The 144,179-nt window shown below is 48.4% G+C and overlaps 1 protein-coding gene across 1 annotated transcript; it reads right to left on the bottom strand.

Annotated features, from left to right (window-relative positions):
* Positions 1–58,496: 58,496 nt before the first annotated feature.
* On the bottom strand, positions 58,497–124,315 carry LOC144163863 (caspase a-like). Its single transcript, XM_077694541.1, has 6 exons — positions 124,198–124,315; positions 123,896–124,128; positions 94,740–94,899; positions 86,375–86,431; positions 74,139–74,215; positions 58,497–58,718 (listed from the first exon to the last, which is right to left on the bottom strand). Exons 2-6 carry the CDS (start codon positions 123,899–123,901, stop codon positions 58,497–58,499), a joined length of 522 nt encoding a protein of 173 aa, XP_077550667.1. The 5' UTR covers positions 123,902–124,128; positions 124,198–124,315.
* Positions 124,316–144,179: the final 19,864 nt, after the last annotated feature.

Raw genomic sequence — 144,179 nt, 5'->3', positions numbered from 1 at the left:
AAAAGACAGACACTATTAGCGGCTACCGTGCCTATTTTGGTCAATACGCAAGTTAAATTCTGTTCGCTTCAGCTGCATTACGTGTTGATAGTGTGCCCTGTGTATTGCACTGCTGTGTCGCTGTGTCTCATATTGCCTGGCATGCTCTTTGTGGCTTCACGCCCGTCAGGGTGTCGCGTTAAACCTGCAAGCTTTAACTGCAGGACCTGCAAGCTTTGACTGCAGGAGAGTATGTTCAAATTCTGTACAAACAAATAAATTTGTGTGGCAACGCTAATTCATTACTGCCAACACTTCTGAATTTTTAATAGTTAACCAAACTTTTGTGTACGTATTTCATCGTGCACTAAATAAAACACCAATATTCGTATTCATTTCGCGGCACATAAGATTTAATTGCATGTTGCTTTATGATATGCAGTGATCCTACTGTGATAGTAATGTCGGCCCCTCCTTTTTTATTTTGACACCAAAGCTAAATGAAAAGCGATACCGATAAAAGCGATTGAGGTGGATGTCAAACTTTCCTTCAGAGTAACTTAATCCACCTAGGGAATTTCCTCTAAATCTGGTCGATTAACACCTGTCCACAGCTTCCAGTTGTTGGTCAGTTCACTGTCGCTCTACAAACGGCTAGCCTCCTGGTTAGCTCAGTTAGTAGAGTGACTGTTCTGGTTAACCGGTGGTCCCAGGTGCGAATCCTGGACCAGGACGAATTCTAGGTGCGGAGTACTTTAGGATCGCACAATGTCCGTCCGCATTCGTGCGCATAGCATTTAGAATCGCAAAACATCACGCAGGCACCGGCAGGATTCGAGTCTGTGTCTGGTAGACCAGACAGAGTTAGTGTCAGTCGTCTTGCTCATTGGGCTACGACCGTGAGTCAGTACCCGACAGTCAAACTGCTTAGTCCCTCTCCTGCAGCGGTGCGGAGTAGCTTAGGACCTCCCAATGTCCGTCCGCGTCCATCCGTGAGCACACCGCCATCAAGCAAAAATCAAGGAATATTCGATTTGAACAGTGAGTTGCAGTTCCATTTAGGGAATAATCAAGGTGCAACTCACGGCTCAAATCGAATAACGGTTGGGGCGCAAATCCGATGTCTCTCGGGGCGCAACTTGGATGTCATGTCGAGTCCCGTACTCCGCACCCTGGCTATCGTCCACGGAGAGGAGATGCTGCCATTTTTTCTCCAACTGCGAAGTTTCGGAGAAAGCTGCACAGCTTTTCTTTGCAGCCGTTCGGCTGCATTGAGGTGCATGCCAAACCTTCCTTCGCAGAAACTGGTCGAGTAGAGAAAGTGTGTTGAAACCAGAGCTAGTGCTGAGGGTGGAAACAAAGCACTGTGGGGAATTACTTGGGCGTAGCTTTTTAGTAGCTCGATAGTACAGAAACGGCAAGGGAATTCTAACGTGGCCAAGCAGCAAGAGACTAATGCAAACGATCAAGGACATTAAATTAAAGGAACTCATCGGAGTCGGTATAGAGCTGGGCCTTCACTTAGGCCATGCAAAACGGAAGCAGGTGAATCTTAAGGTCTTGCTGAAGGAGAACGCAACCGCTTAGGAAGTCAATGAGGCTAGGGCTGAAATCAAAGAGTGCCGTGAGCCCGAAGAACGGAGTGAGCAAGCCGAATACAAGAACGGCTTGAGTTTAAGAGGCTAGAGCTGAACCTCCGGAGTGCTCGCCGGCGTACAGCGTGGCTTCTCCAACGGTTCAGGCGAGCGGTCCGAGAATTTCGTACAAACAGCCGTGGTTCGTTGTTGAGAGGCCAGGGCCAAAACGCGGAGCGTCCTAGGACAAACGCGAATTGACCGCAATCGTATTCGTGGTCAGTGAAACTAGCGATGAAACGAGAAGGGCGCAGAGGCAGAGCAGCCGCCCTGAAAGAAAGATTTAGAAACGCGCAAACAGGCCACGAGTTGCGGCGACCGTATGACACTCACGAAATCGCAAGCGGGGAAGCTCTCGCAGAAACTTGAGACTTCACAAAGGAGGCCGAGCAGCGTAGCCCGAGCTGGAAGACGACGGAAAACTCCCGCGGTAGCCCAGTCAAGCCAACCAGCGGCCGAAGCGGGTTACATTATCCCTATCGGCGGGGAAACCCAGAGGGCTGCGCCGTGCGAGACGAACAATACTTCGTCACCGGTCTTCGATCAGCTGTTTTGCATAAACGAGTTCAAGGTTGAAGCTCTGCCGGGAAAGAAATCCAGTGAGCTTGTAGCGAACAGGGCTAACAGGGAAAGTACCGCCATCTCAGAGAGCAAAGGCGTAGCTATACAAGATAACGTATCAGCTGAGACTTTCGAGAGAAGGCCGTACGAGTCCACTGATTGCATTCCAGTGCCGGCCTGGGTTTCAGCGATATCACCAGAATGTTCAGAATCACGGGAGGCCTTGGAGACGGCTTCCAACCGGAGCCCACACAGTGCTCAAGATAACGAGGTTTCGCACGAGAACGTGAACAGTGAACCTAGCCGGACGAAGCTGCACAATCCCCCGGAAACAGAAGGTGTTCCTTCGGGTGCGAGCTCTTACTGTGGCGATGTGGTGGCAAAGCCTGCGAGCGCGACACGAAAGACAAGCGAGCAACGAAGCTCGAGCGACGAGCGGACCGAACGCTCTGGCGGTAGCTTAGACGAGCCGCCAACGGCGGAAGCGAGTTACGTTATCCCCATCGGTGGGGAACCCAGCTTGCCGCGCAGTGCGAGGTGAACTACGGTGTCCCCAGTCCTTGATTTCTGGTATGAAAATCAAAGTAGTGTACAGCTCTAATTTTCAACCACATTTCAACCCAGTGGAGCAAATGCACTCAATGCGAAGTCGAAAGTTGGCAGCCCTCTGCTTTGAGCAAAACCGCGATTGGGAGGTATGCGTGCCCGCTGCTATGTTCGCTTTGAAGTCAGCTGCACACGAGATTACGGACGTCAGCCCTGCGAAGCTTGTAGATGACTGGGAAAAGTGAACTTCCGCGTTTCAAATAACGAAACGACCCGGGGGCGAAGAGCTAGTAGTAACGTTGCGTTCTGTACCAATTTCCGAACAGTCATCGCTGTCATGTTGACCTTCGGTCTCAAAGACACGCCGTATTGCTTCTAGAAACTAATGGATCCCGTGTTTTCTGCCTTGCCTGAGTACGCGCCCACTTACCTCGCCGCCTTGCAAGCCACGATAGGCAACCTAGAGGTTCCCTGAGCAGAGGGGATCTATACCGCCAAAATATATATAGTAATAAAGCTTTCATTCATTCATTCATTATTTCATTCGGTGATGTCGCCATCTATTCTAACACGTGGTACGTAGGAGCATGTAGAGCAATTAGTCGTGCTGAGCAAGCTCAATGAGCAGGCGTAACAGTCAAACCGTCGAAGTGTCACATAGTATGCGCCGAAGTGACGTTTCTAGCACATGTGGTGGTAGCACAGCCCACGCAGACCATCAGAAATCAAAGTAGCCGCGGTCGGGAACTACCGCCGACAAACTACTTAGTGCGAGATAAGGGCTGTTTTGGGTTTGGCTGGATATTACGAGCATTATGTGAAAGATTATTCCACACTTGCTGGTCCGCTACCTGACGCTATTAGAAAGACTGAGCCAGGAAAGGAGGAATGGGGCGCAAAAAAGGAAGACGCGTTTCAAACACTGAAGTGAGCCCCGAGCGAGGAGCCAGTTCCACTGACCCCCAACTTTTCAAAGGGTTTCGTGATTAAGTGCGATGTGAGCGATCGTGGAATGGGAGCTGTACTATGCCAAGAGAGTGCGAATGGCCGTGAACAACCAGTTTTATACTTCTCATGTCGGCTGTTATCTTTGACACGTATTTTGAGTTCTTATTTTAAGAGTGTTGCGTCCCGCATGGGCCTCTTGGTGTAGAGGGTCCAAATTGGGGATAGACACTTAGCTAGGAGCATTTATCACGTTGTTTGGAGTCTGGTGTTCTGACTGAAGACCGGGGGTGCTTGCTTGCGCTGGGTGTTGCCTGTTGAGGCCGCTTCTTTGCGAGCTGCAGGACGATGAGAGAACGGTTCTGAGAAACGAGACCAAAAAAGCCGGGCGAAGCTGCTCGAGACACCTAAGCAGCATGGCGATGTATCTGCGATCCGGACGCTGCAGGCGGTGCCTGTTCGTGGAGAAAGTGTGGAGCCGTCCTTTTATTGGAGAACCGGAGGTGAAACTTGGATGCCTGGCGAAAAGAGCGCACCTGGCATCCGAGCCACGAGGAAGCAGCTCATCTTCTTGGCGCATTGTCTTGCGGCGGGGGTGCTGTTGTGCCCTAGCGCCCGGCCCAAACGGCGCGCGGCAGGCGTTCCCCATCTTGAAGGCGCCACAGAGTCGCCTGCCATTTCCCTTCTCAACGGATGCGCCGAATCATGCCTCGGGCGAACGGCCAGCGGCAGACAAGCAGCAACATGCCTGCAGACGGCGCCGCTGTGTCGCCTTCCCTTTGCCCGTCGTGGCGGCTCGGCTGACGCAACCGCTTCGCCTTTATTCGTCGGATTTGAACTTCGTCCAGCCAGAGTCCTGATTGTGGCGATTCAAACTGCTTGCTGCTCTAACGGACCCCCTGGGGTATAAAACCAGGCCGGAAGAACAGCGATCGCGGAACTTTTCAGAGGCACCGAATGGAGACGTGCTGTCGCTTTTGTGCGTGCCATGTAACGCTTTTGTTACCCTTGTACATGCTGTATATAAAGGTTGCTCCAACTCTTAATAGGCTGGATTACTTTATCGCTCTGCTCAGCGCCGCGTTGATGGCGGACGAAGCAAGGCAACGTCGCAGCACAGCCCTCGGATGGCCAGTCGCAACAGTGGTAGCTGCGGTGAGATTTCCCATTCCCACCAACATATATGTCTGTCTACGATACTTTACGGAAACATATTTTGCGCAGTCAAAAAAGCTAAACTGCTGCTCCCAAATTTCGCATTAGGGAGTATCGTCGTTGCCGGCCTTTTTTTTTTATAAATTCAAATCTACCCATAGCTTTAACTGCCAACCTATCATTGACGCTTACGCAGTTAGCCTTTGGCGAGCGTGTACAATTGACGGAACAAGGTTAGCAGTTGTTGATTGCAGGAAAGCAATCGAACTGACCGACGGCGGAATCAGTTATGCGCAGCACCTTTGCATCTGGCTCACTGTTTTTCTTAGTGGAGATTAAGAACTCAGTTGGTTTTATATGCAGGCTTCTTGAAGTTCCTTTGATTAACATGTCCATGCAGTTGATTCAAACCTTGAACTCTCAGTGTTTTTTATTGTGGGGTGATAAAGTTCATGTTCGTGCCACTCACGTTAGAGGCTAGTGAGGCAGACGTCCCACAGGTTGAGCAAGGTAAGGGCAATAATGACAGTTGTGTCTTGTAGTGAATAGCACGAACAACTTAAAATTACAGAACTTCGTGTTAAATAACAGTTACCTCTGCCTTCACCAACCGGCACAAGTTGTGCAACCGCTTGTCTGGACGTACTGGGCGCCCAGACCCGCCGTAGTTGTGCAGAAAAGGCGACGGTCTGATTGGCTTCTTAACATGACGCCACTTGACGACTTAAGGAGGAAAGGTTTGGTAAAATCGCATGGCATTTTTTTACTGACTAGCAGATATTGCACAGCGAAAGAGGTATACATTGTTCGTATAACGAGGTTCCACAGTTCTAAATTCCCCAACGCCACGTTTTTTTTCAAAATGGCTTCATAACTGTTTTAATAAAAGCTATCTTGATTCAACTAGTACCGAGTCAAAAAATGTCAAAAAAGAACTGGCGCATTAGACACCTTGTATTTACCACAATCAGACAGCTTTATTAATTCCTCAATCAGTGTGCATAAAGCCACTAACCTGCGAAAAAAAACCACAAGGTTTTGATTAACAAGTGAACTTATTATAGTTATCCAGCGGTCACACTTAAGTTATGTTTTTATGAGGTTCTCAAGGTGAACACAATGTGGGGCAACGCATCAGACAGCTCACCTTGGTTTAGAATACTTTGGAGTGTCCGAGAAGTCGTTCGCGTCTGCTTTCTATTTTAAACTTAACTATGTGTCCGAAAACTTATGGAATACACTACTAGAATGCTATTGTATTCATCAAGCAGCCTAAATAAAGAAGTTGCCGTCCACGCCTGAAAGCATATGCCTATTGCACAGCCACGCTGTAGTATGTTTCAGTTGGTGTAGTAAAGTCACAATGAAGAAACAGCAGCTGATTCCCGAGCAGCAAATACAGCTTTCCGAGCTCTACGTTGCGGCTTTTTGTGGACTAGATAAACCCATATATAGAATACTTTAGCGGAAGGCTTCATGCACAGCGTTTCCGACGTTTAGGAGGCTATTTGGGAGCCTCAGGAGTGGCTTCGTTTGGCCGAGGACAGCCACTGTATTGGCAAGGTCTTTTTCCGTCGCTTTGGCGTGTTATAGGTCATGAGCATAAATAGGCGAATGCCGCCTGAGAACCCTTTCGCCTTCCCTAGGCCTGCTTGGGTCTGTTATGACTATAGGAAGATACTTTTAAATAATTTGTTTAGATGTCAATCACCGGCGTGGTTCTGAAGCAAGTGTGGTTCTCCGCTTTTTGGCAGTGTTGAGATAATGAGCTGGGCTGTATGTCCGGGTTACGTATGTTGTTTTTCTGCCACCGAAGCCGCTTTTGGAATTTCGACGTTTTCTCCATGTAACTGAATGGCCCTACATACAATGACTTGGGTGGATGACCACTGTGTCTTTAGTTTCCTAAGAGAGTGCAATTTTGTTTGCATCGGTCATTTAGGAGTTAACACAACTTTCTGAGTAAAAAAATGCATTCCTTGTTGAAAATTCCTGATGACGTCTCTCTTGCTACCTAACATACGGTAAGCAGTTTCGAGTGGGTTGTCAGGTGAGCTGAGGGAGAAGCCAAACGATGGTAGTAGAGGGAAAGTGTTGTTGACAGGCTTTGTTGAAGGAGCGAAAATGCCTCTTTCATTACCTAGTTGGGGAAGATGGCTTCTGGCTCTTGGAATGAAATGGATGGTAGTAGTAGTTTTTTTCATATCGCGGTAAGTTTTTCTTCTGTTTTATCTTCTGTTGAGCCTACACTTCTTGCCCTGAAGAGATAATCAAGGATAGAAAAGTATTGCGGGAGTTAAGAGAGTAAATTTAAAGCTAGCGTCCGGATGTGCACGTATCTAACTCTATGGTGCACCTCAATTCGATTAAGCAAGGGAATAAGTCTATCATGGGAATAGCGATGAACAACACATAATTGTTCCTCAAAATTTTCATAAAACGGCCTAAAATGAGCTTCACCTGTCCCGAAATCCAATCTAACCCAAACCCTACGCTACCTTCATTTTATTTCATACCCCTCAGTTTCACACAAGGCTAATACAGTTTCCGATCTTCCTCGCAGAACAAAAATTATATGCTCAAGAGAATATCACAAAAACCGAAGAAAAGGTGTTATTGCGGGCCTAGACAAAATTGCTACACCAACTATATTCAGTGTAGGAGGAACGCACCTTTGATATCCGGAATGACAATAGGAACTCTAAGTTTTACAGCAGCAGCATTGGCGTTCCCGAGGGGGCCATATTGCCGCCTATGCTATTAACCTGGTGATTCGAGGTCTGGCTACATGTCTGCGGGAAATATATGGTGTGTGCCTAGCCATGTACGCCTACGATGAGACGCTGTGAACGGAGCCCAGTGGCCTTCTCAGGACAACAGAAGACACAGCCAACGCTACACAAGACGCCTTCAATACCTTAGCCGACTACTTGAAGAGTACCGAAATGAAAGTGCCTCCGAAAAAAAAAATACATTCTCCTGGGCTGCCGGATGGCTCAGAACGAAAAGATCAAGTTCCGCGTTGCCGCCCAGACCCTCGAAAGAGCTCCAGTCCGGCACATCACGATTCTTGGCATCCCGATAGAAGAAAGCGGAGACGCGGTAACGTGGCTGCGGCAGCGGAGCCTAAATGGAAACAGCTTCTGCATCTTGTAAGACGCATAGCCTACAAATCCCGAGGAGCCAGGAAACGGACAGCTCGCACCCTAACAATGTCAATACTAACGTCAAAAGCTTGCTACGGAGCTGTGTGTTTTGACCTGACAAAATCGGAATACGACAAGCTGGAAAGACTACACCGGGATTGTCTTCGGGTGATAACGGGCCTGCCCCTCCAAGCCCGGGTCGAGGAGATGCACCGCTACTCTCGCATTCGGCCTCTCAGACACATCATAGCAGAACCCAAGGCAGAACGTGAACGCCGCCCTGTCTGCACGCGCGCGGGCCAGTCGCTCCTAGAGCTGGACGGGGGACAGGTGGGTGAATAGAAGGAACTGATCCGCGCGATCGCTCCATGGGTTGTTGTCACGAAGCCAGTCGCGCACCGACACACGAAACGGGATCACATGGCCCAACGAACTGCCCTTGGAAAGAGGGCTGATTTCCAAGACAACTAAGTGTTCACGGACGACGCCTGGGATCCGGCTACCTTCCGGGGAGTGGTCGCTGCCGTCCGACGACAGCCGCGGGACGCGGAGTCGTTTTTATACTGCCAAGAGCAACGTGCGAGGTCACTTGAACTGCAGGTCATCTTTATACAAGTGAACTTGGCTGAATGTGCTAGGACCAGCCCACTTTCTGTGTGAGGAAAAACCTTGACCGTGTTTACCGACTCATTGGACACACTGAAATATATGACGAAGACACTAACCGCCGGCACTTTGGCGGACAAAGTGAACGTCGTTGCGCAACCCTCACGAGCTTTGTGGCGTGACGGTGCGGGTGTACTGGGTCCCCGGGCATGCGGGCAGCATTGGTAACGGCGCCGCCCATGATGTGGCGAGCGAGTTGGTATGTTTCCGCTCGTCCCCCCTTGACGTAGTTCATCAGGCTCCGCTGCTCTTTGACTCCGACGAGTAACGCGAGCGGATAAAGGTGCCACCTAACGGGAACTTAGGGCGAAGGTGCCGCACAATCCCCATCCACATCCCAAAGGGCTTCCTTGTGGTGCGGAAGTGCTAATCTACAAGGCAAGGACAGGTGCTGCCCTTACAGAAGATGTTCTGGCGAAGTGGCGCACACACGCTGCACCCGAGAGAAATCGTGGTGGTGACCGACAGGCGGACATCACCGATCAGAACGAGGAGGGCGACCAGGCAGCCACTGCGACGTGCTGCGCGTGCAATACCGGTGCCTCTGCAACGTTAAGACACCCACTGAGGGACTGCCTCAGCCTTTCACCGCTGAGGCACAGGCCCAAGCGTGCCGGCATTACCTCACTGGAGGGATGGACAACCCCGCCCGCTCACTTGGACGCAGCGAGCACGATCCTTTCCTTGTGGGAGTTCGTGGGAGAGGCAAACCCGAACGGACGACTCTGACGGCCATCCCACTCCCTTACCTTTCTTCCCCCTTCCCCAACTAGGCTACCAAGCCCCCCGAATCGTTAAAAAGTTTTGTTCATTCATACAGTGTGTGTAATGCCACATTCCCCCATTGACCGGCAATAATGAAATCTCCACTCGTTCACCGCCACCGACCAGCAATCTTTCCCCTACGTCCACCATCTGCCTCCTCTCCTCCCTTGCCAAATGGATCCCCTGCATATGCCATACACACGTGAAATGGGCCGTGCCAACACAAAACTACAAAAAAAGTTCCCGCCAAAGGGAAAACAAAATTTCTGGCGCACAATGCTTGGCAATCCCATAACGTGAACCCAAACCTTTATAGAAAACTTGCTCTAGTACCAACATGCCTTATGGAATTCGGGCATACAGTGCACCCCATTATTTGATGAATAAAAAAAATAGAAGCCCTACATTGACTTCAGAATAAACCAGGCAATGACACCAAACGACATGCATCATAGAGAACGCTCCAGTCATGGCACACCCAGGCAAGGCGGGGAATGCTGAAGAGAGTATACCTGCTGCTACCGTTTGCATCCTTGGCCTCACCAAGTAAAACAAGGAAAACAAAAAAAATCTTCCTTTAAACGTATATTCTCTTGCTTTTCTCAGTTCAGAACGATTTTCCTCTCGTTTGTTTTTTCGCTTGTTTTAATGAAGACCCGTGTAGTTTCCGCGTGAGAATAAAAGCGGGGGTCAGAGAATTTTATTTTCCAGGCCTGTGATTGGTTGTTGTCACCAATCATTACGTTTGTGGTTCATTGATTGATTCTTCTCGCTTTGTTATCACACGCCTTTGGGGCATGGTACTTCAGCAATAAAGCTCAGAATTTTTTGCGAGGGAGGAGCCCCGCTCGATGACAACGTTGCCCTACATCTTTCGCTGACTAATGCTGTCATGTGTAAATAGTATTGTAAATGGAAACTCTGAGCATTTTCCGGTAAGTAGGCTATTGTCTCCTACGTCTCGTCGACCATCAGCAAGTATATTCAGTATTTTTAGCACATTAGATCATCGTCAGAGGGATCCCTTTGGCGGGTCACATTAAATTTGTCACCCGGAAATTTCCATACGGAAGAAATAAGGGTTTGTTTCGACGATATTCTTTATAGTTTAGTTAAGGAGATCGGCCCAGCTTTGTACACCGCAACCACAAATACATTTTGATAACGCAACTATAAACGCAAGTAATTGTTAATTTTTATGCGATGAGTTTACTGATTGGCAAGGCCGCCCGATGAATTCTTAAGGCTACGGCCCTCCCAATGCTTCGTCTGTGTTGTCCAACAGAGGGCATTGCTTCACCGTGTACTTGTTGTGGCAAAGGTTTAAAGCAAATTTTTAAATATTTTGATCGTTTAACACGCAGGTAGCACTATGTTTTTAAGACACAGGTAGCAGATAATTTTTTACACATTTCCGCACAGAAAAGAACTGCTACATGATCTATGCGCGCCTTATTTGCCGAAGTACGTGGAACATATCTGAAAACAAGTATATTCAAATGAATGCGTTCACTCTCGCGAACACGATGAGCGCTTCCACATCTCTTCAATGATAGTGGACACTCACAAAAAACTGCCCCGCGGACCCTTAAAGGGACACTGAATTGAATTTGTCAAGCTCCCGTTTTTGCTTGCACTGCGTAGACTGGCTCAAATTAGCACACTTTTCATCGTTTATCCGGTTGACAAATCGGTAATTATTTTACAAAGCGCGAAAGAAGAAAAACTACCATGCGCGGTTTGCGGCGGCCGCACCAACTAAAGCTGTGACGTTGGGAGGAGCAGGCACCGTGATTGGACGATGCCCAAGGTGAGCAACCAAACAAGTTTTGGTTTCGGTTTCGGTCCTGTAAAACACAACCGGTGGCGTTGTTGGATGGGCATTCTCAATAACTCAGTAATCATCGTACCGCGCTTCTGCCATGTTGTCAGCTGTAAAAATGCATAAAGATAAGCCTCCCAGGACGGCTTGGAATCGTAGCATTCACTAACCGAGACCTACGCAGTGCATGAACGCCCTCCGCGTACCCATAGACGCCCAAATGTCATGCGCTTTTCCCCCATATTTGGAGCTTGCTCCCCCCTCATGCCTGCATCGTAAAAAGCGTGTTCGCACCAGGCCAAGGGTCTGTTCGTTCTGGCCTGTGCCCACTGCCTGCAAGAGTCGGTGCTTATGGCAACAGCACGCCAACGAGAACTCGCTAGCACGCCAGTGCCAGCCTGCGCGCGTTTTGTGAACTAGTTCACGGAGCCATGAACGTTGCGGCCCAAAAAAAGGTGAACTCAATATAGAAAACATCGGCGGAAAACGAAAAAGTTAACTTACAAAAAAAAAAGCACGTACCCGCGGGGATTTCGACTCGTGACTTGCAATAAACTTGCGGTGACATACCTAGCGCCCCAGACCACTCGGCCACGGGGCGGGCTCCGCTGCCCTTGGTAATATAGGGTATATATTGTACAACCAGTTTACACTTTTATTTAGTTTTGGCATTTCCAGCAGCTTAGGTGACTATTTGTTGTATTGCGCTCGTGCAGTAAGCGTCCCCCGAGTTTCCACAATAGCTCACGTCTAGCAATTGCATTTCGTAGACAGAAAAGCGTTCCCAGATGCGTAGTCGTGCTGCTGACCGCTGTGCTTGTTCGCCCAGCGCAAAAAAGTGCTTCCCGCACCCTATTTTTACCCTGTACGGTAAAAATATCAGTTGATTTTATTTACTTAGTGCCTATATTGACTTCGCTGACTCTTCTCCCGCCGTCAAGAGGCCTTATATTTTCCTACTGGCGTACCAGTCAGCGAAGCGTCGCATGTGCGCTTGTGCAGCGCTTGTGTGAAGCGACCTTGACTTGGAGCTAGATACAGTGTACAAACTAACCAAGTAAAGAAAGGCAGATTCTTCCATTCACAAACGTGCCCTGGCTTCGTTTCAACTGAGCGAACGAATTGCGACGACCCGTCGGTGGCCGGCGGACGAAACGCTGGGCCTGTCTGAAGGCCGGGGAGCAGTGCAGTAGCGCAGCCAATTGCGAGCTCGGCTCCTCGCGACGTCACACGAAAACGCCGCAGAAAATGGGCGAGCGTAAAGATAGGAGGACAGCATTTTCGAATTAATTTTTCTACTAAATAAAATCGCGTAAACGCGCCCAGGGTGGTCAAAACATGGCCTGGGGACTCCGCACTACAATTTGCGCAAGTAATCCCGCAATGTTTACATATCACTTCAGTGTCCCTTTAATTAACATCCGAGGAATATGGCGCAAATCGAGACGCATGTTACGTGGAGGACGAACTACATGAACATCTTTTATGTCACTTCATTATTGTTCTAAACAGCGAGAAATTGTACACCGTGAGGGTTCACCGGAATACCCTCTCTGCACAACAAATGATGAACTCGCTAAATCAAAAACAGCTGTTTTCAAGCATTTACGCTTTGACAAGTAGCAGACCAACGCGAAGTTTCTCAAAAACCTGTTTTAGAAACGGCGCAAAAATAATTACCCGTAAGAAATTTGCCCAATGACGGAAATAGCGAAGACTACCACCGGTTATTAGTGTGAAATATTGTATCAAGCATCCCACAATTGGTAATGTAGAATGTGGTATCTCGGGTACGCAAAAGTTTGGGAGTATAATGACGTAAATTGCGTGAATGGCGGGCACGGCGGGCATTGTCGTTTCTGTATTTAACAGGAATGAGAGACGTAGTAAGTTTTTGTGAGAATATTGTCACGAAGCCAAACACGATGCAGTTGTCTTAAAGGGGAAGAAGTTTATTGGAGCGAACCTGTGCTCCCCTAACAAATCAAAGAATACACAGGCGACGAAGCAGCAGTCAACAAAGTGACGTAAGCTAACGAGCGTCGGCTTGTGTAATACCGCGGCGTTTGTTCTGCAGGCTTTTTATCTTTCGGCGCGCGTGGTTCTCGAACCGTCGATTCACATCCAGAACATTGTAGATGAAGGAAGGTTATTCTACGCGAGTGACGGTATGGCGAAACAGTCTCGTTATCTGAATGAGATAGCCCGTGCGGCATAAAATAAAGAATAGAACATGCGCTCAGCTTGGGACACACACAACAGAGCCGGGCGCGGCAGGGCAGTAAAAACATACAAAGTAAAAACATACAATAAATAAACAAACCCGTACATGGTTCGCGACAATATAATAAAAAGAATATATGCCTGCAGAGGCAGTTTCGCTGGCAAATTTGTGAAATGCAATATAAAATCCTGCGTTCAATGCGAGGCTCTATTTTTGTTCTTCATTGATACATTATACTTTATGGCTTGTGTTTTTGAGCAAGCTCCGCAGGTACCAGAGGGCGCAGTTGCCTTATACCTCAGCAGGGTTTCTGAAAATAAATGGCAGACCACATTAATAGCTGAAGTATATTGCAAGAACGTGAGTCATGTTTAGCGCTTCACACTTTTCAGAAGTGAATAAAATTAAGTCGAAATGGATCTACCAAAAAAGGCTATTGCCATGCGAGATACTACTTCCATTACCGCAAATTAGGTTAACTGTCTAACCTAAATGAAGCACATGGGCAGGCCTTTGTCCCCAAATACGTCACCAAGCGATGCTGGGAACTTCAAAATCGTACGAAAGAAGGGTCTAGTGACAACGGTTTTTGTTTCGGAGCGTTTCACAGTGGAGGAGGGTAACTACGCCAGAGTAGTAAGTTCGCAGCCACATCCGTGTTCCTTGCATGTATTGTTATAAAAACACCCGATACGGCTCAACCCAGAAATGTACCGTATGTTGTTAATGTGTTAAAGCGACACTGACGTGATTTGTAAACATATCGGAATTACGAGCGCAAATCGTAGTCCGGAGTCTGTAGGCCATGTTTCGAGCCCTCTTGCTGCGTTTGCGCGACTTTGTTGAGCAGAAAAATCAGTTCGAAAATGCTGTCCTTCTCTCTTCCTCCTCGCCCATTTTCTGTGGCGTTTTCATGTGACGTCGAAAAAAATGGCTTGGCTTGACTGCGCTATTGCACGGCTCGCCGACCCTCCAACAGAATCAGTCGGCCCAGCGTTTAGACCACCGGTCGCCGACGGGTCGTCGCAATGAGTTCGCTCAGTTGAAAGCTAGCCACAACACGTTTGGGAATGGAAGAATGCGCCTTTAGTTAGTTTGTGCACTGTATCAAGCTATGAGTCCAGCTCGCTCAACACAAGCGCTGCACAAGCGCAGACGCGACACTTCGGTGACTGGTACGCTAGTAGGAAAATATAAGGCAAAATGAAGGCGGGAGAAGAGTCAGCGAAGCCAATATAGGTACTATGAAAAGAAAATCTACTGAAACGGCCCCGTACAGCGTAAAGGTAGGGTACAGGAAGCACTTTTTTTGCGCAGGGTGAACAGCACACAGGTCAACTGCATGACCGCACATGTGCGAACGATTGTCCGTCTAGGAAAGGCAGTCGCTAGAAATGAAGTATTTTACGAAATTGGGGACGTTTACTGCCCGTGCGCTATACAAGAAATAGTCGTCTAAGCTGCTTGAAATGTTTAAAACTAAGTAAAAATGTAAACTTGCATATATATTTCGTATTTCCGGCAGTGGCACCGCTGGCTCGTGGCCGAGTTGTAGGAGCGCTAGGAATGTTGTTTTGCAAGTTGCAAGTTCGAATCCCCGAAAGTGGATGTTTTCTTCTTTTTTTTTGAAGTTTATTTCTTTGCTTTTGTCCGATGTTTTCTATACTATCTGATTTCACCATTTATGCGCCGTAACGTTCATTGCTCCACGAGTTATTTCGCGGAACGTGCGCAGACTGACACTGATGCGCTAGCGAGTTCTCGTTGGCGTGCTGTTGCCATAACTACCTACTCCTCGCGGGCAGTGGTCACAGTCCCGAATCAGGCGACCCTTGTCATAGTGCGAACACGCTTTTGAGGATACAGGCATCAGTGAGGAAAGCTCCATGTTTGGGGAAAACCGGATAGCATTTGAGCATCTGCGGTGACGCGGCTGGTGTTCATCCACTGCGCGCACGCCTACTCTAGTGATTTGTACGATTCCAAGCCGTCCTAATAGGCTTACCTGACGCATTTTACAGCCGACAGCATTGAAAAAGCGTGGTATGCCGATAGCTGAGAGATCAAAAATGTCCATCCAACGATAACGTCGGATGCCAAGCATGCTGTTTCACAAAACTGAAACCGAAACTCATTTGAATAGACCTTATGCGAAATTGCTGGGTAATCTAGCAACACTGATGCAAACAAAACCGTCCGCCATATTGGTACGGGCACCGATCGGGAAGTCTCGTATTGTTTAATGTGGAAGAGTAGGTGACGGTAACGAGTTATGGCTCAAACTGGACGGCGTTTTCCGGCTCCCGACCGCGGACTGTGGACGAAGGACTTGTCTGCGCTGCCGACTGGGTCTGAGGACTCATACCACTCACGGTGCCGCGCCAAAGACCCATCCGAGCGGCAGCGCAGCAGGGAAGGCCGCCTAGCCACCGAGGCGCATTGCTCGCCTTCATCGGTGCGGACAAACACGTGCGAGTCGCAGTAAGTAAATCCTTTGTTTTTTCATGACGCGAGTTAACCGGTAGGAGCATTTGTATAGCATTTTGTTCACCGTTGTTTACCATGCAAATGCGTAGCGGGGACCTTGTTGCAGTAACCCTGAACGAGGAAAGCGACAATCGCCAGACCGTGCCGCTAGTGGGTGTATTAGTTATTTTCATATGCTGTACATCGAATTTACGGGATGAGTTTTGGCGAAGATGTTTATGGAAAGGTTCCGGCCGTTTTCCGCGACCGTTGTCCGCCCGCGCGTTTGCCGCAAAGCAATCACGCTTTGTGGCGAAGTCAACTACAAAAGTGCACATACGCCTTGAATTTTCTTTTTTTGTGTGTTTTCATTATTTATTGAGCATGTTCTGCCGCAAAAATCTGTTTGTGTGTCTTTCTTCTCCTTTTTTGGCGGTGGGGTGGTTGTGTTTGTTTCTAACGCGCATGTTTTTGGTGTGCCCGAACATATAATACAGTAAAACCGCGTTAGCTCGAACTCACTGAACTAAAACATCTTTTAATTCGATGAGTCATCGGTATAGCCCGAATGTTTACCTGTTTATCTCGAAAGGTTTCGGAAGTGAGTTCCAGATAATTATAATATTGCTTGATTAAGTTGTGAGGAACACGATTATGCTGGTACGGGTATCATTACCCACATTGAGGTTTATAAATATTAAACTTCCTTCTCTCGAAAATACATTAACAAGACATGCAGCGATACTTGCACGCTCGAACTTGAAAAACAATTTTGACATCATTGCTGTTTGAGGTGCTGATTACTGCCCTTGGAACAGTGTTAAGCAAGACACAAAATCTGGTCATTTTGAGTCTGTTCCTTGCGGCAACTGCTTTCTGCTCTGTCCCTTTACCATAAACTGTAGCGGACTGGTCCTGTTCTTCCCTTAGTGCTATTTACTGTTACTCTCTCTGTTCTTGTAGTATGCGCCTCATCCATGTGCTCAGAATCTACTTTCGCTACCAGAAGAAAAGTGGCCGGCCTTATGTTGTGTGCCTCCCCTTTGAGACGGAGAGTGCGGCGATTGTGGAGGCAGCGTGTGACTGCCCGGCGGGTTGCAGTGGAGCATGCAGTCACATCCTTGCGGCTGTGCACCTACTCGCCCTCTTGCAAGCCGAAAGTTTTAAGAGGCGTCACCGTTGCTTGCGTGCACTGAGCTGCCACAACAGTGGGGACGTCCGAAATAGCAGGGCATCAAGCCAGCGAGGGCATCCAAGACATTTACTGGAGACGCCCGCGCATAGCTCGGCAAAACTGGATGCCACTCACTCACACTCACTCAAAAAAATATATTTATACTGAAGCACTCACTCGCACTCACGCTCGCCACTCCGCCCTCACCACTCGCTCTCACTCACACTCACGCTCGCCCCTCCGCTCTCACTACTCGCACTCACTTGCACTCACGCTCTCCACTCGTCCCCACCACTCGTACTCACTCGCGCTCACGCTCGCCCCTCCGCCCTCACCACTCGTACTCACTCGCGTTCACGCTCAACACTCCGCCCTCACCACTCGCACTCACTCACGCTCACACTCACCACTCGTAGTCCCCACTCGCACTCACTCGCGCTCACCACTCCGCTCTCACCACTCGCACTCACTCGCGTTCACGCTCACCATTCGGTGTCACCACTCGCACTCACTAACGCTCACGCTCACGACTCGCATTTCCTATTTACACTCCCTCGCAATCGAACTCACCCCTCGCAATGGCCACTCACACTCACTCGTACTCACCACTCGCTTCCTCCACTCACGCACTCGACACTCCCATCGCCCGCTTACGCTCACTCACGCTCACTCACAACCGCCACTAATTCGCATTACAACTCGCTTTGTTCCTTTGCAGAACGGGAATTTAATTTTAACTTCGCTTTGTTTGTAAACCAGATGAATCGTTCCATTTTGTGGAGACCTTAAATGTGGCCATATTGACACCGACACCACGTGATGTCGTTTCATAAAGTGAAAAGGAAATTCGGTGTTTTATGAGCTTCACATTGGCTATGGGGCGTGCCCCATAACAATCGCTAACTCCGAAAAACTTGATTCAACTGACAAAATATCAAACCGTTCTCTTAAGAGAATTAAAACTCGAAGCTTTCTCCCGTGCAAACTGAGTCAAAGCCTCAGTTTAAAATCCAAACGGATTCAACAGTGTCGAAATGGCGCAATCGGATAGACGTCGGCTTCATATCGCGGGGGACCCAAGCGCGATTCGCACCATGGGAAAGGTTTTTTTCTTGAGGCGCTTCATGTGCCTTCGCTTATCATCATCATTGCTTTGTGAAACCCACTATAAAGTTCGCTTTCCTGCGGTGCTTTTTACTCAGACGCCGACGCCACCAGTGAGGAATGGAAAGCTTCATTTCAAAAATGGCGAAGCTTGAATTAGGTTAACCGACCAGATTTTGGGGAAATCCCCAAGGTGGAGGAAGCTCAGGAAGCTCAGTTAGCTCAGGAAGCTCCTGGTTAGCTCAGTTGGCAGAGCGACTGCTCCGGTTAAGCAGTGGTCCCGGGTTCGAATCCTGGACCAGGATGAATTTTTCTGCAACTGCGAAGTTTCCGAGAAAGCTGTTAGCTTTCCTTTGTAGCCGTATGGCTGCATTTAGGTGGATGTCAAAATTTCCTTTACTTGCATTAGGTTGTGTAAGGCTTGAACCACATCGAGCTGGGTGATTTCTTTCTATGAAAGCATTGATTGGCCCACTAACACGCATTGCATTAGGTTCGAAATTATTTATTTACATGTTGCCAGAATGCAATCCGGGAGTTGTTTTCGAGATGTGCAATTTATGAATCTTCGGAGCACCCAAAGGTAGTCGTGCGTACTAGTATTAGGTCTGAAGCCGGTTAGCGATGGATGAAACCAACCAGTGGGCTCGAGATGGAACTGAAGTCGGTTGTTAATTAATCGGTCGATGACCTTGCACATGATAGGAGCTAGTGAAATAGGTCGCAGATTTTCAGGTTTTCGCGGGCGTCTTTACTAGGCTTCGTGATGGAGATGAATGATGGTCGTCTTCAAGTGCTCGTGGACTTGTCCCGTTTCCCATGATTCGTTGACAACACTCAGAAGGGCTTCATGGCCGTGCGTTGGCAGATTGCGGAGATCTTGCCAAGTGATTTTATCATGGCCTGGAGCGGATCTAGATTTGCCTTGAGCGATGGCGACGTGAAGTTCTCCCAGGGTAAAAGGAGTGTTGAGTTCGTCTAGAGGGTGTGGTATGTCTATGTCGGAAAGAGATTTTAGTGCCGTTTTATCCTTCGCCGCATGCGGAAAGAGAGTCTTGATAATAGTTTCTTCTACGTCGTAATAGTCAGACTGCAGTCTCATTTGTCAATGATAGGAAGCTTTGCTTTACCGCAAAGGCTGCGAAAGATGCCCCATTATAAGTTAAAAAGGCCTCTCCCTCTTGCCGGAGCCGATGGCAAAGATTTTGCCAGTTTTCACTTTGTAATGTCTTTTGGTAATCGTTGATTTTCTTGTATAGTCGTTTCAGCTTAATGAGGTCAGGGTGACGTTTGCCACGTTCTTGATACTACCTGGTGGGACATTGAGCCGTTCGGAGCAACCTATGCATATGGATATCTGGTTTGTCAACCTCAACAGTGCCGATGACTGATTCGGCAGGAGATGTACGAGCATCGGAGACGTTATGTATAAACACATTAAAGAAGTCAGCACGAGTGAATGCAACCTTGCCTTTGATAGCTTTCCATGCTCTCGCTTGGAAAGCATGGCCGAACTATGTACACTTCGGGGAAAAAAGTAGGGCAGTAAGCGGGATGCGTATTGACCGTCTTGACATTGCTTTTGGCGTCACTCGCGAAGTGCTGTGAATGCATATTCTTGTGCCGCCTTTTGGTATCCATTCGGTGCCGTGAACCATGAATGGCGCTAAAAAAAGGTTACTGCTGATAAAACAATAGTGGCGGAAGCGGTAATACCTTGTGTTATGCAACTACTACGACGGCATGCGCTATCGCAGCGCGTGATGTGTATGAACACTGAAAGCAAACGTTTTAGTTTTACGGGCCTTCGTGTCTGCGCTGCGCATAAACGGTAATCGTACTCATAAGTTTACTCCTTCCACTGACAAAAAATGTCATGACTTTTTTTATTTCCTTGACTTTTCTTACTGCTAAAATCATTTCTTGCGACGCTTATTCTCCCACGGCTGCCCGAGCGAGAGACCTGTACAGAACGATGGCATGCTGCCTTTCGAGATTGTGGCTGTCCTTCGCGCAGCAGTAGCGGCGCTGCCACTAATTCTTTCCTGCAGCCTTTTGATCCTTTTGGACCCTGCAACTTGCAATTATAACTATGTTTCTTAAAAAACTTCCGCAACACAACGTCGAACCGCACGCAGCGCGTGTGTTTTTACGTGCGCTGAACGTCCGGTCGCGACATCCACGACCCAGAGTTTCTAAGCGGCGGCGAGAGGCGGCGCTGGAGTCGCGCGCAAACTGCAGTGTCCGGTGCGAACGCGGGTTTTCTTCGGCGGCATACCGGGCATACGTCGCGTTGGCGATCGCGGAGGCGGCGATGTGGCGGTGGCGTAGCGACCTGCACTTTCTCGTTTCTGCCGCGCTACAGATTGCCGCGCCGTCCGGGCGCCTGGTTGTAGCTTACGAGGGCTCTCCTACTCAGGTTGGCTTCCGAACAAATTCCGCCAACATCTCCTAAAGTTATTCTCCTTCTCTTTGTGTATGGAGGGAGGTGGGGGCGCACAGTTTATCGTGTACGACTGCGCGCTGGGCTGACCTGCAGGCCTTCGGCGACCGTCGACAAAGTCCCGGGCAAAGGCGTCCGTGTGTCTAGACGGGGGGACAGTATTGCAAAGGAGTATTGGGGAGGGAAGGGGGAGGGGGGGGGAGGGAGGAGACGAGGATACACGGCGCGCCAGCCAGCCCGTACGCGCGAACAAGCGCTGTTTCGAATATGCGTCGGTGTCGCCGACTACGAGAAAAGGAAAACAATAAAAGCAAAGGGTGGGGAGAAAGCAGGCGCCGGCTTGTAGGCGCCGTCGAGGTAAAAAAAAAAAGAAAACTTCGTAGAGCGAAAGTGTTGGTGGGATCCCCCACGACAGATACCAACGGCATAGAAGCGCGGTTACGCGAAGAATGGACCCAAACTTAGGACATAATTGCAGTACGCGCGTTGCGCAGAAATGTACCGTGCTTTTGATCAGTTGAGCCATGTTAAAAATACTGCTTTACTGTTAAATTTGAGGTTGTGAAGGAATTATAGTACAGCGTGACGTCGTTATAACAAAAGCGTGTAGGAAGCTGCCAGATAATTCTAAGCGTGCAGCTGTGGCAAAACTGCAAAACAAGAAAATGTTTGTTGAACTTGCACAGTGCTTGCGATATATTAAAGATTTAAAATTCTAATATTTGTACAGTAGAAAGATCTAAACAAAATAACTAACAACTGTGCGGCCGCTGCAATATTTTACTTTCTCAATGTGTCTTTTTTATGCTGTCCGTTTCTTTACCGATTTCAACAACTTATTTTTTACCTCTTAGGCAACCTTTTCTTTACCCTCTGGTATTCTTTAAGAAAACGTGTAGTGAAAAGTTGAGTTTTATCTGTGCCATAACTGAACTTGCTTGTTTATATCTTTTTTTTTCTTTTTCGTCCATACGGCACGTGTTTGAAATTGAACGGTTTGGTTCATATTTTGCTTTATACTGTCATTTTACTACCAACTATTATTGCATTAACAATATAATTTGCCAATAGGTTTTACATTTATTTGCATTTTTAAAAACAAATCCTTTCGTTTTTAAGCGAAGCTTTCTTTGCCTGGCTGATGGAGACCGTTTGCGAAAACGCACTGCAGGAAAGCCAACTTTTTGACGATGATGATCGTGGCGGGTGAAGTGAAAGGAGTTTGAACCCCAGCGATCAAAATTGAAATCCCCAACGATCAAAATGCACGCCTCAAAAGCTTCGCGTTTCAACCTTATTTGTCGTTAGACAAATGGAATTTGAGTTTTACAACAGCGAATGTTGTTTAAGCTGGTGGTTGGGCCGGCGAACCTGCGCAGAAAAACTTCGCCGAGCGAGGACGTCGTCGTGCGCGCCGACACCGCTCGACCTTGTAGAACGCTCTGCCCCAGCCTGCCAGTCATGGAGAACTTTCAGCGGCAAGTTCGGAAATCCATGTAAGATGCAAAAGTCCGGTCTGTAATGAAGGGAGAGATGGTGCAATAGAAGAAGAGCGCCACTCCCAAAGACGAGCAAGCGCGGCGCGAAAGCCGCTACGCCGCTACTCGAGAACGGAGGAGACGACCTTGGTACAATCCCGAATATCGCGCCGGTGAAGCTGCAGCGAAACGTCCGATCCGGAGTTACGAGCTCACGTGCATTGTACATACATAATGACCGAGTGTTCATTGCTCTTTTGGGGCTAACCACGACACCACGCAGAGAGCTTGACCGTGTCTCAAACCATAACCAAGAAAAAAAACTTGGCCGAGCCTCCAACCATAATGGCGGATAAACTTAACTGAACCGAAAATAAGTCGGGTGGAGCCGCCAGTTTCGCTGTTTGTCCACTCTTCGCGCAACTACAGTGCGAAGCTGCTCCATTTTTTGTTAATATTCTGCATTAGGCTGTTAGCGTAACTTGAGCGGGTTTTCGCATGTGACCACCGTTATGTAAAAATACCCTTTCACAAGGGAATTTATTGAATTGTAAAACAATAAAGAAGTAAATAAAAGTCGCTGGTTTTGTGAGCAATAACTATGCGTTCCTGATGACTTTGTGTGTGCATACACAGTAATCCCTCGTTATAACGAACTCAGCGCGACGGCGAAAAATTTCGTTATAAGCGGTATTTTGATATAAGTGACCACTCGAGAAAACTAAACTCGTTGAGCTTTATTTGCGCCACAACTGCGAGGAATCAAAGCACAATGTATTCTTTGAAACACAACTTTATTCAGGTGCAAGGAAGGCAGTGAGCTTTGGCTGTTTCATGTTCTTGCTGGGCGCGAGCAACCCCTTCTCTAATGTGACCAAGCAGTGACTGGCGTCCGCACGCCTCGCAGACTGCAGAGCGAAGGGAGAGGAGAAGGCTGTGGCCGCTTTTACAGGGGGGTGGGGGCGCCAAGGAACGCTACGAGAGTTTCGCGCTGGAAAGCGCCGCAAATTCCACAGCTGGAATCTGAGGTTGTGTTTGTTGAGCTCAAAAAACGTTTACCCACTCATTGTGAGTACACAGCACAATCATAAAACCTGACCGGTTTTAGGGGCTCTGCATGATTACTGGGCAATTTTTTCCCGAGGTGTGCAGCCGTGAAGTTTGCAAAACGAGTTTTTGGGCACCCCGCTCTCGACGACACTTCGCGCACCGTCGTGTCCACGCCATGAACCAATGTCTAGGAAAAAAATTCAATCACCCTAACACGCATATCGACCATTTGTCTTAAATCGGATGGCGCAAAACGAGTATGACGGGCTCGAGAAAATTGCCGGGGAAACACCAGCTTGTCAACTCGCCATATTCACCGCCTGACTCGCCGCTGGGTCATCACACTGACCTCCACTAGGGGAGCAAAACTAGTAGAGGTCAGTGGGTCTTCACTGCTCGGCGCCGCCTCCGCTCGCCACTTCACTCTATGCGGGTCCAGCTCTTCGTGCGCTTCGAGTAATGCGGCCTAAAATGCATGTGTTTGGGTTGGGACCAGAAGATATTTCGAATAAAGCGACATTTCGAGTAAAGCGATTTCGTCATAATGAGGGATTACAGTATATGTGCGCGCGCTTATGTTTTGTACGCGTGGTTTTACCTCTTTCCTGTGGAATTCCTCTGAACAATCAGAGTAGTCGTCAAAGATAAAGATGTTAATTACATTCATAGAGGGCTAAGACAGCCTTAATTTACGTGGCCGGTGTAGCAGCTCACATGGTTTGTGTAGATATTTCGTCAATAAAAGCTGCCTCTTCTGTCCCGTCCTATCTCGCGTGGTGAGCATTAGGCCTTTATTTTATTTTTCTTATTTTGATTGTGTCGACGTCCCAGTAGGGTTCCCCGATTTTCACAAGTATCAATGCATTGATTTTGTTATGAGCGGCATTAGCCTTTTTGGCTGTCTACGGAACGAGTTTTCTGGGCATAGAATGCGTACTTATTTGAGCTAGAATTTAAATTTATCATTAATGGGGACTCACGTTTTCTTGAGTCTATATGCGGTTATTATACCCACCTGTCTTAATACCCCACTTTCAACGGGGTAAACTTCGCTTTTGGCAAGTTAAAACAAAAAATTCTCGCAAATTTTTCGCACGCCATGAATCAAAGCTTTTCAGGAATTATGTAACCTAGTTCGTTCACGCTCTATAAAACAAAAAAACACTGCAAATTCTGACAGCGGTAGCAAACATAAAAAAAAAGATCCGTTCGGAAGGCAAACTCGGTAAAGCTGCTGCCATCTTTCAAAGCACTGGCTAGTTAGCGCGCTATCCACGGCACTAAATTTTCCCAATGAATTCATTACAGACAGCCCTCCAAACAGTTTATTCCAAAGAGCAATCCAAGCTGGAACAGGGCTCACAGCGGGGATGTCCAGTAAAACTGGTAAAACACCGCCACGAAAGGATAGAAAGATGGGAGCAAGGTGTAGCAAGGCGGGCTTGGCCTTGAGCGCCGTTGATTGAGCGCTGGGCAGAAGAGGCGGTGGAGGCAGGCGGCGCCGTCGTGTCGCGGCGGCGGTCATGATGGCGACGATGGCGACGAGCCGCCGGGCAGCCGGCACCCTCCCCCTTCCCCCCACATTTTCCCATCCGCAAGCGGCGCCAGCCTGCCGCACAGGAGCACAGCTTGATCCTAAACTACGCCGTCACGTGTTCATTTGGAAAGTTTCCGCGAAATAAGGGGAAGGACGGGAGGGAGGATCGGATTCACTAGCACCCCTAAAAAAGCTACGCTTGAGAGTACTGACACTTCGTGCACCAGGAAGCGTCTGGGGCCATTTTGTTTCTGTCTGTCGTGCTGCCACCTCTCCCAACGAAACCGCTGCTGGTTGTGACGGGCAGAGTGCGACCGGGCGCCCTAGCGTCCGCGCTGTAGAGTAACAGAAAAAGGAGAGGCGCCCAGAAACAAAATGGGTGCGCCAATGTGTAAATAATTATCACATGGTGCCGACCGACCAATGAAAATGCTGGCGGCACACAACAATCAGAGAAAAGAGTGTCGCTACTCTAAAAGCCTTTATTTAGTAACGTTAGAATTAACCGGGCAGTCGGCCCCATAGCACCGCACATTTCGCGAGTGCACCCGCCACTCACGAGTGGCGAGCGGGGCTCACTACTTGCGAGTAGTGAGTGCACTCGCACTCGTGATTGGTGAGAGCACTCGCACTCGTGAGTGGTGAGTGGGGCTCACCGCGAGTGGAACTTGCACTCGTGAGTGGTGAGCGGGGCTCGCCGCGACCGGCACTCGCACTCGCGAGTGGCGAGTGGCGCTCGCCGCGAGTGGCACTCGCACTCGTGAGTGGTGAGCGGGGCTCGCCGCGAGTGGAACTCGCACTCGCGAGTGGCGAGTGGCGCTCGCCGCGAGTGGAACTGGCACTCGCGAGTGGCGAGTGGCGCTCGCCGCGAGTGGCACTCGCACTCGCGAGTGGTGAGTGGCGCTCGCCGCGAGTGGAACTCGCACTCGCGAGTGGTGAGTGGCGTTCGCCGCGAGTGGCACTCGCACTCGCGAGTGGTGAGTGGCGCTCGCCGCGAGTGGAACTCGCACTCGTGAGTGGTGAGCGGGGCTCGCCGCGAGTGGAACTCGCACTCGCGAGTGGCGAGTGGCGCTCGCCGTGAGTGGAACTGGCACTCGCGAGTGGCGAGTGGCGCTCGCCGCGAGTGGCACTCGCACTCGCGAGTGGTGAGTGGCGCTCGCCGCGAGTGGCACTCGCACTCGCGAGTGGCGAGTGGCGTTCGCCGCGAGTGGAACTCGCACTCGCGAGTGGCGAGTGGCGCTCGCCGCGAGTGGAACTCGCACTCGCGAGTGGTGAGTGGCGTTCGCCGCGAGTGGCACTCGCACTCGCGAGTGGCGAGTGGGGCTCGCCGCGAGTGGAACTCGCTCTCGGGAGTGGTGAGTGGCGTTCGCCGCGAGTGGAACTCGCACTCGCGAGTGGCGAGTGGGGCTCGCCGCGAGTGGAACTCTCACTCGCGAGTGGTGAGTGGCGTTCGCCGCGAGTGGCACTCGCACTCGCGAGTGGCGAGTGGGGCTCGCCGCGAGTGGCACTCGCACTCACTCGCACTCGCACTCACCAGCCCACAACGATGGCGAGGCTCACTCACCACTCACTCATGAGTGGTGAGTGGGGGTTGTGTGAGTGCACTCGTGAGTGAGTTTGCCGACCTATGCGCCCGCGAGAAAATTGCCCCTCCCTTCCCTTGCCAATGCGTCTGTTCGATGCACGTCGAGTACACGAACAATGCGAGCAGCAACAAAGTGCCGTGCAGGCGCTTGGGAGAAAACTTGGTAGCCTCGGGAATGGGCTTTTTGCCCTACTTTTGCTGGCCTCACCCCCCCACAGTGATAGAAACAACGACTGGCATGGCAACTGAAGGGTCACCTTTGAGCTACCAGCAAGCATTCAAGCCACATCACGCCGTGGGCATCTCGCGAGCACGCAGAGGCTGGGCAATGTCGTGTTTACTAGACCGCGGCATGGAGGGGTGCGCGAATGCTTCCCGTTGTTCCATTTATATCCACAGTTTGCTATACTGCACGCGCTATAAATCAGCGAAGTAGTTTAATTTACTGGGATTTTCACGGGGGATACAAAAAAAGCAGAAGCACTCAAGCTGATGCGTGGCGGCCTGATGCAACTCTGGCCGTGTTGTTTTTGAATAAAACTTGAAAATTGTCTCCGCTTCCTACATTAGAGGCCACTATCATTGCGTCGGAGGCATGCATGCAGCATGTGACAAGCTAGAGGAGTGAGTGTGTATTTTAGTCGCAAAATATTCGACAGTAAATACATCGTGGCTGAAATGACAATGGGTAACAAGTTAACTTGATGTAACAACAAACCTTTGAGCCCGGCAAATCGGGAACGAAGTACAAAAGCTCGAATTTTCTACCGTTAGATCATCATAAAGCAGTGTACACCACCTATGCAACGACACGCAGCTAAATGCAACTAACCGTGCGCGCCCGCCACAGAGGAAATTTTCAACCGCGCCGTGACGCCGTAGTGCGGCAAGAAAAGTTTGTTTACAGCCCTAGGTAAGATTAAGGCTCGTGTAGGGGCTAAGCGGTACCATTTAACAATGAAATGAAGCGGGCGCAGAGCCACAGGGACGAGTGAAGAAACAGCCTAATTTTGGCAACGTGTGGTACTGTTTGGCCGGTCGAGCGCCGCTGTCAGTCGCATGAATAGGTAGCGCACGCTCAGGCTTCATTTAGAATACAAAGGCTGGACCACAGAACTCCAACGCAGCTGTATTTTTCATCCAGACAGCGACTACGGAATCCCGCGCTTAGCGAACCAACGACAGATATTCGCTCCCAGCGCACCGCGCCCAGCGTGTCACAAAGGTTGCTCGCGCCGGCATAGTTCGCGTCAGAAAGTTCGTTCAAGAGCGTGGAACTTCACGTACCTTTTCTCTATTTGGACCGGTATTTCCACATTGGGTGCACTGCAGCGCGAAGCAATGCTCCGGCATTCTAGTCCATCACGAAGAGCGGTCAATGCCCGCTGTCTATGTTGTGTAATTGGTTTCGGTTTTAAACGACCGTACCAAAATGGCGGACCTAGTTACCGGAGTCGACGTGAGATAGGGGGGCGCATTTTGCATAGGGTCTATTCTAATCATGGACATCGTCCAATCACGTAGCAAATTTTAGTGACGTAACTGCTCTTAGTTGATGCGACCGCCGCCAACCGCGTATTTTTTCTTCTTTCAGGCTTCATTCAATAAATACCGCCTTATATCCCACACAAACGACGAAAAGTGTGTTCATTTGAGGCAGTCTATGCATTGCAAGCAAAAACGGGAGCTTGACACATTCACATCAGTGTCCCTTTAAGTAACCTCTCATTTTTACACAAGCTGCCACTCTGAATGACGCGAGGTTAAAGGACTCAGAAAAAAACCATCCTCTGTTTTGTGCTTCTTCGCCGGCTGAAGCCAGCCAAAATGTAGAAAAAAATATTTATGTATATACACTCCTCGCAGAATCACTTCAAATGAAATGACACACCTTGTCTATTGCTCCCGTGGGAAACACAGTTTTTGAAAAATATTGGGCATTTCATGCTCCAAACATATTTCTGTGCTCTGAGGCGCACCTTATATTGCAGGGTGCGCGCAGAAATAACCGACAGCCTAGAACCCTTCAACAAGCATAGAAATTTCGACACATGTAAGCTTCCGTTTTTCTTAATCAGTGAAACGGCCGCAGGGGTGAATGAAATGGCCAAACATGCATCGTTGCATCTCGCAAGACAATGAATCGCTCCAGTGCATAACTCGTGCCAATTATAGTCCAGGTGTGCGACTTTTAGAACTAATGATAGAATACAACATGTAAGCTTGTTTAGGGTCTGGGTTATCGCGGCTGCGAGGTGCGGCAAGCCCGCTGTCCAATTACTCCCATACGTAATAAATAGTCTAGCAATCGAAGATTACGATCAATGTCGTGTATTACCTGCAAGGTGCCTAAAAGACTCTTGTTTGCTCAGCCTTGCACCCGTGACACGCTACCGGCTGCAACAGACCATTGCAACATTCGTAAGCATACCTTTCCACATGATGCTTAGTTTTTACGGCTGAAGTTATGCCCTCGCTAAATATTCGAATAATTTATTTGTGAGTGAGAGCATCTTGCGTTCACAACGAATTTTAGGGGCGCTATAGGTATCTCCTCCACTGTATGTGAATGGTCATGACGGCCTTCACTGCGCGGGCCTTTGCATTGCAATGCCGACTGACCTACCAATACAAAAACTGCATCACGAACGCTGACTATAAGTAAACACTTACATTCCAGGCAGGCTACTGGTGTGTAGCGTTTACCAGCAAGGCAGCTGCTGTTGCCCAGAAAAGCCACTTCCCCTTCTTACCGTCGACCAGCGTTTCCACTACGAGCGTCAAAACGTGTGCCCAGGAATGTTTCCAGCATTGACAACTGCAAAAGCTCAGGTTTACAAGATGCCTACCTAGTTTTTCAGTACCCTTAATACTGGAATGTTTGTTCAGGTAAGGAAGACTGCAGCCCTAAAAGGCGCCCGATATTCTACCAAAATAATTTGCACCCCAAAATGTGTAGAAGTTTCCACACCTTTCGAAAGATAAAATTCCCCCGATCGAGATTTATTTGCTGAAAAAGAAGATTCTATTAACTGGCACCCGCTTGCAGCCTATGACCTGGCATAGCTGCTCAAACCATTCACACTCAACAAAAAATAAAGTTTCAATCGTACGCCTCTGGGCAACGCCTAAACATCTGTTCGTAGTATTCTGATGTTCGTCCTTATTGTGTCGCTGCCTCAGGGAATCCACTTTGTTCACCGTCAGCCTTTCTGGTGACCAGATGCTGTTGTTTCGATTCCCAACACCTTCTCGCTTGTCTCCACGAGCTTTCTGCCATTTGGGACGAGCGATAGCGCTGGGACCGACGTGCTGCTGCTATTAAGCCCGTGTCCACGGAAGGTTGATTGCACATTTGATCGCAAAAGAGCCCCAAAACAAACGACTTTTTCAGTCGGCCTTTCAAGGCAACACTTGGTTCGGTAACGGTTCAAGGAGACTGTTAAACATTCATAGGATGAACTAGGGAAAGGGTGCCGTGGGAGATTATAAAACGTATTGCCTTACGTATTACACGGCTACACGGCTTAGAATGGCGCAAACCAAACGCGGCCTAAATTGTCTCCGTCTTTGCAGTGTGTATTGTTTTTGAATTTTGTATAAGCACGTTTATCCTTCTCAACAGCCAAAAGCGAAGCCTTACATTAGACAATTTATAACACATGAATTATGTTACAGGCTACAACAACCACGCAATTTTATTCAAAGGCCCAGGGAACGGCAATACCCCTGCTGAAGTACAGTATGCACGGCCGAACGATGGGTGTGCCTGGGTGATGGCTTTGCACTCTTCCAGAAACGTTTCAAAAGCCACAGAAAACTTCCTAACTGCGCTCCCGGAAATAGCCACTGTTAAAATACAGTTTTTTGACCCAACCTAATGTAGTTGAGCTGGCTGTTTGCTTTGAACCATCGGGTGAAGACCTTTTCATCACTTCTTCCTCAACAAGGCGCATCATGTCTTGTAGATGCATTGTACCCGCCTCACGGCGGAATACTTTATACACTGAAGAAATAAACCAAGATCCCTCTTCGGGATTTCGATAAGCAACGTGCCCCTGGATAGTTGCATAGGCGATAAGTATGTCTGTCCAAGAAGGCATGCGGTTCAAGGACTCCTCAGACACTCCACAAGTCGAAGACTTCCCGGGTGATTTCGGCAAGTTACAGTCATGATCTTCACGTCCACTCGCGGCAGGGCTGCCATTGTCGTGGTTTTCTGCACAAAAAGTCGTAGGAACAGAAGGTTTGTACGGAATTACAGGTAACGCACGAATGTTTGAAAATCACCAAACAAAAATTTAACTCACTTTTCTTACCTCCAGCGCTTTCAGTGAGCTGAGATTGACTACGTTATATGCTCAGCGCGTAAATGCCCTTTTAAAATTCAAAAGTTATAAAAATGTACTTCAGAAACTATATGAACTAGATCAGCAAGCGTGTTTTTCGCCTGCCCAAACACCTTGGAATATTGGTAAATCGTGATTTACGTTGAATAATTGTTTTTGAAAATAATTAGCAACTGAATGAGTATTACCGGCAGGGAGGACAAATCATCGTTAAGACAAGAGAGGTATAATTGATACTGAACCCCCGAAACATGCATTTCAACAAGTAAATGTATATGTGCTCTTGCGGGGCCAATAGATCTGTCGCAGAGCGCCATCGCTATGCTATGTGTTGGTTGTCTGCTATATTTTTATGAGATATGTAACGCATTTGTGTGCTTAATTGAAAACCTTGACGAGCCCGTGAGAAGGGGCCTAGGTACGCATCATATTGATATACAACAATGACAGTGACAGAGAAGGCGTACCAGGTGCGAGCAACCTAAACGCACGCTTCTAGCGCTTGCGACGGTCGTGAGGGCGGCGGGGATAGAAGAAAGGGTAACTAGCATACGTATTGCTGTTCGGGCATTAGAATAAACGTGGTGACAGTTTGGTATAATTTCATCGTCATGAACAAGTGACGAAACTTGTTTTCTTAAAAGAATAGTTTGGGAAGTAGAAATGGTGACGTTTGCAGTAGAATCTTGTGAATAAAAGTCCACGAAAATGTCAGAGCTTCTCTACGTAGCAGGCTGTACAGTAATAGAAAACATTGGGGTCTTATTCCAGGCTTTTACAATGGTCAGAAACAGCTCGTTTTGTGCATGTGTAATATGTGCTTACTACCTTAATTTTCGCATGGTCTCGTACAGAGACATAATCAATCATTACAGATTGGAACGGGTTCAGTATCCTCCCCCTCACTGTACTCTCGACAAATGGCAATCTGTAGCATGGCGCCTCTTGCAGACAAATACATTCCCCAATCCGGTCCTGTACAGCCATTGTTACCCGGGGCTCTACACGAGCGAATGTAAGCTATGTACGGGCAGGGCAGACCTGCGCCATATTATTTGGGAATGTCCCCAGAAAAAGAATTCGTTAGGTGCTTTGCTATTAATTAAGACCGAGGAGCAGTGGGAGACCGTTCTGCGCAGCTCCGATCCGGATGTACAGATCCGGGTTGTCCAAATGGCCGAAGACGCCGCCGGAGCCCAAGGACTTCTGGCCGCCGTCTGAGGGGTGAAGAGGCTCGGCCTCCTTTGCATCAAAACGATGTTGGACAAATAAATGTTGTTTCTCTCTCTCTCTCTCTCTCTCTCTCTCTCTCTCTCTCTCTCTCTCTCTCTCTCTCTCTCTCTCTCTCTCTCTCTCTCTCTCTCTCTCTCTCTCTCTTAATTTTCAGAACTGACGTTTGAGCTCATACGTTCTCTTTAATCTGTTTTCTGTTTCCGCATCGTACGTTTTCAGCTAGTTTTTCAAAGTCACTTACTTTGGCCGCAAGTTTATCGGTTTCCGTAATGTGTAGAGCGTGCTGACAATAATAATTCCGCGAAGTAATATTTCCCTACATCTGCTCTTTATCTTGTGTTGTCCTTCTGCGTTTAATGTTTTCAGCTAATACTTCCTTAGGACATACATATCACTGCACAGTGCAACCACCGTATCCTTGTCGCTATTAAATTTTGCTTTTAAACAAGGTGTTGCTTTAAGAATGTGACTGCGCTTATACACGAAGCGATTTCAGTGTAGATCAGCACTGTAACTTTGGTGAGGTGTTTTAACAGCATAGTTTCAGTGAATTTATTTAAGTTAGCCACTGAAACAACGTGTCAAACGTTTTAAAGGTAAACATCTTAAAAAAAAAGCTTTGCTATTCTCGTCGAGCCGATTCGCCGTGGCTGGAAATGTAGCATTCATTTGACCGCATCTCTGCATCGCGTGCCTCGCCGGGCTGAGCTCCGCAGACGGTCTCGTTCGCCCCAGCCGGAACCGCCGCCGCTGGCTTGTCTATGAATGAGAGTGAGGCTGGGCCTCTTCTATGAGTGTTGCGTGAGACCTGCGTCTGACCACTCTGTTGATATACCCGGCCAGCCGATCGGCTATGAAAACGAGGGAAGCGGGACCAGCACTGTACGCAAACACATTGGACGTATACTATAACAATTACCGCTAAATAAAAGCTTAACCTAGCGAAACGAAGACTTAACAACGCTACGCGAAGCTTTCACTTTCCATATCCAGGGTAATCTGAGCTAAACCGCAGTCGTTTTAGCAGCAGAGCTGTTTTAGCTCGTGGTTGCGCCATCCAATAACATAGAAAATATTCAGAAAATACCGAGCGCATGGGGGCGCGCGTCTCGTGAGGAATTCCCGGCGTCTTCCAGTCGTGCGCATGTGGCTTGTAACACCTGAGGGGCTCGCAGGCGGAAAATACAAAATACCCGGTGCACGTGCCCGTCAGCGTTTAAGCAAACGGCCTCACCGACAAAAGGACCCTTCCTCCGCGTTGCTAGGGGCAGCCACCTCCGCTCACAAAACTCGGATCCGCCGCGGCGGCGGCGGCGGCAGACTTCTCTCTGACTCTGTGCGGTGCACATGGAGTATGGGAAACCAAAAAAATCCGGACGCCCAGGGAGGGGCAGCTTATCAGTAACCGCGCCACGTTGTCAGGCGGAAAGCAGCCACCCAGACCAACAAATAGAGGATAAAAAAGTAGTGCAGGTCTTCAATTGCGATGGAGCGGTCGACGAAGACTTGACGGCGGCGCATGCTGAAGTTAAGAAGAATGAAGAGGGCACTGCAAAAATAAAGCCCTCATATAGTTTACTTATCATTTCATTTGGTGTGATGGTGACAAGCGCCATACATACAGACTTGTTAAATGGTTGCCAGTGACTCATATGGTGCTCGCCGTGTCGGGTTTAGTGGGACGAACAAAGCTCTGCTCTGACATTAAGATTGCGCCATCTTGCAAGATGGCTTTAGTATATTAAAGACGATAGTCTTTCTTGCGCTACTTAAACCCAGAAATGTTGGTCTGTCTGTCTGTCCGTCTATCAGTCTGTCTGTCTGTGACTCGATTCAGCCACCCGGCCAAAGAAAAATGGATATTGCGCAATAGTCTTATATACTCACAGCCAAACGTAAGCGTCTAAGCCCGGTTTATATGTTCATACTCGTCCATTTTGTTGAACAAGATCGAGACATTACGCAAGTATAAGACAGGAAATTAGTACACAAGAGATATTTACACTGTTCCTTTATTAAAAAAATCATGGATGCTTGGTTTTTCGATAACAAATGATATTTTTCATCTACTGCAGAAAACCGCCGCCTGCTGTTGCCCGCGCCACCTCCTGGCGGCATATGAAAAATCACGCGGCAAGAGGAACGAAAGGTTCCACTAGCTGGTTTTCACGTTGTGCTTGGAACGCACGTTGGGCACGGCCACGCGGTTCTATAATCCTTGTAGTCGGCCGCCTCGATTCACGCGCGTCTCCGCCGTACTGCAGCGCTGGCGTCGAGAAACCCGGTCTGTAGCAGTGGAACGCGGTAGATTCAAATCGCCTTGAGCAAACCTTTAGTGTGTTTACCTTGGGATGAGCGCGACGGTACAGGAACAGCATGAGAGGTGAGCGGGAAAGCAAAAGGGGGCATTTTCTTGGAAAATGCCTACAAAGACTATCGTCTTTTGAGGACATTTGCAAGAAAAGGAGCAGATGCGCGCCCAATTGTTTAATTTTGGTTTGTGACAAACCGGTGCTCCGAAACCCATTCAACTGGTTCAACTCCAAAATTTTGAAATTTCTGCTAAAAAAGTTGCGCCTCTGTGCCGCCCATGATACAACGGAAGATGCTTCGAGGCACCTTAGCCCAACCTTAGGTATGCAAAGTCTGGTAGCCAGTTGAGGAACTGCAATGAAATGGTTCCTCTACATGCAGTTGTTTTGCAGATTTTGCAGCACATGTCGCAAGTGGTTAGCGACAATTACTTTTGCAGGAAGCTTATCTAAATACTTTTTTCACGTATTGGTAAGACACAACCGTATTCCTCAACTTCCGCTTTCATTAAGGGAGAAAATGGCGCTGAAAATAGTTTGTTATTTAAATACAGTCGTGACCTAGGCAACTTTATATTGGTGCTCTAAGCATATTTCCCAATTTCTGCATGTTGGCAGCTCACTTCAGGGGCCATGCTCAAGAACGCAGTGGTGTCCTCAGCTCAACGAATCCCACTGGACATGGCACGTTTGCGTTGATTCCGTCTTTAAACTCCAAATGGAATGCGCAGCACTAGATGTAGCACTGGATGCCGTTTTCTAGTCAGAGTGATAATAAAACCACCGTAGTCGAACCGCGTCTTGACAAATCGCCTAAAAGGCTATAAACGTGCTTCCTCGGAGTGATAGTAATTACTATAGGAGAATGTGAGTCTGTTGATTGCTTTAACGCTCTTTATGTATAGTAACGTCTGTGATAGGTATAATAAAGGTGATTTTCGCCAGAATGCCGAAAAAGGTTTTTTTATTCGAAAAAAAGTAAGGTATAACTGAACTCCCCTTATTGGTTGTCTGCTATGCTTCATTTAAAATGCATTGACCGTGCATTCTTCGGGGCTGAATTGAATTATTAGAGATTTTCTACTCTCGAATATTTATCTTTTTGCGGATTCCTAGTATTTTTCGTGTTGACGTGCGAAGAGATTGCATGTGTTAGAATGAACAGCTACATAATTTGCGGAGATGTCGCAATAGATGGCTAGTGGTATGTCGATCCTTTGTATGTCCTATTATTCCTGGCATTAAAAAGACATGACTGCGTACTCCACACCACTTGCAGGGTTCACGAATTATCTCACTAGCCCTGCCTCTACTGCCACAAATATAAAAACAATAAGTTGTCAGCTGTGTCAAAAATATTTCCCGGTACGCCGTAAAATTGAGGCCGAGAATTGTATAGTTTCGAAAAGTGGTGTCATACAAATTTGGATGTTTGAAACAATGAAGCCTTCAAATTAACGGTTCAAGAAGGTGTCCTTTGCGTAGATTCCTGAGGTGACAATCAATTAAGTAATTAATCGGCTTTACACAATGCCTGCTTGACATCTCTCTAGTATACGGTTTGTTCCGAGGAAATATACCAATAGTATCAATATTTTTACCGAAAGCTTGTTGAGGCGATGGATTGCGGTGACCGGCGCTAAACGCCAAAGTGGCAAAATATGAATTAGCTGTATCACTTTATTACTGCCGAACCCATTGCTTCCACGCCACCTAGGGCAAAATATTAGTTGCACAACATTTGGTTGAAAAATCTAGCATAGCATACAGGGTGAATGCATTTATGTGTGTGTACCTGTATGTTGCAGACAGGCTGTTATAATCTTCGCGTTTGGGCTAGATGTTACAGTGAGACGGAGAAGAGGTAATTCACGTTAAGGGTCCACCTTTTAACACCATAATAAATAAATGCGCCAAAAACGTGAAGTAAAACCCTGATTCCAGGAGCCTGGAGTTTTCGAATGAGGAGAAATGTTCTGCCACACGCTGAATGAACAACGCTAAGTGTTTTGTTGAAGCTTGTTCGCTCAGTAAGCTGCTGTGGCCGCTGGTACAGCGGGTAGTGTAAGATCTCCAGAACAGCAGCAGCCAGCGACAGCGAGGGCACTTTATCCGCGTGTGACTTGCAGAACATCAACCCAAACTGTATGATTCATTTTCACAGGGGCTGCATTTTACTACGGCCCGTGCAGTAGGTCTTCTGCATTGGCAGTCCGGTAAACTGCCATAGTGTACTGCATCCCTCAAACCAGGCGTCCGATGGGGAGCATGATTCCGACCTACTAAGACTCCTCGACTTCCTACTAGAGACATCCATTTATAATGCCCTTAGGCCACTATACAAGTGTTTGTTCGGTCTGAAAAATTATTGCTTTTGACTCTACGTTATCTGTCAGATTTGGATCAGCGCCTTCTTTTTTTCGGGCGCCAACGGTTTTGTTTTTCTGTCGCCGCTGCTGCCTTTTGATTTCGCCACCACGGGCCACCTTTTTCTTGTCAGTTAGCAGTTTTGTCTTCTCTTGTGTTTAACGCTTTACTCAATGAATCATGTCTTCTAAGAGGAAGGAAATACAGCTACAGAGTTCATGTACGGCTTGGGGTCGCATTTAGATTTTCTCTAGGCAGTCTTTTAGGCTCCATGATTTTGCTCACGAAGTGGAAGTAGTTGGGCACGTGTTGAAGGCGTTCTTCTAGGAGGCTTTAGAACCTTCTTTGGTGTCAGCACTACTGCTTAAATGGGGCATATTACTGTATTACTGTCGCTTTTATTCATTTATTGCCAACGTTTGGCTTGTCTGCAGATCAATTTATATGATCTACACAATTGATTACTAACGTTGTGTTTGTTTGTACATCAATTCATTCTCTTCGCTTTAAACAAAATACATTCAGCTGTTCATTCTGGCGTGAAAGTCCCCGCGCATTCCGATTTCTCTGACCCTCTTGAAAGCGACAACGTTCTAGGACGTATTCCATTTGACATTTGAAGTTTTATTCACTGTTTTTGTTGAATGAGCTCTGCCAATAGGAATATGATTTGCGATCAAGCGTAAGCTACTGCTAGAGCAATGCATACAGCCAGATTTACTGACATTCGCGGCTTTGCCACAGAGGAAACTATATTTTCATTTCACAGCGAAGCTGTATATGTCTATACAAAACTGCTATCCCTGCCTAGTAGGCCGTGTACAAAAGCCCGGCCGCACGAGAAAAAAACGGCAAAGCTTGCATTAGGACGCGCAAGGTTTGAACCATAGTGAAGTTGCACGATTTGTTTCTACGTGTGCACTGAAGGACACATCACCACGCATTTGTGCAAGTTTGAAATTGTTTATTTACATGTTCCGCCATCGCTTTCGACAGCGCTAGTATCAGACATCGTTATATCCATCGACATCGTCCTGTTCCCCAGGGAAAGCATTACATGCGCGGTAACGCTTGAGGATAGCTAAGGCGTCGGGGCGGCACGTACGGGCATGACGCATGCGCGGCATTCCTGGAGTCGCGCCTAGGTTTCGTGGAGCAGGTGTTGGACCAGCTGTTGCGTTACTGGTTGCTGCACAACGCGACGCGCTGCTCGGGGTTTTAGCCAGGGATTTTTTTTATAAAGCCACTGTGCGAGCCTGGAACGCTTAGCGTTCGCCGGGAGGCGTGCGCTTAAGGCACGCTCGGTATTTTCTCGTTCATCGTGGTTTTCGCCAGTATTTCAAAGGGGCCCCAAACAGCCTTTCAAAGGTCGCCTTTTGAGTCGCGCAATCGCTAGAGTAACCATTCACGACAGAGTATACCAAATGTTATACCCCTTCGTAAAGCAGGGGCCGCACAAACACGCAAAAAAGGTCGTTATTTTCTTTCCTTGTTCACCTACCGCTTCCTCGCCGCCACTGCCTCGCTCTGACGTATAGTGCTGGCTCTGACGCAGCCTCTATGAAGCACGGAGCGCTGAAGTAACCTTACGGCGCCGCTATTTGTGAACCCCTTTAAATGCTGTAGCCCATCAGCGTTCCCGGCTCTACGGGAAACGAGGTTGCGGTCCCGGCGAGCGGCGCTCCGGCACTGGCGGCACGGTGTATCTTTGTAGGGACGAATGTCCATCGTCGCTATCCGTCACACGAGCTTAGCTGAGTTTGTAGATATAGCGCGTCGTCTACAAGACATGATTAATGCTGAAAAACACGGAGATTTTCTACAGGCGGAAACGCCGCTACACGCGCGACCACGGCAAGCGTCTGCCTGCACGGCTGACAAGGAGCCCACTGCGCGGTGTATGCACATTACGGCATACACCGCAGGAGCTAAACCATGTCTCTGCCGGCAGCGCGACACTATTGCTGAAAATCAGTTTATAAATGCGTGAGGGGGGTGATAGTGCAGTGAAAGATTGCGCTGGTGATCGTCATTGGCGCGGCTTCGTAAAGCGGTGTCTGTATAACTGTGGCGATGCTAAGCCTTTTCCGAGCGTCGGGGCCTGTTCGCCGCGACAGTGCCGCATGCGGAAACGCTAGCGTGTCGGTAGTTGTCGGCGTAAATCTTCAACAACTGTCATGAGCGAGCATGTTGTTTTTGGGACCGCCATACCTAGCCTTCAAACGATCGTTTCCCCTATTCTAAAACTAACGTGCCGACGCGACCACGGCCGACACGCGGAGCACGGCCGCCGGGGAGTTCGAGCGGCCGGACCGGCCCCGCTCGGTAGTTGTAGGAGGAGCCTGCACGCTTACAAAAACATGGCGTACCGCTGATCGGGGCCAATTGCTGCGCGCATCTCAAACCTTGCCCTGTTTCTCTAGGTGGTCTCGTGCCGGGTAGGTGACGTCACCGCTTTCAAAGTGCTCTGGAGGCACGATGAGAGGGGAAGAGCTCCAGGCCTTATTGCTATCCCTTTGTAATGAAAGATAAGTTGGCTAATACTCAACGCATTTAAACCATTTTGGCGGCAGGGCGTTCCTTGGACAGTAGTGCAGCTTTTGCGCACGTGACATCGCAACCTTTAGACCCTGCTTAGAGCCCCCTTAAAGCAAAGATTTCTACCTCTACCAGCCAACGGTTTCTTCGCAGCGTGCGGGACAAGAAATTCCTAACGCGGCTGAAGATGATGAGGGCGATTTTTCTTCACGGAGCACAGTGTAGATTGCGCGGTGAATGCGTGCTATTATCCAGCGTTTCCTGCGCGGTGGCATACGCGACGGCGGGAACCATTCCGTCGGCTTTGTCGTCTGCTTTGGAGACGGTTGTTTTGGGCCTGTTTGGCTCAGCTTAGCGTCCATTGCGCGCTTCCTCCGTAAGGCTTGAATAACTTGTTCAACAGCACCTCCTTGGTAACCAGGACCCGACGGAACTAAGTGGTCGTACGGCGAAGATACGCTAAGGATTGGTTTGAGTGGCGGGAAAACAAACTGTAGAAACCGCGTACTGACATCTGGCCGCTAGAGAAACGCTGCCTTTTGCGCACCGCTTGCCAAGAATGGAACTCCATTTTCTAAATTGGTGAATACTAATTCGGTTGTTTTGAGAGGTACTGCAAAAGGCGTATGGAGCAACTGGTACTGATAAATAGCGATTATAAGACTTCCCTCAGTTTCCTCGCAATTCTCAAATTTGCTAAACAAACTAGTTTAAATCGGTGTAAACGGGAATCACTAAGCTCACATGCCGAATGGTTTAGGTGTCTGCGCTTGTGTCGCGCGGTGATGTAGCCCCGAGCTAGCACATCAGGATGGCTAGGTTCCGCCGTCTCACCCTTCGAAAGATGCTCCTCTCCGTATTATTTTTGCTGACCCACGGCGGGGCTACAGCGACTGCGTCCGGCACTCTAGCCCGACCGTGGCCGATGCTGCTGCGTTCGGGATGCTGCCCCCGCGAATACCAGATAAGGGCTGGCCAAATCTGTGGTTTCGCTATTTGTAGAGCCACTTGTGTGAATTCAAGTGACGTCGCATGGGCAATTGTTGTGGGTGTCGTTTAAAGCTTTGCTTTCCAACCACCTTCACAGCGTGCATTGGAGCCAATTTTTTACCCACATTCGTACCTGGTGGGAAATTTAATACACACAAGGCACAACTGTGTGCTTTGTGGTTTGGGTCAAACCTGTCATTTCCTTCCTTCTTCGGTTGTCTACATTTGCAGTGGACGCGCGGATGTCGCAATAATGAGCGAGTGCGAAAATTTAGCTGAATGCGACATTTTCGTTTGTTTCATCAGCTTTCTACAGTTTCGAATGGCAAGACCTTGGAAATCCTACTCTACGCATAAACATCATTCCCTCACTTAACCGTATTCGAGTGTAAGGGACTAAAGCCGAATCGAAATTTCTGTCCCTCGGAGGAATAGTCAGTCTGGGTTCCACTGCAAATAGTGGTGTATAAATACTGCAACAACCATGTTTTAAGCGAATGCGAGAATTGGCAGCTGTTGCCGCACACTCAAAAACTTAGATAAAACTGTATAGAACACAGTAACCAGTTTATCAGGCATTATCTTATAATATTGACTGAAAGTTAGGTCGATCATTCGGGGAAGGGAAACCTTTTTTTGTGCTGAATGAGAAATATTGAACCTTTAAAGCTTCAAAACTTAATTAATTCTGGTTGCCTGGTTTCCAACTAAAGGCAGGAAGCTCTATCCACAGGTTCGTAGCTAACATCAGAGCGGTTCTGGAAAAAAATAAAACCCGCAATAGTGTCATAAGCACAGTCGTGTACTTAGACTGGCTTTGGAGCGCCAGAACACTGGTTCGGATGGTGGCCAGTTTACCACATGAATTAAGGAGTACTGACTACGAATTGTTATATTTTTCTCTATTGCTTTTATCGATGCCAATGAACTGTCAATCCCGAAACGGGAATTTAAATACTTGAGCGTGCAATCGCTAAATAAATTGCACGAGCTGAACGCATTCACCTTCGGAGTCCGCCATTTACAGCCCGAAGGGCACGTATGGCAGAAACACTCCATGACCCCAGCGTTTTGTATGGACGTCACAACACCGTGGAGACTGACGGAGGCGTTCTTTCAACCGCTACGCCACATTAGCTTGGCGTTGAGCTGCCTGAAGGCTTTTGTACCTACCACCGTGGTGAAGATATTCTCACCACTTTCAATAAGTAGAAAAACGCCACGAGGGAGCTGCGCAGCGCACAGTCACCTCGCATGTGCTCTCGATTTTGGACTCCTTGGCTCCGAAACAACAACCGCCATCGCCGCAAATTTACTACGAAGGTGTTCATAGCGTCAACGGCTATTCGCTGATACCATCCATGACCCAGTCTGGGCATCCGGCGGACTACAACCAGCGCTTAAAGATTTGAGGTGGGAGAACGCTGTTAACCCTAACCTGTTCCTGGCAGTGCACGCCGCAGCTGCGCGTGCCTCCGGGCACGTCGCGATTCATTTCGGCACCATTCTACTCCGCGTTCACGCCTCAGCTTGCCATGAATGAATCAAACCAAATGTCACCAATGCAATATCCCGCCAGTGGACGCACACTCCCACACTGTTACGCGTGGCAACAAGTGCTCCATGCCCGCCATCAACGCAAGAGACTCCCGCAAGCCGATCAACCACTTCCCCCCCAACGCAAGCCAACACACCCAAAGCTGCCCGCAAACGACTACAAGATCATCATTCGCCCTTGAGCCAGCCTAGGGCGAATTATGATCTTGTACGACGCCTGGACAGCCCGACAATTGGCCACCAGTATTCAGCAAGCACGTAACATTCCTTTACAGGTCTTCTGCTCAGAAGTCATTACGTTCCCACAACCCGCTCAGAACCTCATCACGCTCAGCACACCCAACAAAGCCTGCGCAGACGCACTGCGCAAACTTAACAACATTCACTTGGGCACCACTGACTACGAAATCACGACGTATCTTAAGCACACTCCGGGAACGTGTCAGGGCGTCATACAAGGCATAGATCCCGGCACCTCTCCCGAGCAGCTCCTCACACTCATCACAACAACAGTACCTCAGATACTGGAAGCTCGCATGCTCGGTATGTCTGACACGGCGACCATCACCTTCGACGACCCCTACGTGACGTGCCTTTCTACGTGCGTGTCTACGGAACACTTGTTCGCTGCAAACCCTACCGCATCACCTATCAGTGCTGTGTGCGCTGTGGTGAACTCGGACACCGTTCCGATGTCCGAGTTCACCACCGATCCTGCTCCCGACCACCCTGCCGCCCTCAGTGCAAGCTCTTCGCACTAGAACACATTACTGCCAGCAAAGAGTGCCGCCGAAAACTACAACCCCCTCCACCCCCCCATACGTGCGCATCCGTCAGCAAACACAAGGACCTCGACATCCCGCCCTCTGCACCACCAGAAGACCCTCACCTCTGAGGCAGGATTCCCAACGGAAATCACAGGTGAGCTGGTCATGCGCCACCGCCCCCTCTCCTCCCACTACAGCTGACTTCCCACCCCTTGATCCCCACCAGGAAACAGCGCCAGCTCCACAGTTAGACACCTTAATCAGTGAAAACGCCCAGTTGAAAGTGCAAATAGCTGAGAATGAACGTCAAAAAACCCTACTTCAAGAGCAGATATCACAGTTGCGAGCACTACTTCACACAAGCACCCAGTGCACACACCAGACCCCCCACCAGCCAACCCCCTTCCCTCTACCTCACCTCTGGCAGCCCTTACTTCTAACCTTAAACTACTGTTACAGTCAGAATTCACTGCTCTCGTAGTCAGAATTCAGGCCTTGGAAGGCAAAGCAAATGACACTACCAAACGGAACAAAAATAACGCAAACCGGGCCCTGCTCTCACCCCTGCCTCATTCCTGACGCCATTATGGACGACGATGCCTCCTCCACGCTCTCGACATAAACTCCGCGCGCCTACCCAACCTCTCACAATATGGCACTGGAACTGTCGATAATTCCGTAAAAAATTCCCCGCATTTCCCCGAGGGGAAGAATGTGAAAGTGCGAATGCACGAGTTGAATTTGCGCGGTTCGGTAATGTTCGCGAATGGGAGATCACACACACACACACAACTACAAAGAAAGAAAGATGCATTTATTCACAGACACCTATTTGTGTTGTCGTTGTACTTGATTGCTAGAGCGGATCTCAGCTTTGAAATTTCGTGTCAGTACTCCTTTAAGCGGGTGCATTAGCCCTTCTCACGCCCGATTCCTGGCCAATCCCCCACGTGGGTATGTGCCATGTCAGCAGCCAGGCAGCGCGCGCCCATCTCCCCCCGTTGCCAAGGAAGACGAGGAGATTCCTGGCCAATCCCCCACGTGGGTATGTGATGCGGACATCGCCGGTGGACGCAGGTTCAGGGTCGCTTAAGAAGTGCATTGCACTTAAAAGAAAGCCTCCCTCCAACCACATACATCATAACACCTCCCTGCCGTCATCACCCTTCAAGAAGCTGGCGCACAGCACCCGACCCTTCGAGACTACACTACCTTCCAAAACCACTCATCCATTCGTAGAGCTACGCTCGTTCACAACCGATATACAACCGAGCACCATGCCTTGACGTCCACCATCGATTGTATTCTCGTGGAAATATTACCAATTTGGAAGAGTGGCCACAGTATTTCTGTGCTAAACGTCGATAGTACCCCTCAGCTCAGTCTGGCCGACTTCCCCTGCCTTTTAAAACAAGTACTTTCCCTCGCTAAACACCACCAACTTGTGATCACTGGAGATTTTAATGGTCCGCATATGGCTAGGGGCTACCCCCGTAATGCCCGCAAAGGCACCATCGTATGAGACGCTATGAATGAACACCGGCTTACGCTCTGCACCCTCCCGGACACTCTCACCAGGATAGGCAACAGTGTATCAAGGGATACTACGCCAGACCTCAGTTTTGTTCTCAACGTGACGGAATACACATGGCAATGCCTCCCGGACACTTTTGGTAGCGACCACCACATCATATCCATAACAATACAAGGCCTCGCTCTTTCTTGCATGGGCACAGCCCAACTCACGGACGGGAAAGCCCTTCGCGAACATCTACGCGGGAAGAAATTAATGACTTCGATAGATGGACGGCCGCTCTTTCGGACGTACTGAAAGCCCACTAAAAAAAATTCCCTCTCACCACCGACTATCCAGCAGTTGACCAATGCCTCAAAAGTTGTGGACTGCGAGAAACAGCCTCATCAAGCGTTGGGAGCGCAACAAAACCAATCGGAAATTGAAATTACGTATTGCACACCTTACACGGCAAGCTGAAGAATATGCACAACCCTTACGCCAACACAACCGTATGCAATGCTGCGATCGCTTGCAGGGCACTTTGGGCACCCGTAAAACATGGCACCTAGTACGCTCACTAATGGGAACGAAAGAGACAAAATCGATCATTGAACAGCGCATAAATTGCCTTATACACAACCACCCAGGCACCGAGAAAGGATTAATTGACATCTTACAAAAGAAATCCGCACGTGACCTGTCGCAACATTCTGCGCAATACCCGGTGTACTCGGGAAGCCGCAATGCCACATCTGACGCACTTTTCACAATGCAAGAACTCGAAGCAGAACTGAGTAAACTCGAACTTCTAGCAAACGTTAACACAGGACGAAGAAAGAAAAGACGAAACACTACGTGTGTTTCGTCTTTTCTTTCTTCGTCCTGTGTTAAAGTTCGCTAGAAGTATGAGTTCATTAGTCAGTAAATAACTCGCCCAACTCTCCCCTTTAATTGAGTAAACTCATCCACAACACTACGCCCGTACATGACCACAACCCCAATAAGCTCCTCCGCAATCTGGACGAATTTGCACTTGAGAATGTCCTCCAATACATCAATGACCACTGGGCCCAGGGCACTCTCCCATCACAGTGGCGACATGCCGACATCACACTTATTTTAAAACCTGAGAAATCCATCTCCCTTTGAAACCTGCGTCCTATTTCTCTCACCTCGTGCGTCGGTAAGCTCATGGAACATTTGGTTCATACTCGATTGACTGACTATATAGAAGACAACGGATTACTACCAAATACCATGTACGGCTTAGGACCACACCTGTCTACTCAAGACATTCTACTCCAACTACAGGAAGACATCATCCTTCGTATTCCCAAAAACCACAAATACTGAATTCTTGCTTTGGACATCAAAGGATTCTTCGATAATGTCCCTCACGTCGCCATCCTACACGGCTTCACCACCCTCCACCTCGGTACGAACACCTACATCTACGTTAAAGCGTTTATAACAGATCGCACGGCGAGAGTGGGACTTGGACACCTACGCTCACCTAAGTTATTCTACGTGGTACCTCACAAGGGTCTGTCATTTTCCCATTCCTTTTCAAGATCGCTATCAAAGATCTATCTACGCAACTCTCTACCATACCCGACCTGAAGCATGCTTTGTACGCAGATGACTTAACTTTACGGACAACCACAGGATCCATCGAAGACCAGCAAGAAGCCCTTCAAACAGCGGTTTATTGGACATGCAGATACTTACAGGAACGCGGCCTTACATGCGCACCTGAAAAATCGGCCACCTCACCCTACAACAACGCACAAAGGACAGAAGAATCTCTCCAGTATCAGACTCTAAACTCTATATTCAAAACGTTCGTATTCCAACTGTTACCCACTTTAGCATACTCGGCCTCACCATCCCATAGGGCGGATCAGGCTCCCATACAATCCTAAAACTTCAACGCACCATGACTCAGCAAACCCAGTTAGCTCGCCGTATCACGCACAAACGGACCGGACTGAAGGAACCAGACCTCATCCGTCTCATTCAAGCCTTCCTTATCAATCGTGTTACGTACGGTACGCCTTACCTGCCCCTCAAGCCAGCCGAACGGCAAAAGCTAAATATTCTAATACGACAAACATACAAGACGGCCCTCGGACTTCCTTCATGCACATCAAACGCCAAGCTGTTGCAACTGGGCTTACGCAACACCTGGGATGAGCTGTGAGAGGCGCAACGCACTTCGCAACTCCAACGGCTCCAACTGACTAATGGTGGACGTGCGACCCTGGTGCGCCTTGGATATTCATCGCCTGCGGTCTCCAGATGCAGAATACGTCTTCCATGCTCTATACGGAAACACATCCGCGTTACCCCAATTCCTAGAAATATGCACCCTACCTATCACATTGGAGGACGAAGGGCCCGCGCCAACTATCTTCTGGCACAATTTCAAAATCGAAAGGGTGTGCTGTGCACGGATGCCTCTCCCTACGTAACCAAAACGCCTACGCGATATCAGTGGTGAATAATAGACTTCAGACCATAGCCACAGCCACTGTCCTCACCACGGACACCCACATTGCTGGGGAAGCAGCAATAGCCATGGCAGCCACCACCACGCAGAGCGACTACATTACCGTACTGACAGATTCTCAAGAGGCTTGTCGCAACTTCCTGCGGGGCACTGTCTCCGCAGCAGCCTTCCATATTCTGGAAAACAAGTCTCACCTACCTGACCTCTGCATTACCTGGGCACCAAGTCATTCAGGTATAGTCGGAAATGAAGCGGCACATACCGCGGCTCGAGAAGCAGTACACTGGGCCATTGCGGACAGCCACAACCCTGTGCCAACCACCCCCCCTAACTATATGCTCCAACCCCTGCTAACATACAGCGACATCCTCTCTTACTACCGACAATCCCGCCAACAGTTTCCTCCCCCACATAAGCAACTCACCAAAGAAGAAGGAGTTATACTTTTCCAGCTCGAAACCAAAACCTTCCCCCACAACACGCTCTAACATAAAATATTCCCCACCCATACTCCCCTCAGTGCATCTCCTGCCCCACATCAGGAACACTATACCACATAGTGTGCGCATGCCTGAACATCCCATACCTCCGTCCAAATCCCAACCCTACCCGTTCACGGTTGGCGGCGGCGCTGACCAGCTCCGCCCCCTGCTCCCTGCTTCGTCTGGTGAGTATGGCATGGAAGGTCGGCTACATCCAGGTAGTCCTGGACTGAGAACACCCCTCACTGGTCCGGAGTGACTGCACTCAACGAATGGGATAAATAAAGTTTTTCCTCCTCCTTCTTTCAATAAATATCCTAATGGCGGCTTCTGTGGCGATTCTAAGTTGAATTATCGCATATTTTGCAGTATGCGGGAATTCTTTTTCGCGATAGTGCCTTTCTGCGGAGCGGTTATGTATGTATCTCTGGCTACGAACACCACCTTATGAAAGCTGCGCCTAGTCGCCGTTCGTGAAGATGCGTTGCGTGGGTGTATGAAATCACGTCACCAGTTTCTGCCAAACGTCGGAGACATTGTGCTACGCGTCCTTCCTTTGCCTACCACGTGGTATGCCACGCTGATGCCCCTTACCGGTGCACCACTCCACAGGCTGTTCTGTCAGCGCCAGAAATGAGATAAAATAAAAATATGTTTTACGCGTAACAAGCCATTCGTAGTTCACTTACGGTATTTTCTTTAATAAAGGAAACGAACTGTATAAATTTGTCAATCCCCCAAAATGGTGTCCCTACCCCGTTAATATAAAATTTCGCACATAAAAAAGAAATTGACTTTTGCCCAGCCACAACAGTTTTGATTGCTGGAAAAATTATGTCATAAAATAAACGCTCATGATTATGCCGAAGTAGCTTAGATTGCACCGCATCACGTATTTTAAGATTTTGAATATGAGTGCATTGCTCGACAGTTCACTCTGTATGTGGGCTTTCGAAATATTTGACACAATAGTGAAGTTGAAGATATGTTTTGTGATTGCCGTGAGTCCGGATAGTGCGAGCGTGCCTCTGACCGTAAAATTCACAATATGGTGTTTGTTTTTGGCACTATGTGAGCGTCTAAAGGCTCAAAATTGCCAGATTGAACATCTAATTTCCCGCAAGGACAAAAATAATAAAGTGTCAAGAAATACGCACGTCCACGGCAAGCCTGAATGAAGAAAACCTTGGGTTTTCCTCGGAGTGCAGCGCATTTCTGGTTATTGAAGCGGCTGTACACGTCCTCCGTAAGGCAAAGGCAGTCACCATCGGTGCCTTCTATTCTTCCACCAGATCCGTGTGACATGATGATCACCACAAGGCAGTCTGACCTCGTACTTTGGGCCTCCGCAGCTTCGGAAAGCATTTTTTTCATTTCCTGTAAAATGAAACTGAGTGGTTAGTGTGGTGCTTGCCGTTACGCCAATTAAATACAAGCCATCAGAACTGTACTCAAATTAAAAAAGATATGCTAAAATCATGTTGATATTCCAGACGGGAATACCCCAAAAACTCTGCGAACTAGGATGCGAGTTTCCATGGAAAAGTCAAAAGCTAAAAGAACAATCGTAGTGTTAAATCACCGTACCAGCTAAGAATGTTTTACGTGCGTCTTTTCGACATCCATGCAGAATATAAAACGAATGGTTTATCAAATATCAGAGAGCGCATCGGCAATTCATGGTTTCTACAACCACTCGGATTCCCTTGACATTGAGCCATTAGGCCGCATTCCTTACCTGTTTGCTAAAAATAACGTACGCTAATGATTGTTGGTATAAATAAATATCACTTACAGATTAGAATGAATGCTTAACACTTTGTAAGCATGTGGGAAGAAATCAGTTTGTGCTACACGTGCCTGCTGCTCTTTTGGGCCCGATGTAGCAGCTTAATTCATAGCAGCTACCTCCTGACAGTAGTTACGGCGAGTAGTATTTACAGCTACTCTAACATCTTCGGCTGGCCTTCTTTATCGGTCTACAGGCCGCGACTAGAGTCTAGTGTATCGTCACCTATAGCGATATACAATGCAAAATTCAGTGCACGCCATACCGTATACCAGATGTGTGTAGAACGCAATACGGTCTGCAGGTTCTTGCCGGAACCTTCTGTCTGGCTTTGCTGTATTCCTTTCGCGTCAAACGCTCCATCGCGCCCTGTCAGCACCCTCCTCCCTCGCTACCGCTCCCTTTCTGAGAGCACCCGAATCGGTCCGCAAATTTTTGTACCACCGAACAAGTTTTGTACGTTTTTTGGAGGAGCAAAGCGACCTTGAAACTTGGATCTAAGACATTTATTTGTAATGAATGTTGCACCGCATCCCGGAGAGAGTGACGAACAGGCCTACTTTCTCACAATCACACACACACCAAATATATCACCCTGACAGAAGTACAAATTGGCAATTGATTGATTGATTTATTGTAGGGTTTAACGCGCCGACGCAACGCAGGCGATGATGCGCGCCGTAGTGGAGGGCTCCGGATTAATTTTGACCACCAGAGGGGACCTTTAACGTGCGCCGAAATATCTCACACACGGACGTTTTAGCATTTCGCCTCCATGGAAAGCGGCCACCACGGCCGGGAATGGAACCCGCGACCTCGTGCTCAGCAGTACAACGCCTTAGCCACTGAGGCCGCGGGCGGGTCAAAGTGGAAATGGACTATTTACATAATGCACACACTACCAAAGAGAAAATGGCCTACTTCGTTCCGCTGGGGCAGGCACAGTGCGGAAGAATCAAGGACAGGAGGGCTGATGGCTCCAGCGGGTCGATGCGAGGTGACACTCTTCGAGGCTGCTGAGTTCGGTCCGCTCAGAAGCTGGCACCGGCGTGCTCGTGCCACAACAAGGAACGTGGAGGAGGGGGCTCAGGCCTTCACCGACACGAGGCCTTGCTGCGCCATCGACACACCGCTCACCCGTCGGGCAGACGCCGGCGTCAACGACGGTCGTCGCGCCAACACCGCGACGGGTGGCCGTCCTGCTATTGTTGACAGCCGGGTGGTGACTCGGGCGGCGGCGCCAGGGACGGTCCTCTGATCTACATCGTTAGGGGCATCGTCTTGGTACTGCCTTTTCTCAATGGCTTGTCCCTTCCCTTTCTCCTCCTTCGGGAAGCTCCCTCTACCGCAAGCGCTATGCCATCGGGTTAGCGGATTGCCACCACACTGCTGCGGCTCTTCACTACGCACTTTACTAACCAAGAAAAAATTCCGGTGCCTCCGTTGGTACGTTGATTCGCTGCATTCGCGATGCATTGCAGTTAATTTCAAGTTCACAGTCTCCAATTCACGATGTAGATGTAGGACTGAAACTGTTCTAGGTATATTTCTGGTTTTCTAGAAAAGGTGGCTGTGGGTAATGTGCGCGTCCTGTTATTTGCGATGAAAGCACCTTGTGCAGATGAGTTTCTTTTGTGTTTACTCTGTTTCAAATAGGCTGGTTTCACTTCCTCCACTTCATAGATTGCTTCATCCTCACTTGTTCGTCGACGTTTATGACAAGCGTTCTTTATAAAATGTTATAGCTCTTTACATGGTAATTAAACCGCAGGTGCATCCTTTGTGCATATCATGCACTGTTTCTCGCCCACTTTTTCATTGCGCGGGATACCAGAGTGATCATTAAACGCACACACCGCTTTGCACTGTGAATTTGTTGCTGTTGTACCAAAAAAACCCCACCATATTTTAAAAACCATCACAAAACACTTGCCCTTGAGCTGGGCATCTAGACGTATGTTGTTACATATCTTGACTCGACTGCTTTGTCTTTTTGCACGGTTACAAATGAACGAAGTGTCTCTATAGTAAACACGTTTTTTAGTCGCATCAATGCACAGAAAAGGATGCTGCATTGAAGGCTTCGCCTGTGGTGAAAAACTTTTTTCTCCATTGGGTGCTTCATACGGCAGGAAATGTCATTTTATATTAGTGCATCAGAATGAAGAACCTAGCTTTGCCCCATAGGCGCTGGAGCTGCGGTATTGATACAAGAACCATAGAAATGATAGTTTACCCTTCCCTAAGACTTCGCTCGTGCACGTAACGGTTTGAGGTAAATATCCCGTTTGCACAACCTGCATACAACTAAAATAGCCAAATGTGCTAGCGGGTTTCAACAAGGTACCCAGACAAACTTCTGATATCCGTACCGTGCCAAAGAGTGTTTGTTAGCTAAATTTAGCTAAGTGCATGAACTAAGTACGTATTCATGGTTACTGGAGCAACACAGAGGACATATAGCCATCTGATCACACCTGTTTTGGTGGTATGGGGAGAACTACAGTTTGATAGAAGAGGTTGCATGATGAGTAATACCAGAGTCCTTCAATACTTTTTTGGTCATTAAACTCCCGGCCAAGTTTTGTACGGGTTCAAAGACTACCGCGAGGGGCGCCACCGCAGGTCGGAGGGCATCGGGCGGCCGCCGCTGCTCTGTAGCCAGACCGGCAGGCAGGAACACAGTAGCAGCATGCCCGTTCGCACCAAATTTTTTCGCCACTCACAAAATGACAAGCCCCTTTGAGCGGCCCATGACACGTAAAGCGAAACCGCACTGCTGATAAGGCGGCGAGCGTCTGTTTGATCTTACTCCGTGGTCCGTTCCCTGCCAAACGCGCTCTGACCACGCCTCCGGCTGCCCTCCGATCAACGCCAGCGCCGCGGCGCGCCAGCGCACGAAGCTCTCCCATAGCGTGATGGCGAATTTTCATGACCAGAAAGGCTTCGAAGGACTCTGGTAATATCAACAAGAATGCCATCTGGAACTCTAATTTCGTAATGTGAACATCCGACCGCTTCAAATTAAGAACCACAATTGAGCGTTTGTTAACAAAGTGTAGTGCTGAAGGGAAGATCCTCACTTTCTTTGAAACTACTTGGTTCAACCCATCAGAACAACAAAATTGCGCATACGACCATTTATATATGTGGTTTTTGTGGGTGTGGTTATGCACAATAAAAGTATTAAACGGTTTGCGTTTTAACCTTCTTATGCATGACAAAAATCGAAGGGATAGAAAAACCGTTTGTCCCACATTTGATAGTAGATGCACAAAGGTCATGACAATATAATATATCAACGAATCAAGAATATCTCTATAATGTTTTCGATATGTACCCATTAAAGGACAATGTGCTGTAATGCACTATTAGGCCTTGCTTTCAGTACACATGAAATATTTGTACTCTAAAAATTAGATTGAGCATTTTTACTACAATACTGAAAGAAACCAGTAAAATTCAAGCTGAAATGCAGACGATCGGTCTTGCACATTCCGATTATGAGCTGTGGAATGAGTTGAAGCACTCGTGACAGAGAGGCACGGTGCAGCGATCGCAGAAGTACCATGTCTTGCAGCGGCAGTCAAGGCATTGAAAGCGTCTGCCCTACTTGTGGCCGCTCTACTTTGGGAAATGGCGTCCACCATCGAGCCTCTTTTCCGGGGGCACATAGCGGAGCGCTGTCTTTGGTGGGCGCTGGAGAAGAATAGTTGGGTGGTGGGCCTCATCGCTTCGAGCTCTGTGATGCTTCTCCGCAAAGTATGGGAGCCTTCGCCGTGCGGCTTCGGATTTCAAGCTGTTCTTATAACGCTCCACACATTTGTCCCACCTCCAGGCAATCCAGGCATTTACAACTCCTGCATTTAGTAGTTAGAAGATATTCATCAAGTAGCCCCTCTTGTTCCGCCCTTCACTGTTCCTCGCAATCAAGGAATCCACGAGGTCGCCGGCTATATTGTGTTTGTTGTGAGGTTGTATTGAGCACGGCCGAGTGACACATCACATTTCTGTCTTTGCTGTTGATACTTCTGTTTTTGTCTCGTTCTGCCGTCCTGCACACCTGGTAGCAACGTGAGCAAGTGAGTTGTCCGGCAGTCTTGTCACTGTGATGCATACCGAGAAACAATATTTTAATGCTCTCTTAGTTGCGTGATGAGGGCCATGGTGGTGAACAGTTATCAGCATAAATTTTATGATTTTTTCTTGCCACCCCCTCGGACAGCTTCATGATAGTCTGGCCATACCAAATCCGCTTGAAACATCAGATCTCCCACGAGTTGCGCCTTGGTATAACCCAAAAGGATAAATGTAGCCAGACACTGCTGCTCTCACCCATACCTTGAAGCCTCAGCCGTTCGTCTTACTTTGGAGATACGTCTTTGTGGATCAGCGCCCGTATAAAATTACCATCTCATCTACGGATTGGTATTCCTCAGGAACAACTGCTGATCAAAATGATGTGTGGAGTGCATAAATAACTTCCATCATTCGAGCCACGCGGTCATTCTGGAAGCTCAGAAGGTCGTTGCTATTTTTGAAAAGAAGAAATTTTTGAACCCCTGAAAATGATTTACAGCCGTTGAGTCAGCGACAATGTACATTCTAAGTCCGGTTTCTGTAAACCAGTAATTCATGATTCTTGGATATCTGATGCAGGTCATGACCAAGAATATGCCAAGAATGATGTTTAGTTCGGACAGTGTAAACCATTGGTTCTTTTTGCCTTTTTGAAATGCATATAAATTTTTGTGAAAAACGTTGTGCTCCAGCAATTAGCCAGAAAATATGGCCCCGAAGTAGTCACTCGGAAGTGCGCTGTCCACGTTTACCCTATTATCACCACAAAAATCGGGAGCCTTTCCTGCATAGTCGTTGTCTTTGTCAGCAACCCCCGCAGCGCTGTCTTCTTTTACTGTGAATATCCTCGAGGGGTCTGTTGCACCAGAGCTTGTTGAAGCGCCGGTAGCACGCACAGGCTCGCTGTCATCATTCACTTCTTCCGAGTTTCTCAAAAGGCCAAGATCGTTGAGGAACAGCTCCCAATACATCGCCTCGGAGTCGTCATTAGTGTCAGATGGAGGATCCAAAAGACTATCGATTTCTTCCCTGACAGTCATAGCTTTGAAGTAATCTTAGAAATGTATCGTTCTTCGCCAGGTATACGGAAGTTAGAGACTTACACACATCCATAATAACCCACAAAAGCCGACACAACCACGCACGTAAAGTATAGGAAAATACAAGCGCTTTCACCCCAGGCCTGCCTTTTTGCGGGTACATTTTTTTTTCATGCAGGTGTGGCTACAACTTTCATGCATATTCTCCACAGCTGAGGACACCTGTACTTTTGTTTCTATTCAGTGCGAAGTCAAGAAAAACACCACGAAGAAGCTGATATTATGAATTGATTGTTGCGGAAATATTTTTATAATTGAAAAACACCATAGCTGGTCGAGCAACAATTATTTGTTCTTCCTAAACATTCCGTGACCTCGAACAAGCCAACTATCCTTTAGAACCTAACGATTCAAGAAACATAGAAAGATAGCCCTATCCATAAAACAAGTTAGGAACATTGACGTGTCCTCAATTGAAGACAGCATGCGGCTAATTGCTCGCTAAAAGCAACAGGATGGCGTTTGTAATAAACTAAATAAGTGGCCTCATATAAGGCACGTATGGATGAGAAGGTTTAGTGATCTAAAATATTACGAAGGTAGACCTCCTGCGCCAGCTTTATGTGTGTTCTACACGTGAAACAAAAGCAAAAAACAGTGTGGGCTTTCGGTCTCCAAATATTACTGAATGTAATTGCCCAATACCTGGCTCATCCTGTTTATAGAACTCTTACAATAACCTTTACAGCTGTAGAATAGTATCAACGTGGCCTGTGAGTTCTAACAACTCAAAACATTGTTAAGACATTTCGACGCCAGCCCCCGCTAGACACAGGGACATGTTAATTAGGTTTCAACGCATTCAAACACAGTTAACTCTGCTTGGCGGGATTGGGCCATCCCTCCACTCTCACAAATGTTATCGTCGCACACTGCTTGATTGTTTTTTTAAAACAAGTGGAATGGCGGGCCGTACTTACGTGGGATAGCAGCTGCGTCTCGCACCCCTCTGCGTACATGTAACAAACAATGTCGTAATAGATGCCCATGGCTTCTACAGCATAGAATTTGGGGATTTCCGGACACTAAACACTGCCCTATGTACTGCGTTTGCATTTTGTAGTGCACGCTTCCTTGCACTTCCCAGCCCCTCTGTGGCCAAAAAAAAAAACGTAGGCGATGGTACTAACAGCATTACCGCTATACGTGCCTGGGCGTGGTTGCCATAGGGTTACGCCACATGTCCTGACCGCGTGGGGCAACGTCATCTGTTTGGACGCCGCGCAGTTATAAAAGGCTCAATAACCACTGCATTCTATGCAATTTGTAGCCTCAGAAGAAAGGGCAGAGACCACTGGAATTGCCCTTTGCAAGTGGGTATGTGTATTGGTGCTTGGTAAGGTTCAATTAGTCTTCCGCCTCAAACCCCACCAATGCACTGTGAGATAAGCTGATTTTAGTGTTCGAGACCTCTTAGGGGCTGAGGCTGCTGGCGGCTACTGCCGTCTCCGTAATCGTCGTTCAATGTAGCCATTGTGCAAAAACACCGGGGAATTCGTTTACGCCTCGCGCTAGAACGCAAGGCGAACTAAAAAACAGCGGGTCACTCGTTCACGCCTCGCCCTGGAGCGCTTCCTAACGCGGACTAAAAAAACACCGGAACACTCGTTTACGCTTTGCACTAGAGAGGTTCGTGCTTCAAAGACAAGAGACTTTCACAGCAAAGCTGTGTCCCCCAACGGTTTCATCTCCATTGGCAAAAACGCCAAAGCGCCAAGAATACCTTTATAGTCGCATGCTTCGCCCCACCACAGGTTTCACGTTAGTGGAGATGACCCGGGATGTTGGTTAACAGGTAGTTCATCTCGAAACCTATCAGGCACCCATCGTTTGCCTCGTCCTTAGGTCGTTGTGTAATCATGAAGGGAGGTTGCAGGCGGATTTGTCATCAGACTTTGGCGCGCACAAGAGGCAGGCTTGTAGGTGTGTGCTTCTGTCTGTCTGCGCTATTGGTGTTTTGCGGGACGTAGATTCTAATCGGGCTCCTTACCATGTGTAAATGATCGTTATTGCCTTGACGGATATGCCGACGTCGCATTTCGCCTTTAAAAAAAATGAGCGCTAAAACAATAGACACACTCACAAGAATCATAACACCTAAAACAGCGGGTTTGAATCGTTGAGGAAAGTTTGAATGCAATAAATAAAATAGCTGACAGCATAACGACTGTCGTAGGTTCTGTTGGGGACGTAAGAACTGATATTTATGTCGTTTCCCGTTAGCAGGAAAGCGCAGCTCTCCTGCTCGATGTGACAAACGACATAAAAATCACACGCAAAGCATAAACGTTATGTTGAAGGGGCTGGCCAAGAACAATCAGAAAACAGCCGCTGCAGAATCTAAAATTATTTTGCAATCACCAATTTGCATTAGACATCACTGATACCGAAACCACACATTGTGTTGGCTCTACAAAAGGGAGTTATGGCCGCCTTGTAATGATGGAGTTCCTCAAATACAAAGCCAAATGAAATGTTTTTGAAGCTAGAATAAACTGAACACACTGAATTGCCTACATACCACAGTGTAATGGTGCTGCTGTGACGAAACGCGAAGGAGATAGCCAGGTAACACGTAACAGACTGTGCAAAATAAAATAAGCAGACAGCAACACTCCGTATTTCTACGATTATTACGCACGCTTTTCTGCTACAAGTGGGCTTCAAATTAATGCGGGCTGTGCCATCGGGCTCAACTCCGTAATCGGTATAAAGGAGGCAGCCGTATTACCAAGGACACAAAATATCTTAATATCCAACCCAATATAATCCAACATAATCTGTCGGCATCACGTGAGTAAATTTTCGTTAACCAGTTCATCATTGGGCATACCTTAGCCAGCTGTTGCACGTACTTCTGCTGCTACATTGAGCACCTCGTTTCAGAATTTATGGCTTCAAAAAGTACCAATCTGAACCGTTCATAAAGGGCACGGTAATTTGGCCTTCCTGCCTGCAAGAAACCATGCGGTATCATTCAAGCCGGGCTCCCCTGAGATAAAATGTGGGACTGACGTAAACAAACGAGAGCCATACAAGGCTTCACCGGTACAGAGCACGGATGTTATACAGAACTTAATGGCTCCCAGGCAGAATAATTAAATTAGCAGTGAATGAACCAGCCGTCCGCGACGTTAAAATTAATGTTACACAGGCGCTTTAATTGCAAACACTTTCAATATCCCCTATCCAATTAGAAGTGAATCAACCAGAGAATGAATTAGCAGTGAATGAAACAGTGGTTCAGCACGTTTAAAATAATGTTGCACAGACAATTTATATAGCAAACCCATTCAATATTTCAGCTTGACTTGGTGATAAAACTGTACTGTGATATCAAAGAGTGTTTATAAAGAAAAAGAGATTTTCTCGGCCCCGTGGCCTGCATCAATCAAAATGTGTTCTGGCAGGAAGGTGGTGTAATTTCTCTTACATCTGCGCTGTAGCACCGGCGTGAATTGATTTTTTTTATTTTCCTATGTAAATGTTCCTTGGCGTTACTATCGGGCGCGCATTTGAATAGTGCAATGCAGTAATGACCGCAAGAGGAATCTAGCACCGCGAATTAGCAATCCATTGCAACAAGCGAATATAATAAAGGAAACCAGAATAGTGGCGCTTCATGAATGGGAAACGTGATGCACAAAATGTCACCAAGCGGCGACTATCTCGACCTTGGTGGGGTGTATGCATATTTTTGCAGTTTTCAACGCGTGCGATACCATTACCTCTAAGGTACATTCGATGGTAGTTTCATACAGCCAGAATGTTACTGTTTCTACGTTGAGAAATTGCCGGAATCTAATTGAGCTTCCTTGCCATTCTAGTGCTTTGAATGGGCAAACATTGTTCGTTTCGTGGAAGTGTTTTGTATGAAAGTAGGAAAAGTTAGGATTCCTAGGAATGGAACTGGCGTAAAAAAATCCCGGGCCATCTCCGCTAATGGGAAGCCTGGGGATTAGCGAAGCATGCAGTGTATAAGTGTATTCTTGACACCTTGGCGTTTTTGCCAACGGAGATGAAAGCGTTCGGGGTAGATGTTACAGCTTTTCTGGAAAAGTCTCTTGTTTTTGAACCCTGAAGCTCTCTAGCACTTCGTGTAAACTAGTGCCCCGGTGTTGTTTAGTGCACGTTACATTATAGCGCGATGCGCAATCGAGTTTATTGGTATTTTAGTACCGTGACTACATGATAAGACAATTAAAAGGATGACGACGACAGGGGACGTCAACAGCTGCTCCATCCCCTGAGGGCCTTCACTCCTTGTAGGGCTCCCATTGCGCAACGATGCTCCAAAATAACTACTTTCTTAACCCAAGCAGCTAAACACTCGGGAGTAGCAAGGCTTAGGCCTTCTGAAATAGTGCCTTTCTTCCGATATTTCGTGGCGCAAATGCGGATTATCATGCAGGGCCCCTGCAAAGAAGCGCATCTGTAGGTCACGAAGTTTTTCGTCCCTTCCATAAAGCGAGCATCCGTGTTATTATTGTTCCACTTATCATACAAGTACAGAAAAGTCGCAGTGTTGTTGCAACACAAAAGTTACGCCTTCTTCAATAACTCAACAACCTTGACATGAGCTAACGATGTACACAGTAATGGGTAGCGTAGTGTAAAGCCACACTACCTAACACCTGAGCAAACACCAGAGTTTACGAAACTGAACCGTTAAACATACCGCTGCCGTGAGGTTGCAACCGATGTGTACTTCAAAGTACAAAGCGCTGAAAAGCTTTTCCATGCGCTCCACGTCAATTTCACTGCCATCTCGATTCTTTGCCGGATCTTCAAACTTCTTGTTGTTAATTATAATGCACTGTCCTCTTGGCTTTTCCGACATGCTATACACCTGAAATGTACGAAATGCATGCAAGTTAGCAAATGACCTTGACGAATATGTTTGCACTCAATCATCTGACTGTGCGTGCTAGTGCTTTGTGATGTTATCCTAATTACATTATTTCACAACCTTATCATGCGCTATTGCTATTGGATTACCCAAACGCCGGGGAGGAGACAACGTCATATTTCCGCACTTTCTGGTAGAGTCCATGTGCATTTCAGAATTAAGGGTATTTTTTTTGTCCACTAGTGCAGCTTCGATGAACTTGTGTAATAATTTTTTAAAAGGAGCGTTTGAGGAAATAAGATTCGTGAATGCGCTTAAAACTACGTTCCTGAAGTGCGCCAAAAGAAGTTAGTCAAGAAAAATGTTCAGGTCTGGGTCCACACGAACACAATGTTAGGTACTGTGACAGAACACTTCTATTTTCTACAGAACACTGTCTAGTTGGGCTAAAGTTCAGGAATTAAAAAAAAAACACCAATGAAGGGAGAATATTAAAAGCGGTCCGAATATTCAGAAGCCTACGCGGCTCCTTCATCAGGGGTGACTGGTCGACAGCAAGTAGCAGCTATATAAAGCGGCTTCTTTTAAATGCAGAGCATTTCAGTAACTCACGATGTCACCCGCGTTGACGTCCGTAGTCGTAGTCCGCACCCCTCCCCCTACACTATATAAAAAAAATACTATCCGGCACCTGGTTTCGATCCCTCGACCCTGCGGGCGGAACGCAAGGTACATGGTGCTCTACCCACTGCGCCACAAAGCCGACACAGAATGGGAGGCTACGAACGAGCCTTATATCCTTGACTCATTCAAACTACGTCAAGAAGCTGCTGATAAAACGCATTTACTACCACCAGCTCCCCAAACACTAAACGTTAACGCAATACACCCACCCCCTATTCGACGCATTTACTCGAGTCCCCCTCGCGGGGAGATGGGCCCAATTTTTTCTGTTTCCCTTACTCGCATCTTGCTATTGCGCTTCGGAGGCCATGGCCGTAAATGGCGGGAAGGGCTCCTACTGATCTATTCGGGCTTCCCCCAGTCCCTTGCATGTGCTGTGACTCGAGGAGTATTTTTTGTGACTGACTGGTTTGGTGCCAATTACTGGGCGCTGCCAGAGTCAATCCTGTGGTCAGCTTTTTTAGGGGTAGGCCAATTCACTACGCTTAATGTCGCATTTGCGAAAGTATTTTTTAGATGCCAAGCGTGTCATGCTCGGGGCTGTGTCCCTCTCTCCCTCCCTCGTTGTCGTTGTCTGCCGGCCGCACTCTACTGCGCATGCGCGTCTCTTAAGCACCGCCAGTGTTTGGGTGACGTCAGCGCAGTCCACTATAAAAAGAAATAGTTTCGATTCCGCGACTCTCGCACCCGGTGTCGATTCCACGACTCTCTGGCCGCAACGGGAGGTACGTGGCGCTCTTCCCAGTGCGCTACAAACCGAGACGGGAGCATGTGCTACGAACACGCATTATGTCCTTCACTCATTCAATCTTCGTCAAGAAGCTAGTGATACAACGAAGGCACGCGAAGCTGAACGTCAACGGCCACGACTAACTAAAAACTAATGGGAACTTCAGTCTACCCCGTGGCTGCTCCGCATACCACTCAGGGTTCCCGCACTTTGTGGTATCGGAGGCGTTCTGGAAAGTTCAAGGTCTCGCCAACTCAACGAGCGGGACATTGTTCTCAAGGAAGTTTGTAGACGACCCTCGGGCATTTTTTTTGGCAGACGCTCTTTTGGACTGGGCATCAGCCGTCCAAGTGTTGACACGGGCTTGTGGGAGACGATAATGCCTTCCTTCCGAAGAATACGGGATAAGGTCTTACTCGTCCGTTTAACATACGGAAGGGAGATACGAGTACGTGCGTAGTCAGTCGGAGAACGTGTTTGTGTGTGTGTATGGGGCGGAGCGCAGCGGAGGCAGGGTAGGTGTTGTTGACCGGCGGCGGGAATGGCGCGGAATTTTCATGTTTGCCACCCGAACGGCGGAGACGGCTTTTGTGGTGCCGTGTGAAGTTCCTCGTGTATGCATTTTTCTTCGGGTACAGAATTACGGCTTTTTCTTCCTTTTTTGTGCCCTCTTGTCCTCTTCTGCTGAGCATACAGTCCTTGCTCTAACTGAAAGGGTTCACAATACAGAAGTCTTGTGGGAATTTGGGCGGTAAGAATTGAATTTTAGGTAGCTCCCGGGATGAGTAGGCTTCCTGTGCCCTGTGAAATTGGGTTCATCTGGCTGTGCTTATATCAAACCATTTAGGAAGTGTAAGGCGCTGTCCGTTTCTTTTTCACGGTTGACTAGATGCCTGATTCAAGCAAATGTAGTTGCATTAGGAATTTGTCTGTGGTTTTTCTTCTGATTATACAAAAACAGTCGTCCACGTAGCGCTTTGGCCTCTTCGGGAAAATTTTTGAGAGCGGTCCTTTGAATTTTTTTATTAGCAGATTCGCTGTGGTTACGGAAATAGCACCCCCCCCCCCCCCATCGCCGGTCCACTCGTTTCCTTGTAATATTCCCGCTTGTAGCAGAAATATATGCTCGACGTGCCGAACTGCACAACTTGCGTTATTTCGCCGATGCTGAGGCAGGCCCTGGAGCTCAGGCGGTCGTCGGCGTCGAGGGCAGTTGTGGCGGTTGCAGACGGCCAGGGAAACAGGAACGCTGGTGGCGATGCTGAGACCGCTGGTGGGTTGTTGGGCAAGACAGGAACTTTGCTACCGCTTTTAATAGACGTCTTTGATTTGTGTATCTGCTTTTTCCTCAACTTTAGCAACTCAAAGTTCGGCCATTATGACGTGCAAGCGAGTGCTCAATTTTTGGTCAAGGTTCAAACCTAGTGTTAAAGATGATTGCAAGTGCCCCTTTGGTATATCTTGCCACATACAAGTTTAGTGCAAGCATAGACACTAATCCACCATGGCGAGTTAGCACTTACATAAAACTTTACATGTTGAGCAAGCCTACCGGGGCTGCTGTCTGTCGACCTCGCCCGGCTGCTCCCTATCGTCCCGAAGCTCCATACCGTCGTCCCCTGTCGACGGCCCGACCACCTGCGGTGCAACCCCCAGCCCCAAGGAAGACCGACGTATGGCGAACGTCCGATAATCGCCCGCTGTGCTACCACTGCGGAGAGGCCGACCACATCTACCGTCGCTGCCCTTACAAGAGGCTCGGTCTGCGAGGATTCTCCGTCGACGCACCATGCCCCCGAACCGGCCAGCGGCCTACTGAGATCGACGAATACCTGTCGAACACGAACCGAGGACCTGCCCGCTTCAACCGTTCGCTGTCGCCCTACCGGTACCAGTCGTCAAACCGCCATAACACCACTGACTTCTCACGTGGAAGGTCCCCCAGCCCACGTGGGGGAAACTAAAAGCAGCAGCTTCTGGAGGTGAAGTTGCAGAACGGCGAAAAAACGAAAACCCTCCAACGACGCATGGCCGCACCGAACACCGTACCTGCAGCCCAACGACTCGATCTAACCCGGACGTGACTCCCGAACCCGACGACGACACGACGCGACGCGTACCCGAAACGACAGAGCCTACGGCTGAGAAGGTGACGAGAATGACGACGCATAGTGCCCCACCGTCTACACGCACAAGCCGAGATACAACGCCCCGACACACCCGAAACTCGAGGAAAGCGGCGCCCGACGTCCAGGTGTCCATCGACGGCTTTGACATAGTCGCCCTCATCAATACGGGAGCCGACTACTGGGTAATGATCGGCTCATTCGCGTCGAAGCTGAAGAAAGTTACGACAACATGGGACGGTCCGCATATACGCACAGCAGGAGGCCATCTCGTAGCGCCAAGTGGAACGTGCACATCACGCGTCACCATAGGCGGCACCACGGACCTTGCTGAGTTCGTTATTTTGTTTAACTGCTGCGGCGATGTTATTCTCGGAATGGACTTTTCGACGGACAATGGCGCTGTAATTGATCTGCAGACCAAGTCGATAACTTTGTCTTCCGATCACTCCAAGACGCCGCAGCCGAACCCGGATCACCGTGCTGCTGTCAGGATCGCCGCCGATCACGTCACCCTGCCACCGCGCGCAAGCTTGATGATCGCCGTCTACTGTGAGGATGCTGCTTCTGACATCGACGCTATCGTAGAGAGTGATCAAAGGTTGCTTCTCGACCACAGTGTCTCCGTCGCAAGAGGCACTGCGCACTTTAAGCAACGCCAATCTCACGTTTTGGTCACTAATTTCACCGAAGAGTACCAGCATTTAAACAAGCGAGCTGCAATTCCGTTCCTCGAAGAAACGCAAGAGGCAAGTGACGTGATCGCGGTCGCCGACTTTGAACGCACATACGACGACACCTTCAAGCTTCCGCAGCCCTTCGACGTGAATCCGGCGCTACCGCAAGGACAACGGAACGAATTATTGGCTTTGCTGCGTCGCAACAGCTAGTGTTTTTCGTCGAGTTCAAAATTACGTCAGACACCAATAGCGAAACACCGTATTATTACCGAAGATGGAGCCCGACCTACGCGACAGTCACCATACAGCGTCTCTTCCCACGAACGGGAAGCCATCCGTACTCAAGTCGACGACATGCTCACCGGCGACATTATACAGCCACCGAAAAGCCCCTGGGCTGCGCAGGTCGTACTCGTGAAGAAAAAAGACGGCACATTAAGGTTCTGCATAGACTACCGGCGACTGAACAAAATCACCAAGAAGGACGTGTACCCTCTGCACCGAATCGACGATGCCCTCGACCACCTCGACCACTTCTCATCCATGGATCTGAAGACCGGCTACTGCCAAATTGAGGTGGACGAGAGAGACCGAGAGAAGACTGCATTTATAACTGCGGACGGCCTATACGAGTTCAAGGTGATGCCGTTTGGGTTATGCACGCCGTCAGCAGCGTTTCAACGCGTCATGGACATGGTGCTAGCTCGCCTGAAGTGGCAAACCTGTCTAGTATACCTCGACGACGTTGTGGTATTCGCCAGGACTTTTGACAAACACCTTGCAAGATTGGAGTCAGTACTCGAGGCCATTCGTACGTTGGGGTTAACGCTGAAACCTGAGAAGTGCCGATTCGCGTACGAGGAGATGAATTTTTTGGGCCACATCATCAACGCCGCGGGAGTTTAGCCTGACCCGGCGAAAACTTCAGCCATAGCAAACTTCCCAAGACCCAAAGACAAGAAGGCCGTGCGAAGATTTCTCGGACGGTGCGCATACTACCGGCGCTTCGTCGCGAACTTTGCACGCATTGCAGAGCCACTCACACGCTTGACGTAGGAGAGCACCCCTTTCAGCTGGGAAAACGCTCAAGAAAAAGCATTTTGCGAGATGCAACAACGCGTGCAAGACCCGCCCGTGCTCGCTCATTTCGACGAAAACGCCGAAACGGAAATGCACACGGACGCCAGTGATGTAGGTTTGGGTGCTGTCCTCGTCCAAAAGCAAAGCGGTTGCGAGAAAGTAATCACCTATGCCAGCCGTGGTCTGGCGAAGGAGGAGAAAAACTACTCAGCCTCCGAGAAAGAGTGTCTGGCTATTATATGCGCGATTTCAAAATTTCGCCCATACGTATATGGTAGACCATTCAAGGTTGTAACAGACCACCATGCGCTGTGTTGGCTCGCCAATTTGAAGGACCCCTATGGCCGTCTTGGGCGGTGGAGCTTGCGCCTGCAAGAGTTCGACGTTACAATCGTGTACAAATCCGGCAGGAAACACTCCGAAGCCGACTGCCTGTACCGCGCCCCCGTCGACCCGCCACCACTAGACTCCGATGAAGACAGCGCGTTCTTCGGAGTCGTTACAGAGAGCGACCTAGCCGCCCAGCAGCGTGCCGACCCCGACTTCCGCGTCATGATCGACTACCTCGAAGGACGCAATGTCGCCGTGCCTAGGGCGTTCAAGCGGAACTTGCCAGCATTCAGCCTCAAAAACTCGGTCCTCGTGAAGAATGTCAGCCCCGGAACCAGAACGCATTATCTACTTATCATCCCTGCAGAGCTCCGGGACGAAATTTTAGAATCGTGCCTCGACGACCCGTCTTCCGGACATCTCGGCACAGCTCGCACTATTGCAAAAATCAAGGCGAAGTACTTCTGGCCCCGCCTTACATCCGACGTCACCCACTACGTTCGGAGTTGCCGCGGCTGCCGCGACGAAAAACGCCGCCGACAAGACCCGCCGGCTTTAATCAACCGATCGCCGTCCCGCCGAGGCCCTTTCAACAGATTGGAATGGACCTTCTATTCCTGTTCCCTACGTCGCAATCACAGAACAAGTGGATTGTCGTGGCGACAGACTACATGACGCGCTACGCAGAGACCGCCGCTCTTCCGAGGGGGACTGCACACGAAGTCGCAAAGTTCTTCATAAGCCAAGTTGTGCTGCGACATGGAGCCCCAGAAGTCCTAATCACGGACCGCGGTACGGCCTTTACTGCGGAGCTGATGCAAGGAATATTACGCTATAGCAACACGGATCACCGAAGAACGACGGCGTACCACCCACAAACGAACGGACTAACGGAACGTTTGAACAAGACGATTGCGGATATGCTGTCCATGTACGTCGACCTTGAACATAAGACCTGGCACGAAGTGCTCCCATTGGCCACGTTTTCGTACAACACGGCTATCCAAGAAACCACGCAGATGACACCGTTCGAGCTTGTCTACGGAACACGGCCGACTACAATGCTTGACGCCATGCTGCCGCACGTAGAAGACGACGGCCGAACGCCGACGCCCAAGGATACCTTCAGGGTGCAGAGGAGGCCCGCCAGCTCGCTCGACTTTGTATAACGGACCAGCAGCTGGTGGATGCTGGACGCTACAATCTCCCTCGCCGAGACGCCGAGTACCATCCTGGAGATCGTGTGTGGGTTTGGACTTCCATCCGACGACGCGGACTGTGTGAGAAACCTCTGCGACGGTATTTCAGACCCTACCAAATTATACGACGTGTTGGCACACTTACCTACGAAGTGATCCCTGACGGTGACTCCGGCCCATCACGATGACGCACGCTGCCCGAAGTCGTCCACGTGGTTCACTTAAAACCTTTCTACGGACGATGACGAACTTTTATTTTTATTTTCGACTGTCGCTTATGTTAGCATCGGGTCGATGCACTCTTATAGGGGGGCGTAATGCAGGGAACCATGTACGGGTTTGTTTATTTATTGTTTGTTTTTAATGCCCGGCCGCGCCCGGATCTGATATCTGTGTCCCATGTGAAGCGCATGTTCCATTCTTTATTTTTATGCCTCACGGGCTACCTCATTCAGATAAGCAGAGTGTTTCGCCCTAACGCCGCTAGCCCAGAATATTCTTCTGTGATCTGCAATGTTCTGGATGTGAATCGACGGTTCCAGAAACTCTCGCGCCGAAAGATAAAAGCCTGCACAGCAGACGCCACGGCATTCGATTCTGCGATGCTCGCCGACGCATGTCACTTTGTTGACCACTGCTTCGCCGCCTCTGTATTCTTTTGAGTTGTTAGGGGAGCACAAGTTCGCTCCAATAAACTTGTTTCTTTTCCAAAACAACTGCGTCGTCCTTGGCTTCGTGACAATATCATCCGTATCCTTGAGGCTTTCATGCCCAATGTCTTGTCTTTGGATCAGTAAGGCTGTGGTACGACAACTTGGCATAGTGTTTTGTCCCCTTTCTGTGGCATTCTGTGCAATCGCACTGCCGTGTATATCGTGTAGGTCCGGCGTTAAGCCTACTATGTCGTTGAGAGATGCCTGTTCACGCAGTACGCAAGCCACGACGTTCGGTGTTTGGAGAACAGGACTCGTTTTGAGGACAGGGGCCCGCAGCGCCCATCCCAGCAAGGTCTTTGTAACTAGTAAACCTTGAACTTCATGGCTGCGAATGATATCTCCTGTCATTATAGTCCAAAGCTGCTCAGATGCTAAGAGCGGGTTGATACCTTGGTTCTTACATTCTTGGGGTGTGGTACATTCGCCAGCAAATCTGTAGCCATACTTCCGTAGATGCTCCAGAAAATCGCTGTTCATCGCCGTATTTGCGACGTTTAGGCAGGTCGTGGTTGCTTTAACTGCATGGACTAAATACTCTACGTCGTGAAACTGGCTGTGCCCTGGAACCTCAACTATTCTTCTTCCCTCTTAAGAAGTGACTGACGATGCAAAGGCATTGAGGGCGAGGCTTGTCTCTCTCAGTACTTTTAGTCCCATTTCGCAAGGAGGACTTCCTTAATGAACGTGCTCTGGCTGCCACCGTCCGAAACGCCCCGTATCTAACTTTGCCGTTAGGACCCATAACTCATGACGTGAACGCATGGAGGTGCACTCCTTCGTCTAGCTAGCAGTTAGTCAGAGCTGTAGATGCCAAATTAGTGGCCTCCTTCGGAAACGGAAAATCGGAGGCGGGGTCCATGTGCTTCTCGTCTTTCTTCACTTTGCATACATAGTGTAGGTCGCACGTGACAGTCGCATCTCTCCCCTTGTACATACTGCACGATATATTTCGCCGGTACTGCTTTCATTGATTGCCCACGATCGTTAATTTATAGTATTGGTTCTGCTTTGCAAGCTGCTTCTTCTTTTCAGGGATGCTCAGAGAAGCGGGGCATGCCTCGGGATTGTGGTTGTAGAACCGATGTTGATCGACCGTTGCGTTCGAGGGGTTCACTAGATTCGGCAGACGTCCCCACTGGATCACATTATTACCTTGCCTCGAGCTTGATCTGCATGTACCGAAAAAGTTGCTCCAGTTGGCGACAAACTATTACGTTTTCTTCCCTAGAATAAGATGATGCCGTGGCTATTGATTTCTCCTGGAGGCAGACTTGTCGGTAAACCGCTGCGACTCTTTTTTAGCAAGGCCTCGAGCAGAATTTTGTATACATTGCCGAGAATCTGCTCGATGGGACGTCGAGAACGTTAGGCAGCGGACATTCAGTTGGGAGCAGTCGTTAACCCTACGAAGCAACTTCTCCGAGAGAAACATCACGTGCAGTAGCTCGCGGAGTTTCCTAAAATGCCGCTGTATAATACGGCTCTTGATGCCGTGCAGCTGGATGGCACTCTCATAGCACAACTCCGTTGTTTGCAGTCCGGCGATGGCTGCTGCTTCTTCACCTTCCATGGCTGCAGGTAGTTGCGGAGGTAGTAAAACTTGCCAGTTTTGCTGAGAGTAGGGTTCGTGTGTACTGCGCCGTTAAACTGCTCCCAGTGCGACGTCCATTGACACACGCCCCATAAAAAGGCTTGGCGGTAAGCGTTGGGAGATAAAGTCCGAAAAGGGGTGACGGAGCTGTTGGAGCAAGTGGCGTATTATTCGCAGACGAGAGGGCGGCAGCCTGCATCGCGCTGCCGACGCTGAGGTCCTCGAGCCGGCACTGAAGACGAGTCAGAGCATCGAGCATCTGTAAGTTGTAGTGCGTCACCGATTCGTACTCCAGTTCCAGCTCCTCGACAGGAATTGCGCCCTCGACAGAGGCGTCGACGTTGCAAAGCTTCTCGCGGGTCTCTGTGATGTTGTCCATCACCTTTCTGAGCGCTGTTCGGTCAGAGCAACCGCTCTCAATGAGTGCTGTCGCCTCGGTCAGTACTTTGATTACTTGGGCTCACCTAGCAGCGTGTTTTGCTTCCAAGCGCTCCACTGTTGAGTGAAAATGTCCGGATTACTTGCTCGGCAGGCAATCAGGTCCGTGCGTTGTCTCCCTGGGTGCGGTTCAGAGGAAGACGAAGTTGCTCCGGCGACAGTTTCCGGAAGAGAGTCGTTGTCGCCGTCACAAGTTGTCCACCTCGTTGGGAGCCGCTCATTATCCCTTGAGTTTTGGCACCTTATGTCGTGGAGCCACCACCTTGTGGCGGATGAGCCGCCCGGGAACGGAGCCGTGTAAGCCCCGATCAAACACCTTTAATGGCGATGGCAGAGAGATCTGCAATGATGGTGATAGTGTAGTGTTGTGCACCAGGAGCTTCCGCTTCTTCAAATCTGAACAGTTATAGCACTCTAATACCGATTTTAGCACTCGGTTGCTGACCGTACATGTCCCGGCGTATTTTGGAGAGCTCATAGGGATCGTTTTTTGAAAGACTGGGTATGACTCCACAACAGGGTTATGTAAGAGGCAGTGTCACTTCCGCCAGTTGGGAAGTGTTGCACCCCATAAACCAAGCGTACCCAATGGCTGTCCCCCGTTCGACATTATAGCGCGCCACGTACGCACTAGTGCGTATATGACTAAGTGGTTGTGCGTTAAATTCATTGGTTGCCCCACCATCCTCACTGCTCTAAAAACAATTTGCAATGAAGTCAAGCGCAAGCAGATCTTTCTGCACACTCGTAATAATTTTTTAGTCGGCGTGGTAATTTCTCGGTTTTCTGCCAAACGCAACCAGGAGCTGTGGAATACTAGGGGTTCTTGGGGCGCGACTCAGCCAGTATTCCGGTGTAGGCCACCACGCTGGATCCCGCTGTGACAACCCCGAATGAACTGTTCCTTTGAACACTGGTGAAGTTTGCGTGACTTGATTTGTAGTAGCTTGTTGACCACTCCAAAACCGGTGTACAGTGTTTAGAATGACCATGTTACATGCCAATTGATAAGATAATTTTCTGTTCTTAGGACCGCGCTGTTATCACTAGTCGCTGCGCCCTGATATGTGGGTTATAATAAATTCTCTTTACCCCGCACCCGCACCTAGGGCAGCCTAGCGAGGCTCGCCAATACGAGAACACAGTACACAGAAGTGCCGAAGCACAGCGGTCTATTTCGGAAATCCCAAAACATGCGAGCACAAAGCTCGACGGCGTTCACGAATCACACTATCCTGGTCGTGATCGCGAATGTGAGGCAGGCACTGACGACGCTCGACAAGAACAGTTCCCACCTGAGTCATGGTCCGCCGTAGCCGCTGTTCCGCCAAAGTCACCCAACCCGACCTCAGATCGGACTCTCTTTCAGCCTTCTGTGCGCACATGTTCGCGCAGCCAGCACACCTATGGCGCGTAGAGACCAGTTGTGCCATCTCTCCGGGGTGCCGACAAACCAGCGGAGCACGGGACCGGGTTCAGCGCAACGCGACTCTACCCGAGGCGGGCACCGGCTCGGGATCGCGAGTCGCGGTTCTTCGCGATTCCCACAGAGCCCATCATGCCCGACACGTGCTGTGGGGGAAAACATTCCTATTGGCGTAGCTAGTTTCTCATTTTTTCACTATATAGTTTATTTTCGTAAAATTTGCATTAAAAGTGGTGTCAGAGTTGTTCTGACGCGGCGACCTTTCGTATGTACAGATCTTGCTATTTTCTTCACAACCCTTTTAAGATCTTCGAGGATAATTGTACGGGTGGTTATTTCTCTCGGCAGTGAGATGTTTGAGGGGCGCCCCTGGCTCTGACGTCGGCTTAGGGACTCGGGCCGCTGTGGTCTTCTACACTCCGCTTGTGAGGGGTGGCAGAGCCCGTGCTTGAAGCCGTCCACGTTGGTGCTTTAGTGCGTGAAAAGCCGCATTTATAGTATACTCAGTTATTTCTGCCAGCTGCTGACCCATCTGAACAATTTCAAGCTGTATCGCGAAAAAGCCATGACTGCCCCGGCGAACCCTTTTGGGTTTGCGGAAGTGATTGGGGACCCCACGATGGAGCACAAGTTGAGCAATGTCTCAATGTAAAACAATTCTCCCTTGCAGCTTACGTCGGCCACGCGCTAATCCAATTCCTGCGTTTTCTGCTCGACGTTAATGACGATGCGGGCAGAAATGTTAAACAAGAGGCTCTAGAATTTAAAACGCCCATATGCTTTCTTTTCTGTGTCTGTTCTATTTCTTCTCATGGCGTGTTGCGCGAAAAAGCAGATGCTAAAATATGTGCTACGTGGAGGAACTAAATGCTCATGCAATGCGGCGAAGCCACCTGTTGTTCGCATTGCAAGCATGTGCTGGAAAAACTCGAGAAAAGAATGGCACGGAGGGGAGTTTTGAGGGAGGCTTCGCGGACCTCTCAAATGCTCTCGCGGGCCCCGTGGGGTCCACGTACCCCCATTTGAGATCCACTGGGTCAGAAGATCGTGCGTAACGCAGCCTTTGGGCTTATACGCGAGGTTCAGCGCTCAGAGCTCCTCGATGAGTATTCAAGTGCGTAGGCTTCCATAAAGTATTTTCGAGATGCTCAAATAAAGACTCAACAGTCTAACGTTTCGTACCAAGCAGCGGGCCCCTACACGCGCATTGCACAGCATGAAATAAAGCGGCTGTCTTCCATTTCTTTCGTTGTTGTTGACTTGTATCAGATGAATGCTTTTTTTTTCTGTGCTCAACGCATTATTTTTCTGCACCGCCACAAACGTCTTATTAGTATGTTGCGGGATGTTTGGGAGGCTCACAAAGGTCGTGTGGATATTTCTTTGGGCCGTATGGCATACAGTTCCTTCTTCACAAATTGGCTTTCGTTATGGCTGCGTGCAAGACGGTTCATATCCGCAGTGTGTGTTGTTTACGCACGTGCAAACACAATGAGAAGGTTTGTGCTACGCCACCGCGATCGCGCGCCACAGAACGTTGTCCGGAGTACTCGTAGGCGGCTTTTGTGCTCCGAATTTCTATCGTACCCTTTATACTAACGAACTGTCTGTCAACCAGAGCAATTATGACATCATTACGGTGTTGAAGGCTTGATATAGTCGCTAACGAACGAAATAAATAGTATAAGTGTATATATTGCACGAATCGAAACCGTTGAATGTTTACAAGCGGCTCTTCATCGTTGTCCAATCCTTCCAGGCCTAAAGAACAAATCCTGTTCTACTCGGGATGGTGTTCTACGAATTGAAGAAAATTACTCTTCTCGTCTTCGTCTCAGGACACGGCCCACTAAACAGCTCGATTTTCTCTTTCCTCCTCTAACTACTCCGCCTTAATCTCCTCCTCTTGAGTGCAGTTGTCCAATAACGCATATATCAATATTGGGAAGATATGGCTGTTGGAAATGTACAGAAATATTCCTCCAGGTCTGAACAAACATAGTGTTACTGTATCTTTACCATTGACGTTAGTCGTTTTGCTCAATAGACCTCCATACTGGTTAGAAGCCTGGTATAAAACCAGCACGCCCGTATACGCACATCGGGTTATTTGGAACTCAACGTACAGTTTTTGCAGACCATTGTGCATGTCGGCATACTGTCATGCCATGACAACATAAAGTGATATGATTCGCAATACTTTCGAGCGTTCGGCAAGGTTGGAAAAAACTGTTTTACCTCACATATGGTTACCGGGAATGGTAATGCCTTCTGCCAAAGCCGACAGCCCAGAAGGCGTGTAATTTATTTCGCTCTTTTATTTTTGCGGTTGTCGGTTACTAGCAGCTGGCTGTTCCCTTTGTTAGAAAGATTGCTTAATGCAGAAGGTGACACCTAGCTCCGCACAGGACCGGCCTCTCAAGGAATGGGGCAACGCCGGCAATGTTTTTTCCGTAGCGGTATCCAAAACTATTCAGATTCATGGTGAAAAACAGCGCAAGAAAGACACGCACAAAAAGAGGATAGTACGATGCGCAGCGCTGAATTCGCCACTGAAAGTTTATTAAAACGAAAACATGTATTTATACACAAAAACCATTTTATCACGTGAACAGATACCACGGGGAATGCATGTGAGCGTCAACAATTGACATCTTTAAACAGTGGGGCACGCGAGAAAGTTCCGCGTTCAAGAAGTTACACAATCTGCTAGCGGATAAGAAATTCAAATTCCATTTCAAGTAATGCCACACAAGCACGAGGTCGCGGGTTCGATTCCCGGCCGTGGCGGCCGCTTTTCTGATGGACGCGAAAAGCAAAAACGCCCGTGTGTTCGAGATTTCGGCGCACGTTAAAGATCCCCTGGTGGTCAAAATTAGTCCGGAGCCCTCCACTACGGCGCGCCTCATCGCCTGTGTTGCTTCGGCGCGTTAAACCCTACAATCAATCAATCAATCAAGTAATGACACACAAGGAGCACTAACTCACTTGCTCTCGTTCCTTATAATATTGGAAGCATCCATTATTCCTCTGATGCGCTGGTTTCTACGTCTGGCTACTACTTTTGTATCCTTAAAGACAGGGAAACAACCTCTGCTTTTTTTCCGGTGCTGTTGTATGTGTGAGTAGTCGTCACCCTTCAAAGAACGTGTATTCTCCATTAGTCGAATGTTAAGGCATCGGCCCGTCTGCCCAATCTAAACTTGTCCACACACAAAAGGAATCACATACACCACACCAACACTAAAAGGCGCAAAACTCGACTCATGTTTTAATTCACAGCTTCCACTACTTTAAGGATATGAAAGTAGTACCGAAATATGAAAGCCAGGACTGAGAAATAATAAAGGCTCTCCATATTCGAAGGAACGAGGGCAAGTCTGTTAGTGCTCCTTGTGGGTCATTACTTGAAAATGAATTTCAATTTCTTATCCGCTAGCAGATTGTGTAACTTCTTGGATGCGGAACTTTGTCGCGTGCCGCACTGTTTAAAAATGTCAATTATAGCCGCTCACATGCATTCCCCGTGTTATCTGTTGGCGCCACGGTACGGTTTTTGTGTGTAGATACGCGTTTTCTTTCTAATAAACGCTCAGTTCCGAGCTGAGCACTGGGCGTCTTCCCCTCTTCTTTCTGTCCCTGCGTTTCTTGCGCGGTTCTTCATCATGAAGCTGAATCTGCACCAACTAGCCCAACTTACCATCTAAATCCAAAACTACACTTGAACTCATGCCTTGAGCTAGTGTATGCGAATTTAAGTCTATTATTATGATAAAAGTTACGCGCACGCAAAATGTGGAGCGGACAAGCATCAGACGTCAACCAAGCGCAAAAAACAGCAGGGAGAACGAGCTCCATTGAAGCAGACGACCAATGCGAGAATCCCTAAGCCGACGTCACGGAGGCACGCTTCGCAGCGCCGCCCGTGGTCGCGCTCACCGCCAATAGGTAGATACCCTGCAGCCAACATTTGCTTCCAAAGCCTGCAATTTTACCTGTGCATATAAAGGAGAAAGTGTCCTCCCTCTGGCCGATACACGAATAAATAACAGCTGGAACAAAGTTGGGTTGTATCCTCTTACAATTAACAAGGCATGCTGTATTTTTCTACAGCTACTTCGGCATGAGGAGACCACGGATCTTAAAGATGAAATAGCAATCATAGTGGTCACCTGCAGCTCAGGCAGAAAGCGTATTAGTTCCCTTCAGAAGAACAGGGCCCCAAGTTAATACCCAAGCTTTTCAAGCAGCACTGATCACTTTCTTTTTGGAACTGATTACACCTTGTACAATTCGAGAAAAACGAGCATGCTAATGCAAGCATGCCTATACAAACACGTTATTAAGCCAAAGACAACGGCCACTGTAAAAACAGAGAAAGCTTATTAGGCAGAACACCACAATCGCAAATAAAGCTTACCTCGTCTCCCTGCATAAAACATCGGGCTGTAGGGACAAGAGACCCTAGTTCGGCTGGTAGCATCAGTCTTGTTACACCTGCATAAAACAGACGTTAACAGGGTGACACATAGAAGCATTACATGCTTATGAAGTTCGTTTTCGGTTTAGCAGAGTTTTTTTGTTAAGCGCTATCACACTGAGCATTCATGCGGGGTACGTCTTGGGAAGTGAATTGGTGAAATGTAAAGGGGCAGTACAATTTAGTAAAATTGAAGCAGTGAATTTGTGAGTATTTTTGAAGCCGATAGTCCTTATTGGGCAACTTACACGCAAATAATTTGCTTTTCCTGTATGGCCTTCTGTCTTTGCCTCTATTAAGCCCCCACTACCAAACTGACAGAAGTGCTGAAAGAGCAGAATCTATAGGCAAAATAATTTCCAAACTACTAAATTTCTTAACACACCCAACAACCTCAAGCTTGTTCAGCAAAAAAAAACATTCGATATATTTCAGAAAAGAAGGTTATACAGGGCTCACACTACTAATGTTCTTTTAATCCAAAATTAATTTGGCGCAACTTTTGCAGTAAGACTAAAAAACTACAGGTTATTTCTCTCCGCAATTCCTTCCTGTGTATCTCCTCGACTGTGGCGATTGGCTATTCCAAATTTTCCCAGTGACCTTTCACCCATTTGCTTCTTACCGCATTTTGCGTTAGTCTCCCACCGTAATCGCTAATTCTGTTCTTCGCTCTTTCCTATCTGAGTCCACGTCCTCGCAGAAGACGTCTACGGCTTCATCATCATAGATAGTTCTTGGCGCCTAGGCCTGTACTATCTTTCCCCAGTATCGCTTGTTTAGCTTGGTTGCAAAGGCAACGACTGTTTCGTAATGCTGAAGAATTCCTCCACGTTCCCCGCTATTTCTCTCAGGATTAGGAATCCGACCCTGTGTTCTTTCTTTCTTCTCTGTGGCACAAAATATGCTCGGGAGTGAGCTCCATGAATACTCCTCCGGCCATTTGAACTTTGCTTCACCCTATAATATCCCACATAATATCAGAGAGCTCCTATAGTTGTACTGCTAGTCTTGGCTGGCTATACAGGTGTTGTGCTTTGAACGTTGCGAAGGTCAAGTTCCAAAGGCGCAGGGACTCACCTGCGGTTGATGGACACATTCTTCTACAAACGAAGGTTAGGAAATGGACATGGAAATCCGCAGTAGTAACACGAAAAATGAAATTGGCTTCACTTTAAGTGACAACTCAGGTATTTTGAAGGACAGTGGTGCTAAGGAAGATTTGGAGCAGCAATCGTAGGGTGCTTTGATGCAACATAAGGGTGATTCTCCGAAAATACAGGCGGAAACTGGTGAAAAATAAGAAACCAAGCATGAAGTCGAAGATAGCCATTACGGAGGAGTTTCAAATAACACTTCGAACCAAATTTGCGCTTCTAAACGAGAACGACAATAAAGTACACGAGCTAAACGACAACTCAACAACGCCAAACACAGAATCCCGCAGCAGCTGTGCGAGAAGCAGCTCGTACAAAACATACCGAAGAACTGAGAAAACGAAGGAACTAGATAAAAAATTGAAGGACATACAAGTGTCGAGTACGTTAATAAAAGTTGAGTAAGCAGAACAGCCTAAATTGATTACCTGAAGTACAACAAACGATGTTTGTCCACATAATATGGCATGTAGTGATCAAGGAAACGCTGAAAATCTGAGCAAGCTTTAAATTAAAGGAATTTAGAAGTAGCTAGCCACCGGCACATACTGAATGTAGGAACTCTACAATGCTCGTGGTAAAATTAGGTACAACATGGACGAGATAATAAAGGTAGCAGAGCGATTCTACACCGGGCTGTATGCCCCCGACGTTGTACTAGCCTTCATTGTGTTCATAAAGGGAGGACCGCTACAGGATGGGAATAGCGTGACAGGAGTGCAAGATATTGTCACGAAGACAAGGACGATGCAGTTGTGTTGAATGAGAAACACGTTTATTGGAGCGAACTTGTGCTCCCCTAACAACTTAAAAGAATACAGAGGCGGCGAAGCAGCGGTCAACAAAGTGACTTGCACAGGCGAGTGTCGTCGAATCGAATGCCCCGGCGTCCGCACTGCAGGCTTTTATCTTTCGGCGCGCGTGGTTCTCGAAACATCGATTCGCATCGAGAACATAGTAGATCCAAGAAGATTATTCTGGGCTGTTCACGTTAGATCGGAATGCTCTCCCTATCACAACGGATAACACGTACATGCGGCACAGAAAGAAAAAATGGACCACGCGCTTCCCTTGGCGCAGAGATAACGCAGACCGGCGCAGCCGGGCGGTAAAAGCAAAACACAAATAAACAAAACCCAATGTATGGTTCGCGGCATTACCCCCCCTCTAAGAGTGCATCGACCCGATGCTAACATAAGCGACAGTCCGAACAAATGAAAATAAAAGTTCGTCATCGTCCGTAGAAAGGTTTTAGGCGAACCACGTGGACGACTTCAGGCCGCCTGCGTTGTCGGGATGTGCCGGAGTCACCATCAGGGATCACTTCGTAGGTAAGTTGGCCAACACGTCGTAGAATCTGGTAGGGTCCGAAATAGCGTCGCAGGAGCTTCTCACTGAGTCCGCGTCGTCGGATGGGAGTCCAAACCCACACACGATCCCCTGGTTGGTACTCGGCGTCTCGGCGTCGGAGGTTGTAGCGGCCCGCATCCACCAACTGCTGGTCCGTTATACGAACTCGAGCGAGCTGGCGGGCCTCCTCCGCACGTTGAAGATATCCGTGGACGTCGGCGTTAAGGTCGTCGTCTTCTACGTGCGGAAGCATGGCGTCGAGCATCGTAGTCGGCCTTCTACCGCAGACAAGCTCGAACGGCGTCAGCTGCGTCGTCTCCTGGATAGCCGTGTTGTACGCAAACGTGACATACGGGAGCACTTCGTCCCAAGTCTTATGTTCAACGTCAACGTACATTGACAGCATATCTGCGATTGTCTTGTTCAGACGTTCTGTTAGTCCGTTCGTTTGGGGGTGGTACGCCGTCGTTCTTCGGTGATCCGTGTTGCTGTAGCGTAATACTCCTTGCATCAGCTCCGCAGTAAATGCCGTTCCGCTGTCTGTGATTAGGACTTCCGGGGCTCCATGTCGCAGCACAATTTGGCTTATAAAGAACTTTGCCACTTCTTGTGCAGTCCCCCTTGGAAGAGCGGCGGTCTCTGCGTAGCGCGTCATGTAGTCTGTCGCTACGACAATCCACTTCTTCTGTGATCGTGACGTAGGGAACGGGCCTAAAAGGTCCATTCCAATCTGTTGAAATGGTCTCGATGGGACGGCGATCGGTTGTAGAAGTCCGGCGGGTCTTGTCGGCGGCGTTTTTCGTCGCTGGCAGTCACGGCAGCTCCGGACGTAGTGGGTGACGTCAGAGGTAAGGCCGGGCCAGTAGTACCTCGCCTTGATTTTTCCAATAGTGCGGGCTGTGCCGAGATGTCCGGAAGACGGGTCGTCGTGGCACGCTTCCAAAATTTCGTCACGAAGGTCCGCGGGGATGACGAGAAGGTAATTCGCTCTTGTTCCGGGGCTGAAATTCTTCTTCACGAGGACGGAGTTTCTCAGGCTGAATGCTGGTAAGCTGCGTTTGAAGGTCCTAGGAACGGCAACGTTGCATCCCTCGAGGTACTCGATTATGACGCGTAAGTCGGGGTCGGCGCGCTGCTGGGCGGCTAGGTCGCTCTCCGTCACGATCCCGAAGAACGCGCTGTCTTCATCAGAGTCTTGTGGTGGTGGGTCGACGGGGGCGCGGGACAGGCAGTCGGCGTCGGAGAGTTTCCTGCCTGATTTATAAACGACTGTAACGTCGAACTCCTGCAGGCGCAAGCTCCACCGCCCAAGACGGCCAGAGGGGTCCTTCAAATTGGCGAGCCAACACAGCGCATGGTGGTCTGTTACAACCTTGAATGGCCTTCCATACACGTATGGGCAAAATTTTGAAATCGCCCATATAATAGCCAGGCACTCTTTCTCAGAGGCAGAATAGTTTTTCTCCTCCTTCGACAGACCACGGCTGGCATAGGCGATTACCCTTTCGCAGCCGCTTTGCTTTTGGACAAGGACGGCACCCAAGCCTATATCACTGGCGTCCGTGTGCATTTCCGTTTCGGCATTTTCGTCGAAATGAGCGAGCACGGGCGGGCTTTGCAGGCGTTTTTGCAGCTCGCAGAATGCTTTTTCTTGGTCGTTTTCCCAGCTGAAAGGGGTGCTGTCTTTCGTCAAGCGCGTGAGTGGCTCTGCAATGCGTGCGAAGTTTGCGACGAAGCGCCGGTAGTATGCGCACAGCCCGAGAAATCTTCGCACGCCCTTCTTGTCTTTCGGCCTTGGGAAGTTCGCGATAGCTGAAGTTTTTGCCAGGTCAGGTAGGACTCCCGCGGCGTTGATGACGTGGCCCAAGAACTTGAGTTCCTCGTATGCGAAACGACACTTTCCAGGCTTCAGCGTCAACCCCGACGTAAGAATGGCCTCGAGTACAGACTCCAACCTTGCAAGGTGTTCGTCGAAAGTCCGGGCGAATACCACTACGTCGTCGAGGTATACGAGGCAGGTGTGCCACTTAAGGCCAGCTAGCACAGTGTCCATGACTCTTTGAAACGTCGCTGGTGCTGTGCACAGCCCAAACGGCATCACCTTGAACTCGTATAGGCCGTCTGGGGTTATAAATGCAGTCTTCTCTCGGTCTCTCTCGTCCACTTCAATTTGCCAGTAGCCGGTCTTCAGGTCCATCGATGAGAAGTACTTCGCGTGGCAGAGGTGGTCGAGGGCGTCGTCGATTCGGGGGAGGGGGTACACGTCCTTTTTCGTGATTTTGTTCAGTCGCCGGTAGTCAACACAAAACCTTAATGTGCCGTCTTTTTTCTTTACGAGTACGACGGGCGCAGCCCAGGGGCTTTTCGATGGCTGTATAATGTCGTCGCTGAGCATGTCGTCGACTTGAGTCCGGATGGCTTCCCGTTCGTGTGAAGAGACGCGGTACGGTGACTGTCGGGTAGGTCGGGCTCCATCTTCGGTTATTATTCGGTGCTTCGCTAGAGGGGTCTGACGTAGTTTTGCGCTCGACGAAAAACATTCGCTATAGCGACGCAGCAAAGCCAATAATTTGTTCCGTTGTTCTTGCGGTAGCGCCGGATTCACGTCGAAGGGCTGCGGGAGCTTGAAGGTTTCTACGGGGGTGCGTTCAAAGTCGGCGACCGCGATCACGTCACTTGCTTCTTGCGTTTCTTCAAGGAATGCAATTGCAGCTCCCTTGTTTAAATGCTGGCACTCTTCGGTGAAATTAGTGACCAAAACGTGAGATTGGCGTTGCTTAAAGTGCGCAATGCCTCTTGCGACGGAGACACCGCGGTCGAGAAGCAACCTTCGATCACTCTCTACGACAGCGTCGATGTCAGAAGCAGCATCCTCACAGTAGACGGCGATCATCAAGCTTGCGCGGGGTGGCAGGGTGATGTGATCGTCGGCGATCCTGACAGCAGCACGGTGATCGGGGTTCGGCTGCGGCGTCGTGGAGTGATTGGAGGAAAATGTTATCGACTTGGTCTGCAGATCAATTATTGCGCCGTTGTCCGTCAAAAAATCCATTCCGAGAATCACGTCGCGGGAGCAGTTAGGCAGAACGACGAACGCCGCAGGGTACGTTGTGCCGTCTATGGTGACGCGCGATGTGCACGTTCCACTTGGCGTCACGAGGTGGCCTCCTGCTGTGCGTATGTGCGGACCGTCCCATCTGGTCATAACTTTCTTCAGTTTAGACGCAAATGGTCCGCTCATTACCGAATAGTCAGCTCCCGTGTCTACGAGGGCGACTACGTCAAAGCCGTCGATGGACACCTTGACGTCAGATGCAGTCGTCCTCGAGTTCCGGGTTCGTCGGGGCGTCGTATCTCTGCTTGTACGTGTTGATGGTCGGGCACTGTGCATCGTCGTTGTCGTCGTCTTCTCAACGGACGTCTCGGTCAGGTCGGGTACGCGTCGCGCCGTGTAGCTGTCGTGTTCGGGAGTCTCGTCAGGGTTAGGTCGGGTCGTCGGGATGAGGGCATGTCGTGAATCACTGTCTTCAGCGCGTCCTTGCGTCGTTGGAGGGTTTCTAGTTTTTCGCCGTAGAGCAACTTCACCTCCAGAAGTTGCCGCCTTTAGTTTCCCCCGCGTGGGCTGGGGGACCTTCCACGGGCGAAGTCAGCGTTGCTACGGCGGTTCGGCGATTGGTAGGGGTAGGGCGACGGCGAACGGTTGAAACGCGCTGGGCCACGGCTGGTTTCAGATAGATACTCGTCGATCTCACGTGGTCGTTGGCCAGGGAGAGGGCGAGGTGCGTCGACGGAGAAACCACGCAGTCCGAGTCTCTTGTATGTGCAGTGACGGTAAATGTGGTCGGCCTCTCCGCAGTGGTAGCACAGAGGACGGTTATCGGGAGTTCGCCATACGTCCGTCTTCCTCGGCGTCTGGTTTCGGGCTACCGGGGGTCGGGCGGGTGATAGTGGGCGGCGGTACGGCGGGGCCTCTTGACGGCGTGTTGGAGCAGGGCGGGGTCGACGAACAGCCGCGGAGTATGTCATAGCTTGTGGCTCTCGGGGCACCTCGGATGGCGTAGAAGTTCCCAACGCTTGTTGCACTTCTTCTCTAATCACGTCGGTGAGGGAAGCGACTTGGGGCTGCGGCGGAGTTGGGAGAAGTTTCCGCAGCTCCTCTCTCACTATTGCGCGGATAGTCTCGCGTAGGCTGTCGGCCGGGATCCGCGTGCTGCCAAAGTCGTTCGCATTGGCCGCGCCAACAAAGTTGCGGTCATACTGCTTAGCACGCATTTCGAGGGCTTTCTCAATGGTGCTGGCTTCGGTCACGAATTCGGCGACGGTTTTGGGCGGATTTCGGACAAGTCCAGCAAACAGTTCCTCCTTCACTCCGCGCATTAAGAAGCGCAACTTCTTTTCTTCCGTCATTTTGGGGTCCGCGCGGCGAAATAGCTGCTTCATCTCCTCAACGAAGATCACGACACCTTCGTTGGGGTGTTGCGTGCGCGTTTCCAACAAAAGGGCGGCTCTTTCTTTCCGCACGACCGTAGTGAAGGTCTTAGTAAACTCGCTTTTGAACTGAGCCCAGTTTGTCAAGGAGCTCTCGTGGTTCTCGAACCAAGTGCGAGCCGAACATTCCAAGTAAAAGAAAACGTGCCGGAACGTTTCTGCGTCGTCCCACCTGTTGAATTTCCGGACGCGCTCCAGTTTCTCCAACCATTCTTCTGGGTCTTCTGCGGGGGCTCCTCGGAACGATGGCGGTTCCCGGGGCTGCTGCAGGACAATTGGCGACGTTGTTTCTTGCACCATGGTGTTGGTTGCAGCGTTCCTTTTCTTGGGCCCTTCTGGCATCAAACCGAACTCGGGTGGTAAATCTTGCAGGCGGGGGCTGGCTCTTGTTGGACTGGCTTGGCGGCTTTTCGAGGTTGTAGTGGGCATGAAGGGTGCGTACCCAGCACCTCCACCAGATGTCACGAAGACAAGGACGATGCAGTTGTGTTGAATGAGAAACACGTTTATTGGAGCGAACTTGTGCTCCCCTAACAACTTAAAAGAATACAGAGGCGGCGAAGCAGCGGTCAACAAAGTGACTTGCACAGGCGAGTGTCGTCGAATCGAATGCCCCGGCGTCCGCACTGCAGGCTTTTATCTTTCGGCGCGCGTGGTTCTCGAAACATCGATTCGCATCGAGAACATAGTAGATCCAAGAAGATTATTCTGGGCTGTTCACGTTAGATCGGAATGCTCTCCCTATCACAACGGATAACACGTACATGCGGCACAGAAAGAAAGAATGGACCACGCGCTTCCCTTGGCGCAGAGATAACGCAGACCGGCGCAGCCGGGCGGTAAAAGCAAAACACAAATAAACAAAACCCAATGTATGGTTCGCGGCAATATAGAAGAGGCAGTTACGCAGCAGTGGTGGCAGACAACTTACTTTCTAAGACGTTTGAAGCGAACCTACAGGTACACGACGTGTTTTAGATGTTTGTAAAACGTAATAAATGTAAGTTTACATAATACGAGCTGTACAGTTTAAAAGTAACCGGTGCCGCCGTATTTGCGGAACTATACAGGGTGATCAAAACTAAAGAAGCCATGAAGAGAAAATGCAAGTTTGTTTTATTCGAAGAATTTCATGTTTCCCCGGGCTTGTCCGCATACAAACGATGCTTTATTCACTGAGAAATTATTCAGTTTGTGTTAAAATTTTTATTTTTCCGCTAAATCGTTTGTGTTCGTGTCTGCAATGACATCCCAGGAACCCACCGCTCTGCAGCCTAGGGTGTCTTGATTCACGGGTCCACCGTACAGGGTAGAGACACGCACAGTCGCTCGCTGCCGAAATAACTGATTGTGTCAAAACCGCGCTAGAAGTATCGCCGCAACGCGGTTTACTGGCGAAGTTTGAATCATCTTATCGGTTTCACGTTGCTAGTTCTCGTGGGAAACCAAAAGAACAACGCATTGAGCACGTTCACCCAATTTATGCGGCACGGGACCGTTCCAAGGGTGTCTCCACCCTGTACGGCGGTGCTGATCTCGAGGTACCCTACGGCGGCATACGCGCGTTTCTTTGCGCTACTGGGCCTAAATGGCGCCACCATACCATGGCAAGTCGTTTTCTGCCTTTGGTGTGTTTTTGACCGTATTTAAACCTGGCTTGTTTTTGTTCTGGGAGAAAATATTCGTTTCGTGAAACTGCTCTCTCGACAAATATGGTCGCGTAAGACACCGTTGCTTGCGTCAATCAGCCAGTGTCCTTTGAAACAACCCTAAAGCCCCGCAGCGCTGTGCAGCTAAACCAAGCATAGTGCGCGCAGTACCAACAGAAGTACGCATCAGTACTTCTATGTTTGCATGAGCTTTCTTAACTTCCAGTGTTTGTCCCACCATTCTAATGCATTAAAAAGAATGTGCCCTAAATGTAAGCGCAAATCGCTCGTTCGGCAAGCTTATAAGCTCTACCTAATTTTCGTCTCCTTTTGCCGGCCTCCGCCAATCGCAGAGCTGGCTGGTATGATATCGTAGGTTTTTTGCGAGAAATGAGCTAGTGGTTCGCATGGCCATTCTCTTTTTTCCTAATTATGTAGCTTATTTGAGCGCAGTTTACGTTGGAAGTCGTGTCTGTATGATTCTAACGAGGAAATCTTTTGAATGAACCAAACGTGTGTTTTCTTTAAGGGCTCCTTTAAGTCGAGAGGTTTTTTTTAAAAATTACGCGCTTAGATTTAAGTGAAGACCACCTCTACAGTGAGGGTACGCGCACAGGGGAACACATACATGAGGGGTAATTAGCAGGTTGGTGGCTTAATTAACTAAATTGATTAATTAACTTTTTAGTGGCTGCAGTAACCAGGCATCGGAAAGTTGGACGCAATCGTGTTTTTACTCCGTTTCATTTTGCAGAATTATTCTGTCCCATTCGTACTCCGAGATATCAAAATGCGAAGTTTAATTGCCGTTCGAATGAGAACGCATGCAAGACAGTCCGTACCGGCGCAAAGCTCCTCCCTTCTGTGACGTCCCTGCTGTGTACGGTGTTTAGTTAGACAACGGGGTGGAGGCATACGCAAAAGTGATAACTGGCCCCCATTCAGTCTTGGCTGACGTTATCGCAATCTGCAGTACTCGGAACCGAACCGAAACACAGAACAAAAGGGAGGAGCTATGCTCCGGTTTGAATTCCAGCATGCTTAATCATGCGAGCGGCAATTAAACTTCACAGTTCGATATCTCGGCGTACGGACGCGCTAGAATTCCGCGAAATCAAGCGGCGTAGATACACGATTGCGTCTAACTTTTAAATACAAACATGCCTGGTTACTGTAGCCACTAAAAAGGTAAATAACAAATTCAGTAATTACCTACATGAGTAATTATCTCCTAATCATGTGTCCCCCTGGGCTGAGAACCTCACTGTAGAGGTGGTCTTCACATAAATCTAAGCGCCTAATTTTTAAAAAACCTGTCCAATTAACTTTTATCATCCTGTATCTTAGTCTCCCGCACGTTTTGAGAAGTTTTATGTAATATATGTATTATAAAGTACCACGAATAGAAACTGTTAAGACCTATATATAATCGATTCCTCTGAAACCTTTAGATACGAAAAGCAATCAACATCATTATCATCACCTGTCTACGCCAACTGCAGGGCAGAGGCCTCTCCCATTACTCTCCAAATATCCCGGTCCGGCGGTAAGTGCCACCACTTTATCGCAGCAATCTTGTTGATCTCATCTGCGCACCTAACTTTCTGCCGCCTTCTGCCACGTTTGCTTTCTCTACGGATCCACTCTGTTAGCATTAAGGACGAACAGTAATCTTGCCTTCGCATTACATGCCTTGCCCCGCGAATTTCATCTTCCTAAGTACGACTAATATGTCCCTAGCAGGCGTTTGTTTCTTAATCCACTCTGCTCTCTTCTTGTCCCTTAACGTTACACCTGACATTTGGGATTTGATTGCTCGCTGGGTCGTCCTCGATTTAAGCTGAACTCCTTTAGTGAGCCTGCAAGTTTCTGCATTGTAGGGGAGTACCGGTGATTTGCAGCTTCCATACACTTTTCTCTCAAGGGAAAAAGGGAGGTTGCCATTCATTACCTGAGAATGCCTGCCGAATGCAGTCCACCGCATTCTTATCCTTCCAATTACCTCTTTCTCATGGTAAAGATCCCGGGTCACTGCTTTGCCTAAGTATATACATATATCCGCTTACCACATCTACGGCCTCGGCCCCTATCTCGAAGCGCTGTGCACTCCGTGGATTACTTTATTTTTTCGGATATGACTTTTCAGGTCAACTATTTTCCTCTGCTTGTCATGCTTTGCAATTTGTCCACTGAGTTACTCAGCAAGGGATATATCCGGGTTACGAGAAGTGATATATCGCGTGAAGTTTAGTCCTAACAACTCAGCCACGCATCAGGTTATGCCTGGCACATGGCCATGGTTTCACTGAGATTTCAGTCTCTCTAGCAACAAAAGGTCTCCTTACCTTGCCGTTGGCAGTGACGTGTTCCACAAAGCTGAGGGTGTTTGTACTGTGTTTGCACCACTGTAAATCTGAGGCATGGACAAACGCGGTACGCGACGTCCACAGTGCCTCTTTGGCTCCCTCGCGTGCAATATACAATACTTCTGCGTAGTGTTTGCTTTTGTTTTATCGCGTTTCTTTTTTTCCATATTCCTTGCTTACGAGACCATTAGTTATCTAAGTTAGCGTGGTCAGTAGTTGCGTACGTATTTTATAGGAGCTTCTTGTTCCGTGAGTCCACTGAATTCCTGAAAAAGGTTGTTCAGTACCCCTCTCAAAATGGTTTGTCGTTAAGTTAGGGATAAATAAAAATAGTGTAAAATAATTCTACAACGCAAGCACAAAACCCTTTCACTTCCGTTGATATGGCGTCAAAACAACAAAACAACTCCCTAGGACAGACCATCTGTGCAGGTTCAACCACCAGATACAAATTCGGCACACAATAGACGTCAGAAAGGGGGGGGGCAGTGGGCATTCTCACATAATGTGTATTAGATCCCCTCTCACTGATTATAATGTATAGACAATTCCCATTGCCACTGAGGACATATGCGGAAGGGAGTTGAGAGAAAACCACAATTTTTAGTGTAAAGAGAGAAAAGCAGTGCTTGTCAATTGCTCTCGCCAGCTGCTCTGCATTAAGAGAGGGAGAGTGTAAGCGCTGGCGGTGACGTGTGAGATGCCTATCGAGGGGTTACTAAACATCTGGAATAAAAAAACGTCCCATAAGTCAGTTAGAAAACATAAAAGATTATTCTGCTGTTAGTTTTTTTAATATGTCTATGCTGGGGCAATTTTCTACGACCACTTACAGAATTTTTGTGGCGTTTCGATATGACGGAAAAATGTAGTTGCTGCCGAACAGTTTTAAGAGCAAGTTGGGGTATTTAGAAACTGTAGTCCTACCATTCATGGTGTCTACAAGTAGGCGCTGAAAAATGACTGCCTGGTTGACCCCCTCTGCACTTCGCTCGGCAGTATTTACGTGGACTGATAATTACGTGGACTGAGTATTACGTGGACTGATATTTACCACACAGTCAGTGTGTGGTAAATATGAATGATGTAGCTCTTTAGGACAAAGGAATCTACAGTGACGCGAACCGTGCTGAGATGCATTGAAAGAATTGTCAGAGATGATTTACGTTGAGGCACCGGAATCTCCGAGGAACTTTGTCTGCTTGCCCGTGCTGCCTCTAAAGCTGAAAAAAAAACCGGAAAGGTGAAACAATCCATTATTCTTCGTAATTTAAATAGTTGATATTTAAACACTCTGATGCACTAATGCGCACGAATACTCGTGGAGGCAGGTGCCCTAAGTGATATTCAATCGTACGTATAGGTTCACGAGAATGGCGTAGAGATAACAATTTTCGTAGCATAATAGCCAATATAGACGTGCCAGTAACTTTCAGCTTCTAATGGCTGTATACCTGATATTGTCGCTTGGGCGTTATTACTCTTAATCACATTAGGGGAAACTTTTGCTAGATGAAAACGTGGTGCATATTCAAACTTTTCACTATAGCAAGCAGGTAGGCACAAAGCAAAGTAATAAGTTCCCTGATCGGCGCTATGCCCTACCACGGATTTTAGATAAATCTTAGCAGAACTATACATAAATAGTCACTCCCCGCGCTCCTGCAAGAACGTTCATACGACATTATAACATCACTTTTCCATTTCCACCCTACCAACCCATCTTGCTCCCCTCTGGCTCGTTACTGGAGGCAAAACAGTGAGACCTCGTCCGAAAGTAACACGCCGGACGGGCAATATCTACGGCTCCGCACAGAAAGTTCACCCCCTTCTCTCCTGTAAACCCTGTCCTTCACCACGGAGGCAAAACGTTGCGGCCTTTTTCTAACATTACATGCGACGGTTGCATGTTCCCCAGTAGCCAAATAATGAGGTTTGTCACAAATCACTCTAGTATGTCACAGAGAGAGAGAGAAGGAAACTTATTCTGTTGAGTCCCTCGCGGGAGGCCCAGCAACCCCGGCGTTGCAGTCTCAGCGGTGGGCCTCAGCAGGTACCTATGTTGTCAACCTCCCTCACCTCAGCGACCCGTGAGAACAGCCAAATCCCGCCTTACCCTCATGCCCTGACACCCCGGTGCCCTTGTGAGGGCGGGCCACCGGTGCCGGCGCGTCCATAGCCAGGCGGACCAGCCGCAGTTGGATCTCCGGGTCGTTGCTGTGCACAGCTGCCTCCCAGTCGTGATGACTCCTAATGAAAGGCAGTGGTGCCTTCGGGCATGCCCAGAATATGTGTGCGAGCAATGCTGTATCAATCTTGCATCTTGGACATTGGTCGGTAGAAGTCTCTCGGTATATGCGGCTGAACAGTTTGGGGTGCAGGTAAGTATAGTGCAACCCTGATAATACGATTTTCAAGGGACCGCGAGAAATCGTCGTATGATCGGGGTGTCGTACGGCCGGGGTGAGGGTAAATTCCCGCCTAGTAGACGTCCTCACGCACGAGGAGGGCTAAGAACTTATTTCTAAGAACCAGAATTGAGAGGTGGGGTACGAACCTCTACATAGAATCTTAACTTTTAAAAAAAGCAACACCCATGTTGTGCCCCCTCTCCCCTCAATGGCGTCCAGCTAGCCCGCCAGCATGGCGCCTTGCGCGCGCGATATAAGGTCGTGGCCGAGCACATTGAGAGAAGAAAAAGCGAGTGTGAAACTGCCAAGGCCATGTGAAACGAACGATAGTACAAGGAATAGATGAAAAAACGACATTCATCGCTATTGGATCAAAGTGCCCAATACATAGCTGTTTTCTTTTCGCACAAGACTTAGCCACGCGAAATAGATAAGACGATTCAAACTTCGCAATTTAACCGATTGAAATCTCGCGGGTAAACTTTTTATATTTGCTATAGTGACATGCTGCGGCGGCCAGCGAGTAACTCAAAATGACGGTGCCAACTGTCTCTCCACCCTTGCATAGGACGAGCGGGATATGAGACACAGAGCTTCGTGAAACGAAGAAACTTGGATCGAGCGGGCGGGGAAAGCGGCTGTTCGTTCATCGCCGTGGGGTTGCGTCATATATGTTTTCGCGTTCGTCGGCGGCTCGACAGAAGCTTCGAATTCACGGTCCGGCATGCACCGGAACCTCGACTTCTCGCGGTAGGCGCGTTGGCGTACTTTTACTGCGTGGGGTAGTCGCAGGTTAACTCCCGCTCATGAGTACCAGCCTGCTTGCATGCGTCTGTTCAGCAACTGGTCTGGCCCGCCTGGAGACATCGAGCAGCGTCAAACGGGGATGCATAATAAAGAAGGTCGGAACGAGCGGTGAAGCGGTGAGAAATATGGGGAAAAAGCCGGTTGATCCGCGCCAGGGTTCGTTGTGTGAAGCGGACCGTGTGCTTCCAAGTGTAACATCATCGTGGTTTTTAATGCATTGTTTCTACAGGGAGCACCCCAGGACCGCGGTAATCCGTCGTAAGTACGGGGGACGTATCATCGGGCTTCTACTGTATTTGTTTGCCTTCGTTTGTATTCGTAAGTGTTCGTTTTGTGAGTCTGAGTGTGATAGTCTGCTGTCAGGTAAAATGGCGGTTGGGGTTAGGATATTGATGACGAGATTCGCGGTAGTAGTGACGAATTTCACTGTATGTGAGCAACGGGTGCCAGTGCAAGCCGGGAGAGACGGGACGATCGATTTGGTCCTGGTTCGTGCATTCACAAACCTAATCTCGTTCCACCTCATTGCCCTCCAGCCCAGCATGTGCTCGAGGGCAATGGGCAGCGGTGTTCATATGCGGTTGATTTGGGGAAGTGGGTGCATATCAGGCATCGCGCGTAAAACTGCTACTGTGGGAGGGCTTCCCAGGCCATTCCATATAGTGCGATATTCGTCCTGAATGTCCGTGACGATGGTTCCTGGGGTTCTGAAGACCGTTATCCGCACTATGGCCAGGACCTTGGCGCCTTCCTCAGCAGCCGCTACGTTCGTCGTTCGAACGGTGCATGCCGTGAAACTGGTATCACGATAGTTGCAGGCGACCCTGCAGCAGGTAGGTCGTTGAGCATAAGGCCTAGCGTCAGCGTAACATGCGTGGGACTGCTGGCGGAGTGTTTTGGTTAGCTGCCGAACTCGCGCTTGCCTTCTCAGTGGATGTAGATCCGGGTTCACGTTGCGAGGTAGCGGGGTCGCGTGTATGGCTGCTTGAACAGTCGTCGGTAAGAAGTGGACGTCAGGGGTTCGTAGTGGTATGGTGATCCCGAAGGAGTGAGAAGCATGGGACTTCCAGGAGATTTCGCTAGACGTTGAATGTGCGCTGTACGCACTGCTTCTGTAATTTCAGCAATCGTATTGTGAGCTCCAAGAGCTGAGAATAACGCTGTGTAAGTGGTGGGAGGGAGTCCAAGGACCCTGCTTATAACCTTTGTGGAGCAGGGCATGGACTTTCTGTGTTTCCAGCTTTGAGAGTTCAAGGTAGGGTAGTGCATTCGCAAATTTAGCAACTGTAAGTGTGCATACCAGTCGGAGAAGTGTTGACACAGGCATTGCCTGGCGCCGGTTTGGCACCCGGGCAAGCAGTCACCCTACGTGCTGGGAGTTGTGTGAGAGGGTCTCGATCGTAGTGATGCCAATTTCTGTGGCGAGCAGGTAAGTGCTTCAGCTGTGCCAGAGTTTCAATTGCGAGTATGCCCTTCTGAAGCGCCTCCTGGATAGTGCCATCCGAGCCCTCCGCCATCCATAGAGTGATATCATCAGCTTAGAGGCTGTGCCGGAGCTGCGCGATACGCTGCAGTGCTGGAGGTATGTCTCGCAGAGCTAGGTTAAACAAGATAGGGCATAGCACAGATTCTTGCCGTGTTCCTCTAGTACCCAGTGGCATAACGTCAGACCTAAGATCTCCCAAGGTTATGCGCTCTGTGCGACCAGTCAGAAACGCTTGAACATTATTCAAGTGGCGGTGGCTAACATTGATGTCAGTGAGTCCTTTGTAAATGATGGCACGGTGATCATTGCCAAACGCTCCTTTAAGGTCGAGGGTGAGTATAGCTCTTGTGTCTCGGGGTGGCACACCGGAGCCTTTGACTATGTCGTGATGGAGTTAGAACAGCACGTCCTGAGTTGATTTCTCCTTTCAAAATGCATACATTGTCTCCGATATGAGATGGTTGCCGTCCAGGAAGGTGGTAAATCGATGAAGTACCATATGTTGAAAACGTTTGCCCAGACGAGAAGCAATTGAGATAGGACGGAGACTCTCTTGATCAATAGGTTTTCAAGGTTTATGAATGAGAGCGGTCAGAGCCATTTTCCATTCCCGCGGAAGCGTGCCCTATGTCCAGTGTTTGTTGAAAAGTTGATTTAGTTGCTGGATAGAGAGGTCATCGGAATTGCGTAGGAGTTTGATTGTTACGCCTTCGGGCCGGGTGTTGTGCTGGGTTGAACGGTCATTAAGGCCCGCCGAGTCTCTGCCACTGTAAAGAGCTCATCGAGCCAAGAGTTGGGGGCTCCCTGGTAAGCAGGCGGATCGATTGGCGGGGGCGTGTTCAGGTATTGTTCAACCAAATCTCGAAGGAGATCTCACAGATTTCTCTTGCTGTTGTGAATAAGCTTCGCTATTTGATTGGGGTGCGGCGTGTTGGTGTTGTTTTCGTTGAGGAGGTGTCGAAAGATGTTCCACGCCTTGCGAGTAGTGAGCTGATTGCCTAGCTCTTGGCAGAAAGAATACCACTGCTGATTTGAGAGTCGCGCCGAGTGCTTATCAAAAGTTCTGTTCACTTGCGCTATCTTACTACGAAGTGAACGATTGATTAATCGACCAGATTTAGGGGAAATCCCCAAGGTGGAGTAAGTTTCTGTGTAGGAAAGTTTGACATCCACCTAAATGCAGCCATAAGGCTACAAAGGAAAGCTATACAGCTTCCTCAGAACTTCGCAGTTGAAGAAAAATTCGTCCTGGTCCAGGATTCGAACCCGGGACCACTGCTTAACCGGAGCAGTCGCTCTACCAACTGAGCTAACCAGGAGGCTAGTCGTTAGTATCGCGAAAGCGAATTGATCAACAACTCGAAGTGAAGGACAGGTGTTAATCGACCAGATTTAGGGGAAATCCCCAAGGTGGAGTAAGTTTCTGTGAAGGAAAGTTTGACATCCACCTAAATGCAGCCATAAGGCTACAAAGGAAAGCTATACAGCTTCCTCAGAACTTCGCAGTTGAAGAAAAATTCGTCCTGGTCCAGGATTCGAACCCGGGACCACTGCTTAACCGGAGCAGTCGCTCTACCAACTGAGCTAACCAGGAGGCTAGTCGTTTGTATCGCGAAGGCGAATTGATCAACAACTCGAAGCGAAGGACAGGTGTTAATCGACCAGATTTAGGGGAAATCCCCAAGGTGGAGTAAGTTTCTGTGAAGGAAAGTTTGACATCCACCTAAATGCAGCCATAAGGCTACAAAGGAAAGCTATACAGCTTCCTCAGAACTTCGCAGTTGAAGAAAAATTCGTCCTGGTCCAGGATTCGAACCCGGGACCACTGCTTAACCGGAGCAGTCGCTCTACCAACTGAGCTAACCAGGAGGCTAGTCGTTAGTATCGCGAAAGCGAATTGATCAACAACTCGAAGCGAAGGACAGGTGTAAAATCGGCCAGATTTAGGGGAAATCCCCAAGGTGGAGTAAGTTTCTGCGAAGGAAAGTTTGACATCCACCTAAATGCAGCCATAAGGCTACAAAGGAAAGCTATACAGCTTCCTCAGAACTTCGCAGTTGAAGAAAAATTCGTCCTGGAAAAATTTGTAGCCTTATGGCTGCATTTAGGTGGATGTCAAACTTTCCTTCACAGAAACTTACTCCACCTTGGGGATTTCCCCTAAATCTGGTCGATTAACACCTGTCCTTCGCTTCGAGTTGTTGATCAATTCGCTTTCGCGATACTAACGACTAGCCTCCTGGTTAGCTCAGTTGGTAGAGCGACTGCTCCGGTTAAGCAGTGGTCCCGGGTTCGAATCCTGGACCAGGACGAATTTTTCTTCAACTGCGAAGTTCTGAGGAAGCTGTATAGCTTTCCTTTGTGGCCTTATGGCTGCATTTAGGTGGATGTCAAACGTTCCTTCACAGAAACTTACTCCACCTTGGGGATTTCCCCTAAATCTGGTCGATTAACACCTGTCCTTCGCTTCGAGTTGTTGATCAATTCGCTTTCGCGATACTAACGACTAGCCTCCTGGTTAGCTCAGTTGGTAGAGCGACTGCTCCGGTTAAGCAGTGGTCCCGGGTTCGAATCCTGGACCAGGACGAATTTTTCTTCAACTGCGAAGTTCTGAGGAAGCTGTATAGCTTTCCTTTGTAGCCTTATGGCTGCATTTAGGTGGATGTCAAACTTTCCTTCACAGAAACTTACTCCACCTTGGGGATTTCCCCTAAATCTGGTCGATTAACACCTGTCCTTCGCTTCGAGTTGTTGATCAATTCGCTTTCGCGATACTAACGACTAGCCTCCTGGTTAGCTCAGTTGGTAGAGCGACTGCTCCGGTTAAGCAGTGGTCCCGGGTTCGAATCCTGGACCAGGACGAATTTTTCTTCAACTGCGAAGTTCTGAGGAAGCTGTATAGCTTTCCTTTGTAGCCTTATGGCTGCATTTAGGTGGATGTCAAACTTTCCTTCACAGAAACTTACTCCACCTTGGGGATTTCCCCTAAATCTGGTCGATTAACACCTGTCCTTCGCTTCGAGTTGTTGATCAATTCGCTTTCGCGATACTAACGACTAGCCTCCTGGTTAGCTCAGTTGGTAGAGCGACTGCTCCGGTTAAGCAGTGGTCCCGGGTTCGAATCCTGGACCAGGACGAATTTTTCTTCAACTGCGAAGTTCTGAGGAAGCTGTATAGCTTTCCTTTGTAGCCTTATGGCTGCATTTAGGTGGATGTCAAACTTTCCTTCACAGAAGTGAACGATTGCGCCGGTGCGACTTTATTTCATTGGTGCACATCATGCCCGGGGATGGGTGAACTTTTTAGACAAACGGGGCGCTTTGCAAGCTCTAAGAAGGCGGTCCAATTACTGCAGTCAGCTCGTGCGTGAAATCAGCGAAATCCACACAGCGGTAGTGCGCACTGGCCATCACATCGTGCTTCAATGAGTGCCTGATCATTCGGTAATAGAAGGAAATACTACATCTGATGCAGCCGCCAGCGCTGGCCACTCTCTACGTAACACGACACAGCTTCCTTTCGATCGAAAGGATGGTTGTGCCCTTACATATCGAACTGGTTGGAGTGAGCAAATGTTGAAGTGGCAGCACCCACGCAGCGCCTATCCACCTTTGCATGGAATTGACCCTCTCTGTAAATTCCGTGTTCCACCCGACCTAACCAAAGCGTATGAAGGTTTACTGCATCGTTTGCGTCTCAACGTGGCTGACACCTGAAATTTCAAGTACAAAATAGGCTGGGAGGATTCACCGCTGTGCCCGACGGGCGCTGTGCGTGAGATTACCGAGCACTTGTGTATATGCCCGTGATTTGCCGCTGCGCGAGTAGCAGCTGCCTGTATCGTGTACGGCGTGGAGTAAGCCTTCAGCTGTGTCACTTTCTTGGACCATGTGACAATAAAGATGACTCATCTTTAGGGACAAAAATTCTTCTGTGTTACTTCCGGGATTCTGGACTAGACAAACCTTTGTAGTTCTTCCATTGTGAGCATGGCTACATCTGTACGCGTTTGCGTCGTCATGTACGCTTTGACTCCTTTTTGTTGTTAGGCACTCTGCGCTTCCCGGGTCCCATTCGCTCTAATTTTTTACTTAACTTTACTTAGAGTTTTTTCCTTGCATTTCATTGCGTGCCATTTTTATTTACTTTTGTTTTCTGTCTATTGTTGCTTTCCCGATCTCTCACATTCACTTCACTGCATTGTAATAGCCCCCATCTGGCGTAGCAAGCAATGCGCTAGCACAGCTGACCTCTCCAACCCACATTAAAGAGTTCTTTCTCTCTCTCTCTTCTATTCAACTGTTCTGAAAAAAAGTGGAAATCATTTCACGTTTGTTTGGCTATGATGTGAGATTTCGAAAATTTCAAGATGTTTTTTTTTGTTCGAATTTCGCCCCGCAGGTGCCTTTTACTATACAGCAGATTATCTCTAATAATTTAGGTACTTTTCAGCTGTGCATTGCTGTGGACCGTAGCTTGCTGCACATTATGCATCGGCTAATTTCAAATGGTTTCGAAGGTCCCCCTAACCGCTCCTGCGCTACGTCTGCTTGATGTATTGCGCCTATTTCTCTATGTTCTATGTATACGGATAATTTATTAAATGAAAGACTTCAACTTTTATTTCACTACACTTCAAGAGGGTTGAACTGCAAATTTATCTACTAAAGGAGTTTTGCTTGCGGTAAATTTTGTTTACACTTTGCGCAGCTCAACATCATTGCATCAAACAAATACAGTCATCAATTACACGTGATTCGATTTGGTGCCCGTACATTGTACAAAATTTATGTGGAACTTCAGAGTGAAGAATTCTTGGTTTCGTACCTGGCGTCAGTCGCTGCGTAAGTACGGGAGCAATGTGTGAGCCGGCGGAACGCAACACGTGCACCCACCCATCAATGTTGGAAGGAGGGTCACACTCAATTACGTTACTCCAAACTGCAGCCACCTGTCCTACAGCCGCAGAACATAAATCCAAGAGATCCTGTTGGAGACATACACAGAGAACAGTTTTTATTCCCACATTGCAGTGGAATTGCCCTGAGAAGCATAGACATGACAAAGCACTCGAAAAATACAGTTTAATATTTTTGGTGACTTGTTAGCGACTTTAATCTCCACTTTCGTCTAATAAACTGAATGCTTCTCAATATAAAAAAAGTGTGCAGATCTTTCTTTTTATTATGTCAAACAAGCTTCCACAGTGCTGTGCTATATTGTCCAAAAATGCTGGAGTTCCCATTTATTTTATAGTTTTTTACCTTGTGGTATTTCAAGGTTTCATGAAATATTGCCTTGTACGCTACCTACCGCTTCTCTGAAAGATAAACCCTACCGTGAAGATCGTCTGAAGTCATCTCTCCACTGACACTGTCAAGGCATCGACGGAGGCTGGGACTATAGCGAAAATGTTCCAGTTCTCTCTTGTACCTCCTCTCGTAATATTTTGGCAGTGTCAGACGCTGCGACCCCAGCGCTACGTTCGATTGGGCTTCAGAATCATTCTGTATAAATATTCGGTTTTTCGCCCCCAAGCTCATTACCCCCTAACTATGCTAGCAATGTTTTGAGTAAAGTAGTGCGGATATGCCACCCTCATCAAATCACAAGGGAGAGTCGTTCTAGCGAAAGTGCCCTTAAGCTAGATTTCCTTCCATAAAATGGATTTAAACGCATTATAATAACTCCAACATACAACCTAGACAATTTCTAAGTCAGTTTTGGTATCCCAAGACAGAGACGCACTCAACCGGACGGGTTCCCTTTTAAGAGCACTTACGCTCCTCTGTAAATGTTTATTCTCTCTCTCCCTCTGAAAGGTAAATCAACATGCCTAAAGCTCTCCTTGGAGTTCGCTAGTGTTACGCTACATATTTCTGCACTTTTGTGAATACTGAAAAGATGCATTTTCAACTGTGACCTAAACAAAACTGACGAGGCACCCATGTTTCGCTACTGATATGAGGATGTGTTCACCTAACTTTTCCCAGAGCAATGACGCCAACCTTTCGCCCCTTTTCGTCATCATCCTTCGCTGTTTTGCGTTGCGCCTCCTCTTTTCTCTTTCCGTTACTACGAATAGTTCTCTTGCGGCCACTTTTTCAGATATTTGTAAGAATGCAAGATTTAGCTAAACTTAAAGCTAATCCTAACGCAATCCTATTTAGCGTCATCTGCTTATAATGTACCTTTTTATTCTCACCCTATCATTGAGGTAAATGACGCGTTTCAGCCCCTGATGCAGCCCCGTACCCCACTTTTGCAACCAATTTATACATCAGACTGGTATATGGTCTGGTATATGGTATATGGTATATGATACAGACTGGTATACATCAGACTGGTATATGGTCTGTCAGTCAGACGGATTGACTGACTGCACCAGTCAGACTGACTAATTGGTGCAGCACGGTCTCTCGTTCCAACTTTCTGACTTCGCTGCAAGAAGAAATGAGAGACCGCGCTGCAGCCACGTTATGAATAATTGCACTATTTACACTAGACTCAGGCATTTTGCGTTAGGAAGACCTCGCCAAGCAAATGAAGTACTTCTTCAGCAATGCTCAATTAAGGAAACATCCCCGGTTGTTGTCAAAACTTTCCGCTCTCACTTTATTGCAATTTCAGTTTGTTGTCTCTGGTATCCCTCCCCGCTGCAATGCCATATTGACGATGCTTGTTCCGAGTAAATATAAAAAAAGCCAAATAACACAATCAGCGTAATATTCTCTTTCCCCTCCTTTAGGATTAAGCAAACTGCCATTAACTTCACTTCATTGCTGTTTTGCAGGGCTTTGCACTTCCAGCGATGGGAACCTAACTTTGTTTAGTTTCAGTCGCTATGTCTACGTGGATACATTTGGTACGTGATGAAGCTTTGGAGCTTTACCATACCATCTTCCTGGTTAGAAGTTGCAATTCAAAGAGGCTTTATACGCGGGAGGAAGAAAGAAGGAAGGAAGAAAAAAACTGTACAGGAAAGTCAGGCGGGTTAACCAGGGTACTGCCCGGTTGGCTATCCTACTCATGGGGATCGCGATACGAGGATTTGAAGCAAAAGAAAGGACCTCGATGAGTAATAACAGAAAGCAAAATAGGAAGAAAATAAGAGAAACATAAGCTGTGGCCATGGTATCTACAAAGGCAGCAGGAAGCACGCACACAAAACAAGAAAATGCACAAAGCTAAGGGGGCACACGGACAAAATTTGCTACAAAGGACGCCGCACTGTGATAATGCCTCTACAATTGTTCAGATAGGCCCGTGTCCTTTAAAAAGCCAAGTCAGGCGTTTGTAGCCCTGTCGGCCTGTGCCGGACAACTCCTGTGACTCAAAATAGTCTGCGCTGTAAAGGGGTAGTTGTTGTGTCGGCAAAGTGTGTTGTAGAGCTGTTGCCTCGGCGTTGTGAATCGGTCGCAATGGCACAGAAGGTGTCCTATGGTCTGTTCAGTGGCGCACACATCGCAAGTAGGGATGTTGTCCATGCCAAGTGTGAAGGAGTGAGCGCCGGTGAAGGCAAAGCCTAGCCACACGCGACAAAGTAAGGTGACATCCGAGCGTGGCTCGTTAGTAGATAGTTGGCGCTCCAAATCTGGGTCGTGTGCAGTGTGCCATCTGAAGTGTGCAGCGTGCGGTGTGCGGTATGTGCAATGTGCAGTCCACCTGTGCGGACGTGTTTTTGCTCGCTCCTACAACAGCGTGTTTCTGCTTTTGAAAGACGGAACCCTGCACGGTACTTCCTCGTTCTGTCGGGTTTAGAGCCGTGATGACGAACACGCATAGAAAGCTGGCACAGTGCGGTAGCTGTATGCGGCAAGTAGATGCAGAGGAGCTCCAGCAGGATGGCGGCGAGGCAGACGAAGGGCCAGGTACGTGTCGTTTATGTTTAGTGGTGTCATGGCTAGAACGCTTAGAAACGGACAACTCGGGATTAGCAAAGCGGGTCGCAGAACTGGAGACAGCGCTAAGTAACGAATGCGACTAAAGGAAAGCCGTTGAGGGGAAGTTAGAAGCACCTGAGTGGAAGCTATAAAGAATCGTCATTTCGGCCGAAAAATTGCGAATACCAATGCTGCGGAGCAGAGGCATGCACCGAGGTGACACACGGGGCGAAGATAAGAAAGACAACAGCTACTCCCACGTGCTGAAAGATAGGCCAGCAAAACCAGTCGGTACACAGGCTACCAATAAAGAGCCGAACGTGGCTGATAGCGTGGTAATCATAGGGGCAGACTCTGACATGAAGGGGAGCAGCGCTGCCATAGTGGAAAGGGTAGAGAGGGATAAGCGTGTGAGGGTGATGATGATGATGTTAGGTTTTCTTGGCGCAAGGGCATCAAGGCGAAAGAGCGCCAGTACTATGGTGAGGAATATTCAAGTAGGAATATAAAGCACAGAATTGGTGTAGAGGGCCAAGTAAAAACAATTGTCACTATGTCAGGAAGTTTCTACGTGCACCCCTTGCCACCGTCTTTGCGGTAGCAGTGAGAGGCCCTACCGGGTTCTAGCGTGCGATGGTGGCTCGGCTCACGGGGGATATGACACATATCTGAAAAAATCTACGTCTGAGAGGTACTTAAAAACACGGTTAACAGAGAAAAAGGGCTGGTCTGATAAAAACAGCAATAGGTGTTGAGGAATCATGCGTGTGTACAATTCTGGAAAATGAAGCTTTCTTTGCGGTTCAAGTAGTTTGCAATCTACCAGTACGTGAATGACTGATAGCGACCCTCAACACCTCAAGCAGCGTGGCTGTTCTGTTCCTTTCAACAGGTACGCATGTGTAGCATGGGTATGGCCTATGCGCAGTCTATAGAGAGTAACCTCTGTGATCCTGTCCTGTTTCTCAGGGATCGATCTACCTAACTTGGGTTTTGCCATGTGCAATTTGTTTGCTGTTTGCCCATTCCAATCTTCCTGCCATTGGTCGCGCAGCCTGTTACGTACGTACGCTTTAAGATCCTCGTACGGGACGCTTTGAATATCTAGGTCACTCCGAAGAGCAGCAGTTACAGCATTCCTGTCTGCTTCCTCATTTCCGGCTATGCCGCAGTGACCTGGGACCCAACCGACTGTGATTTCAAGTTTTTGTTTGTGGGCTGAGCACAGTAGTTTTAGCAATTGATTAAAGACTGGATTTTTTTGTAACTTTCCTGACGCTAAAGCCTGCACAGCACTTTGAGAATCAGTGAATATCACTGACTTGTGGACATTGTTCTGAGTAATAAATTCTACAGCCAATACAACGCCGTGTGTTTCAGCAGTGAATATAGATGTGGCTTTAGGCATAGTCTTTGACGTGGAAAAGTTTGGACCATGTGCAGCACATGATACTGCACCAGCTGACTTGGAAGCATCTGTGTAAAACTCAGATGCTCTGTACTTGTTCTGCAAAAGCAAAAAATGCTGCATAATTAATTCCTTAGGAGCGGTTCTTTTGTCAATCTTCATAAAAGAGAGATCACAAGAGATAGGGCACAGATCACATGGAGGGACAAGGTCAGCAAAGCTGGTTTTCTGAGCGTCAGTGAAGGATATTCCCAGGCCTGAGGCCAGTGCCCTCACCAACAGAAGAAATGGCTCAGCCATGGCAGGCCGCTTTTCAAAAAGCTTGATTGCCTGGTTACCTAGAGTGCTGTTAGGGTGTCCGGTCAAGGATGTCACTTTTAGAGCATAATTCAACCCAGTGTACGTCCGCTGTGTTTCAAGAGACCACTGATCGGCTTCCACATACAGGCTTAAAACGGCTTGTTCTGAAAGCGCCTGCAGCCAGACGAAGGCCAAGATGGTAGACAGGGTCTAGCATCTTTAGTGCTGTTCTCGCGGCAGATTGATAAACATGACACCCGTAGTCCATGCGGGACCTCACAATGCGGGTCAATAGGCACTTTGTGTCAGTACCCCAAGACTGGTGTGAGAGGACTTTCAGGATCCTGACTGTATCCAAACATTTAACTCTAAGGCGTTTGAGGTGTGCAATGAATGAAAGTTTGTCATCAAGCACAACCCCAAGGAACTTGTGCTCCTTTTTTACCGCTATGGGTGTTTTATTGAGTGTAATAACGTGATCTGGGCGGATACCACGCTGCCTAGAGAAGACCACACACGTGCTTTTTTCTGGGTTAAAACAGAAGCCATTCTCATCTGCCCATTTTGTAAGTTTGCTTGTAGCTAGTTGGATTTGCCTCTCACAAATGGACATATTACATGATTTAGAGGCAATGTGCACATAATCAACATATAGTGAGTAGGATATGGAGCGAGGCAGTGCAGTTCCTAAGGAATTCATTTTAACAATAAAAAGGGTGCAGCTAAGCACACCACCCTGCGGCACTCCATTTTCTTCGACGAACATGTTCGAGAGGACGTTTCCAACCATAACGTGAAAGGTGCGCTCCGAAAGGTATTCTTTCAAAATCTTGAGCATGTTTCCACAAACTCCAAGGCGGCGCAGATCACAAAGAATACCATAACGCCAGGCTGTGTCGTAAGCTTTCTGGAGGTCAAAGAAAACTAATAGACAATGCTGCTTATGAACAAATGCATCCCTGATGTAGGATTCAATAGCCACTAGGTGGTCTGCTCTAGATCTACCAGAGCGAAAACCCGCCTGGCGATTGTCTATAATACCATGGTACTCAAGAAAGTAGATAAGGCGACGGTTAATCATTTTTTCGAAAACCTTGCATAAGCAACTGGTCAAAGCGACCGGCGACCGGTCTAAAACTAGTTGCAAGTGATGGATCTTTCCCCTCATTTAGAATCGGCACCACAATAGCTTCTTTCCACACTTTTGGAAACTGCCCTGCACGCCAGATCTTGTTAAACAACAGTAAGAGCGCTTCTAACGTGTCGTGGTGCAGGTGCTTAATCATGGTATATGTTATTCGGTCTCGCCCAGGTGATGATTTACCACAAGTAGTGAGCGCAACTTTAAGCTCCTGGATAGTGAAGGGGCAATTATACCCCACCTCAGACTGCCGTTGGTCACGTACGATCTTCCGTTCCTCTGCATTCGTGTGTCTCAGGAAGGTATTTGAATAGTGAGCTAAGCTTGATACATACTCAAAATGCTTGCCTAAGGCATTCGCTTGGTCTTGTAAAGTGTCTCCACTTGTGCTGACCAAAGGGTGCGTAAGAGTGTTACTTCCTCGGAGTGCTTTGATTCTCCTCCATGCTTTCCGCGTGTCAGTATGTGATGTGATTGATGACACAAAACGATTCAAGCTTTCTCTTTTCGCAATACGCCGTATCCTTCTGCGATTGGCCTTTGCCCGCTTGAAAAGTACCAAGTTTTCAGTCGTTGGGCACCTACGCAAGACACCCCATGCCTTATTCTGTTCCTTACGGCCCTGCCTGCAATCATCATTCCACCGAGGTTTTGGCTTAGTAACCCTACTAGAAGAAGTCTGGGGGATGGACTTCAGCGCAGCTTCAATTATATGGGTGGTCAGAGTCTCACCAGCTTCGTCAATACCAAGGTTGTGTATAAGTGTATAGTGACACTCAGAGAGCTCTTTGAATTATTTCCAGTCTGCGGCCTCCTCCTTGAACTTTTGTGGGCGTGGAGTGTTGTCTTGCTTATTGTCTAAAAGCTTCAGACTTACTGAAAAGTGGTCACTTCCGTACAGGTTATTGATGACCTTCCACTGGAGTGCTGGAAACAGAACTGGAGAGGCTATGGCGAGATCTATGCAGGAGTACGTGGCATGTGTTGTGTTATAATATGTTGGGTCTTTCTTGTTAAGTATGCACGCTCCAGATGATAGCAGAAACTTTTCAAAGAGGAGTCCTCTAACATCCGTGCGTACAGATCCCCAGAGTGGGTGGTGAGCATTACACTCCCCAACTAGCAGATACGGCTCTGGCAGCTGATCAACTAATGTTTCAAACTCCATAGTCGAGAGCCCGTGGTCTGGAGGTATGTACAGTGAGCATGCTGTTACCAGTTTAATAAAGATAATGGCTCGTATTGCTACAGCCTCTAAGGTGGTTGGTAGCGGTAAGAACTGGCATGGCACTGATTTTTGCACGATAATCGCAACTTGTTCAGAGGGGTGCATGCAGCCATCTCTGTCTTTCCTAAATACTGAGTAGTTATTTAACAAGTTTGTTTGGTTCGTCCTCAAGTGTGTCTCCTGGAGACACATAATACTTATTTGGTGTTGTGACAGCAATTCATAGATATCGTCCAAGTTTTTCAGGAGGCCTCTGAAGTTCTATTGGACTACATTATCAGTTACCATCAGCTTATGATGAACAAGGAGTAAGGAAGTGTCATGCTGTCACCCTCCCAGGCTCAAGACACCTTCCCAGGAGCCGTGACCCTAGGTGTCTTTTGCTTCGAACGGTCAAGCGACGTGCCGCGCCCCATCGGCGTACCGCGCAACGGAGAGCTTGGTGTTGTGTCCATGGCTTCCTGCGAAGCCTCCTCAGCAGGGCTAGGCTGGCTGGTTGCGGCAGCCTGCCTCTCAGCAGGGCCCGGCGCCGCAGTGCCAGCAAGGGGCCTAGCGTTCGCATCAAGGGGTGCTGGGGCAGCCTTTGACGCTTCGTTTGTGGCATGTGCAGTGGGCTTAGCCACCGGCACTGAAGGGGCTTGGGGTGTCCCTTGGGGCCTCACTGGGAGGGTTCCAAGGGGAACTCGAACCGAGTGTAGCGCCGCCCCCCGTCGCGCTACATCGGCAAAGCTAGTGTGTGTCAGGAACAGTCTCTGTCGTGCTTCCCTAAAGGTAATGTTTTCCTTATACTTCAGAGCAAATATTTTTTTTCTTTCTTAAGTTGCGGGCACAAACGCGAGCACGCTGCGTGCTCTCCCTTGCAGTTTACACAGTGGAGCGGAGCTTCACAGGTGTCAGACGAGTGATCGGGGAGGCTACACTTTGGACATGCTGCCTTGCCTCGGCAGCTCAATGAACCATGGCCAAATCTTTGGCAATTATAGCAGCGTCGGGGGTTTGGAATATACAAGCAGACAGGGATTTTAACGTAGCCTGCCTCGACAGACTCGGGCAGTACACTGGTCGAGAATGTGAGGATTACTTGCTTGGTCGAAATTTCCTTCCCATCTCTACGTATTTTGATTCGTTGAACATTCACAACATTCTGTCCCTCGAACGCTTCCAGGAGTTCTTGGTCAGAGAAGTTCAGAAAGTCTTCATCAGAGATAACAGCTCTGGTATTGTTCATGGATCGGTGGGGACTGATGCTCACAGGATTGTCACCAACAGTGGTAATTTTCCTGAACTTGGCACACTGAGCTGCGTCTTCTACTTCTAAGAGAAGGTCACCGCTTCCCAACTTGCTTACTTTGTAGCCGCCGCCTAGTTCATTTGTTAGAACTTTGGCTACCAAGAATGGTGACTGACGTCTCATTGACATGCCTTTTTCACAGCGCATGACGTGGAACTTTAAGAAATTTTTTGACTTTTTAGGAGTAAAAAACTGGTGGACTGCTCGTTGCGCCCCCGTTTCGGAGGACGATCATGGGATGCAGAAAATCTTGTTGCCATAACAAGTGAAATCAATTCAGCAGCTATGCTGGCCGCCCACCACCAAGCCCAACCTGGTAATGCACTAGATGCGCGTTAGCCATACATAGCTGCTATAACCCTGTTTAAGTCCTCAAGGTTGATTCCTTACCCAGGGTTAACCTTCGCCACCTGGAAATGTGCGGAAATGAGCAAAAGAAGAGATGACAGGACAGGGGTAGCAAAGAAGACAGGAAATTGAAAGAGCTAAGAGGGAGGCAGGAAAAGGCGACTGGCTGGTTCCCACCAGGTGGGTCAGACCGGGGGCACCGTCTGCGAGAAGCATGGGCCAAAGTGGTGCGTTGCCTCTACCGGGGGGCCATGAAGGACAAAAACAACTCCGGCTTTGGCTCAGCCACCAGGATTCCCTTTTCCCCGGACATGGCTCAGCCACGCACAGCCGGGGCGTGGGTGGGTCAAAGCCACATGTGCTCGGGTTCGTGCTGTTGCAACACACCAAGTGCCTATGGCAGTAGGCACCCCTGCGGAGCTTGGGACCGTGGTGGCGCTACTCACCAAAACACCTTGAGTACACAAGGTGCCCCCTGCGGGGAGCGTGTGAAGGTGGGGTGTTTCTCTGGTCAAACGATGGAGACGGTGATGACACAAGCTAATGGGCAGCTGGCCTCGTCCAGTAAAGAGAGAAACCTTGTGGTGATTGCGGCGGGGCATAACGACGTTTTCAAGTGGGAGGAGTGAAATCTTGGACACGAAATAGCGCTGGAGGGTAAACGATCTGCGGGCGATGGCCCCGAATGCGCTCATTGCAGTCTGCACCATGCCGGAGATAACAAAGCAGGGCGTGCAAACCGAACTGGCAGTACTCGCTGCCAATAGCGATATCAAGAGGCGCGGCAGAGAACTCGGATTTGAAGTAATAGACGGGAACAGGGTAGTGGGGAGGATTAGACATAGGCAAGTGTTTTAGTAGGACGGAATTCGTTTCAGCCACAGGATAGGAAACAAGGTTGGGTGGCGCTTACATGGGAGAGCAGTAGCTTCTTAAAGGGGCCCGGCGGAGCAAACAAGGAGAGAAAGGGGAGGCAAACAAGGGAAAACAAACAAGGAGAGAAAGGAAAGCGAGGGACGTATGCACACTCAACGCTTGGAGGTAGTCCGGCGTAGAGCCTACCGAATACCCTGTAGACATATCTGAGTACATATGCAGGGGGAATTTAAGATAGAATGGACAATTTTGTAAAGCACAAAAATAGACCTCGTAAGCGGAAAGCAACAGGGAGAAACAAGTGCAATGGGTATTCACTCAGCTGCATAAATATGCAAGAAACCAACAAGCATGGTAAGTGGGCAATAAGTTAAAACCAACTTAAACGGGAAGAAATAAACGCGCACGCTTTAGCAGAGACTCACCTCCGAGACCTAGAAGCGCCAGCTCTCATAGAAAATTATGGCTGGAGGAATGCAACAGCACCACAGAAATGAAGAGAGGTGGAGGCGTTGCCACGCTTATTAAGCAAGGAACCGACTGGCACACAGTGCATGAAGGCTACAAAGAGCATCTATGGGTTAGAGGCACCATAGCGGGGAAAAATGCATGGTTAGGAGTTGTGTATCTGTGGGCTGGAAGCATAGCTAGGGAAGAAAATGAGGAAGTGGTAAACTCTTTGAGAAGTCATATAAACGAATTCAAAGATTCAAGTGAAATAGTCTTAGTTGGAGATATGAATGCCAACATAACAGATTTGGGTTTGATACACGGGTCACAACGGGTCTCTAGTGATAGATCTATGTCAGGAAAACTGGCTTGTAATACTAAACACACAAAGCAAGTGCGACGGGCAAATAACGTGGAATACGGTAACAGACAGTTCAGCATAGACTATAATCTAGTCTCCGAAAAAGTTTATGAAAGGTTGGGGAAAATTGCGATAGCTCAAAACGGAACTGACAGCTTAGGAAGCGACCACAAGCGGCTTACCTTGCACTTTGTAGGCGCAACCGGTACAAACTTAGAAATCGATACAACAGGAGGAACTAATCTGAACGACGAACAGTAAAGATCATCGCTGATATGATTGAAGTCGAAATCAATAATTACCCAGACAAATATTGGGTGTACGAAGAAATGATCGCCTTCATTAGGCATAAGATGAATGAAGTCAAGCAACGAAACCTGTACAAAGGGAAGAGAAAGCCGCGAAGCAGGTGGAATAAGGAAATAAAACAGGCTATTGACCAGCGATAATAGGCGTCGACAGAACATATAGATATGAATAGTACTCGTTTAAACCGGGGGTAGTGAAGCACAAAATGCGATATATACTGTGAAAAGAAACAAAAGTGCAGAAAATGGTGCAAGTAAAGATCAAGCAGAAAAGGGAACAAGGAATGGCAGAAATACAGAAGAAGGGAAATCGCACCCAAGAAGTAAAGGAACCACGTAAATTACTAAGCTTAAGAAAAAAAATTCACAGCATATCCACGGGGTGAATGATGATGAGTGGGCGAAGCTCCTGAGGGGAAATCATCGGTAAAACCGTGACTCTTCAGTGAAAGTTCGCCCACTACATCTGTGTCCGAACGTAACGTCTAGAAAATCTCGCTTAAACCGCGCGTCGGCACCTTGGGGCTGAGCTCGCCTGATGCGTTTTGCAGACGCCTCACGAGCTCTCACTGCATCGGGGTCTGCCTGCCGATACGCGCGCTTTCTCGGCGCTTCCCGTTCTCTGACGTTTTGGAGATCCTCTTCGCGCCGCAGCCGTGCCGCTTCGCGTACGGCAGGGTCCTCGCGCCGTTGCCGTGACGCTTGGGCCTCTCGTTCTCGAACGCTGGAATCTTGGCGGCGTCGTCGCGCAGCCAGACGACACGCTTCGGCCTCCCGCTCTCGTACGGCAGGATCTTGGCGGCGGCGTCGCGCAGCTTCACGGAGCGCGTCTGCCTCGCGGGCTCGCATATCGGGATTCTGTCTGCGAGCACGCGCTGCCGCCGCCTTGCACGCTCGCCGCTCTGCAGCCTTATCCATCGGGCGACTCCGAGCGCGCGCCAACAGTGAACGGGTTTTATTACAACGCTACCCGCCATCTAGTAAACAATCCAAGAACTAAACTAGAGGTAGCCACGCCATCTAGTAAACAATCTAAGCGCATCTTTTCATCATATACAAGTACCGCCATCTAGTAAACAATCCAACAACTAAACTAGAGGTAGCCACGCCATCTAGTAAACAATCCAAGAACTAAACTAGAGGTGGCTACATACATACGTCGAGGATGGACAGACCCACACCTTAAGGAGCTTCGCCCCTAAAATATCCATAAAAAATTCTTGATTGATGAGAAGGGGAAACATTTAGAAGAGCACGCGTTGCCACATACTCATCGAGTGATTAGGGAGAAGTCTAATAAAATAGAGGTAGGGAAGCCTGCACCGATGATATTAGCGCTAAGGAAGAGTTCAGAAAGGGAAGTTTGAGCAACTTTGATTTGAAAAACGCCGAGCAAAGGTTTCACCCCAAACAGCAGTGGGCCTGGATGGAATACCAATGGAGCTGATAAACCTCCTTGGACCTAATAGTAAGGCATCGTTTATGAGAGAAATAGAGAAGGTGATACAAACCAAACGAATACCTGAGGATTAGCTAGAAAGTAGGATGAATTTAACATATAAAGGCAGAGGCAACAAAACCTGTATTGATAAGAAATTCGAAATAAGAAATTCAAGCACGGATGGACGAAAATGAAATTCTAGGGGAACTGCAGAATGTATTTTGACAAGACAGGTGATGTTATGCACAAAATGGTATTTTGTGCATAACAATCTATTGCACGTGCTCCAGGAGCAGCAATATTATTCAATGAATAGTGTAAAACAGACGTGTACCAGTTTCTTATTAGTTTTTCTTTACGTAACAGCTGTCCTCGAGTCACAGTGCATAACCTGTTTTTCTGGCGATTTCCGCGGGATGAATGAAATGGCCTCCCGAATAGCTCTCAATTCAGAAGCGGCTGACGCAGAAACACCCAGCACGAACTCTGACAAGCGAAAGACGAGTAGCTGAGCTATTCCAAGCCTTGTAATGACTGCTAAGTATCGAACGAAAGCCTTAGATATTACAGCGTTAGGGAAGTGAGAATCGGGGATGACTTTTCAAATAGCAGGAATACAAATGCGAAAGCGTTTGTCGCCTGCGTTGGTGCGGAATGTGGCGTGAATTTGATCGAAAACGAGCCGGCACCGGCATTAAAAATGGCTCATTGCTCAAACAATCAAAATTGTGAACGAAAGCATCAAATGATGCCACTTTTTTGGGGTGTCTCCCGTACCCGAAGCGAATATTGAGTTTGGACGAAGTTGAATAAAGAGACGGGTGGTTTGGTTCCACAGTAGAGTTACCAGCACTACGAGGTGAGGACGGATGTTGTACTTATTTACTTAGCAAAACTCAATGACTCTACTGGATAGAGGTGAGCCACCGAGTTGGTTGTGACCTTCGACGTACAAGCGCGTGTTCAATATATATAAGAGAAGTGTTGGGGTCTAAATTAGAGAAACAACAATAAAATAGTCACAACGCGTATTCCGGCTAATAGCGCTAGCTAGGACAATTAGCGCTAGCAAGGGCGAATGGGGCTAGCAAGGACAATTGGCAAAATCGTTCATTCGTTCTTCCGGAAAGAGGGGAAAATATCGCAAAACAAAAAGTATGATAGTCACAACGAGATGACACATGAGTACCACTGGATATGTGAGAACGTTGTACGTCATTACGGTGTATACAATAAACGCGCTCCCTTCCGGGCGACAATTGCCACACCAATTTTATCGGTGCCATGCATGTGCTAACGTATTCAGACCACTTAATTCGACAGCTGCTTTGAAACAGGATATCGTAGAATACTGACATATTTATTGCACAATTAAATGCCAAAGATTTTGCCTTCACACGTCATTAAGAATAATCAGCCGCATAATGTTTTGCGCTATCGAGAACGCCGTAGCTTTCGGTCCGATTCCCGATGTCAACGGGGTGGCCGATCTGTAAGAATTCTTCCGCTTTAGCCTAGGCGACACATGCGTTGTCATAGGCGTAAACAGAAGGTACCAGTTATGTGACCTAAATGGCAAAATAAGTTGACCCACCTACGCAGATTGTTGTACATTTACTAGGTATTCAGAGAGAATGGTTGGGACGACTGTTTATTCAGGCGCTCGGGCGAAGAAACAGCCGCACGCGGTGATGACGATTACGTCCAGGCGATGATGATGACAGGAGTCAAGAGTTACTACTGATAGATGACGAGGAAATTCCTCTATATGGCTAATTCGAAACAAAGGCATCGTGGTCAAAAGTGCTTACAAGAATTTCCCTTTTAGGTGCCGAAGCGGCCGCCTGGCCGCGAATCAGGGACTGGTCCGCGCTTGTAGGGCTTCAACCGAGATACATGTACAATTATTGTACCACGCTGACGACGGTCTGTGGGTGGTGTTGCTGGGGTGATACAATAATTGACGGGAGAGGTCTATTCGATGATTACATATGACCCAACAGAACGGTGAATAAACTTCTCGCCGATACCTGGCAACACGAAAAGGGCGTCACAAGCGCAACTCATCTCCTCGGCGGAATGGAACAGACCGATGTGTCTTGTCGTAACGGGTTTTGCGGACTTGCTATTGAGTGTCACTGTGACATTGCACAAGTTCGCGGGATTGCGCAAGGAGCAGTATACACTGTGCACGAGGCGGTGCGTCAGGAGAGATGGGGCATGGGAGAAATGTGAGTCGAAGGAAACAGATGGGGTGCGGCCGAAAATGATGATTTGCGAGTAACCAGTTGTGTTTTTGCACTATGGTGTTATAAGCGAAAGTAACAGAGAGAAGGATGATATTGAAGTTGCGGTGATCAGGGCTTATGTACATAGAAACCATGTCGGAAAGCGTTCGATGTTAGGCCATTGTTATTAGGCCATTCGTGTGGGCATGATAACTGGATGTTGTTTCATGGACCGTGTATGACGCACGCAGAAGTTATTCAAATATTGTTGACAGCAAAGTCCGACCACGGTCACTCAGGAAGATGCGTGGTGCTCTTTGAAGCAAAATGGTGTGGCGCAGGATGAAGTCTGCGACTTTAGTAGCCATGCATGCCAGCCCTATTGGGTTCCGTTTAAGCGTTTCTGGACGTGTGATCTATGGCCGGGACAATCACTGCATCCAATTTGCGTAAAAGACAAGGGCCCGCACAGGTCAATGCCGATGTTTTCGAACGCCGCCAAAAGACAAGGAATAGGCTGCAGGAATCCGGTACGAGGAGTAGTCGAGAACTTGCGGTGCTGGCAGGATGTACAGGAGCGAACGTATTTGGCCACAAAAGCTGAAAGGGCCAGCCGGAAATTGCGGCCACGTAATCGCTGGTATGGTTTCGCGAATTGGACGGATCCATCAGTCGCCGCATCGTGATACTCCTCTAGAATACGACGCCGCAGTGGGCCAGGAACTACAGAACCCCATGTGCTGCCATTGCGGGCGTGATTTCGTCGGTAGAGCACCCCGTCTAGCAACTGGAACTTGTCCAGTTGACGACTTGCACGGCTGTTCGGAGGTTGTGTATATCCATCAAGGTAGTCAATGATGGGGCGACAGTAAGCGTCTGCCCGTTGCAGAGATGGTAAATCAGGTTGTCCATCGTCAGTAGTGGTGGTTACTGGTGCCAACAAGTGTCTCGCCTGAGCGCTGCGGTGCAGCAGCAGATGACGAGGACAATGGACAACGACACGGCGCGTCCGTGTCCGCGTGCTTTTTTCCAGACTTATAAAGTCACCGGAAAGTCGTACTGCTGGAGGCGTGGAACCCACCGGCTAAGGGGCCCAGACAAGTTCTTTAGGGAAGCTAACTAGAAGAGCGCATGGTGACCTGTCACCGCAGTAACGTGACGGCCATAGAGGCACGGGCGAACTTTTTCAACAGCCGAAACGATGGCAAGTCATGCCTGTTCCGTGATGGTGTAATTAATCTCTGCGGGTGCCAACGAACGACTGGCATTGTGAGCACACGCTCCCGAAACTGGTCAGCGCTTTGAAGAAAAACATGACTGATACCCTAGCCGCTTGCGTCTGCATGGAGGATGGTGGGCTTGCTCTCATCGAAGTGGCACAGTACTGGCAGAAACATGAGGGCGGTTTTCAAAGCTTCAAAGGCGTCTTGGCACTCATCAGACCAATTATAATGGGTGTCATCCTGTAGGAGCTGGTTTATAGGAAAAACAATTGTAGCAGATTACCATACAAAGCATCAGAAATACGCAGATAGTATAAGGAAGCTGGAAAGAACTATTTGTGTGAGTAGACGAGGGAAACCGACAACTGCAGCAATGTTGTCAGGGTTGAATTGAATGCCGTCTTTGCTGACAATGTGATCCAGTTCCTAATGGCCTTGCTGGCAAAACGACATTTTTAGAGCTAAGCTGAAGTCCATCCTTAGAGATATACGTTTGCACTTCATCTAGACGCTATAGATGTTCAGCAAACGTCGACGAGAAGACAACGACATCGTTGATGTACCAGAAACAGGTCCTTCATCTGAGCCTCCATCCTCCGTTCAAACGTTGCCGGAGTGTTGCACAGCCCGAGTGGCATACTATTGAGGTCATATAGACCGTCGGGTGTGGAAAACGCTGTCTTTTAATTGTTGGACTCGGGCATAATCATCTGCCAATAGCCAGAACGCATGTCGAGCCTCGAAAAGACTTTGGCTTCTTGCAGGCAGTGTAGGTCGTCGTCTACTCGAGACATGGGATACAGATCTTGTCGGGTAATTTTGTTGATGGCGCGACAGTCGACACGAAAGCGGACCGTGCAATCTTTTTTCTCAACCAGTACGACTACGAAATACCACGGGCTAGATTAAGGCCAAATGACATTTCGTTTCAACATATCAGCCACGTTTTCCTCGATGATTTTACGTTCTGTCAAAGACCATCGGTATGCGCTGCCACAAGCAATGGTGGACCCATCGCTTTGAATGCGGAGCGTGGCCGCATTGGGGGGGGAAGAACAGATGATGAGAAGTCAAAGAAGGCCAGTGTTTGTTTAAAAGTTGAAGAACCAATTGCGTTTGCGATGGCGTAAGATCCGGGCTGATGGGGGTGTGAAAACAAAACTGTGGAGAAGTGGGCTCCGAAACGAGGCAGATGGATCGGGGGGTTGATTGAAGGAAGGACGTCGATTTTGGCATTAGAAAGGAACAGCAATGGTGCAGCTTGCGGCACTAGAACTGCTTCGGCAGTAGAGATGTTTGTATTATGCACTGGTATAAGAGCGCTTCCTTGGTTAAATCAAACGAGACGTGCGGCAAGAGAAAGACCTCGGAAAAGGAGACGGCCACATGGTATGACCAACACATCCCCCTGAACAATTCTTTCTGCAGAAAGGGACACGATCTCTTCCCTTTGGGAAGGTAGTACGTGATCGGCATTTAAAATGATGGAAAGCGTCCGTCGTCCGGACTGAACTGCATGATTAAATAATCTAATTCCGATGGCAGGTGTGCGGCAACAAAGTACAGCAGACATCGAGGAGAGAAAGTCCCAACCCAGAGTGAGATCGTAAGGGCGCGCCGAAAGTACTGCACGGTGAATGTGATATAAAAATCCGTCAATTCAAACACGTAGTGTACATTAAGCCTAATGCTGGATATCAGTTTCATTGGTATGGCGCAATAAGGGGCCTCTATACGGTGTTATAATTTTATGTAGATTCTAACACAAGTCCCTGTGAATAATTGTTATACTTGCGCTAGTGTCCACCAACGCTTTAATGAAGATGCCATCAACGAAAACATACAACATATTGGACGGGCGCTCTGGAGGAGTTGCCCAACCGAGGGACGCTGAGTGGCAGCTTGGCGAAATGGCGAGGTGGAGTGACGTCGTCGTGGACGAGCATTGGGCGGCGTTTCACGGGAGTCGGAGGGAGGCAAAACCAGCGTTGCGGAGATCGGTAACCGCGCTGCTAATAGCCAAAACGATTGCTCATGTCATAACATTTGGGTGTATCGGAGCCGCGTCGGTCATCCTCTAGGCTCATCCAACAGAACCGAGAATTGTGCCCACGGAATCCGTAGTAGTAGCAATCTGGTCTATTAATGGGAGGCTCAGGACGCTGACGTCGCCATGTGGAATACGTAGTCCATGGAGCACGGGCCGGGGGAATTGCGGCCACATAGCTGAGAGGAGTAAGGAAGGTAATCGGGGCCATGGGCAAGGGCCGCCTACCAGCGTCCTCAGAATCAGACGGCGTGGTCAGAGGGGCGCCAAGACCAGGTGTCGGTGGACTGGGCATTGATGCAGCGAGCACCTCTTTAATGAATGTATGCAGGTGTGGTTCAGGGGAGCAGTGAAAGCTTGCGGCAGCGTAAGGGGCGTAGGGGGTCGCAAGCTCGTCCCGAATAAATGTCTGTATCAAAGCTCCTAGGTCGTGGTCGCTGGGGTACCGGGCCGACGTATCCGGGCCGACGTACCGGGTCTACTGGGCCGATGTGTACTGTTCAAGACGAATGGAGTAGAGATCGCCCAGGCGCTGGCACATAGCCGTTACGTTTGAGACGGTGCTCGGATTCTTGAGGACGAGCGCAGTAAAATCAAACTGGCTAATTCTCTTTAAGGTGTGGCGTACCTGGCCAGCCTCGGACATGTCTTTGTTGACCTTTTGGCAAAGGGCTAACACGTCCCCAGTATACGAGGTGTAAGATTTTTGAAGATGTTGGGCATGCCCCTCCCGTTCTTTCTTCGCGCCGTCCGAACAAGCTGCCGACGATTTGAAAATCCGCCAGAGCTGAGCGACTAAATCGGTGCAGTCGGTGATTTTAAGCTCGTGATTAAGAAATCAAAACTTGGCCGGCTGGGTTCGGAAAAAAAACATTTAGCCGGGTGATGTTGTCAACCCAGCGGTTAAATGCGCTCACTCTGTCGTGGGTACCCAGCCATTCGTCGACATCATCCCCACGAATATTACCGAAGAAAGCGGGATCACGCTGATGGCTGGTTGCGCAGTACAGGGGGGTTTGGTGGAGCCGCGGCGTTCGCAGTTTCAGCGTCGAAACCCGTCAGTACGATGACCTCCCTCCCTTTTCGTGGCCTTGTTGTGTCCCCCTCCTTGGGCGGAAGCGATGGGCGGCCTCCGCAGACGCCAGCGAGTGGCAACCCTTTGTATGTGCCCCGCCGGTGGCTTTTTGCACGGCGTCGGGGCAGGCTTTCCTGTCCTCCTGACCTTCAGGGATAGACGATGGGGGAGCGGGGGTCAAAACCCCAATTGGCAGGTGCGCTGCTGGGGGGAGGCGGCTTTGCTTTAATGCGCCCGGCTCGCGCATCCTTCGGTGAGTTTTAAGTGCGAATGCACTTCTTAAGCGAGCCTGAAGCGTCCGCCGCCGTCCGCATTCCGCCGCCGTCCGCATAGCAACAGCTGCGGGAGCGCGCGCTTCTCGTCTTCCTTGGGAACGGGGGGAGATGGGCGCGCGCTGCCTGGCCGCTGACATGGCACATACCCACGTGGGGGATTGGCCAGGAATCTCCTCGTCTTCCTTGGCAACGGGGGGAGATGGGCGCGCGCTGCCTGGCCGCTGACATGGCACATACCCACGTGGGGGATTGGCCAGGAATCTCCTCGTCTTCCTTGGCAACGGGGGGAGATGGGCGCGCGCTGCCTGGCCGCTGACATGGCACATACCCACGTGGGGGATTGGCCAGGAATCGGGCGTGAGAAGGGCTAATGCACCCGCCTAAAGGAGTACTGACACGAAATTTCAAAGCTGAGATACGCTCTAGCAATGAAGTACAACGACAACACAAATAGGTGTCTGTGAATAAATGCATCTTTCTTTCTTTGTAGTTGTGTGTGTGTGTGTGTGTGTGTGTGATCTCTCTTTCGCGAACATTACCGAACCGCGCAAATTCAACTCCTGCATTCGCACTTTCACATTCTTCCCCTCGGGTAAATGCGGGGAATTTTTTTTCGAGATTCTCCGCCATTAGGCGGCGACCCGAGCGGAGCTCCTGGAGGGCAGTGCGCGAGGTACACTTTGGGATGAAAACACACATCCCACAACTTAGGGGAGAATGGTTGGCACGACCGTTTATTCAGGCGCTCGGGCTAGAGCCACTAGTTGAGGTTCCAGAGTATGGGCACTATTTTCTGTCATGTCATGGTTCTAAGCCGCCAACAGCGGCCATTGGTGGAACCGCGCCACGGGACATTTGTTTACCTCGGAAGACACATGGGCGCTGACATTTCGGTGCATCTGTGTTGCCGCGTGCGCGCTCTTCGATAAGTCGTGATGTTCGGAGAGCAGTGCGGCTGTATGACACGTTGGGAGGGCGTTTTTAAGCCCCCAGACAGAGTAGCGATGGCGTGCTTCCCTGTACGGTCTGTTTCAACCGGCGGGAAGCTAGAAAACGCCTGTATCGCTTCCCGCTGGGATAGAACGACCGTGGCCTAGCGTAAATTATAACCACTTAAAAAGCGTAGCTTATATAGTGGCTCTAGCATAACCCAGAGCCACTAAATGAGCTACACTAGCGCAACCGAGCCTGACCCCATCACACCGGCACGCTCTCTCTAAATCTTCGAAAAGTAAACACGGCTGCCATGGTTGCCAAGCGGCGCCCGGACCAATTCCTTCCGTCAACGTCAGCCGTCATAGGGCGCATAAAGCTGTACACCCAGGCGTCAGGCAGCAAAATGGCTGCCGCCGTTCGTCAGTGTCGTTACTCTTAAGCGTAGCTTAATTTGTGGTTCTAGCTCGGGCCAAGTAACAGCCACACGTGGTGACGATGATTATGGAGAGGCGATGCTGATAACAAGATTCAAGAGTTAGTACAGCTGTTAATGTACAATTGATGAGGAAGGTCTCCTATCAGGTTCGTAACACTGGTAGCTGGATCAAAGAGCTTCAGTCACTAAACTAGCTCATTAATAAAGCTGAATATAAAGAAAACGTAAGCGCAGGTACGAGCCCACCGACTTGCTTCCCGGCCGTTTGCTTTGTGAGAGCTGGAGGCTGGAATCGTTAATCGCACAACTGGTGGACCCCCCCTAAGCGTTTTTCCTAAACAACGCAGTAGGTCGGTGTAAAGTTAATAACCATCTACGAGAACACTTTTTCTGTTAATGTCACCTCGAATTGGCAGGAGTCAACTGGATCGTAATTTGAAGGTGCGATTGTGTAGCTTGAAGAAGCAGGACGTATATGTCAAACACAAGCTGCCACAGTGGAACCCCGCTCATACGTCCCCGGACTTACGACTACCCGCTTCTTACGACGGATACCCGCGGTCGTGGCAAACTTCCCATTGAAACAATGCATTAAAAACCCCGACGATATGACGCTCGGGTGCACGCGGTCTGCTTCATACGACGAACCCTGACGCGGATAAACCGGCCTTTTCCCTATATTTTACACCACTTCGCACTCTCTGCCCGACGTTCTTTATTCTTAACCCCTGTTTAACATTGCTTAGTAAGCAAAGGTCCGCCTACGGACCAGACAACGTGCTGACCAGACACAAGCAAGCAGGCAGTTACTTGTGCGCGGGAGCTGAGCAGCGACGGCCGCTTGTGGGTTCAGTATACCAACGCGCCAACCGCGAGAAGTCGAAGTTCATGATAGCAGGCCGACCGCGAATTTCAAGTTCCCGTCGAGCCGCTGACAAACGCGGTAACACATACGACGCAGCCCCTTGTCAATCACGCAACACCGTTTTTCCCAGCCCGCTCGATTCAAGTTTCTTCCTTTCACCACGCTCTCTTTCCGAATATCTCCACTTATCCGTGTTTTTCATAACCCGGTTTTCACTCTGCTCCTTTCTTTGGTAGAGTATCTCAATGCACGAGTGTCCGCCCCAAGGGTGGAGGCCCGTATACGTTGGCAACGTCATTTTGGTTCAATCAATGGCCGCCGCAGCCAGTCACTGTAGCAAGACCGCGCTATAATTTCTTCCGTAATACGGTTTACTTGCCAAGTTTGAATTATTGTATCTATTTCGCGTTGCGGGATTCTGTCCGAAACAAAACCTGCTATGCGTTGAGCCTTTTGACACAATTGCGAGGGCTCGGCACAGTTCAAACGTTGTCTCCAACATGTATGGGAATGCTGTTTTTTTGCGCTTGGCTTTGGCGGTTTCACACTCGCGTCTCCCCCTCTCAATTTGCTCGACTACCTCGGCTTCATCTTGCTCGCGCAAAGCGCGTGGCCACCGGGCAATCTCGGACGCATGGAGGAGAGGGGGCACAACATAGGCGTTGCTTTTTAAAGACGATAGTCTTTCTTGGACAACTTAAACCCAGAAATTTTGGTCTGTTTGAATGTCTGTCGGTCTACCTGTCTGACTCGATCCAGCCACCCGACCAAAGGGAAACGAAATCTGCGCAATAGACATATATACTCACAGCCAAATCTAAACGTTTAAATCCGGTTTATATGTTCACACTTGTCGGCATTGCTGTAAAAGTGCAAGACATTACGCAAATATAATACAGGACGTCAATACATAGGTGGTATTTTCAGTGGTCCTTGATTAAAACATTCATGGATGCCTGGTTTTTGCGAAAGGAAACGCATCTACCGCACAAAAAAAATAACACTGTGGCCTGCTGTCGCCCGCGTCACTATATCTTATGGCGATATTTCAAGCATTCAAGCGGCAACAGTTGGGAAACCTTTTACTAGGCAGGTTGCACGTTCTGTTAGGAACGCACGTGGACTTGGCCAACGCGGTTCTATAAACTTTAAAGGGCGCCTTGATTCACGCGCGTCTTCGCCGTCCGGAAGCGCTGGCAACGAGGCCCCCGGCCTGTAGCAGTGGAGCGCGGTAAATGCAAATTGGTTGGAGCAAACATTTAGCGTGTTTAACTTGGGAGGAGCGCGACGCAAGAGGGACAACGTGATAGGTGTGCGCGAAAGCGAAGGGAGGCATATAAATTGCAAATGTCGACAAAGACCATCGTCTTTTGTCGACATCTGAGACGAAAGGAGCGGATACGCGGTCAATTTTTTCCTTGGGATTACAGCTAAAACTTCGCGAATCACGCGAGAACGCGCTAAATATAATAGTTTAAATGGGACCCTAGCCAACCTTTCGCGTAGGACCATCTACTAGGCCGGCATTTACCAGCACCGCGGTCGTACGGCACCCCGGTCATGGGACGCTTTCTCGCAGTCCCTTGAAGGTCGTATTATCGGGGTTCCACTGTATTTTGGGAAAGCCGCTAGACATTGAAGTGCAGCCCTGGAGTCTGTGAAGGTAGCCCACTCTCGTGATGGCTGCTGGATGATGTGAGCGAAAGCCATCCGCAGCGCTCCAAGTTGTGCAGCCGTAGTTTGCATGCTGTGGCTGGGCAGGGTACCCCTGATAGTGGTGCATGATGACGGTATCTACACCCAGGTAGTCGATAATGTTGACGAGACTGACCAATCACTCACAAAAATGAGTGTGGTCTTTGTATTTTTGTAACACATAGTCCAGAGCAAGGAAATTCAATGCTGGAGCCAGCTGTATTTTTGTAATGCCGGGCATAGTGTTTGTGACTGGTATAGGCAGCAATATGGAGGGTGGGTGCTCAGGAAAACAGGCTGTTGAGATAGCTGTGGAAACCAGCTGCGCTCCTTGGGCTCAGCGTGTCGCTATATAATTGACGCACTGTCTTGACACCCGCAGCAGATGTGCAGGAAGCTAATTTCGGCGTTCCTAGAGCGAGTGGTGAGACCCGCCTGCATTCTGTCAGCGTTCGGATGCTAGAAGTTGGCTTTGGAAACCGAGCAAAAACATCACCTGTGCTTGCATGCTTTCTAGCGCGTTGACCCTTTTGTAACGGGAAGAAGCAAGGATTCTGTAGCCCAGGGGAAACGCAAATGCTTCAAAATGCTGCAGGACAGAGGTGACTGAACAACCGGCGGTGTTGGTAGAGAGCATGCGGGATATGTAGGCAAATGATGTAATCTTGTAGTTGAAGTTACAAACACGAGGTCACCAAGTGAAATTTCTACCAATTTTATCTCCCAAGAACCTGTAGGTCGGGGCATATAGAATTTTAGCTCCTCCCCCGTAACAGTGGGGTGGTAGCACGTAAAGTCATTCTTCTTAAGAGCGGTCGCACGGAATTTGTTCACTAAGATTTCTTAACGTCGCGTTACCAGGAATAGCGCAATCGAGTCGTCTGCCCGCTGAAGTCCGGACCGTAATACTCGCATTTTGCGGCCTGAACTCCATATGCAAATGTCATTGGCCTACAGGGTGATTTGTACCGACGGTGGCACGCATTTGTATAGGCCTATTAGGGTGATGCTAAAGTGTGTAAAGCTCAGCACCCCACCCTCGGGAACACGGCGGGTCACCTGATATTGCGATGCGTCGAAGCTGTCCGTAGATATGTACACATAAGTTTTGGAGATGTAGTCTGATAGCCATGCATACATGCAGGCCTTCATTCCTGAGGACTTCAGCGCCAGCTGGGATGAGGCGGTGAAATCACCCGTCAAAATACGCTGGGCTAGTGTAGTAATTATGATGCCTTCTAAGCTAGTTAAGTCCAATGCAACACTATCTGGAGTGTAGGCGACGATGATTGTAAAGGACAAGCCACCGACCCGAACTGTTTGTGCCACGTATATAAACGTCTCGTCAAACAACTGCGTTAACTTTGGCCGGGCGCCTCCATCCAGTGAAAGACAGACAGAAGGACAGACACAGGCAGCCCAACATACAGACGAAAAGTTCTGCGTCCAAGTATCCCAAGAAAGAACGCAACTGATTGTTTGTCAGGAAGCGTATGCCCATATCGCCTTTGTCCAGGGGATGTGTTGGGACGGGCATTCCAAGCACTGTAGTGTGTTCGGTTCTGTATACGCGGATGGCGGAGTTGGGGAGGGGGCGGGGGGATCCCATGGATTGCGAACTCGTAACAATAAGCTCGTTATAGGCGGGTTCGGCTATATCGAACTATTGGATATATCGAACTAATCGTGGTGCATATTGCAGTTCGTTATAAACGGGTTTGACTGTATATCATTAACTGGAGACAGTACAAAAAACACGGACCAATGCGGAGGTTGAACGTATTTATTTACATGATGTTAAAATGTTTTTATACTTCGGTCGTGACAGCAAGAGTGATGACTCTGAGGAACTCGTTTTTAACGCCGTTGCTTGAGAAATCCCATATCGCAACGCGTCTCAGTGCGGTTCTTCTGATCGTTACAATATCTGCAGCTTCAATAATGAAATACTTGTGCGTGAATAATAAAAAATTAGGCGTGATGGTACAGTCGTCTTAGCGGATATGTGTCATATATTTTCATGTTAGCTTTAATAATGTAAGTGTTTCAGCCGTTTTCTGCAACCAAACTTCCTGATTAAATGGCCGTGTTTTTAAAGGATACCCTGACCAACCCTAGTACATTTTGCAGTAATTTCTTTGTTCCGCTGTGCTTTTGAACAGGGCGCAGTCTTGATGTAAAAGTGTTTCGGCCTCGTTCTTGTGTTGATATGGGCGTGATTGTTTTAACTTACTTGAGAGGAGGAGGTTCTTGCCAAACGCAGAGCCACAAGTTTCTCAGTCTACTTCTCCGCCTAAAGGCATGTCTCTTTAAATAAAAAACTGCGAGTTTTTGCCGTGTACTCATACTTCGCGTGAAATACGCCTAGAGTTTCTTGTAGAAAATTGTTGGCAAGTATTACCCTTTTAAAAACATTTGGTATTTTGCAAATGCTTTGCCGATATTAACTCCTGTGAAAGAATTGTTCGACCTTACAGAACTGATACTAGAGAAAGAGACAGAAACAGAGCTATTTACGCGAAACTTTCCTGTGTAAGTGTCCGAAAAATATTGTCAAATGGAAAATGCTGGTCTCGCATCTCGCTATTTCGCTTCAAATATCGTCAAAAGGCGAGTCTTGTTCCGCCAACGCCACGTGAATACTCTTCTTCTCTCCTGCGCATTTCCGTTATACCCCTACCTGCTTCCTCCTGCCACCATAGACACGACAAAAGTGTTCAAAATTTCATTTATTTCCTCGTTCGCACTGTTTTGCCTCATCTGTGGGGAACTTGCGCCATCGTTGCGAGCCAGAATGTAAAGGCTGCAGCACGAGTGCAATTTGTATGTTTGCTTTAATAATTATTTTCAATGCCCTTCTTGCGGGCTATATCCAAAAATCATGCACCAATACGTCAAACGACGATGATTTAAGGCTTATCTTTCTCGTGACGTATTCTTTATTTGCCGTGTACGTTTTCCAAACTGCTTCGATCGTGTCGAAATGGAGCAATCGGATGGAAGCCGGCTTGATAACACAGGAGACCCAGGTTTCATTTCGGTCCGGGTAAACGTGTTTTTCTCTAATACGTCGGTGTTTTCACGTTACAGACGCCATCCGTAAAAACACAAAAGCTTCGCTTTAAAATACGCCAACGCCTTTATAAAAAATCATTGCTATTAGTGAGTTATGGATAACTGCTTTGCGTCAGATATCCCTGTTTTCCTTTTTGTGAACAATGTTGTCAGCGTTAAGTGCACTACGAGATTTTGTAGTTCGGAAATCGTTTTGTCTATGTCATCGTCTGATTCAAAAGTTATTTTGTGTTTATCCGGGCGGCTGAATGGCAGAATCGACCGCAGTGCATCTATTGCGGAAATTTTGCGTTTAATTAGCCCCAGCAATAATATCATGTTTAAAATGTGCTTCCATTGTACTATGGAGATATAGATGACCAGCGCGATTGTGTGTGGTACCAAACAAAACCGGTATGTTTGTAATTTTCGAATGAGTCCACTTCTTACGTAATTGGCCTCCTACGTAATTGGCTCCCTACGTAAAAAAAGGTGGAATGGGAGAGTTATTCTATTAGATGCACATGGGGATGTCCGTTAGCCTCCCCATGAAGCCAAATTACTTCACAGCTGAGGTGACTAACAGTTTATCATTAACTGGAGGCAGTACAAATAACACGGATTAATGCGGACGTTGAACGTATTTATTTACATGATGTTAAAATGTTTTTATACTTCGGTCGTGACAGCTACAGTGATGGCTCTGTGGAACTCGTTTTTAACGCCGTTGCTAGAGAAATCCCATATCGCAACGCGTCTCTGTGCGGTTCTTCTTATCGTTACAATATCTACAGCTTCAATGTGAAATACTTGTGCGCGAATATTAAAGAAATTAGGCGTGATGGTACAGTCGTCTTAGCGGATATGTGTCATATATTTTCAAGTTAGCTTTCATAATGTAAGTGTTTCAGCCGTTTTCTGCAACCAAACTTCCTTATTAAATGGCCATGTATTTAAAGGATACGCCAAATCTGTTATTTCTATAACCTTCCTGTGCATTGAATAATTAATAAACAAAACGGCGGATAATGCTGCAGTCGTTTTGGCAGACTATTGTAAATATTACTTGTATGAGGATTGTCTCAATAAAACAAGAGGTACAACAGTATACTGCAACCACACCCCTCAGTGCAAAAAGATGGCCATGCATGGGACAACACCCCAAAATTCTATAACGTTTACACCTGCAGTCTACACAATTTCTATAAACCAAAACTCAGCGCCATAATAGCCATTATAAGTATGATTTTTGAAAGACACGTACATAGTCTGAAAGCGAAAGCGTAGTCACAAGGAAGTGTGCTTTGCCCTGAAATGGTTTAGCCGCTCTCATTCGATGCAAGTACGTGTGGTCACAACATACAAAAGCCAACAGATAACCCGCGCCTTCGACAGGTTAAGCTATTTAAAAAAAAGAAATATTGTGTACGTGCTGAGTGACGCAAGATATTAGTGGAGTGAGGTGACCAGTTTTTTAGGCCGCCGCCAATATTACTACTGCGAGTGGTTCAGCAAAACCAGGTTCAGCAAAACCTGCAAAAACTCTTTAAGAATTGCTATGCAGCAACATCGCAATTGCAACGCTTTGTTCGAGTTCGTTTATGTTTCTTTTGTCGCGTATTACCAAATGCCTTCTCTTCTGATACATTAAAGCTTGGTGTTAGGCTAGTTGGTATCGAGACATAAAAGGGTGCTGGGAAAACAATAACAAAAAAATTTCTAGCCATCTGCGGAAACGGGAAACCTGGGGAGGGGCGAAGCCTGCAGTGTATAAGTGTATTCTTGGCACCTTAGTGTTTTTGCCAACGCAGATGAAACCGTTGGGCGTAAAGGCATACACCTTTGCGGTAAAAGACTCTTGTCATGAAGCATGAAGCTCTCAAGCGCGAGGCGTAAACGAGTGTCCCAGTGTTTTTTTAGTACGCGTGACGTTCTAGTGCGAGGCATAAACGAATTTTCCGGTGTTTTAGTGCAGTGACTACACGAGACGACGATTACGGTGACGAGATGAGACGTTAACCGCCACAAAACCTAAGGGGCGTAGCCCATAAAAAAACGTAGAGCGCTGATGTTTGCAGGGCAAACAGAGAACAAAGAAACAAATGTAACGATTGATAAACCTAACGGTTTGTTGACAATTCTAAAAGCCTTCTGTGCGCCACCACATACGCTTGTCCTTTCATTCGGGGCTGGTTGTGTAATCTTCAGCGCTCTATGTTTTATTAGACATTTTGCAACAACCTTATGTGAATCGTTATCTGCTTTTGTTTCTACGTCTTCCGGCACAAATTTCCTCGGCAATCGGAAGATAACTGTTGTCTTTCGGCAGAATTTGCATTGAAGGCAACAGACTCGCGCCAAGTTTATTGATGATGAACCTCGCACTAAACTTCGTGAAAAGCCTGCTTACCTTTGAATCAACCGTAAACCCAATATCTTGATACCCTTTTATAGCTTTAGTTCCCGTTTTCAGTATTACCACTTATATAACGCCAATTTTTTAATCTTTCTCGTCCCACAAGAAGCGTGTCCCAGGGCTGTGTTCTAAGTGCCTCGTTTATGTCTTTTTGTTAGTTATATTGCAAAGGCTAGAAACCAATACATCAAAAATTGCTGTTTGCAAAAGTGTACAATCTGTGCATACTGCCATGTTCGCCCGACGCAAACCTAGTCTACAACGACAAAATAAAAGGAGTTTGGCGTATTATTTCAAGGAACCGAAAATAATCCAAGATGTCACTGAGCCATGTGCTATGGCCATTGAAGAGTGATCTACTGCCTGATTTTCCCGTATTCAATTGAAAACACCAGTGAAGGAACCATCGCTAGCCAACCACGCGGTAGTGGTATTCACGAGTATGCTAATCGCGGATGCCCAAGTAGATAGCATTATACAGCTGATTTTCAGCCCTACAACCAACCACAAGCGGCCATACCAAGCCCTCGCTGCGTATATTATATGGCGTTTTAGTCACTTTTTACCGTGTGTTTACTGCATAACCCCTTTGTTGGAATCATATAAAAAAGAGAATATTAGGAAAAGTCAGAAGCGTGGCGGACGGCTCCCACATCCTTTTGTAATATGCGCGGAAGGACTGATTGTGATTCACTAACCTCCATTGCTGGCGAAGACAGCAAGCCTTCGAGAGGTGGTCGGTCCGTTTACGTGCTTGCCACTTTCGCGTTCAAGCGACTGCAATGACGCTCTGTCTATTCCCGTTGAGGCCTTCGCTGAGAACGTCCCCAGGTGTCTGTTGTCTGGCCGGCTCCGCAAGATTCAGTCGACTGCAGTAGTTGACTTTCTTAACGGAGTCCTCCCCCGCGTGGGCGTAGTGTCGAGACCGGGCCTTGGGTCGCGCATTCAACGGCACAGCCACGATTAGAAACAGCAGATTTTCTTGCAATTTGGGACTCACCTTTCAGGCTGCGCTACCGTCGTCGACCAGGGCGGGCGGTTGGCCGGCGGTGGTTTATACCAGTGAGTAGCGGAATTTATAGCGGCGTTGTTATCTCTTCCTATTGCATTTCGAGTAGCCAATGACGGGCGTTGTCAACGCACCGTCCGCTCGACTGTGCATCCCTTTGTTGCGCTGCTGTGAGTGACCGATAATCTGCTTTGTTCTACGGCAAGCGTGATAGGTGTGCGTTCCCTGTCACGTATCTTGTCCACGCGCTAGTCCTCGCTCTCCTCTCGAAAAGGAACTTCTACATTCCAGCGAATTTAATTAATTTTTTTAATTGTATTGTTTAACGCGCCGACGCAACGCAGGCGATGAGGCGCGCCGTAGTGGAGGGCTCCGGATTAATTTCGACCACCTGGGGATCTTTAACGTGCGCCGAAATCTCGTACACACGGGCGTTTTTGCTTTTCGCCTCCATCAGAAAAGCGGCCGCCGCGGCCGGGAATCGAACCCGCGACCTCGTGCTCAGCAGCGCAACGCCTTAGCCACTGAGCCACCGCGGCGGGTTTCCAGCGAATTTAAGCTTTCCGCAGCCAGCAGAGGCAACAATTCTTCCGTGCGGTGTCCCTTCGACTTGAGTTTGGGTAACAGCGCACGATTGTTTCGTTTGAATCTACATGTTTACAGCAGGAAACTGAAGGAGAACACCGAAGCGTCTCGAATCCGCAATCTTCTAAATTTAGCACGCTTGCCTGTGTCCATACGCGCGAGAGTTTTGGCTCCTTTGTTCAAGAATAAAAGGTAGAAATACCCATATGAAGGTTGCTTTTGGGATCCCAAGGATGTTTTTTGGTTCCCACAAAGGCGCTTTCTTCGAATGACTTTTATTCCTGTTTCACGTAAGCAGTGGTTCTGTATTTCATTGTAGACCTCAACCAACTTACGTTTTGCGGGTTATGGGATAATAGCGCGAATGATAGGTTTAGAGAGCGAATTATTGAAAGTTGACAAAATTATAAACAGCGCTAATAGGCAGGCCTTTCTCGGTATACCGAAGCAGACAGAAGAAAATAAAAGAACACCTATAAGTAATTTTATAGATTCACAGGGAAACAGTGGCAAAACGAAGAGGAAAACCAGATACAGTTTGAATAGTAATGTAAGCTGACTCATGGTTTCAAATTTCGAAGCCGTCTTTGTAAGTCAAACGGGTCAGTCGATAACAGTTTTTGGCACGTTGGTATTTAACTAAAACCCGCTGTTCGGTGTTTTTACGCGACATGGTACAGGCGTGCCTGGTAAGTATCTTTATTTAGACGAAAACTTCATATTTAGCCATTTGTGCAAACGGAAAAACATAGTTTAAGTTTGGTTGACGAAAAAAAATTGCACACCTAAAAACGTTCTCACAGCGGGCCCGAACTTGTGCGAAGTTCGAAACTATTGCGGGTGTAAAACACTTAAGATTGCAGCCCTTACCACAAGGGACTTTATGCTGCGAAAAGAAACTCCCTTGTCAATAGAGGTCGTACACTATCAAAAAGGTCACATACTTGTTTAGATTTTTACCTAAAATTATTTTTCATACAAAATTTCAAACTTTACCCTGTTTCAGAAATTATCAAAAACTACGTCTTGTTTTCTGCATCTCGACAACGTAGGGGGTTCAACTTTGTAAGTAATTGTTCTCCATTTTTTTGCTATTCTATGTGCTAATTTTTGTTTATATAAAAAACGTTTTTCATTATAAAAAATGCACAGCATTCCAGGTCAGTTGGGCATTTTGATCTACTCTAAAAACCGATATAAACCCAAGGCCATCTTCCGATATTGTTCTTTATTCAGGCTCTAAATCATGTCGCACTATGTTTGTAGTTTTCCAGCTATAGAGCACCACATGTGACGTTGTAGCGGTATTGCGGGGTGTAGTAGGGATGTCAGCAGCCAGCTTTAAAAAGCGACGTAGCGCAACAAACGGCCGGAACAGCAAAGAAAATGCAGGTGACCACGCTTTCATAATATCAACCGCGAATCAACTACATCATCATCGTCGTCATCATCACAAGCCTACTAGAGCCCACTGCAGGGTGAAGGCTTTTTAAATTGACTTCCAACAACTTCGGTCCTGTTTCCTGGGCCGCGAGAGTTCACTATTAGCCACTAAATTTCCGTATTTCACCCCTCTGTCGTGTTATTACCCTCCCACTTCTTCTACACCCATCTCTTAGTATCCACTCTGGTCACCTAACGGTCCACCGGTGGTCAGTTCATCGCCAGTCCAAATCCATTCATTTTCTTTACTTGAACTTATATATCATCTACTCGAGTTTGTCCCTTGATCCATGCAGCTCGTTTCCTGTCCCTGAGTGTTACTCCTATAATTATTCGTTCCATGGCCCGTCGAGCCGAACTAAGTTGTATTTCTACTTGTTTACTGAGTCGCCAAGTTTCAGCTCCGTATGTGATCACAGGCATTATGCGCTGGTTGTCCATTTTTTAGAGAGAGAAGTATCTTACTTTTCATGATTTGAGAGTTCTTGCGGAGTGCTCCCCAGCCCATACTTTTTCTCCGCCGGATTTCTCTCTCGTGGTTAGCGTCTGCTTTAACCATCTGCCCGAGGTAATTATATTGTTTTACATCTAGCAGAATTAAGCGGAAGTCTGGGCCCGTTGGCTCATAATGTTCAGTGAACAACCAGTGCTAAGTTCGAGCGCTTCTACCGCTTCGCGCATTAAGCTAAAGAGGGTGCTTATGGCATGCTTATTCCTGATTACTTTAGAATAATTCCTATTGATGTGTAGCCCCACCCCCGTTTTTTCTCATTGCAATTCCTCCAGTATTTTAGCATGTGTTCTGCAATCTCAGTCAGATATACGATGTCCTCTGCAAACCTGACATGACTGAAGTAATCTCTGTTGATCCTTAATCCTGTGTCTTCCCTGTCAAGCTTTCTAAATACCTCCTTCAGACATGCTGTGAACAGTTTTGGGTAAATACTCTCTCCCTCTGTACTCCCTCCCATTTTGGATGGGGAATTTAGCGCTTCGATTGTGAAGTGTTATCCTCCCGTATATCCCTTTTATATGTCGTCCAGGAGTCTTATGTAGGTTTTGTCTATTTCGACACGGTAAAAGGCACGACAAGACGGGGATACAAGAAGCGACAGTTACACGGGACGAGCGCTCGTCCCGTGTAGGCGTCTCTTTTTATGTCCCTATCCTGTCGCGCCTTTTACCCTGTAGAACTCTTATCCCCAACTGGCCCACGTTTCTGCGTTGGATCTGTCCTACTCCCTGGTCCTTCAATTCTTTTAGTGCCGCTGCGGTTGGTACTGAGTCAAACGCTTTCGCATAGCCAATAAATGTCATGTAAAGGGGTTAATGGTATTCTCTGGATTTTTAAATCACTTGTTTGACAAAGTGGGTGTGGTCCATGGTTAAGTACCCCTTCCTGAACCCAGCCTGCTCCCTGGGTTGTTTGGAATTCAGGCTCCTTCAAATACAGTTAACTATAACTTTGATAAATAGCTTGTAAACAACTGAGAGTTGGCTGATTGGTATGCAGGTGCTGAAGGCCAACTTCAACGAAATTTGTGGCACCTTAAAGGTGTTGTGCCACCAAATTTGTTGCTTGTGCATTCTTTGTTGCAAACGTTTGATATTTCTTTAGAAAGCAAGATACATGATCTCACATGCACATATTCTGAGTAAAAAATTTATTATCCCACGATTCATGTGAACAGGATTCGGTTTCGGTTTCTGGGCGCCGATTCAAGCAGTGACGTCACAGTGTTGCGAGGACTCCCTGCCACGTGCGTCTACCATGCGGCGCTGCGGTACGCTGCGACGTTACTGCGGCGTCTGCTCCCATACACACGTGCTTCACCACGGAAATAAAGTAAACACGCCAGCTCGTCATGTCACGCCGCGACAGCTCCGTCACAGACTCTCTGTCTGCATCTTCGGATGCAGACAAACGGGAACCATGGATGTGCAAACCATGGAAATGCAATTGGATATGCAAACCATGCCCCTTAAAAAACCGCAAAAAAAAAGAAAAAAAAAAGCATCCACCGCCGGGAATTGAACCCGCAACGTTAACCGAACGGGCGCGACGCGCGAGACCGCTGCACCACCGGACAAATAGTAGTCCGTCGCGAAATAGCCGGAGTAATAAATGGAGACCCAGCCTTCGAGTCGTACGTCGGTGTTTACTAGCTAGTTTACAGAATTCCTGGCTGGTAAACTGAAATTTCTTAAATAGCGCTTGCGCATCAAGGTTCCGCGAAGCCCCCGCAATAGCTTGTCGCCATCAACTCTGCTCCTTCGCGAAAGCGCTCGCAAACATAAGTGTGCCCGGCTGCCAGCTGCGATTTTGCACTGTAGGGATAGTGTTTGCCGCACTTTGGTTTTACGTCAAACGCCCTGGCTGATATTGATCTCTTATTGCCCAAATTACCCTACCTAACTCCTCTTCTGCACAAAACTGACCTTATATTTTCTACAGGCGAGCCGATCGCACACGCATATGCAGTTTGCAGCTCCGGGGTAGCGGCATTGCCGAAGAGCATGGCCGAAGCGGCGAACGCCAAATACGGATCGCATTAGCGCTAGTGTTGAGTTGTATGAGCTTCATATACTTTAGTGAGTTTATTACACTCCAGAAACTAACAAAATAGAGCCGCATTCATTGCGGCACGAATGTTGTCGGGGCGCAGTTTTCGCTTCTCTGTCGATTCCCGGCGACGCGTTGCGCGACCAGTCGGGCGACCGGTTTTGTTGGCGTCTTCGGTCGGCGAGTCCCTTAAACTACGGCGACTTTCCATCGGCCGACGTGTTTGTGTCGCCGTCGGCGTAGTGTGACAACGCGGTCTGGCAATTCGGCAGTTGGGCGTTGGTTTGGCGACTCGTCGGCGTCGCCGTCGCGTTGTCGTCTCCGTCGTGTCGGCCTAGTGTGTCTGATACGACTACTACTACTACTAGGTGATTCGGGTGAAAAGGAAAGGAAGTGCACTGGGGATATGTCTGATACGACAAAGCGACCAAACAAACTGTGGTAACTGGAGTTCACGTTGACGTCGCTCGAGTCGCTAACGCGGTGTGACCTCACAAACTTTGTTATGCTGGCATTCACTGACGTCATGGTTAGTGGCGCTAGCGATGGGTCCCGATTTCCAGAAGAGCTTTTAGGTACTTTTTAGAAGCGAAATAAAATATATATTAAGCGCGTGCTGTACCGGGCACTTCGTGTTGAGGGTCCTTGCATACAGAGAAAGCCTACAGCAGGCTTTTTACAGACTTAAAATTTGGTGTCACAACACCTTTAAATGGACTATTTTCCGCTAGTATTACCTTAAAAATCGCTACCTGCAAAATGTAGGGGCCCAAATATGCGTCGCTGCATCATAAACGAAGATCAAAAACGCTCTTTTAAAACCGAAACTGAAAAACAAGGGCGGCCAATTACGGACGGCCGGAAGTGACGTTACACTCAGGAATCGAGTGTGCGCAGCCGGCGGATTCGCCCACGCATGGAGGAAAGAAAAGGTTAGGAGAGGCCCTGACGTTCCATTTGTGAAGCCGAGTGCCGCCATGACTTGAGCCCACGGAGCCCAGCACTCTATCCCAACATCCTTTGCTGTCTCCGGTTTGATTTGACTAACATGGCGTCGCCCTGCCTTACCGCTTCGAAGCAAAAACAGCTTCGTCGCTAATTCCTCGGTGCGATATCATGTTCTAAGCTGTTGATTTCGCCTTCAATTTGCCCATTGTAACCCTCACCCAAAGTTTCAATCGAAAAACGGCCTTCGGTTTTGAGATAGAAGGACGATTTTTCAGCTCTTAAGCCTGGCAAATTAGCGTTGGTCGTCGTCATAGCAACAGGCTGGCGGGATGGCGAACGCAGACGACGGGAGCATTGTTTGGGGTCATACAGCACTGCGGTCTTTGCGCGCTACGTCTCAGCAGCGATAAATCTCACTTCACTTCACAACGAAGAAACACAAAGTGAGCAAAGAACGAACTGTGGCTCTCGCCAACGCTGAGCGAAAGGGATTTTCCCGGCAGGTCGCTTCGGCGGCAGCGGCTCGCTCCGCCGATCTCGACGCAACGTAAGAGCCGCTGCGGCCGGGGTACGAGTTAAGGCCGCCTCCGACGGCGGAGTTTTCAAACTGGCCTAATCTAAAAACGTTTGTCGTAGCGACAGCGCTGCCACGTTTGTGGCAGCGACATACCAAGCGCTTTAAAACTTTGTCCGTTCTATGTGCCCAAATTTGCCCGCCGCAGTTGTAAACAAGTAAGCAACACGGTCCATGGGCACAAGAAAAATGACGTAACTTCCTCCACACTTTTCGCAATGCATTGGGATGCTAGGGGCCTCTCCTGAGTATTCTTTCCTTCATGCTCCCACGGCTGTCTGTCAGAAGGCGGCGCGCGTTCGATGTGTTTCGGGTCGGCCGTCTATTCAAACATTTTAAACATGCGGGAAAAGAGGTTGCGAAGTTCGTGCAACCATTATTGCTTCGCTGTGAGCTGCAGAGATGCGCCTATAGTTGTCCGATAAAATGTAAACGCCGGCACCGCGAGGCGTCGTGGCAGAGCTGGGAGCTACCATTTAGGCACACAAAAGGCAGTGTTGAGCGCTAGATAGGCGCCGACACAGCCAATATGATTGATTTGATTTGATTTTTATTCTTGCGCGAAAAAACAACAAACAAATCACGTTCGCGCAAAGGGAGCCGGGAAAAAAGCCGTAGTAACAGCTTGACGAGCCCCAGCCCCCCGGTGCAGACAGGCGGCAAACGGCATTGGCTAATATTAACAAAAAATCACACAAACAAAAAACGCAACGTACACACAATATATGCAGTGACTATTAGCAGCACTCAAAATACATACTGAGCAAGGTTTCGAAAAGTAGTAAGCTTGCGAAATACAATAGCAAGAAAGAGAAAGATATTTTCGCTAATAACAACATCATGAGTTAAGTGTAAAGATGCTGCGTAGGTGGTTAAAAGGAATGGTAGAAATGTCTGGATAATTATTAAGCAAGACGGCAATCTGTGTCGCAACATTTGTTCCCCGTAATTTGTTCGGCATTTTTTTACTTTCCAGGTTTCAGGATTGCGAGTAGAATATTTCGGAGAGAGCTTTTCTAGACTGGATAGATTAATTAGTGAACCGTTATTTATTACAGCTTGTGTCAGCTTTGCGCAGAGGCAGTGTCGCATCCAAGGGGGAGAAGCGTTTTCGTCGTCCGCGCGAGGGGGCCGTGCGGCCCCTCGTCACCGAGCTGCTCATCCTTCAGGCGGGATTCCGCCGCCACGCCACCACTACTTCAATGTCAGGGTGCCTTCGGGCACGGCGGTCGACGCCATTATCAATGCGGCGGAGGCCATCCCAACGTCCGACCTGTACAGCGTGCAGCACATGGGCGGATTGGATTTTCAAATCAGAGTCAACACCCAAGCAGCGGTAAGGAAACTTTTGGACGCAAACGTTCTACGCATAGGAAGCAACCTAGTCACTCTCGTGCCAGCGAAAAACAATACGTTAGCATCACCGTCTTTTTTTTTGCCCACCTTTGTTACGGACGCCGAACTGGCGAAAGCTTTGGAACCTTACGGTAAAGTCGTAAACATTGGCTCGAACTGCTTTCATGACAAGCCGCACCTAAGGACTGGGCTGCGGTACGTCAAGATGGAAATGCGCATGGACGACCCAGTGCCGAACTTCTTGAGAGTCAGCGGCCAAAGGGCCACGTTTGACTATCGAGGGGTTAGGAAAGTGTGCCACTCCGCGGTGTGACAGCTGTGTAGTGTTCGGGCACGCGACGGAAGGTTGTGTACGAAGTTGTTCGCGGTGCGGCGGGACGCACGCCACGGCCGACTGCACTGCGCGAAAGTCGTACTCGATGGTGACGGCCGGAGGATTTTCGGCGGCTTTTCCCCCGATGCAGGAACGGCGAGAGAATGGCGACCAGGAGCGAAGTCAGGCGATGGAGGTGCACGTGGACGAAGGAACCCCTGAAACGACCGACGGCACCAGGAGCGAAGACACGCAGTCTCAAAATACACAGGTAGCTCACAGTGACAGCAACGAGGAGGACACGCAACATCAAACGGCGACAACGGTGGCAGCAAAGGGCGCAGGAAGCGAAGACGGCAGCGAGACGCCAGCCAGAGCGGGAGGGGAAAAATATGGCGGCAGAGGAGAAGACGGCCGCCAAGACAGCAGCAACCGGGCAGTGCTCGAGGAAGAAAGGAGACAAGATGACGACGGAGAAGATGGCCGCCATGACGACAGCAGCCGGGCTCTGCCTGGGGAGGAGGGAAGACATGATGGCGGCGGAGGAGAAGACGGCCGCCATGATGGTGGCGGAGACGGCCGCGGAGGCGGCGACAGCATCATCATCATCATCATCATCATCATCATCATTTATTGAATCCTTAAAGGCCCCTTTCGGGGTATTACATAAGGGGGGAGGCAAAGCACAATTCAACAGATGCATGATTGTCAATGGTACAAAGCATAATCGTGAGTGAACTACATGATAAAATACAGTGTCAACAGAAGGAAATAAATATACATGGGAGAAAACGGCAACAAATGTAAATTTACTAACAAATCAAATGATTTGTGATTAGGTGTATAAATTTCAATGGGTTTTGTTCGTGCACTATGGATTCAGGCAGGTTATTCCAGTCTTCAATGGCTGTAGGTAAAAAGGATTTATTGAAATAGTTAGTTGAACCATGTAAGCTCTGTAAACTGAGAGAGTTAAAGAGGCGACGCGATGAACGGGCGGGAGGGAGAAGAACGGTATTGCGCTGTGAAGGGAAATTATAGTACAGTTTGTGCAGAAGGCAGAGCCGAGTGACCTTGCGACGAATTTCTAGGGGAGGGAGGTTGAGGGATAGTTTAATAGTGGTAATACTTACGCGAGGACTGTATTGTGAGGTGATAAATCTGGCAGCGCGATTTTGGATTGCTTCTAATGCGTTGATTAGGTAATTTTGGTGAGGGTTCCAAATAGCAGACGCATATTCAAGTTTAGTACGCGTGAAGGTTTCGTAAGCTAATTTTCGGATTTGCGATGGGCAGGACGTAAGAGATCTTTTGATGTAGCCCAGTGAGTTTGCTGAAGCGGCGACTAGTTGTTGTATATGATCGGACCATGTTAGTTTACTTGATATGGTTACGCCAAGATAACAATACGAGTCGACCTGGGTTAAGGGTTGGAAGTTCACAGAATACTGGAAGTAAAAGTTAGTGCGCTTGCGCGAAACGTGCATGAATTTACATTTCTTTGTATTAAGCTGCATTAGCCACCGCGAACACCATTTATTTATGGTAGACAAGTCATTCTGCAGTGCAATTTGGTCAGTACAACATGAAATGCGACGGTAAAGTACACAATCGTCTGCAAAAAGGCGGATGGTAGATGAAATTTCGTCTGGGATATCATTAATAGATATTATAAACAAAAGAGGCCCAAGTACGGAACCTTGCGGTACACCGGAAACTACATCAACACGGGGTGATTCATTATTCGCGACTACAGTAAACTGAACACGACCGGTAAGAAAATTTTTAATCAAAGATAGGGCTAAGGGGTCAATGCTGAGACAAGAAAGTTTACTTATTAGACGCCGGTGGGGAACACGGTCGAAAGCTTAGGAAAAGTCGAGGTATATTACATCTGTTTGAAAAGAAGAGTCCAGGTTAAAATGAAGATCAGTAGAAAATTCGTACAGCTGTGTCTCGCACGACAGCCCACGCCGGAACCCGGGCTGGTTAGGAAAAAAGAAGGAATTTCGGTCGAGATGAGTTGCGATGTGGGAGTATATTAGATGTTCTAGCAGCTTGCAGGCAATGCATGTTAACGAAATAGGACGATAGTTTGAGGGGCCTGAAAGGTTTCCGGATTTGGGCACGGGGGTGACTTTACTTATTTTCCAGTCTTCTGGAATAAAACCAGTGTCAAGGGATTGGTTAAAAATGAATTGCAGGATAAGACTGGATAATATTTTTGTGCTTTTCAGAATTTTAGCGGGTATATTGTCTGGGCCAGGGGCACTTGAGAATTTAAGGTTGTCGGTTAGTTTCGCAATTCCTTCGCTTGTAACAAAAATGCGTGGCATCTGCGGGAAGTCTCTGGGCGGCAAGGACGGAATATCGGTGGTGGGTTCATGCGTGAATATAGATGAAAAATGGGAATTCATGATTGCGGCGGAGTCAGTGGCGGAAACGGCCGAACCATCGGGATTAGTAAACGGCAAGTTTTGAGCAGCGCTGTTTTTAGGAGCCAAATACTTCCAAAATTTTTGCGGGTTGTCGCGCAGGATTCCGAGGAGATCATGACCAAAAAATTGCCTTTTTGCATTCTTTAACAGTGAAGTGTACTCGCACAAGCATGTGCGATACCTTTCCCATTTACCAGGGGATTTCGATAATTTGGCTTCTTTGAAGAGGCGTTTTTCTTTTTTGACAGTCTTCTCAGAGAATTAGAGTACCATGGTCTTTCGGCATCCCCGCGAATACAGATTAGTGGTCCATGTCTATCAATTAGGGACAGCAATTTGTTTTCAAATAACACCCAGTTTTGTTCGAATGTTCTCGACGCAGCAGAATGGAAAAACGTTTCATAGAAATCCGCTAGTTCTTTATTAGTTTTGGAAAAATTGGCTTTGTTATAATCGCGGATGTATTTATTGAGAGGTTGCCGGGTAGGGATAGGAATGGAAAGGCCAAGTAATAAAATCTTACGGTCAGTGATACCATCGACGCATTGAATTGAGTTTACAAGATCGGACGTTGAGACCAAAACTAAATCGAGTATGTTGGCACCACAAGTGGGCATCGTAACCATTTGGGCAAAATTAAACATAAGGCACAAATCAAGAAAGTTTTTTGAAAGGCGTTTGTGAGCGGCCAGGTTAACCCAATCAATGTCTGGGAAATTGAAGCCGCCACACAACAAGAAGTTCGAACGGGGAAAGCGAGAAGTTAAGTCTAAGACAATAGAGTAGAGGTCTTGTGTGAATTTATCGTCCGAGTCTGGTGCTCGATAACATGCGATTAGTACTGTTTTACTAGTCGGAAAAGTTAGATTTACGCACAGGATTTCATGACGGCATTCTACATCAATTCTAGAGGAAGGCAAACTAGGCTTTACAAGCGCCACAACCCCTCCTCACCGGCGCCCCAGCCTATCTTGCCTGTGAATACAGTACGAAGATTTCGCGGAAAGTAGTTCATTATCCTGAATGTCTGGATTAAGCCAAGATTCAGTAAATATCGCCAGATCAGTACTGTTATCTTCCAGTAGAGCTTCAACGGTTTCTCTTTTGGGCAGGTAGCTCCGGACGTTAGTAAGCATTACAGTTGCATTATGGAAAGCTGAAATGGCTTTGAAAGGTTTGCTTGGAATGTTAGCACGGGGGAGAGCGGACTTGTGGGCACGTGGCAACTGCTATGTGGTTAGTTCAACAACGGAATCGGTCATTGCATCGTAGGTGTATTGTTTCTTGTCAATTGACAGTTTGTCAAAGCGGATTTTGAAGGTTGCGTTACTTTGCTGCCCAAAAGAGTATAACTTTTGCCTTGCGAGGCGCACGCGTGCTGAATAGTCTTCCCGTACGAAGAAGGGCGTTTGCTTCAGTTTCCGAGAAGACTGGAGGACTCTGGATTTATCTTTGTAGTGCGCGAACTTAACGATGATTGGGCGCATTTTGTCGGCGCAGTAGCGACCGAGCTGGTGCGCACGCTCTATACCTGCGCCAGTAATATTCATTTTGAGGTGCGTGGCGCAAAAAGAAATTATTTTTGCCTCAGGTTCGGCCCAAGTTTCGGCATTTACGTCTTTAATTCCGAAGAATAATAGGTTCGATCAGCGTAGGCGGTTTTCAGCGTCGTCGCATTTGTCAGCGACTTGCTTTATGTCGGAAGAAAGAGAAGCTATTTCGGAGGTAGGGGGGGATTCAAGAGGTGGGCTTTTGCACTGGTTTGTGTCGATTTTTTTTTCAAGCTCATCTAGACGCGACGAGAGGCTGCCGACAAGATTTTCAATGTTAGCATGAGTCAAGCGGATAGATGCAAGTTCGTCCCGAATGGTAGATTGTTAAAGTTCTAAGCATGATACCTTTTGTGCAAGGCTTTCTAAAGTTTTTGGGGGTCCGGGGTTCAACTCAATATCACCCGACAGAATTAGAAGTAGAGCGATAAGGTGGCACGTTGCACAGTATTGAAAAATGGATTCATACACAGTCTTGCGGCAGTAGTCAAGCACTTCAGTGGGGCACGACACCGCTAACAAAAAAGGATTACTAGAACGAGTACAGAAGGCACGGGGTACATAACCAACCTGCATGAAGAATGACAGTTTGAAGGCCATGCTCGCAGCGGTAGCGTGCCCCAACTGGCTACAGAGAGAGGAGGGCTTTTGTAGTCGAGCAGATAAATCCGCCACGCTGATTGTGGCGTGTGGTTGCCAGACCAGGTAGCGGGGTGAGTCCAGAATAGACGGGAAGGGCAAGACGTTCTCGCGGGTTTCCGCGTTGACGGGTACGAAAACGGGCCTTGTCGGCTGTGCGACGAGGCGAACCGGACATGCTTCGGTGTTGACGAGGTTTAAGGGCAAGGTGGCTGACCATGACAGAAGGACCTGCATGAAGAATGACAGTTTGAAGGCCATGCTCGCAGCGGTAGCGTGCCCCCTGCGAAAAAAGCCAAAGGAGCAGACAAAGCCAAAGCCAAAGGAACAGACGGGCACCCAAAGGGCGTGGAAAGCTGAGCTTACATCGCGACGATGGAGAAAACGAGACAGACACCCACTCTGACTTCCGTCCCGGCGGGCCGGGCGCGCAGCAAGGAGACGACGGAAGCGACCCGACAGCCGTGCGGAAGGTGGCGGCGCAATCCGCGCTGCCGGCCGCAGCACAGGACGACGGGGTTGCTTCGGGAACTTCAACCGACGACGACAGGCTCGTAGACGAGCGGACAACCTCCACAAACAGTGGGGACAGTGCAGCTCGGACGAAACGGACGGACAGGACGGACAGCGGGGGGGGGAAAGGGGGGGGGGGGGAGTGAGTGAGTGTAATAGAGCACGCGACGAGCTAAAAAGAGCAAGCCGGCAAACCGACAGCGACGCTTCGACAAGCAAGGTCAAAAAGAAGCTCAAGAGCATGGACAAACAGGGTGAGCAACTCTTTAACTCAGAGGAATGGACGAGTAGCGAAAATTTTGAGGATTACGATGATGATGACATGTGTTTCTAAAATATTGTAATAAGGTTCTTTACATGTTTTTTATTCTCTCTCCAAGTGTTTTCGTTCGTTTTTCCTCGCGTCTTCGTTCCTGGTGGTAGTGTTTTTTTATGCGGACGGAGGGAGAGGAGGTGTGCGCCCCCCACATAGTCTGTCACTAGTACAAATGGTAGAAATAGAAAATGAGCAATTGCGCAGGCACGGGTCCGCGCCTATAGGCAAGGGCGGTGGAAAGGACAACATTGTTTTCATGTGTTCCGGTGCCCCATTGGCACCCGCAGATCATGTGAACCCCTTGATGAGCAAACAGACGTGCCCCCAATCGCGGCCACGACTGGGAGTTGTGAGTGACAAGCGGCGGACACGCCGACCTCAATAACACAGTATCAGGTGGCTAAGAGCTGTAACGAAATGCAGGGCAGAGAAAGCGTACTCCTTTCACTTGGTTTACGGTTTTAGAGAGAGCTGGAGCTTGCAGGCTGTGTGCGGTGCACGGCCCGCCCTAGAGACAACGCAGTCAGATAAAGCACCCGTAGGGGACCCCGCATTTCTCTGTCCTCTTGTCTTATCTCGCGTTCTTGAGCGTCCTGCTAGAACAGCGGACGCGCCCGACGAACGGGGCTTACCCCAGGGAATTGCTGCGCCTGAAAGGGCGTCGATGGAGAAGCGTGCCCGCAAATATTCAATGACGGGAAAAAGGACCTGTGTTGTGTGCGATGCGCCTGCCAAGGCAGTCAGGGCAACGCCCCAACCTCCTCCTGTAAAGTGGTTCCGACACTGGAGCCGCAGGAAGTGTACAACCATTCTTGTCAATTCAGTACCAGCAAAAAATAGCAGCAGGTGCAAGTGTGCAACTGGCCTTTTAATCCAATATCAGGTGTGTTTTTTTTGCTCTGTCGGTGTTTTTTTGGTTTTTGCTTACGAATGCCTTGGTGTCGCTGTCAGTGTGTGAATGCGCGAACCTTAACAATCCATCTATAAAATGTTGAACATTTGGACTTTGAACGTTCGGGGTTTTAGATCGCCCACCAAACAGCAGCAAATAATAGACCTCGCGAAACGAAACAGATTCGACATACTGTGCATACAGGAACCAAATATCAAATCTATTCAGGATGTCCAAAAATCTGAGACTCAGCATGGCCTTAAGGGCATCTTCTCTTTCCAAATGCAGAACTCCTGTGGAGTTAGCATAATAGTCCTTAATACACCCTTGCTGGCACATGCCACTTCACTTTTGATACAGAAGGCAGAATAACAGTTTTGGACTTCAACTGGAGTGGTGACCGATACCGCCTAATAAATATTTATGCTCCCCCATACCCTTCTACTGGGAAAAACCTGTTCAAAAATATAGAATATCTTTCTCGAAAACCGGCAGGTCATATGCCTTGGAGATTTTAATTGTGTAATAAACCAGGATGACAGGATAGGGCCCTCACATAGAGCAGATTACCAAGGACGTGATATAAACAAGTTAATACTTCATTTTGATTTAATTGACGCACACGTACTCCTTCACGGAACAACAGTGCAGTACACATGGCAACAAGGAAGGACGAAAAGTAGACTAGACAGAGTCTACGTTAGCTCGGTTCTGGCAGACACTGTCACAGAGTGCGAAATAGTGGAAGCTGCAGCATGGCTTCCGCAAATCGCGGACCACAGCCCTGCAGGAATTAAAATGGCTAGCATAGGAAATCCAAGCAATAATCAAGCCTGGCAGCTGGACACTCGCATACTATATGACAGGACATGCAAAGCCAGCCTAAGAAACAGAATAGCAGCGTCAATCGAAGGGAGGCAAGTTAACGACTGGGACTCGTTAAAAGTGTAATGGAAGACCCTCTGCATTGACGAGGGAAAAAAGCTCAGACACAGGCAGTAAGATGAGTTAACAAACATATTAAAACGAATAAGAATAATAGAACAAGGCAACCCTGCAACACTACTAACGCAATTCTGCCTTAAAGATTTAAAACAGAGACACTCCAGATTAAGCAGGCTTTACTCCACCTCTGCCAATGTTCATAGAGCCAGATAATCTCCCAGTGCCAACCCAGAAGTCTTGAGGTATGAACGAAGCAGACAGCTGAAAGCAGAAGCAAACAGGTCAAACCAAGCAAATCTCGCACCAAGGGACATCGACAGGTTCTTTTCCTACTTTCAGGAAATGACCTCTAGTGAGACAACCAGAGACATCGGCAGCATTACCTCTAGCCCCTACTTAGCAAGTCTTCCACAATTACCAGATGAGGACTTTGTACACTTAGTCGCTCCGATTACATTAAAAGAATTAACAGAGTCAATGAATCAACTCCACAAAGCCAAGGCCCAGGAGTGGATGGATTGCCAGTTGAGTTTTACAGCACATTTTGGGACCTTCTTGGACCCTTCCTATGCGCAGTACTAAATGACGTTCTCACAGCGCACACAGTACCCCGCAGTTTTAAACGAGGTAGGATTATCCTAATACCAGAAAATGCCGGGGCTTGGAACGAACCTACAAGCTGGCGCCCCATTACGCTACTGGGACGGATTACAAATTACTCGCATCAGTACTAACAAGACGACTACAACTTACTTTGCCGGAAGTGATAACATCGTGGCAAGCCTGCTCAGTTACAGACAGGAACTGTCAAACCTTAAACATCTTAAACAGAGACATAATAGAGTACACCAAAACAAGACAGGCTGGCTCATTTCTTTAGATTAAGCACAGGCGGTTGACAGAGTAGAACACAACTACATCTTCGCAACTTTAACAGCCTTCGGATATCCACGACAGTTTATTAATATATTAGTAATCCTTTATGAAAACATGCAGAGTGATCTAGTAGTAAACAAACAGGTAGCAACTAGTCTGAGCGTAACAAGAGGTGCACGACAAGGGTGCCCACGTTCTCCATTACTTTTTGTTTTAGCAATACAACCGTTCTTAAAAAATGTCGAAAATAACTCGCATATCCCAGGCTTACAGCTTCCAGGGAGCCAGACAGTTAAAGTAACGGCGTATGCCGATGATGTTACTTTGTATCTAAGGGACGAAGATAGTTTAGTGCATGCACTTAATTGCTTTGAGGAGTATTCCGAGTCAGCTGGTGCAAGACTAAATTGCACAAAAAGTAAAGCCTTAAGCCTAAGTCTATTAGAAAAAAAACACATATGGCATCCCAGTTGTCACACATGTAGAAATCCTTGGAGTTACTTACACGTCAAGCGGGGTATCACTTAAGACATGGCACCAGACACTTAAACAACTCAGGGAGGATGTAAACAAAGCCTTAGCTTACGACTTTCCATACGCGGTTAGAAGGTATCTGGCACTAAACGTTTTTACAGGGAAAGTATGGTATATAGCCAGGACAGCTGCCCTTCCTCGATACATAGCGGTTAAAATTACATCTGAAGTATTGCGCCTGTTGTGGTCGTATAAAACAGCCATTGTCAAAACCGGGAAATTGGGCCTGCCCAGACAATTCGGGGGGTGGAACATCTCCTCTGTAACCAATTATGCCGTGACCTATGCTTTGAAAAGTGTTCCTGGGGTCCTTGATCTGCAGACGGGGCATCCAGCAAGGCAGCTCAGTGTATATTTCTTGGGAGCGCAAGCTAGGTTATTTCCCCAGCACACTGCGGATGGGCCCAAGGCAATTGAGCCACCCCCCTTTTACGCCAAATTAATAGCGGCATATAAGAAACTAACCACACATAATTCACAAAGAGAAATAGAAGATACGAGGAACATAAAACTGGCTCAGAAATTAGATGAGACGAGTCCTGAAAACCTAGAAGAGAAACAAAAAACTTTCCCTGGCGCACGCTGATCAATGCAAATGTACCGGGTGAAGCCCCGGACGTAACATGGAAGTATGGGCGGTCAGTCTTGCAGACGAGAACTGTCTTAAGGAGATGGGGTACAACAACAACAGACAAGTGTGTGCACTGTAATCCGAGGGAGACAAATGAACACGCAATGATCCAATGTACAGCTGCCAAAACATTTTGGTTCATAGTGAGTAGGGCATATATAGACAACTCCGCATTCAGGACTTCCTGGAGAGCAGACGGTGCCCAAGCTGTGGTTGTCATAACGATTTTTCTTTATGTACTGTGGATAAACAGGTATACTGCTGTCAAGCAATCGCGCCCCCGATGTAACCAGTGGAATTTACTGATCCACATGCACACAAAACTAAACGAAAACCTGGAAGCAGAGCTGTTCTTCTTAGGGGAAGAAGAATTCTTGAGAAAATGGTCTTGTCCTTTCATTGAGGTTCAAAACGGGCGAGTGCACTTGAGCTGCACTCCAATACAGGGGTTACGCTTTGCGGGAACATAAAGGGAGGCTTATAAAAGCGGGTGCGCCTAAGCCGCACTCCAATACCTGGGCTACATTTCATGGGAATATAACGGGAGGCTCATAAAAGTGAGTGCACTTGAGTTGCACTCCAATAACGTAAGGGTCAAGTTTACGGGAACATAAGGAAGGCTTTTAAAAGGCGTAAGCGCCTCGGGCGGGGAGACTTTCCTCCCGCACCTGTGCGCTTGGCGCCTCACTCTACTACAAAGCGAGCGGGCTCGCAAATGTAAGCCGCGTACTTGCGTTTTCACAGGTGTAAGCCATGTGGTGCGGATATAAACCGCGTGATTGTGTTGCTAGTGCCAAAGGTACTTCCAATGTCATTCTGTAAACAGAGGTCATATTCTGAGTGTTCAATAAGTTTGGTGGCCCCAAATGGGAAGGTGGGCCAAATAAGTGTATGTGGTACAGTCAACAAACCAATGCTCGGTTTCTTTTGTATTTGTTTTTGCATTTGAATGTTTTGTAGTTGCGTATGTAGCAAGGAAGACCCCGAGTAAATGAAAGATCTTGTGTAACGGGAGCTGGTGATTGGGGTGGGGGAGTAGTCCCGCCCTCCCAGGACACAGGCTGTCCTCTCAGTGCACAATTTATGTACCAAGAAGTGTACGTCATTAGAGGCCCATCGTTCCAACCAGAGAGTGCGACTGAGCCAGACTGAGCACGGCCGAGCAGTCCTTCGGAAGATTGGTTGTCCCATCGAACCACAGATACCCAAGCACCCTCTACCTCCGCCGTGCAGGGAAGCGCTCAAGACCAAGCCCCTGCCGCGCAATATGCAGGCCGGCAGGAACGACGAGAGGCGTGCCGCGTGGGCACAGGCACTCTCCCGACAGCTGGAAGCAGACCCCCGGGTCCTCTACGTGGACGCCTCACTTCCCCAGCACAGCAGCAAAGCAGTGGCCGCCGTCACGACCATCGACAAGCTGGTGACCAGCGCGTCGCTACGGACGCGGATGCCAGCCAAGCAGAAGAGATGGCCATCGCTCTCGCCCTCACGCACGGAGACGTGCATACGGTCGTCACAGATTCCAAGACGGCTTACGGCAACTACCGCAAGGGGATCGTCTCCCACGCGGCCGTAGCGATTATCGCAAAGCGCAGCCCACCGGGACGAGACGTAGAGCTCGTGTGGGTTCCGGCTCACTCGACAGTGGAAGGCAACGCCCTCGCCGACCACTACGCCCGAGAACTAGCAGACCGGGACGAGGACGAGTCGGAGCTACCGTACCCAGTTACGAGCTACCGCGAGATTACCACGCTGTACAGGAGCGCCAGGTGCAGGCTTCCCGTGCCGCACCAGGAACTCGACCGCAAGCAACAAACAATAGTGCGCCGCGCGCAAGCGGGGTCACTGGCGCACCCAGCTTTATTGAACAAGATGTTCCCGGCGGAACACGACCCCATCTGCCCGTTCTGCAAAAAGACGGAAGGCACCCTGCCGAACATACTGGCGGAGTGTACTGAGCTCAAGAATCCTCTACCTTCGCTCCCCCTTCCCTTTCCCCCCCTACCCGAGCAATGGGAGATCTTGATGTCCAGCCTCGACCTGTCGACGCAGCAAGAGCTCGCGTCCAGGGGCCAGGAGCTATTGGACTCATATGGGACTCGTGAATAGGGTTCCACCCCGTCTGACGCCTGCGAGCGTCACCTGAAATGGGCTCAGCTAAAGTTGTTTCTCTCTCTCTCTCTCTCTCTTGTATTCGTGTTCATGCCGGTTTAGTTTTTGACTCATTTCGTATCTGCTTTCTTAATAGCAAGGAGAGATGTCGTCCTGGAATGTAACGGACGGACCGAGTATGTGAACGTGGAAAAGCGTAACAACGAGTGATTTGTACTTGTTTTTGTTACAGGAGAAAAATAAAAATTCCTTTGCTGTAACATCGGCAAAGTTTATTGCTGTAAATAAAATCCATGCCAATAATAGTGTACTTTTTACATAGTTCTCGTGTAGGAGAAAGATACGGAACCTTGCTGACTAGGCGAATAGCTCGTTTTTGTAAGACTGTTATTTTGCCTATATTTTCCCGAGTTGTGGTAGCCCAAACGAGTACGCCGTAGTTAAGAATAGAGCTGAAAATAGAATTGCAAAGTAGAAAGTTTACTGAGACTAGAAAAGAGCAACAATAACAGCGCATAAGACCAGTGGCCTGGGATAATTTCTGGACTACATAATCAGTATGTTTATTCCATGACATAGTTTCTTCAAAATGTACACCTAATGTTTTGAAACATCGAACGAATTCAACTGGAGTCTGATTGATAACAATAGGATCAACTCTGCTGATGTTATGACGTGGATGAAAAAGTACTGATTTTGTTTTGTTAGCATTCAGTTTTAAATTATTGTTTGATGCCCAGCTGCT

Source organism: Haemaphysalis longicornis, unplaced genomic scaffold (assembly GCF_048455015.1).
Source record: "Haemaphysalis longicornis isolate Haplotype H1 unplaced genomic scaffold, Haemaphysalis longicornis Haplotype H1 scaffold_13, whole genome shotgun sequence".
NCBI classification, from domain to species: Eukaryota; Metazoa; Arthropoda; class Arachnida; order Ixodida; family Ixodidae; genus Haemaphysalis; species Haemaphysalis longicornis.
Note: the sequence above shows the minus strand (reverse complement) of the source record. Positions and strands in the feature narration are given on the sequence as shown.

What these genes read in the sequence shown, in the direction of transcription:
- LOC144163863 (XM_077694541.1), bottom strand. An exon ending in GGAGATTCCGGTGCCTCAAC is followed by an intron (nt 74,216 to 86,374) that starts GTAAATCATCTC and finishes TGTTTTATGCAG; the next exon opens with GTGTAACAAGACTGATGCTA. An exon ending in GTTTTATGCAGGGAGACGAG is followed by an intron (nt 58,719 to 74,138) that starts GTAAGCTTTATT and finishes CGTACATTTCAG; the next exon opens with GTGTATAGCATGTCGGAAAA.